The sequence below is a fragment of the Ammodytes marinus genome (assembly GCF_949987685.1).
Source record: "Ammodytes marinus genome assembly, chromosome: 18".
Taxonomy (NCBI): Eukaryota; Metazoa; Chordata; class Actinopteri; order Uranoscopiformes; family Ammodytidae; genus Ammodytes; species Ammodytes marinus.
In genome coordinates, this window is record NC_137222.1 from 8929022 (window position 1) to 9073200 (window position 144179).

Below are 144179 nucleotides of genomic sequence, written 5' to 3' on the forward strand. Positions count from 1 at the left end.
TGAGTGAGTGAGTGAGTGAGTGAGTGTGTGTGTGTGTGTGTGTGTAAGAGAGAGAGCGAGAGAGTGACATGCAATGGTCAACATTTCCCCTTTTTGTCTTCTGTTTGGCGTCACCATCAGATAAATCTAATTAGTAGAATTAACAGCTTCTATTCCTAATGTTAATTTTGGCTGTTAGTGTATTTGATACTGTTGTATAAGAAACAAAACTGATTTAAAACAAGCAATAAGATAACAATTAAAGCCATTGGGAGGTAAGATTATTATTTAATTTGAATTGAAAGTGTATACGAAATACCTAACAGATGACATTCCAGTCAACAGAGAAGTACCAGTATTAGTATGTTTAAACTTCCTTTAACGTGTGGCTTTTTGAATTCACATCAAGATATTGTCATTCTATGAAAGACATTACCTAAATCTAACACATTACGAGAAGCTGCTGGAATGGCCTCTTCATCAGCGGCAGACATATTGTCAGCTGCCCTCTCAGGCTTTTGTTTGTCTGCACCAGACAATCACTCAGAGACAGTCCCTCTAGAATCGTGGCACCAGTCGTATAGACACTAATGAAATATGTATACAGTTTGGTAAAAGGGAGACACATATGGAGAGTTTTACTATACAAAGCATTTTCATCTGTGAGTTCAAGTCTCCAATAAACGTGTCATATCATGCTAAATCATGAATCAGCAAGGAAATATGACAATAAAAAGTATGTCTATGAGGAGGGATTCTTCTTATTCATATCTTATCTTATATTAACAATGGGGTTATGAAGCCACAGTAACTGGAAATACTGTGTGAGGTATGAATAAACACATTTTGTGCACATTTTCTTCCAAGGCTTCACCACAATAGAAGACATTGATTCCTCGCATTAGCACAAAAATTACATTGCAAAAATCAGATGCACTTGCTTTGTGTTATATTGTTGTCACACCCTAAAAGCGACTTTTCCCTGTAGTTTTCCATGGGCTTTTCTTATGTCAGAAATTAACAACTCAACTGCTCTATATTCGGTTGATATGAAGGTACATATACTCTTATCCATTATGTCATCCATCTATCATCTGGAGTTTGGAGTAATGCCTAATGTATTGCAAACCTACATTTAATCAGGCGTTAATGATTTCCTGATCACTGACTGTGCTTCTAGGTAATTTTTTTAGCTGGCTTAAAAGCAGTTTCATTGATTCCTCCAACAGGATCCAGAATTCAAAGGTTCTTTATCTCTCTAGACATGAGTATACGTGAATCATACGAGTAACATATTAAAATAAATGTATTTTATTTTAATGAAACTCTGTGACATTAAGGCAGACATAGAACAATTAAATAAATTGACCATTTTTATGCAGCAACCCTTACATTGATGTTCCAGTGTCCAGTGGGCAATGACTGGGCATACATGGAGATACAGGATATTGATCTAACAGAACATGTGCTTTAGTTAATCTTATTATATAAAACTAATGTAACCTGACATAAGCAATATGAACATGTTAAGTGCAGTTTTCATTGGTATAGTTAGGAAGTGATTGGTTTTAAATGTTGGTTATAGCACTTACATGTTAAAAATAAATTAAAGGTGCTGTAAGCGGAATGTTTCTTTTTGCTAACTTCCTGTCAGTTACTGCAGTTAGCAGTCCCCTCGCTCGTCCCTACGTCACCACATTAATGCACTGCGGTCTTCAAGCAGCGAATTATCTAGTATCATCTCAGATCCACAAGTCTGATAAAACATGATAAAAACCATCAAAACAGACATTGGGAAGGATTTTTACCTTCTACGCCATTGTAGGCGCATAAACATTCACCCATCTGTTGCTCTGGCGTGCACCGGCAGTGAGACCATGAGTGAGACGGGTGTCGGTTTGTAGCGTTCTCTCTTGTGATTGGATAAAAATTTCCGGATCCTCCAATAAGTTTATTTGCTGATTACATGCAGAGCAGCTGACTGAGAGATCCTACGGTGGCCCTGAGAGCTCCCGGCACTGCAACATCAGAAAACACATGCAAGAAGAGAAAATGCAAGCAAATTAAGAAAACATCTTCATCAATTTGACAACACATGCGCAGCATTTAGAAAAACGCTGCAAATAGCCCAAAACACAACGGAAGTAGGCCGAAACACGACGGAAGTGCTTCCGTAAGTGTTTTCAGAGGACACTTAAAATTGATGCACACGTCCAGACAGGCTTGTTGTTTATGCAGACTTTGACCATGATTTTGACTCACAGTGCTATTAAGGTTATCTTTCCGTCTACACTAGCCTTCGCTGTGTAGCAAATGTTGGCAATCTAAAAGTGTGATTAAAGCCGTTTTACTGGACTGTGGAGGAGACTGTGTGCAGGAAGACTGAGACACCATCTGTCCGAAATGTAAGTGGTCATATTTTTTAAATAATTATGGCCCATTGTTAGTTGAATGTCTGTGATGTCCTTTATCGTATCCCTCCTATAATAACCAACAGTGACTGAAATGAGAGAATGTTGCGGGGTTTAGTCGTTAGCGTCCGCTAGCTTAACCGTTAGCTTTAGGCTAACCGTTTGAGCTGTGGAGTCTTTGGCGACAATGACTGTTTGTTGTCGCCTGCGGCTCGTTTTTGTGAACTCACATTAGACCGGCAATGAAGGTCCCTGTGTGAAAAACAAATGGTGAAACTGACTGGTGTGTTGGAAACTGTAAGGAGTATTTTTTTTAATAGCTTCAGGCTGCTACCTGCTAGCTGTCTGACTGTAAGCAGTAGTGGTACAAGCAGCAGTATATATCTCCAGTGTAATGTGTATACAGACAAGAATACTGTACGTTGCCTCTGCTGATGTTTGTTTCCTGTCCAAACAGCACAGTATCACTCAAAACTAGTTGCTTATTGAGCCAGGGCTATACTGAATGTATTAATAGCCTATCTCATTTTATAATGGAAGAAACAACTAATCTCCTCAGTTTGTAGTTTTGCCATAACTACAGATGTATGATGTATACATGTCAGCTACATGATGTTACATTGAATGTGTCATGTTTTACAGATGTGAGTGACCTGACTGAGCCTGTGCTTGATGAAGTGTCTGTTGACCCACCCGGACCTTCACACAGCTATCTGTTCCATCAGAGGAGGACGTGTTCACTGGGTGGGACAGGTGGTCTTCTTCAGAGATACCAGCAACAACAACAGCAGCAACATCTATGACATGAGCTTTATTACCAGCTGACAAAAAAAGTCCTTTACCTACATGATCTGGACAGTTACATAAAAGGCTTTGCTTCTGTTTGAATTATGTACACTTATTATTTCCATTTCACTGGCTATGAATAAACTGCTTTATTTTTAAGGATGGTGTTGGTCTTTTTAAAATGTAATAATTTTTTTTTTAACCTTTATTTATACAGGTAAATCCCATTGAGTCCGAAGACTCTTTTTCAAGGGAGACCTGTTCCCATTCCTACGTTACCATTCACACACACATTCATACACCGATAGTAGGCTAACTATCGACATTCACACGAGGCAAGGTGGGTGAAGTGTCTTGCCCAAGGACACAACAACTATGACACAAGTGGCAGGGCGGGGATCGAACCTCCAACCCTTTGATCATCGGCCGACCCGCTCTACCAACTGAGCCACAGTCGCCCTCAAAAAAAATAATACTGTCTTATCAGAGAAATCTACAGAGAAATAAAGGGTTGAAATGAAAAACGTATAATTCTATGCATGAAGATCGGTCAGAAATCTAGTCCAACATCCTGACTATGAAAATGTGAGTTTCAAGTAATCCTTTACTACAGGTAGCGAATAGCGACAGTAAGCAACACAATCCAATCCATTTGTTTAACAGTAAAACTTTATTATGAATGAGATAACGACACAAATGATACATTATTTACTAGATATTGAAATGGTGTCAGATCATTTGCAGCTCTGACAAGCCTTCTAAAGCATTATTTCAAAAATAAATTTTACAAAAGTAAATGCCTTTAGCGAATCTTGACATGATTGAACAGACACTTCATCAAACACAGGCTCTCTCAGGTCACTCGCATCTGTAAAACATGGCACATTCAATGTAACATCATGTAGCTGACATGTATACATCATGCAACTGTAGTTATGGCAAAGCTACAAACTGAGGAGATTAGTTTTTTCTTCCATTATAAAACAAGATAGGCTACTAATAAATTCAGTATGGCCCTGGCTCAATAAGCAACTAGTTCTGAGTGATACTGTGCTGTTTGGACAGGAAACAAACACCAGCAGAGGCAACTTACAGTATTCTTGTCTGTATACACATTACACAGGAGATACACTCAACAAAAATATAAACGCAACACTTTTGTTTTTGCTCCCATTTTTCATGAGATGGACTTAAAGATCTAAAATTCATTCCAGATACACAATATTACCATTTCTCTCAAACATTGTTCACAAATCTGTCTAAATGTGTGATAGTGAGCACTTCTGCTTTGCTGAGATAATCCATCCCACCTCACAGGTGTGCCACATCAAGATGCTGATCTGACATCATGATTAGTGCACAGGTGTGCCTTAGACTGTCCACAATGAAAGGCCACTCTGAAATGTGCATTTTTTTGCTTTATTGGGGGTCTGGGGACTCAGAACCAGTCAGTATCTGGTGTGACCACCATTTGCCTCATGCAGTGCAACACATCTTCTTCGCATAGAGATCAGATTGTCAATTGTGGCCTGTGGAATGTTGGTCCACTCCTCTTCAATGGCTGTGTGAAGTTGCTGGATATTAGTGGGAAGTGGTGCACGCTGTCGTATACGCCGGTCAAGCACATCCCAAACATGCTCAATGGGTGACATGTCCGGTGAGTATGCTGGCCATGCAAGAACTGGGACATTTTCAGCTTCCAAGAATTGTGTACAGATCCTTGCAACATGGGGCCGTGCATTATCTTGCTGAAACGTGAGGTGATGTTCATGGATGTATGGCACAACAATGGGCCTCAGGATCTCATCACGGTAGCCTATCTCTGTGCATTCAAAATGCCATCAATAAAATGCACCTGTGTTCTTCGTCCATAACAGATGCCTGCCCATACCATAACCCCACCACCACCATGGGCCACTCGATCCACAACATTGACATCAGCAAAGCGCTCACCCACACAACGCCACACACGCTGTCTGCGATCTGCCCTGAACAATGTAAACCGAGATTCTGTGGCATTTTGCTGTGAGACAAAACTGCACATTTCAGGCTGGCCTTTTATTGTGGACAGTCTAAGGCACACCTGTGCACTAATCATGATGTCAGATCAGCATCTTGATGTGGCACACCTGTGAGGTGGGATGGATTATCTCAGCAAAGCAGAAGTGCTCACTATCACACATTTAGACAGATTTGTGAACAATGTTTGAGAGAAATGGTAATATTGTGTATCTGGAATGAATTTTAGATCTTTAAGTCCATCTCATGAAAAATGGGAGCAAAAACAAAAGTGTTGCGTTTATATTTTTGTTGAGTGTATATACTGCTGCTTGTACCACTACTGCTTACAGTCAGACAGCTAGCAGGTAGCAGCCTGAAGCTATTCAAAAAATACTCTTTACAGTTTCCAACACACCAGTCAGTTTCACCATTTGTTTTTCACACAGGGACCTTCATTGCAGGTCTAATGTGAGTTCACAAAAACGAGCCGCAGGCGACAACAAACAGTCATTGTTGCCAAAGACTCCACAGCTCAAACGGTTAGCCTAAAGCTAACGGTTAAGCTAGCGGACGCTAACGCTAACGACTAAACCCCGCAACATTCTCTCATTTCAGTCACTGTTGGTTATTATAGGAGGGATACGATAAAGGACATCACAGACATTCAACTAACAATGGGCCATAATTATTTAAAAAATATGACTACTTACATTTCGGACAGATGGTGTCTCAGTCTTCCTGCACACAGTCTCCTCCACAGTCCAGTAAAATGGCTTTAATCACACTTTTAGATTGCCAACATTTGCTACACAGCGAAGGCTAGTGTAGACGGAAAGATAACCTTAATAGCACTGTGAGTCAAAATCATGGTCAAAGTCTGCATAAACAACAAGCCTGTCTGGACGTGTGCATCAATTTTAAGTGTCCTCTGAAAACACTTACGGAAGCACTTCCGTCGTGTTTCGGCCTACTTCCGTTGTGTTTTGGGCTATTTGCAGCGTTTTTCTAAATGCTGCGCATGTGTTGTCAAATTGATGAAGATGTTTTCTTAATTTGCTTGCGTTTTCTCTTCTTGTATGTGTTTTCTGATGTTGCAGTGCCGTGAGCTCTCAGGGCCACAGTAAGATCCGCTTTATGAAACGCGCACATTATGTAAGTGTTCACTGTATGAATAAAGAGCGATTTAACACTTATATTAACATAAATAAACCGCTTACTTCACCTTTAAATAAACAGCCTTAATGAAAGAAACATTCATTTGTAACTTATTTTATGCAAAGAAAACAATTTTATGTGACTCCCCAGTATTTGCTTACCTGCCATATGTGACGGCTGAACTATTAAAATATTGGTTGGAAAGAGCTAATGATTATAAAAAATGCATTTGTTAAACAATTTGAGGAACTTTGTTTTGTTTAAACTTCCACTTTTTTATTAATAAGGCCTACGTTTAAGTAAACATATTTTTTTAGGCTATAGTTTGAGCATGAAGTGTACATGTGGTCACAAATGGACAAGGGAATTAAAGAAAAGCATGTAAGACTGTGATATTTGGAATTTTATATTTACTTTCCCCTGGGCGCCACAGGATCAGGCTCTTCTCTTATTGACGACAATGTAACAGCCATCCATTCAGAAGTTAGCCAGGCAATGAGCAGTAACTGCTGGACATCAATACAACAAGCTCTGAGTAGTGTAGACCTAATGGACCTGAGAGAGAATGCATTGCTCGGCCTTGTGATAAATGGACTATTGCTGTACACTCACATTAACTGTCTGCAAGGTCAATTCAATTGCACTCAAAAAAAGGAAAGGAAACAGCTCACTACCTAATGCAGTTCCAGGGTAGTAACCTGACTGACAACTTATCACTATCTAACCAAAATAAAGTCTCAACACGTCAGGTAAGGTCAATGCTAAGAAAGGCCTACATCTAGCCTATAAAGAATAAAAACATCAAATTATTGTTGTTTCATATGGTTATAATATGTAGCCCTATGTCAATGCCACCTTAATGGTTTGGATTTATATAACGCTTTATTTCTCTGTGACTCAAAGCGCTTTACAGGGTTCCAGGTTCCATTCATTCACACACAGTCCAGGGTTTTTCCTGCATTCAAAAAATTTTGGCGCCCGCCAAAGGAATTTTAGCGCCCGCCAAAGGAAAATCCTCAGCGCCAAAGTGTTTTTTTTATTTTTTTTTGTTATAGATAAATAAATAAAAATCTACTTAAAACGGCTCCAAATGTGTTTCCATTTCCGCGCCATTCCAGTCATATTACTTGCAATCTCAGTTGTAAAAAAATAAATCAGGTCGGGGATAATCGTTATTAAACTATCATTGTTCCGCTCGCCGGGGCATGCAGGCTTATAAATGCAGCGCACCCTTTCAGCCGTGAGCTCCGCTCGGCCCCTCCCTCACCTGATAGTTAAGCTATCGGCTGGTCCCAGGCCCCCAGGATGCTGCCTTCTCCGAGCAGCCAGCATGGACATGTGGCCAACCCATTGGTATTGCATGATAAGGGGTGGAGCTTATTTTCATGCGGCCCGTAGGCAGATGTCCCTGTCCACACAGTACAAGCAGCGAACAAGATTGTGTCTCTGCACATTTTTTCTGGATATCAATCATAGGCTCATACTTATCTTTAGACCATATACTATTAAAATGTAAGTTTTCTCATTTCAAAACGCCACCTCAAGCGTTTTATTAGCCCAACGGCTTTTAACGGCTTTCAGTTTGTTTTCGCCAGGCTAGATGCTACAGAACGAGACACCCGCCTCCAGTCCGCTACGCTTGCCGCCCTCTTTCTTGATAGGTCCATAATGCCACTACGTCCATGCTACGTAATGCTTTGGGCCGCATGGAATTTCCGGATTATACTTCCTTGTTGCTTCTCTGCGCCTATGAGCAGCTTTCATAGGAATGAATGGGCGCCATGTTTCAATACGGTGTCCATTTCTTTATATGTCCATGGCTGGTCCAGAGAGTAGCAGGGAGATGTCGCGCATTGCCGGGTGTTTTGAAAAACTTCTAGATGACGAGAATAAAGGTAAAACTAATTGTGTTGTCTGAAAACACTTCAGACTCACAACAAACTAAAATTATGTGCAAGATATGTCACGCGCGGACACGCGAGTAACGTGACATACGTGATCGCGAGAGAGAGAGAGAGAGAGAGAGAGAGAGAGAGAGAAATACGACCTGATCTGCACCTCTAAACATCCCGACCAATTTGTTTATTCACTTTAAGTCGAATCACAGACCAAGTAATCACTGAATAAAAAACATCCTGCCACCACAACAGTCAACACTACAATGCAACTGCCTATCCAGCCAGCTCCATGAGACATAAATAAATCATGCCCTTACATTCAATGCTAGCAAAAGACGTGCCCTATCAACACCATTTACAACTGGTTATTTTTATTTTGACATATTTTTATTAAATTATTAAAAATATGTTTCACTTATTTAGCCTATTTCTATTCTCCCTGTTTTCAGTTCAATTAGGCATTTGTTTAAAGTCCAAAGTCATGATGTTTTTAGAAAAAAACCTTGTTAAAAGTAAAATAAATGCATAATGTTCTTAAATCAATGATTAACTGTCTTTAATAATCGTGATAACACAATGTGATTACTCAAAATAATCATGATTATGATTTTTTCATAATCGAGCAGCCCTACCTTCTTCCATGGTTTAGATCAATTAGAAACAATTAAAGTATTAAATAGGTAGGCCTAGTCATTATTAGTATTTTGACTTCATATCTACAGGTTGTTTATTGTGATTTCATAAGCGTCAGTGAGCTCCATGGTAACGCAGTGATTGACAGGCTGACTGAAATGCTCTTGAGCTGGACAGAAACACCCCTCTCCCAACCCCACACCCCTCTTAAAATACACAAACCGTTTGCCTTTACTGTCGCGACCCCAAAAAGTTGGTCGCGTACTGACCCCCCAAAGGCCCATTCTGAGCCAGGAAAAACCCTGCAGTCATACCGGTGGTGGTAAACTATGATAGTAGCCACAGCTGCCCTGGGGCAGACTGACGGCCACTTATGTGGCTTGTAGCCTACGATGTGAAACATAATCTTTACTGTATTTTTGCTGCTGGACGCGCGGTTCGCGAGAAGAATAGGCTCAAGCTGAAACACAGCTGATTTAGCTGTGTATCAGATTGGTTTCAGTTCGGCGCAGCTCAGCTCCAAACTGACACGGGGACAGTATTGACGGTCCCCGTTGGGAAGAAAAGTAAGAACACACACTTCATGCAAAGCGCAGCGTGAACCTGTTGGCACTGTGCGGAGACGCTCCCCTCTCCATCTGATCGCTGAACATATCAGCATGTGTACACGTCATTATCAAATGTAATATTTTCGCTCGGGGCTCCCAGTCAAACCACAACTAATCTTCCTAACAATGGCGACAACAACACTTTCCCATAATGTGAAGCTGATGGCGATTTATTAAAAAAGAAAAGAAAGAAAAGGCGCAGTGCTTCCTGCAATTGGGTTGGATCGAGTCCGGCCAAATTCACACCAACGAACTGCAGCAGAGTGAGTTTGGAAACCTACCTACCTCTTCAGCTGGGTCTCGGAGCTCTTGTTTGGTCCGCCCCCGAGTGCGATTGCTGTATTCACACCTGCCTGAATGATGCGCACCGAAGGCGGAAGTGCACCTGAGTTCGTTTCAACCGAACTAAACACTGCATGTGTGAATACACCCTAAGTTTCCCTGTAAGCTATTATAATAGCCCAACAAACCTCCATGTGATGCACATACTCTTTACTGTGATTGATCACTTTACCATAGGATAAAAAATATATAGATAGAATAGAAACACGTAATAGTGCACTTTATTAATCCTTATGGAACATTGTTAGTAGCTATTAAGGAAAGGAAGGAAGCACTTTCTAATAGTTCATCCTTTATAAATGGTTAATACATTCAAACTAATGGCTGATGATCAATAAAGTATGATGTGTAAGCACTTTATATGTCGTCTTGGAGAAATTCCTGTCTGAGGATCTGAGGCCATGATTTCTCAGCAGGAAACCGATGGATTGCCTAATCCGGGTAGGGAATGAGTTCTTATCCCAAATGAAGGAATTTGAGTGCCTCAGGGTCTTGTTCACGAGTGAGGGGACTAGGGCACGACTGTTATGGATTTTTGAGTGCCGATGCAGATTATTTTCAGAGAAAAATTACAATAACGATTAAATCTGACGATTTTTTTTTTTAAATCCCCAAAATATATATTGAAAAAATTTACTTAAAGAGGACCTATGATGCTTTTTGACTTTTATGACCTATAAACGTTGTTATGATGATTCATAGTCATGCTTAACCATACTAAATTATGAAATAATGACTTACATGCATTTCGACGTATTCCCTGCTGACCGTCTGGGGTGTCTGTGCAGAGCACTAAACACTATTCTAGCCAGTCGAGAAGTCACGTCTTCAAAGCGGTCTACCCTTTCATAATTTGTGACGTCGCATAAAAATTTGTGACGTCATCACGCGGATGTTTCCATGTATGGTAATGCTGTCACTTCCCTGTTCGCGTCTGCCTCGCGCCCTTATAGGTCCATGCTCGCGCTTCCCGCCACTGAAAGTGTTCCGGAAGGAAGCCAATCACAACGGAGTGGGGTTTGGGGGGGAGGGGAGCGAAGATTGCCGAAGCACAGCCGGAGGGAGCGGAGATGCCCGAAGCACACACACTCAAGTGTTGACAGGACGTGCTGGATCGCCAAAATAAGAGAAAGAGCTTCCCGAAAATCTACATAGTTTTTTGTGATGTGATTCGTGTCAGGTTGCTCTATAGCAGTGTAAAACAAGAAATTAAGACCAGAAAAGTAGTATAATAGGTCCTCTTTAAATATATATAAAAACACTAGGGAGGTGTTTCAGACTCGTCCAGCTGAGAGGATGCCTAGGGGAAGACCCAGGACTAGGTGTAGAGATTATATCTCCACAGGAAGCTGAAATGGTCAATTTTTGGGTGCTGTTGGTTTGGATGGTACTACGGTAAAATGTAGTTTTGTTCTGATATTTTATTACCGTATACATAGGTAAGGAAAGTATTAGATGTGCTCCAATGAACCAGAGCAGGATGTTTCCCTGGCTTGGAACCATGCAATTATCACGGAAGCCCTCAAAATGACTCTAGTACAGAAAAACTGTGGCTTCTGGGGTTTTCCATGTTCAGTGTTAAGTGATTTCAGTCCATTAAACTTATGCTCGGATTGAAACGTCAGCCAGTTTGACACAGGATAGTCTGTCAAGGTGCCAGCCATAATAGTATTATTGAAGTCAGACCCAGTGGCAAAATCACCTTAAGCCATCTGATTAATCTCTCAACTGGATGAAAATGAAACGGAGAATTAAAAGAGTTGCACTTAAGAGTGAAAGAAAAAAAGGTAAGAGCACTAAGTATCCCTTCAGCAAAATGAAGTGACAGATCTAAAACCCTATTTCTGTTTGTGTGGCCTTCTGAAGTTGGCAGATCCTAGACTAAACTGTGCCACAGATGAAATTATGCCTCCGAAACGTCTCCAAGGCCTTGTTCTGTTAAGTTGCATGCAAGCGCCTAGAAATACTGCCGCCACAAAGCCACAGGGCAGGAGGGGACTGTCCGCCTCAGATTTGGAGCCCAGCCTCACAGGGTGTGTTTTTGCCTCAAAACGGCGATGGTAAAATTAAAGGCAGGGTTGTCATGTAATTGCAGATGGATGTGCCCACTGCCCATGGCTCTGACCCCAGCTCTTGCACTCTAATGAAGGGTTGAGAGCTTGAACAAGGCAAACCTCTGCAGAGTAACGGCTACACTGATGCCAGCCGAATAGATTTTTTAATGTGCTTATAGCACTAAAGCATGGGGTCTTTATTCTATCCGGCTAGTTTCATTTAACCATTAGTTCTCTGCTTAGAACAAGAGGCTATCATGTTACCGGTCACATACACTGCATTGTAATCAATTATGAATATCCTTAGTATACTTTATGTGTGGCATTTTTGAGTGTGCACTGCTTTTATATTGCATTATGATTAATAATATATATCCTGATAAGTTTATGCCGAGTCAAGAGTTAAATGCTTTACGATCCCCAACTACACTAACATGAGATCCTGTTAAAAGATATTTAAATTTAAAAATTATATATTTGTATGTCAAATATAGGCTATAATCTGCAATCCCTATCGTGTGATTTTTTACTGTCATCAAACAATTTCCAGCCACGGAAAGCTAAAACTCATGTGCTGTACTTCCGTACAATTCTGAAGTACTCAGGTACTTCAATTGAATACTTCCATTTTGTGGGATTTGTTGTACTTTTTACTCTTCTTTTACTTGGCAGCTGTAAATATCCATACACTATTTTATTTTACATACAAAACCTAAGGCTGATCTATAAAATATGATGCATTGTTATCGATTAAAATGATAACTATATAGTGTTAAGTAGTAGTACTAGCTATAGCTGCACCATGACCAGTTGCAACTTTAACTGCCGCATAACTAATACTTTCAGTTTTTTATTCTTAAGTAGTCCACTTTTACTTAAGCATATTTTTTATGTGGTACTTGAACTTGTAATGAAATACTTAAGTGTAGTATGTGTTCTTTTACTTGAATAATGCCACGTAGGGATGGGGCTGATCCGATCCAGTATCGGTATCGGGTCTGATATGGCTGCAATCTACGTACCGGATATCGGGCTGACAACTCCGATATAAATCTTCTTTTATTATTATTATTATTATTATTATTATTATTATTATTATTATTAATTAAAAAAATTAAAATAATTTCAACTTTGAAAGAGCGAGCGAGAAGCGTGAGCAGGCACCGACGTTAGATGGAGGGAGAGAGGACTCTACTTTCTAGTTAGACATACAGTACAGTGTGCAGTGTGTTAGCCACTGAGCTAACCTAAGCTATCCCCAGTCAAGGAAGTGGACAGGCTTCTGCACTGTGCAACAAATTCTATTTTAATACAGCCAGAGAGAGGAGGACGGTGCAGATAAACACACCACCACACATTCTTGTGGGGCAGAAGTGATCATTGAGGGATTATTTTTGTGTGAATCTATAATTTGTATTTTCAATAACGTATTGCCTTTAAAATAAATCTATGCATTTGTAAATATGTCTTGCTCTTTTAAATTAGAATTGCTGTGTTGCTTAAGCCTTCCTAGCCTTACACATAACATCACCACCAACAAAGAAATGTATAATATGATATCGTATCGGACATTATCGGTATCGGCCGATATCCAAAACCCAGATATCGGAATCGTATCGGAACTAAAAATAGTGGATCGGTGCATCCCTAAGTGCCAGTAGTTCGTCTGACCACTGACACTGTCACACAGAAACTGTACACTGTAATGGTCCAGGGAAGGCTGAAGTTGAGGCAGTGGAATCTTTCCCTGAGGAATGGTTTTAGCAGCTGTGAGGCCAGCTACTCTGGGGGCGGGGGGGGGGGTGTTTACATTGTACATTACTTTCAAATGAGGGGGTTGCAGCTTGTAGATTTATACTTAAATGCTATAGCATTATAATGACAGGAAATCACACATATGGTGTATTGATGATTTAGGGGACATACGTACAGCTCCACATGGTGGAAACATGGCGGCACTGAGAACTTTAATTACTGTCCTGCTGACACAGATGACGGGAGAATCCACAGCCATTGCTCAAACCAAATAAGTGGTAGCCTATACAGTTTAGTGAGGGTGGTCCTGCAAAAGTGAAAAGCCCTCCACCCACCCCATTCTACCCTGCAGTAGTCTATGAATACAAATAGACGTAGACTCACTCCAACCACATATTATGGGTTTGTTCTTGCGGATGGTTTCATATTTGGCTCAAAGTTAATGTAAATGCAGATGTGAGCCCCACATCACTGTAGTTTGCTGAAAAACCCAAGGTTTTTCCAACCATGCTCCCAGTCTGTTAATCCAGCTGCCTTGACGTAGACCCACTCTGTGATTGGTCCCAGATTGGCTGCGGGTCCAGAGTAACTATTTGGCTTTTCCCTGAGATTTCCCCCATCGCCGCTGGCACAGTGCGACCTGCAGGAAATGACTGGGAATTGTGACTGTAACAATGCTAATGGACCAATTCCAGACCACAGCTGTTTATTCAACCACACAAAACATTCCTCTGGGTTAATAACCACAGACACTGGAAGGGATCCACTATTTAATGATTTGGTCTGCGACAAAGTACAGTATGTGCTTCGTTTGGGGAAAATTTGCAAGCAGCTAAATGAGTGGCAGCGTTTAAAGTAAAGCAACAAGTTTTTTAACGTTTGAGACGGATCCAGCGCGCTATGTTCATGACTAAATTTTTCTTGGTGCAATTCCTGGTCTCTATTTGAAAATAAAGTTTATTGTTTCGGTCACATTCAGGTCATTTTATGTTTACATTTAGTCGGGGGAAGTCTTCGAGTCTCCGGCAGTGTAGATTCCACTAGGCCACATCTATTCCTAAAAGTCATCATTTGTCTTTCTTCCTCCCAGACTCTCTGAGTCTTTCTGCTTACTGCCAGCCCTGCCTATCCTTCCTGGATATGAGGTCACGACAGTAGGAAGAGAACAAAGGACGGGCTGCAGTCGTCTTCACTTAAACTCTTACAACATATTGAATGCTATTTCTCCTTCTTTCTTTTTTTTGTACATGTCAGGCAGGAACACAGCAAAGGAAATGAGCTACCATAGTAGGCTATACACTATTGGCTTTTGTTGTAATAAGCTATAATTATGAATTGTACGTAAATGTGCAGAGGTTCGCCTTTTGCTTCCTTGTACATAATACTACTGTGCACTCAGTTATAAGAGAGTTAAGTCCTAGTTTTAGCAAATTCTCTATTATAATTTTTGATTTTATTCCAAGCTCGATTATATCATTCAATAGGCTATATCTCTCTATTTAGCTGACTATAGTGTAATTTAAGATAACAATCTTAAATAATTTATCAAGCTATCTTGAGTTAATAACTGCCTGAGATACAGTATTAATATTTTACCTTAATTAAATTGTTCAATAGAAGCTAAGCTAGCTGACTATCTTAAATGAATATAAGATAGGTTCTGTTTTACATCATTAAACGTTCAAGTAAGCTAGCTAGATATCTTAAATCGTGTAGGCCTAGCTAGCTATCTTGAGTAGCCTACTAAAGGCCTGATTAAAAGCTTAGTTTATGCAACCTCAGCTCCCTTTCTTAAATTATGCTAACTGAAGACTGACTGTTTTACATCAATTAAACATTCAAGTAGACCTAAGATCATTTAAGAAAGATATTGATTGATAGCTAGCTATCTGAAATTATTGTTCCTGGATTCAAAAGCTTTTCAAGCTTTTCAAAAGTTTGAGAAATGCTAACTTATTGTTTGTAGTTTCGGCTAAAAGCTACCCAAAAATTACGCAGGCTTTTTGTAAAAAGTAGGGTAAATTGACAGAAATGTCACTTTCCTGCAGGACATTTTGTTAAATCCTGCACAGTATCCTATGACTCCTGACACGTTTTCACATGTTTTTTTTCTTCTTTTTAGGCTACATGTCTGGGAAAATATTATCGCAAACATATCTTTAAAAAACATCATTAGGTTCCACATACCTCCAGGCTTGGACACGCTTGATGGATTTGCTCCCAGCGTCTCTCGGCTCTCCAGCAGCCCGGGCTGAGGGAGGAGGAGGGAAGGAGGAGGGCGAGGGAAAGGGGGTGGCTGTGACTTTCAGCCCACCATCGACAGCCTCAGAGTTTAGAGCTCAGTGAAAGATGACGAGCTGACTGCTGCCGCTGAACGAAAGAGGAAGAAGGAATTAAAAGTTTCATATCTAGGAAGGATACGCGGAGAATCGACAACTCAGCAATGAAATGTATGTCTTTCAGTGTGCGTTTGACTTCCAACTAAACCCTGACTGCAAGCATCCTGCGGTAAGTTTGCTCTCATTTGGGGGGGAAACTGCATAAAGATCCTCATTATGGGTTAAATAACATCGGTGCAATGTTATACACAATGAAGTGAAATCGATTATCCTTAAATCTTACGGTACAAATGAAGTATAACCCAGTTTTCTTAAAATCCGTGGAAAAGATTAATTGTCAATGGTCCAAGATTCCTTTGTAAACAAACAAACTGCATCATGGTTTATTTTGAGGTCTATACAAGCCTAGGTTAGGCTTAGGCCGATATGTTTTCAAGGCTAGGTTTTATTTTTTATTTTATTAGTAATGACCTCTTGTTTCCATAGAAGTTAGGAAAACTAGGCCTACTTTACAGTTAAACTCCAACAGACCAAACTGGAACGACTGAAGGCTATTAGCCTACTGGACAATGACAATATAGAGTATATTGACATAGCCTATGAATTGGTTGCTTTCTCTTATCGCACTCACGTTCCTCACGTTTCCAATTGCAGTTGAACAGGACGGATCTGCTGACACTGGACTCCTTGCCAAGCTCCTAACATCCAGTGTCAGCAGCCAACGCTTTGAAGATGATCAACCCTCAGATATACCTCCACTACAACTACACAGGGAAGCTGGACCATCGGCCCAGTGTTGGCGCTAGTGACGGCTCTGTGGACACCAAGACCATCGTGTTCCTAGTCATATGCAGCCTCATCGTGCTGGAGAACCTCACCGTGCTGGTGGCCATATGGAGGAACCAGCGCTTCCACAACCGCATGTACTTCTTCATCGGCAACCTGGCACTGTGCGACATGCTGGCCGGGGTGGCGTACCTGGTCAACCTGCTCCTGTCCGGAGAGAAGACCCTGGAGCTCTCACCTGCCCTCTGGTTCGTCAGAGAAGGGAGCATGTTCGTGGCACTCGGTGCCTCGATTTTCAGTCTCCTGGCTATTGCTATAGAGAGACACCTGACCATGATCAAAATGAGGCCTTATGATGCAAACAAGAACTACAGAGTGTTCCTGCTCATAGGGGCCTGCTGGCTGATCGCGATATCTCTCGGCGCTTTGCCCATCCTGGGTTGGAACTGCCTGGATGACCTCCCCGATTGCTCCACCGTGCTCCCTCTCTACACCAAGAAATACGTGGCTTTCTGTATCATAGTTTTCATAGTTTTGCTCTTGGCCATGTCCGTCCTTTATGCCCGCATCTACATCCTGGTCAAGTCCAGCAGCCAGAAGGTGAGCAAGAATAAAAACTCGGAGCACGCCATGTCCCTTCTACGGACCGTCATCATCGTGGTGGGAGTGTTCATCGCCTGCTGGACGCCCATCTTCGTGCTGCTCCTGGTGGATGTGGCGTGCGAGCAGCGCTGCGCCATCCTCTACAAGGCCGACTGGTTCATCGGGGTGGCCGTGCTCAACTCGGCCATGAACCCGGTCATTTACACCCTGGCCAGCCGCGAGATGAGGCGGGCCTTCCTGGGTCTGGTGTGTGGCGTTTGCTACAGGGGGAAGAAGGCCTCGGTGACCGGCAGCGGCAACAAGCCGTCACTGGAGCCCAGCCGCAGCAGGAGCAAGTCGTGGAGCAGCCAGAATAACCCCAACCAGAGCCAGAGCCAGCAGAGCTCCAGGCAGGCCGAGCAGGAGACGGACACGGCAGCAGCAGCCCATGGCGAGGTGTCAGTGGTGGCAGGAGGGGCTGACAGAAAAGACTGAAAAATTATATACACAAGGAAGGAGTGATTTCATAGTGTATAAGCTTAATGAGTTGAGTGAGTTTTTAGTAATTTTTTGTGAAATGTAGCTTTTAAGCAGAGGCTGCATATATCTGCTGCATCATCCAAAATTTAAAAGCTTATCAAAAGGTCCACACTTGGCATTAGACTGGTATGAGGCCAGTAGGTTCAATGACACAATGTGTATCTATTTGTTGAGAAAAGATCATATTTCATCAGGGTCCAGGGAGGACCGTGTATTTGCAAATTTGGCCATTTTACAGTTAACAAACGCAAAAACTAGTTAGTTCTTGAGAAGATAAACCATCTGGAAATCCCATTGGATTATTTAAAAAAATACTCACTAGCAAAAAGCTGAATATGGGGTAGTTTTTCTCTGGCGTTTTATGAGATTTGTGGTTCTCATAGGACAATGGCGATTTGCGAATGGACAGTGCTCTTACCGTTGGAAGAAATGTCTGTGGTTACAGATGTGACTTTCAAAAGAAAAATAAGTAGTGAGAAAAAATCACCTGTAATGAATTTAAAGTGCAATTATAGTTATCAAATAATGTAATGAAGAATGATTGTAGACTAGTGTGATGACAAGCAATGGGAATTATTTATTATTCTTTGCAGCCTATTCTATCATTTTGCATTTACTCAGTAATACGCCAGTATATACTGTGCAGTTACTGCCATGAAAACTGCATTATAAATTGTATATGAAATGTAAATAAGATGAAAACAAACTTGCTAGGCTTTTTCTTTTATATCAGTAGCATCCTGTGCAAAATGAACTGTTACCTCTGTATTAAGAGTTAATGTAACTGATGCACTTCTTTCTACATCAGTAGATATAAGTGATACCAGGGCTCCACCTAGTGTATTCTAATGGTAGTTAATGAGCTGAATGCTGACTAGATTCCACTCACTACATGCTGCATGCTACATACATTCTCAATTAAGAACCAGACTGAAATAATCGTTTTTCTTTGTGTGTGTGTGTGTGTGTGTGTGTGTGTGTTTTATCTGATAATTGGTATTATTAAGTGGAAAGATTTTGTATCAACTTTAAAAGCATGAAGCTGGTAAACTGCAGGAAGATACAGTACATGTGAATGCAGCATGCAAAGTAGAAACAGTGTACTATATGCATATATCATATGAATATGATGCAAGACTCTAGCTTTGAACTCTTTTATATATAGTCTATGGCTTTGACACATTTAAGTAAACATATTGTATAAAGAGGATTCGACTGGATCGACTTGTGTTGCCAGTAGGGAGCCTACAATATAGTGTATTAACTTAAAAGTAGAATCACCCACATTACAAATAGATTAATAAAAAAATGTTTTCCGTTATTTTTTGTAGTGGCATCTAGCCATGCAGGAAGTTTTGATGTTGTATGTGTCCAGACATCAACCTCTTAAATATCATTAACATTGCTTAACCATCTCTGTTAGTCTGGATAATCTATAAACTTCACTGTGAATCTTTTTATAGATAATTTTTCCAAAAATTTGCAGCAGTGTGTTAAGTGGTTAATCCAGATTAACAAAGATGCAGTTCATGGATATGGTTTCAATCTCAAAATGTATGCAAAAAGATCTGTGCAACGTATTGCATGGCAAGATATCATTAGAATCAAGTGAGGAAAAATGTATTTTTCAAATAAGTTTGATTAATCAACCTTTTAAAGGAAACTGTGACAACACTGTGGCTAAATGTTATGCCATAAACTGTGACAGTGATTCTACACATTCACGGTTTTATTGCCAACAGTCATACAGAATAATGATAAACCCATACAACCAAAAGATTAAATCTGTAAACATCATTTGGATTTGTTGTTTCCTTCTTTTTATTTCCTTTTTTTCATTGATTTTTTTACTATATTTGTTCCAAAATAGTGAGTTTCTGTGTGATTCCCTCCGACAAAGATTTATATTTAGAATCTTGAAATGATACATTTATAATATATAATAGAGAGGGAGGGAGAGAGGGAGGGAGGGGAGGAGACAGATAGAGAGAGAAAACGGGAGTCTCAAGCAGCAACACGCAGCAGGGCAAAACACAACCTCTAGTGAACAGGCATGCCCCATTGAAGATCAGCTATTGCACTTTGAAGAGAGAAAGAGAAATAAAAATACCATTTGTACAAATAAAAGGCACATTTTCATCAACAGAAATCTGGAAAGAAGCTATGTTATTTTTGTGTCCAAGCGTGTTTGGTTGTATAATTTCTTTACACCACACAGCAAATCGTAATGTTACCAGAGAGATTCAAGTACGGAGTGGTTCCTGCTTTAAATGCTTTCGTCTAAAACTTTACACTTTTTCGCCAAGGTGGTTCCACAAATTTGCTCTTTCGAGAAAAAATTATTTACATTAGCATGGTGCTTTTTTAATTTTGTTTTTATTTATTTAGTGAATTATTCCTTCTCCCTAGATATTAGATTTGATGATTTTTTGTCACAAAGAATTGGACAAGGTAAAGTCAATGGAAGCTAATTGAAAAAAAAATGATTCTTTGTGCCCTTTTCTTCTCACCTTCCCCTATCAAAATATTCCATTATATTATTGGCTTTTCTTTTCAAGGTAAGTCTTATCGGCTTGAAAACCAAAATGGATCAACCCCAGTACTGCTCTATGCTAAAATGCGTGTTGTTGTGAGATGCATGTAGGCTACTGTACACTCCCTCTTGCAGCAAAATACAGGCACGTTATATTACATTGCATCTGTCTTGTCAAACTCATTGAACACACGCTTATTTTGTTTCAATTGAAGTGGTCCAGTGCATATCGAATACAATGCCCCATTGATTTGGTATCCCATCAGAGTACTGACAATAGTAAGGAAGAGAGCATTTGAAAAGTCGGTTGCCAGACCTGCTGTGTACTATTTCCATAAGCCATTTCCAAACGTTTGAGTCACTCATACAGAAACAGTCGGTATAACCTTAATACAGGGAACTGTTCTTAGGAACGATTGTGTACAGTGGACTGCAAAATGTTAAATTAACTGAAAACTTTCTTATACAGTTGGATTTTTCTCCTGTACTGTAGTTACTAGTACGTAAAATATTACACCGTGAGCATTCGAATATGTGATAACACAAGAGAATTGTGAGTGACTGTGAATGACCAGGGTAAACAAGCAACTCTGTGATGACACCTAGTGGCAATCCAGGGAGCCTTGCCACAAGATCTCCACCACACTGAGAAATAAAATCTTTTTTGTTTAACATCAATGTGTGAAGGCGTTCTAATATTAAGCATTCTGCACACTATATGAACATATGGAATATTTGTCTAATTAGGCCTCCTAAGTAAAAAGTGTAAATTACGTCTCAACACATTGGTTGTTTGTTTTGGTGCAATCGACACAGATGATCTCACGATCTTACTTTATGATTGTGCTATTCAGGTGTGGTCATTCCAATGATGACATTAACTTTTCAAAGTTCACAAAAATAAAATAAAAAGCCGAAACTGTTAATTAAGAACGTGAGAATAACCATTGCATGACTCAAACCCCAAAACTAATCATTGACTACACATCTAAAAAGAAGAATCCAGAGAAAACAATAAATATTATTTTTTTCAGTGTCAGCATACACAAGCACCTCTTTCAAATAAAGGGGTATCAGGGTCTACAAACGATGATGATTTTTAGTCATGCGACTGCAGTGACACGAGAAAATACTTCATTTAAAAAAAAGGTTTATCTTTAAAGCCATTGACAGCACTATGAAGGATTTCTGTTTGCACCCCAATACTTTGTGACAACTGCAAAGCAAAACACATTCAGTTCTAATCCCCAATAAAAGCTGATTTTATATAGTTACTAATTGAGTGAGCTGTCACACTATTCGTGATATTAAAGGACATTTTTCCTAAATTAATGAATTATAAACAGCATTTGTTGCTCAAACAGTTTTTTTGTTTTCTCCAACTCTAAGCCAACGCTTCCTGTAGAAATGTGGTTGTGCTTGACAGACAAAACTAAAATGTATTTTTTATTCTAAAATACATGTTAACACCTCTTTGAGGTTTTGCTTTGCACTTTATCTAAACTACAGGAACAATTGTCTCTTTTTTAAATCTTTTAAAACACCAAATCAAGATATTATGTCCAAATGCACCTATGTCTTCTCAAAAATATAGCATTTCAGTCATCACAACAAAAATAATAACAGTTCTATAAATAAGTATTTTTATCTTCAACAAATCTTGTGTCTTCCAGTGCCTCCAGTAAAGTAACCATGGGCCAATTTCCCCCCAAACACTGTCAGCGCATATAGAGCCTTTAAGTATCTTCTCTTCCATTTCTTCTTCAAGTTTCAGAATGGTAGGAACGACTGTCCAGAGCTTCCATTTTCCCATCAGGCATTGCAAGTATCACTGTTTCCTTCCAACAGGCTGTAAGAGACTCAGTTCACTGCCAGCTGACACAATTGGCAGATTGTTGTCACGGTGATGGCCAATAAGGTGGTTAATGCTGTCAAATATGTGGTCTTTCGTCCGTACCTAAAGAAAAGAACAGAGCTGTTAAAACGTCTCCTGTGGCGTAAAAAGACATTGAAATTTGAGCAATTCATTCCCTCATTTATATTTACAGTAGCTCCCTGAAACACACTCTAAATGTACTCTAGCCCATCTTACCGTGCCCTCAGGGTCCACCAGCAATAGGTGTTTGGCGAGTCCGTTGTGCATGCCTGTCAGCACATAGGACCCTGGGTTGGTAGTGCTCTTACGAACCAGGAAGTCCCCATCTACTTTCAGCAGTTTTTCTGCGTCGCGGCGGCTCATTTGTCCATGATACCATGTCTTGCCCTCCAGCTCCTCCTGTGCTCGGAAGGCCAGTGAGCGCACGAGAAGAGGGCTCGAGTTGTCCACAGATGCTGCCTTGTAAAGACCAGAAGTCTGGGACTGGGCTTGTCCCTGGGATAGCGGATGGGACTGTGAGTGAATGGCATCCTCGAAAGGCTCTGGTATAGGTGAGGGCAGTGCCGAAAAAAGTATGAATTAGGAGAGGAGAGCAATTATTAACATGACAACCTTTAGACTATGACTTTAATTTAGCTGCTAAAATTGTTAGCATGAAAACCTTAACATGACTCCTGGAAGTACAAAGTCATCATTGCTTCAGCTAGAGAACTATGTTTTCCTTTTTTCATAATGGTAAAACGATTGTTTTTGGATTACAAGCGTTATAAACCATATTCTTTATCTCTTCTATTAAAAAATACATCAGTTGGGATATCCCATTGACACGGTTGACTGAGATTCACACCGGACAGATGCAACAGCCGCTAATCGAATCAGGCTAAGAACCTTAAAGCATGCCATTATCTGTCTTTCCCCATTAAAAGGGCACTTTGAAGGTATCCTGTCAAGTTTTGGATCACTAGCAGTGCTATGGAGCAATGTTGTTACAAATGGCACAAATTAGTTTCTCCACATACACAGTGGTCAGCATTACACATTCCTGACAATGGTTTGACATAATTCCACTTATCGACAGTTGGAGAAACGCAGCAATGAAAACAGTAGAGAAAAGTAGATTTCTAACAAATAAAAATGGAAGTAAAAATGCATTTTTTTTTTGTTTAGAAAGGATACCAACGATGTGTTTTGGTGGGCAACACTGCAACCCAAAAACTTTGTTTACAAGACAACTCCTCAACGCAACATTAACTTTATAGAAAATTGTTATTTCCAGGAAAACAGGGAATCTGGTGGGTTCATGTTGGATTAACATCAAATAAAACAATTTCTTAAAGAGCATAGCCTTTTCTATTAAATAAATCTGCCTTCCTTAAAAGAAAAAAATATCCCTTACTGTGTTATGTTCCAAACAAATATCTAGTTTCAATAGGTAATCAATCACATTAAGGAAGTGTAGAGTGCATACTGTATTATGGCGCTTTTCCACCGCAAATGTAGCTCGACTAGACTCAACTCGACTCAGTTTAACTTGGTTTGGTAGCAGCACGGGTCGTTTTCCACCGAAAATAGTACCTCCTGAACGTGGGCGGGGTTGTCGTAAGGGGCTGAAAGCCAACTCCGGAGTCAAGTAGCAAAGCAGAAATTACGAGCAGTTGTTGCACTATTAACTGAACCAACCGCCAAAAACACGGATGAGAAATGTTTAAGAAAATACTCCCCTTGTATCTGTTTGCTAAAAGAAGTAGAATAATATTGCTACGGGCCGTTAAAAGGGAGGGTTTGTGTCCTGATGTGTGACTGCCACACAGCTGTAGGGATGCGTCACGTACATCCCTATGCACGTAAACACGGGCATGATAAAGTTGACTGTTAAGTGCTTGTTTCAGGATACGTGTTTTCAAATGCAAGCCGTGTCTCAGCCTGAATATTTTCTTGAGGTAATCAGTGCAGTCCGAGGCTTGTAACGTAATCGCTCGCTATCATGTCTGTCCCAGCTTGCTGCTATAGGCTATTTAGCCTAGCTGCTATGTCTCCTCTCGTATGTTCAAAGTAACTTCCCCAACAGCCAACACAACTGGGTGAGCTTAGCGAATATATGGAGAGAAAAAAATCGGGTCTGTGATGCAAATCAAATGAAAGCGAGCCAAAGAAGGCTGCACGCGGCGAGACAAAATACACATAAAAGTCCCGGAGAGTTGTTGAGAATCAAGGGGAGAATAATCAACAGAATGAAGCCGGCAGACGGTAGTCTCTGGCCAATCAGCGGCCGGCCGTCTGCCGACGTCACCTTTTAGCTCGACTCAGCTCGCTTGGACCCTAGAGCAAGGCGATACTAAAAAAGCAGCCGCTAGCAGGTACCAGGTACCATGAAATTGCGGTGGAAACGCCAAAAATGCGAGTTGAGTCGAGTCGAGTCGAGCTGATACCATGCGGTGGAAAAGCGCCATTAGTGGTGTTCCTGTCAGTGAAACTTGTTAACATATATTTATTAAATGTATTTTTTAGTCTCAATTTAATTCTACTGCATAACAAGCAAAGTTATGCTGACGACAGTGTTATACATATACGTCTGAAGCTTTCCTTCAGTGACCTGCCTTTTATAAGTCAACAACATTTTCACAAATTAATAACCTTTTATATAGAACTGCAATTCATTACTTAATTATTTATTTTCAGAATCAATTAAAGGATTTCCCCATAATGTATTGTGCAAAACTCTAAATGTTATACAAGTGCTAAAGTTTAGAAGTAGAATAATACAAAGTTTAAAATGTTCCTGTTAGTAGTTAAACAAAGACCTACAGTAGGTGGACAATTAACTTGAGGTTCGTCCAGTTTCAACAGTTCACATTTGATTCGTATTACTTAACTTACTCACATATAATTTGTGCCATGGCTTCTTCATATACAGTATAGTTACACACATCTTCATGTAATTAGTATTTCATGTATAATAATAGCAACGCTATGGGTTGAAGTTGGAAAGGAGGAAAGAATAAAGCTGTACACTGACATTAATACTTTCATCCTATTCAGTCTTCATACTGATATGGTGTAATTATAATGTCACACCGAAGTCACAGAGAAACAAAAGCTAGAAAACCTCTATAATTAGGATCTCTGATGGGAAAGCCATCTCACAATTTTATTATGAAAGCAAGGAAAATATCTTGTTCGGATACTTTGTAATGCTTCGACAGGTGAGTGCTTCCAAATCCACTTTGACTTCACAAAACGCCAAACAAGACTTACTCATATCAAAGAGGTCCTTCCGTGGGCTGTCTTTGGCTGCAGCCATCATGCCCTTTGTCACATTTTCAGCCTCGGCCTGGAGTGCTGCGAGCACCTGGGCATCAATCTGCTGTGTGTTCACATACGCTGGCATGTCTCCTGTTTTTGGTGCCTGACCTTTACTCTCTGGCAGACTGCTTATATCAAAGGATCCTATGGTAGACATTTGGAGAAACAATCACGGTGTTGTCGATTTAATTCTGCAAAATAAACATGGCCTATGTATTTAAGTAGGGGAAACCATTTGTTTGTCTTACCCTGTTGTAAGAATATGGGTTTTCTTTCATCTCCCCAGTTTTCTCCACAGTGCCGCCCTTGGTAATATGTCTGATCTACTGATCCTGGACCCATCTGACAAAATACAGATAAAAGGTTAACTTTCAAGTCATATTGCTCAATTAATAATCGTGTGTTTAAATGGCTCAACATTAATTATGTTACTGTGAAAAGGTATTTTGTCCAAGTTCCTGAGATTTTGCCAAATAGGCTACATTGAGTTGTACCTGGCATCCATCCGCTGCTGCATTGTGATTGGTCAGACGGGTGTCGATGAAGCCTCCAGGGGGTGGCATCTTACCAGGGATGTTATTATAGTAAGGATGCTCTGCTGATTCCTCCTCTTCCTCTGTCCACGGTAACTCCTCCATATTTAGTACCCTGAGGAAAAACATGGTTTGATTATGAGTCTCAATTACTATTTCTAGGCACGGTTCTACCCGCATCATCTAACACCTCACCTGTCATGTGTGGAGGGCAGTTTGCTGGAGGGACACTGCAGATACTGCTGGAAGCGAAGGTCAAAGGCCTGGCCGATAGTGCTGATGACATCCTGGGCCAGCCCATCAGAGCACTCCAGGATGTGGCATGCTGATGAGGGGCAAGTGCAAAAAATATTTAATCCCAAGCGTGGCAGACAAGATGTGAGACTCTATAGGGTATTAAATAAATGACAAAAACACCTACCTCTTCTATTTACAGGGTCCTTTGCTACATAGGCAACATAATCTGTTGTGTCCTAAAAATAATTTAAAAAAAGACAAATTACAACTGTTGTTGTAATAATCTCCAACTAAAAAATCCCATATCTTCATAACACAACCCTTATTTTCTTGTCAAGTCACCATTATTATATATTGGTTTTTAATAACAGCAATGTTTTCTGTTTTTTTTTTGTGCAGATATGAGATAACTTTTTGGAATACGGCTTAGGTTAACAATGTTCACAATTGTATTAGTATATATATATATATATTGTTATTAAGTATCTTATGTTAACATTATCACAAGACTAAGATGCCAGTTAGTTTGACACCGGCCATTAAGTTACTTACAGGGTCTCCACCTGATGCAAAGGAGATGGACTGCATGTGATGGTTGGCTATGATCTGTCAAGAGCGAAATTACACAGTGGTTAGCAAATGCCTCTTTAAACACACAGATGGTTAACAAATTAAATGCATTTATTTTACACAAATATAAACTTTTAAGTGTTTATCAGAACATATAATTCAATAACATAAGACTGGCTGGTATCTGCCACAAGTATTCCGACCTTAAATGGATAGTTTAACTTGTTAAGAATTATCCTTATTCACTTTCTTGACGAGAGTGTTAATTTTGTATTATCCATATGATTAAATATGTTGAAACTCTCATTTAGTACTTTGAGCAACATCTGGAGAGGTCTTGTATTCATACTTGTCCTCCTCTTTTATCTGTTCTTGTACTACAAAAACCTCCTTAAACAAACATCCTTAGGTCTATGAAAAACCTCATCACTTTGGCAACAAATGCCCCCTGATCACTTTTTTAGATTAATTCACGCCTCAAGGAAACATATTGAAATGTATGTGTTATACATATTCTAAAAGGCAAGGTCCACTTCATCAGCTTTTCATTGGGCTTTCAAGCTTATCACATGGTCATTTATGTGATCGCTGCAAGGTTTGTGCAGATCCTTTAATACAATGATATTACTGTGTGCTTAAACGTCACTGACCTGTTTGCCGTCGGGGGTCATCAGGTTGAGGCTACTGGTGGATATATTTAGGTTGATAGACATGCCAGCAAACTGGAGGTTGCTCTTCCCCAGGATGTTGGACAGAGCTTTGGACGGTGGCTGACAGGACCCAAGGACAAAAAAAGGCACACATTAAACAAATTATATCGAGACATCTCTTTTTACCAATTATACTGTATATCTTAAAGGTTTAATTGGAGGCAAAGAGGCCAAACTGCCTTTGGCACAAAGCCAAAATAACATTCTTATATTTACTAGCCCTCACTGATTTTGTGTTATACACTCTTCCCTGAGATTTGAACAAGCTCTAGAGAGCAGTGTAATGCTTCCTTTCACACCCACATTTAGACATATTCTCTTCACAGTCTACACGGTGGACTGGGCACACAACGGGGACTACAGGTGGAAAATAGCAATTTGCCAAAACCTAGTACATGACATCTATCCTTGCCTTAAACAAGGTTACATTTTTATTTTTGTTCATTGTCACTGTTCAAATAAAGTTACATTAGCAAGTAGATCTACATGCACACACACACACGGAAGACAGACACTCTCTCTCACACACACACACACACACACAATCTCCCCCTCCTGATCACAGATACTGTGCACTATATGAGTCACTAAGCACTGTGAACGGTGTGCAATGCATCGTGGGCTGAAGCTACGCCCACGCACATACAGTCCCATACCTCTTCATCTCTCTTCTCTCTCCTCAGCCTTCCTCTTCTTTGAGAACAATCTCTCTCTCTCTCTATTATAATTTTCTTCCTCTGTTTCCGCTTTCCCTCTTTTTTTACATGAACGAAGGATGAGAGAAAAGGAACAGAGGCGCTGCTATTTATAGAAAGTGGAAGGGTAAATTAATATCTAATGCTGTTTCCTCTCAATTCTCTCCTCTGTACCCTTCACTAACATTCATTTTCTCAACGCTCTCAGTGTGGGCATCACTTCTCCCGTGATCACTGCATCTCCCCCTCCTTTTTCTCTCTGTCCATCCATGTACCTTTCTCTTGCGCAGAGCTCCTTTGGTCCCCGGAACAGCCTCACACACCATGCTGATGGCTTCCCTAGAGGGAGGGCGAGAGGAGGATGAAGCCAAGATGGTGACCATAGATAGTCACAGAATGACAGTTATGTTGGCATTCAGTTACACTGTATTTACTATAACTATTCATGATAATGTTCATTGCCAAAGATAAAAAAAATTAAAAGTAAAGAAGACTAAGAGTGAGCAGCGCTGTGACACAAAACACGGTTTTCTTGCAAATGTCGTCCAGCTAACATGCTCACAATGATGAAGCAAACACTGTGTGTATGTTTGTTTTTTTGTTTTTTGTTTTTTAAGATATTTTTTGGCATTTTTATGCTTTATTGATAGTGTAGAGACAGAGTTGAAATGGGTCAGAGAGGGGAGTGACATGCAGAGAACGACCGCGGGCTGGAATCGAACCCAAGTCCGCTGCTGGCCGAGGCCCATGGGGGGGACGCCCTACCAACTGAGCTAAGGGCGCCCGTGTGTATGTTTTTTTATCAGGTATAATTTATAAACCTTTGAATAGTTTGATCAGAGTGGTACTGGACTATTCAGGAATCCTTAAGAAATAAACTGTTTGCTAGATGTACAGTTAGTACAATTGTACATGTTTTTTCAGACTTGACATGGCTTATATAGTAAGTTTAGTTCATGTTTTCCATTAGCTAATACTAGCATTGTTTTGAATGCACTGATTTGTTTTTTTGGTGCCTGATATGTTTGAGGATCTGAGGATTTAATATGACATGCATTAATAAATAAGAAAGGACAAAAAATAATAAACAAATACTGTACATTGATAAAAAAAACTAAAAGAAAATATTTACAGCATGCATGAATGCTATAGGTTGTTACACATAAAATTAAATCTCTTTGGCCTCAAGTCACCCGTGTCAAAGCTCAATAGGCAGTGTAGTGTTTGTATGTTGCCATTGGAAATATTACAGATTCACTGCAACTCCTAAAATGCAGCCGTATCTGGTACACAGTGCTAAACATCATAATGAGTGAAATCAGAACTTTCTTTAAAGGTGTGAAGCGAACCATTTTATCTGCAGAGGCCATCACTGTTCTTAGCCTGGTCCTACCAGACCTTCGTACTTCATTGCATTTGTACAGCAGGTCTCGAATCGCTCAATTGACAAAGGTTAACTCACTTGAAGGCGGCCCAGTGCCACTCTGGATCTGCCATAACCAATTGCATAACGTTTGGTCGTGACGTAACTACAACTGAAACTGCTGCACGACCTCAACGTTATTGTTCTCAGCCACTCCCTCTGTTCGCTGATTGGACCGCCAAACATTTAGCAAAGAAAACCCACAAATATACCGCAGACCCAGACTGGTACTGAAGGGAAAGGACAATTGAGCGGAAGTACGTAGGCGGGCAGTGCCAGGCTACACTGATCTAATACTTTTAAAGGAATAGCTTTTTGAGTCTTCGATCCAAAATATATACTTTATAGCATCACTTAATGGTCCTGTGTGCTTGTGGGGACTTGTTCATTTACCACGTTCTGTTATGCTCTATAATTTGACACTTTATGACATTTTAGAACCAAAGACATACATGACCGTCACAGGTACTTCCTGGTTTCCTTCAAGTATGTATTTGACTTTATTAATGACTGACGTGTCAAATTATAGAGCGTAACATAACGTGGTACACAAACAAGTCCCAACAAGCACACAGGTGATGTTATAAAGTGTTTATTTTGACCTGCTCCCCTTGACCAGTGTTTGAGCTAAGCTAACCTAAATATGCAACCTTTGCTCATATCAAAAATGCATACACAGTTACAGTTTCGGTTGCCTTTTTCTTGAGCGACAGAGAGAGGCAAAATGTTAAACATTTTAAATTGTTGAACTATTCCTTTAAGTAAAATACAACAACATGTGGATTAAATAGTGGCTTAAGATAGAGCTGCTTTGATGCAGAAAAGTCAAATTTGTCATTTTGAGGCAAAATGAATATTGTTTTATGACAGAAACAAGAATATTAATTTCTGTATCCTTTCTATTAACACAAGTCATACACAGCAGTATGTTCATTTAAAAAAATTAGAAATCTAATAATAGCAACATCATGAGATATAGCTTTGTGTGATACTTTGTTTATCTCTCTCTTTATAAGAGGGAAACACAAACACACACACTCATACAGACAGTGTTTGTGAGAGAAAGCCTATTGCTGCATGGCCGTGCAAGCTAGTGTTAGTCTGGACTTCAGGAAGTCAAGCATAAAAGTGGACATGACACAAACCGATTCACTGTTGCTCTTTGCCTCACTGCACATTGGTCAATGATTTCAAAGGTACACATTGAGTCACAAAAAAACCCATGCAAACAAACTGTTGTAACAGGCACAATAAATGTACTCTAAAACCATTTTTAATAGTTTTGTTTACTGCAGATAAAACCTTTTTGATAATGAGAAAACTAAGTGTCTTGCTGTACTAATGAGTTAATATCTGCTAAGGGGGAGCAGTCAATTTCTTTGTAAAAATAGTTTTAATGGACAAACTATATGTTTTACATAATTGATTATTTTCTAGGTCCACTATAGGATCAATTTCAAGACTAATTTTAATTATATACAATCTACAAGGATTGTTGTGCCTATGTGTGATAATGCTATGTTCTGTATATACGTTATGCATAGGTTTTGTATAAACGGTTGTCTTTAGGTGTCATTAGTGCATTTTTACTAACTTAAATCCAAAGGTGGCCGACACCTTAAATTACATTTTAATTCATAATGTTCATGGTGGTTCACTAAAAGTTAAAAAACTGCCAAACATAACATAATCAATATCGGAATTAATTTGATTAATTTGTATTATTTTTAGTTGACACTTGATACTGTATTATGAACAAATATATGGGAATTTTGGGTGTGTGTTTATTGTGGGTATAAACGATAGAGCAGAAGATGGAAAAAAATCGTATTTGTGTGGACATATATACCTTGTAATTTGTGATCTTGTGGTAAAATCCAGGGATCTCATCGACCGAAGGACTTCTATACAGCCCAAATACTGGAAAGCAAGACAGAAAGCCTGTGTGAAATACATAATCAATCAAAGATTTCAAAGGATACATTCAGATTTTCATGAAAAGCACGCTAGAAACACACACCACATTTGTTTGCGTCACAAAACCGAAATCACTGTTTGTAAAATAAATAAAAATAAATGAACCAATGTACGTTAAAGATATTAAAAAGGTGTTACAAGGAACTATTAAATATATCTGAAACGGTCTAACTAGAATTAACATATTTGAAAGTTCCTCTGAGCACCTTTAACAACATTTATTTATTATGCAAGATAAATAAATATCTTAAATAGGGCTCTTTGCAGGAATATTAATCAGTTAGATTCAGCCAAAATATAGATGACACAACCACTTTCATGTGCTGGAAACAACATAATTTTGTATACGTTGTACGTAATTTTTAACATATATTGTCAGTAAAATGTTAAATCATTGCCATTTCTTTAATCTTACTAAGATTGTGTTTCAAATGATTTTATCTTTCACAGCCATAGATCTAAAATGAACCGTTATTTAATATCATTATTGTTGTATTTACGAAAGTACTGATTCATTTGTTGGTGATGCAATCGGTTGATATATGACTTATCAACCGATTTACAACAACAAAGAAATAGCAAACAAACAAATAGATTAAACTGAAATAAAATTATATATTGCTTTGAGTCAGAATCCTAATGTATTGTAATGTGTAAGTAATTTGAGTTAGAGTCTGAAAACCAGCTTGGCACCAGGGGTTTATCATAAGTTAGTGAAATGATCAATTTCCTTCATCTGCTCATAGTAGACCTAAACCTGTAATAATAGAAAAAAAGTTGAGGCAAAGTTGAATGGAACAAATCATGTCAATGCTTGTTCTAGGTTATTGGGAAACTACATCAGTGTGTTACTGTGCCACACGAGGCGAGTGTAGTCCTCCTACCCCATTAAAACCATCTTCAGTACAAGCCACCTTGTCACATTATAACACCTCCTCTGATTAATATTTCAAAGACTGGGAACATTTTGTGCTGGCGAGTTCCTGTTGTTATCAGAATCACATTCATAATTTGGCTGTAAACAAAGCTGACATCTTAAACGTTTTATATCTCTACTCCTTTTCATTGAGGGGTAAAGTTATTAGAATCATAACTTTCCCATTATGTGGCTGCCATCTCTTCAGTACACACTGTGTTGTACCAGCAAATACCATTTTGTCAACAGGACGTTTCTAATGGTGGCTATATTTAGAACAGTGAGTTTGAAGTGCATCATTTAGCGTGGCCAAAAATATATCAAACAGGATTCAAACTGGTAGAGAACTATTCTGAGCACGACAGGAATACTTTTTTTCTCGTACACACTACAAAAAACAAGGACATTCTCACTAAGTAAACATGTAAATGAAATGAATCATGAAAATCAATGGAAGACCATAACATGCAACAACTAAACTATACAATTGAACCATTTTGTTTAATTCAAAAATATAAAATATTGTCTTTCATATCACTTAGCGACATGTCAGTTAAATATCACAAAACTTGTTGTTCCATAATGTGAGAAATCACACAAATTTGCAGTTCCCTTCAGCTCCACGGAGTTTTCTATTGTTGTCTTATTAGCTAATTTCAGCTAGTAGTTATAGGACAAAAATCTTCACTGTGCACGCAGCTACAAAAGACCAAAAGTGTGAGTGTAAACAGTGGCACTGTCAGTCAATGTCCCTTTAGAGTAATGGTGCATGATGTGCGGGGAGTGACCACATGACGCTAATTAAAAGTGCTGTGAGCATAACACCGCGTTGAACTCAATCCACACAGGACTCAAACCACAGGAAAAGCAGAGGGTGGGGGAGAACGGACCGGACCCATTTCCCCTCTCACAGTGTGGGATGCTTTCAGCGGCATTGACTGGACAAATAAAGCGCTCTGGTTCTCGATGAAGATAATGGAATGTCACACTGGTCGCAGATACTGTAGGCTTTTTTTCACACAAGTTGTAGCAGGTGTCGTATGATGGCTGTCACACTGTGTAACTTGATTATTTTATTTAGAAATGCTGCTCAGTATGCTCATTCAGCCCACCAAAACTAAATATATCTTTCTTTTGACATGCTGCATAAATAATAGGAAGAGAAAAAGATAATCCGGTCAGGCCCATTTTACTGATACGTTATGGTTTCAGTGAAAATGGTTTGATTCGTTTTTCCCCTCATTCACTCTACACCTTGAAGAGCGGGGTTTAGCATCACCACTCCTCACGCTAGTGACTCATTGCTGGCATGATGACATTCACAGCTCTCGTAGTTGTGCGCCAACTTGTGCTGCTTTAAATGATGTATGATTGCTGAGCAACATCAACGTAAAATACTGACGAGATTAGACAAACATGCTCTGTATGTCTTTATTTTTTTTTCCTATTCCACCCTTTCACTGTCTGTGAGCTATAGCGGCCATAGAGCTAAGAGAGATGTACAATGTACAGAAATAACACATTGCCATGGTTACAAAAGCATAAAGCAGCTGCTCCGCATACACATGATGGAAAGAAATAACGTATACATCGAAATGTTAACGGCGTGCTCACAATGACACTGATATTTGCTGTTTTTGTTTTTACAACGCAGGTTTTTCCTCCACTTTCCCCCCATTGTTGACCTTCTCTATTTCCTGAATTATTCAATGTCTGTTCTTTCTGGTCGCTGCTCCTTCACTCAGCCTTCCGCTGTAGCCAACCTACATAAACCCCCCCCACCCTTCCCCCTTGCAGGTAGCTAAGCTTGAGTCATTGAAAGAAAAGAGAGAATGGGTCAAGAATGGAAAAAGACAGAGAGAGAGAGAGAGAGAGAGAGACCACCAACCTTTACAATGTATGTCACTCCAGGACCGGAGATATTTTCACTCGAATGTAGCCAACCTCTGGAGGGTTTGCTCACCAGTCCACCACCACCACCACCACCTTGATTCCAGTCCTCTCTGCAGGGCTGGTGCTCATCCATCCGGCTCTTCTTGCTCATGCTGGCGGCCGGCTCCAGCTGAGAGCAGGGGGTGGACTGGGAGGCCGAGCTGCACAGAGAGCCACCCACACCAGAGGCTGCTGTAGCCACGCTGGGGCTCTGGCCACCAGAGCAGCCAGAGCCCGATCCCCCACACACCTGCAGCTTAGACACAGCCAGGTCCTTGACGGCCGAGGGCAGGCCCTTGATTCCCAGCAAGCTGCCCGAGTTGCTGAATTTCAGGCCGGACACCTTGTTGATGAGCGTACAGAGGGTGGTGCCTCCATCTTCCAGGTGGTCAGAGACGTGGCTGGTGTGGGTGCTGGGAGCAGTGCTGGTGGTGGTGGAGCACGGCTGGACCTCGGTGGGGGGCGTGTAAGATGTCTCGGCTGTAGACTGGGGGGCGGCCGAGACCTTGGGGTTCATGGACAGGCCGTGGAGAAGCTCATCGACGGATGTTACTGACTCATTCCTGAAGCGGTTGTATTTGGTACGGTGAAGCATACCCTTTCCCTCTCTTGCTCTCTCCCCCTCTCTCTCCACCAACCGACGACACGCACAGCCCGCTGCCTCTTTTACAAGTGTGCTGGCAGACGTGGCTGAGCCGTGCTGATTACCCTCTCCTGTAACATAGCAGCAGCAGCGATGGTGGTACAGGCAGCAAACGCCTTTTAGCAATCACAGGCCACCTGACTATAATTTTCTCTATTGAGGTTACAGTGGTGGTTGTGTTGAGCTGCTGTTGCTGTTGCTGCTGCTGCTGCTGCTGCTGCTGCTGCTGCTGCTGCTGCTGCTGCTGCTGCTGCTGCTGCTGTCGTCAAAGTCCAATCTGCTCTCAATGAAATCCAGAGCTGCAATCCAATCCGTCAGGTAGAAATACACGGGAACAATCCATGGAAACACAGCATTAGGGCAGATCAAGAGGAGGATGGAGAGAAAAGGGTTCTCTAAAAGGTTGCCACTGTTGTGGTGCAGCTTGTTTAGGTTTCCAGCAGTGATGATTTTTTGCCTCAAAAATCCAAAAAGTAAGAGAACCGAGCAAGGTCGATGTTGTCGATGATCACGGATACTGCGAGGGAAGAGCAAATACTCTCTACTGACTGCTGCCTGCCTGCCGGCTCAGAGCTAAAGCATGACTCACTGATCTGAGAAAACCTTCTCAACAAAAGGCTTGCTGAACACTGCAAATCACTTCCTGTCGGAGGGAGAGAAAAAAAAACTCCCACTTAGAGCATACTAGAAGCAATCAATTTTTAAAGTCCCTCGTCTGATATTTCTTCTCTGTAATATGTTCCTTTTCATTCGTTTGACGGAGAAAAATGTAAATTAAGAATGAGGGCAAGCTTGATTGTTTACTTTAATAATCATTCATAAGAATTTGCTTGAAAAGACGCTAACATCTCACAAAATGGATGGATTGATAAAAGTTGCGAAAAACGGATGGCACATACAATAAGCTAATTAATAAATTAAATAAGTTATGAAAACTAGCATCCATTTGATTGACGGGTAAAATCAGATTACCTGTCAGAATTCAGACGTCTCTGATTGGAGGATAACATATCTCTTAAATGTTTCATAAAGATCGTATTTCCCAAAAGGATGTAAAAGAAAATTATAAACCACTAACAGAAACGATACAGTAACAGGTTAGCATGGTTGGAAATACGCAGCATCATTAATATATTGTCCATGTTAATTTATAATAGCAGCAGAACACCACTAGTTTTTCTCAGCTGTGTACTTCAAAAAAATATGTCTAATTATTACGCAAAATATGCGTAATCAGACATTACTGGAATTATGGATAAAGCTATTTTTTCCATTTCTTCCCTATAAGATTTTAGCATTCGTCTAATGTTTAGCACTCATTCTCCATCAGAATCCTGCAACAGAGGAATAAAAAATTCCGTTGACAATTACGAAGCAGGTACAATCTCATAGCTTGTCTACAAATACCCAGCATTAGGTCCAGGTTGAATTACATGAATGACACAACTCAAAACCACACAATATGAATGGCATGTTTCTCAGGAAGACGAGTCAGTGAAACCACCAAAAGGATAACAGAAAAAAAATTCTCCTGAGTCTCCTTAAAACCAGCAGCAATGGAGCATCTTTGTTTCCCCGGTAGCGGAAATCACACAGCCAGACACCATTCATGTAAAATGTCCTCAGGAGCATCTAGCGAAACCGAAAGACTGACACTCATTCATAAGCAGCTTCCGCTCTGACTCTGCTGCAGATTTCGCACTGCAGTCCCTCCCAACATCTCTCTCTTTCCTCACTGGCAAATATAGAAAAAAGAAAAAAAAGGGAAAAAAAAGACAGCACGTCTGCCTTCTCTCCTCAGAAAAAAAAACAGGCAAACACAAAAGCAAGGAAGAAAAAGGCAGGCCCTCGCAATTCAGAAAAACAAGAGGTAAAAAAGACAAAGGAGGATAAGAGCCGAGGACAAAAAAAAGCATGCAATATTTAGTCTTTTATGTGAATGAAATAGCAGGCTGGCATACCAATGTTTCTGTGAATGGAAGCAAGGCCTTTCTGCCTCTGCAAGGCAATCCCTTGGGAAGGCATGGTCTTATCCAATGAGGAGCCAGCTGGATGACTCATTCAGGGGAGGCTTGCAGAATAGTGGAATAGACCATTCCAGATGCAGGTGTACGTATTGTTTTCTCTTCACTGCCCTTAAAAAATAATATCTATAATCATCAGACATGACTTGTTGGAATAATTTATAAAGATACTGTTCTGTTAGAAAAATTTGAAGCAAGAATGACATCCGGGCAAGAAATCTGAAGTAACAGTGCCACCCCCATCATTTTGATGGTCACCCTTATCGGATTTTTTTCTCCTCACATTCATGTGAACAGCTACCACCAATACATGTAATTAGTTATTTACTGTTTAAAGCACAAATGCACCACAACAACAAATACATTTTGGGATGCCAGATATGGTTGAATATATTTGGACCACATTGTTTTGAAAATACATAATTTGCATCTATTTTTATTTTTCAACCAGAATGACTTCCTGTTTGCTAATATGTATTTATTTTGTATTCTTAATCAGATATAATAACCCAAAATGTACCCTTCGTCATTTTATTACACAGCAGTAGGGGAGAACGGGGTAAATTGTCACACGGGTTGGTTGTCACAATCGTTATATCTCGGAACCAGAAGGCGCTGTCTGTGAAAATTTGGTATGTAAATATCCACAGTTGGGGTCAGAGGTCACCTACATAGTCTTCCTTGGAGTTAGACTGCTGAATTTGAGGTGAGAGGACTGTTTGTGTTTTTCATGTCAAATTGAAAATATTTAGCTCCTCAGTATTTTTCTTCTAGGCTTTTACACAATGGGTTTATAACAAAACACTTGTTACCCATAAAAAGTGTGAAGGGTAAACTATAGTTTAGATTGTGGTTAGCAAGCTAATTAGTTGTCAGATGGTTGGTGGCCTTGATGCTAGCAAGAAATTCAAGTTGGGGTTGGTCGTCAAATGTTTTGGGGGGTTGGTTGTCACATGTTATCCAAAGGCTGCAGCCAGAAAAGGAACACAATAACGAAATAAATTGTCAAGCTGTGTCCTCACTGACACCCCAGAGAAGGAGAGAATAGAGCAGGAAAAGGCAGCTATCATACAAAAGAAAAAAGGGCAACACAATCAAAACAACCCAGTGCATCCCAAACTAGACCAGCTGCCAAGGCTACAGTAAGTTATGTAGGCCTATTTGTCAACTTGACAATGCAATTACACGTTCAAATTTAGTTCTGCTTTCTCGTCTTCTTTTTAAGATTATTCCCATTAAGATAACATTGTGACAAACAACCCCATAGTGTGTGACAACCGACCCCTTGATGGGGTTGGTTGTCACAATGTGTAAGGGTGTCTTTGACGATTAATTTCTTCTTTATTACAATAAGATAGAACAAGTGAGGGGTACACATTTCAAGCCAACACCTTAAGCTTCAATTTAATGTAGGAATGACTATTGAAAGATGTTTAGGTGATGAGCAATTCTCACTAGAGTAAAAAGTGTGCCTACTTACCCCGTTCTCCCCTAATCAATAACACTCAATAGTATAGAACAAATATCTATCACAAATTATCATCATTTACTTACTAGTAAAATAATACCAAATGTGTTTGTCATCTACTTGTATTTACATTAGTCTTTTCCTGCAATTACACCGAATGAAACCACACTCCAGTTTAAAATACTTGCTGGTATCCATTTTCATTAGTAATGTGCCAAAAATATTTTCTTACTTGAATTCAGCTGTATATATTTTCTTCATCTGTATACATTTTACTTCAACTTTAAATATGTATCTATTTATTGTATAAAAATGAATGAGCTTTCCTCTTGCCCCTAGCTGAAAAATTAACAGAATGTTGATGTTGATTTTCACGGTGTTGACCATTTACTTTGCCGCCATTTCACAAGTTTGAAATGTATTGGTGGTTCTGCCTCCTGTGCTACATAGGCAAGATGGCGACCATTGAGCGTGAGGGGTTTTCATCGTTCCAACCCTTTGAGTGCCATGCTTTTCAGTGTAAACACACTTGTGCACTCAAATTAGCAAGTCTAACTAAATAAGTACATGCTTTGAGAGACAAGCTTTGTATTAAAGATAGCATAATGTGCAAAATGATTTTATCTCTGTTTTTCTTCACCTCCACTGCTCCGAAAAACCTGTGTTCAAAAACCCCAGTCAGATTGTTCTCCCCTTATGATGTCATAAGGGGAGGGGCCTCACCACCTCATTATCGACCGTGATAAGCATACCCCCAGATACCCCTGAATCTCAATGAAAGTTAGATTCAAACCGGCAGTTAGATTCAGTGCCAATCAGAGCAGACTGGGCTTTTTAGAAGGCAGGGCTTAAATAGAGAGGGGCTGAATCGGAGCATTTCAAACAAGAGGCTGAAAAGAGGAGATTCAGCAATGGTACTTTGAGAAATGTAATGGCTTTTTTGAACACTACACAATAAAAAACAGTTTCCAGTAGAAACCCAAATTACAATTTTGAACCTGAAAATGGGCATTATAGGTGAGCTTTAATTATTTTTCATGTATATAATATCTAAATCTAATCCTATAGTATACTTTTATACTAACAATACAAAACTATTATCAAAATTTGTCAAAAGTATGTTCAAAATCCCAAAGGAAGGGTGCAGATCTATGGCTGAATTGGCCTGTGTAGCCTTTTTCAGAGTCCTGTGTTACCATGGGGACAGAGACGCAAAAAGCTGTACTCACTCACTGTAGTGTTCTGTGTGCGGGTTTCCAGTAAGGCCGAAATCCTGAGGGCACCTTTTCCCTGCCACTGTGGGGAAAAACACAAGGGGGCCGAGTTGAAAAGGACAGGCCAGAATATCATGAATATCCGCGGCTGCTAGAATAAATGATGGCTGGTCAGTCACTGGGGGTGTTTCCTGCTTATTGACCGCTGCCCTAAAGAGGCTGAGGAACCTGTGTTGTGTAGACGTGGGTGGAGCTTCATGTAGTGTATAGTATGATAGGGTCCAGTGTCTAATAAATAAGTAGGCTAGGGTCCAGTGTCTAATAAATAAGTAGGCTAGATACACAGGGGTCAGACCTGTCTCCTTATAAGAAAGATTTGAAGTGACAATTAGGAAAACTATTATTGGTTCCTTTAAACCAATGAGATGTTGTAACACTTGAACAACCCACAGCTATGTAACAGGTAAAGCTTTCAAAATAAGAGTGAGCTCACAACATAAACATAAATATGTCCACTTATTTCCTAAATCAGGTGTATTTCACATACACAAATTAAACAGGCTATAAGTCATCTGGATAATCACCAAAAATATGCATTGAATAGATGTAAGAGTAACTACTAAGAAGTAAGAACATATGTTTAATTGTTTTCTTATCTTATTTTTCCGACATACATTAAGAGTTAATGAGAAAGGCGAGACGGAGGAAAAGAGCATCCATTGGCAAAGGAAAGCAGCAGACACTTCTCCACTTGACTACTGTTGCCAGGTTACCAAAAACATTAAAAAAAGCAAAGAGTTATTTTCAGACTAGTTAGAAGCAAAATAACCAATGTTACAGAAAGGGCAGACACAGGCAACTGGTAAAGTGTGGCCATTTTTTTGTTGTTAGCAAAAACACTGGCAAGGTTATTCATCACCAGCGATGAAAAGCTCCAGACATCTGGATCATTATGTATTCAGCATGTAATGTTTGAGGCCACTTTAAACCTTCAAAATAAAACTATGGCGACAGTATGACCATGAGCGATATATTTATGTTACCGAAAAATTACAAAGTTTCAGTATTTAATGCATTTGTCCTGTAAAATGTGTACCACATATGCTTTTTTCTGAGTAGCCTACATCTGATGATCACTGTCTGGATTGTAATCAAATTGTTGCCATACTCAAGATTTTACTTTTACAACTGCATAAGCCTTTTTCCAGTCCAAAGTCTAAAATCACTAGTGCAAAACTAGACCTGTAAGACTGCTTGGCTTTAACCTTTAGCATGTCATCTTCTCATTGAGTAGCTGCCATGAAAACTACTGTATGTAGCCTACCTGCTTCCACAATGTTTGCTTCCAGGTGCCAAATGTTGAATTTGTTTTAAAGATTAATTGCTGATGATACAACAGTTGGCATCCTTTGTCCAAAAGTGTTCGAATATACATCTGTCTATACGCATTTCCCTAGTCAAAAGTTGAGCACATATATTTGGCCTATATACAGTGTTTGATGAGAATATAAATAAAATGTACTCAACATTTGGTTTCCATTATTTTCAGACTGAATGGAATTGCTAGCGTCATTTATGTGTTCTACATCCATGACCTAATATGAGTCTGTTTGTGACCATATTTAAATAATAATATTGCCTGAGGTCATACAATTGTGTGTCAGGTTTTTTTTTTAAAGGTCAATGAAGCACTGAATCAAATGAATAGCACAGGCAAACAATGTTGATATAGCCTGCTTGAAGAGAGCACAGTGATGTAAGAATCTCCTGTGTGGACAGTAACATCCACAGCCTTGAGAGCTCATTTTCATAATCATGTCTGGGGCATCATTTCAGCTCTCTGTGAATGGTTCATTAAAAAATCGGTGGAAGAAGCGGAAGCAAAAGAGGATTACATTTACACAAGTGTATGTGTGTGTGTGTGTGTGTGTGTGTGTGTGTGTGTGTGTGTGTGTGTGTGTGTGTGTGTGTGTGTGTAGCCCTATAGAAACAGTAACCTTACACTGTATACGCCAACGCCATCCGTGATAGAAAAATATAATGCAGTACAACAAGACCTGTGCAATATGGATAAAGAGTGTTCATGTAGCCTACCATGTCCAGGTATTTAATAGGCATTGACATTTGAATTATACATGATTTAGCTTTCCTAAATTAATCCACATTAGGCCCATTATATTCGGAGTATAAACCTATGTAGCCTATATTATTATTATTGAAATTTTGGTGATTTTGACTTCCTTTTAATATTGTCAAATAAAGCCTAGCCTACTGTGTAATTTTAGCACTTTTAGCGCAAAGAAACGTTTCATCTCAGAGTTTGGATGTTTGTTAAACGCTGTGTCATCCTTATTGTTCTAACAGTACAATTTACTATGTTGGTGTATCTATTCTTCCACTTTCTCCCTGTTAAATTGATTAATATATGGTGCACAGAGGGTGTGTGATATTGGGCTAGGCATAGGCCTATATATCAATTAGGCTACTTGACATGTGCCCTTGGGGGGGAAAAAACTCAAGAAATAGGTGGGCCTGTGTAAATTCTCCATAAACGTGATAAAAAAATAAGTTTTCAAACAAGTGACATGGCATTATTATAACTAGGCCTACTTTGTATATGCCCACTAGCTCGACTATAAAAAAGGTAGGCACACAAGAACCCAGTTTACATAATTACGCACCTGTTATTTGATTAACTAGATTATGGTCACGTGACTTCAGTGCTATTGTGACAGTAAACCAAACGTTGAGTTGATGTCATTTTTGCAACGTAGTTATCTGCTTGTAAACGTTTAAGTTTCCACACTCTCTCTTTTAAATATGTCCCACAACCAAATATTCTATTCGGACAGGTACAACGACGACCAATATGAGTACAGGTGAGCGACATTTATATCACTAATTTCGGCAAACACTTAGGCTATGCTATAGCCAACTGTTAGCCGTTGACCACAGGTGCATAGGCCTATGCCACATATAGCCTAAATTCATCATTTAAAGATGTTCTTGTGTCATACGGATTTTTTTTGTCATATTTTAGAGATAATGCTTTTATCCTACCTTTTGTTTCGCTTGCCGAAGTTTGTTTTGAAGTGTGTTGAGTGGGGCTCGTTGTTGCCCCCCCCCACCCCCCTTCTGATTAACCCATAGATAGTATATAAAAGCATTAACCGTGAAACGCCTACGACTGAATTTCTCCACCTGACCGCAGAAGGGCAGGAATGAGCCCAATACGGTTTAGCACAACACATAAAGGTAGAAGATGTTGCATGCATCCACCCTGATTCCCCATGTATTTACCCTCACCTGAAACTTCATATGTGGAGGTTTTTGAAAAAAAAAATCTCCAGCTTGTTGTAGGTTATTGACTGTTTTGGCTAAACCTAGTGCGTTTTATAGGCTACATGTCTAAGGTTGCGTTCCGAATCGCATACTCTTTCTTTTTTCTATTCTACATACTACATCCGACGATAAAAAGAATCTAGTTAGGATGCAGTAGGCATACTATTGGGACATACTTTACTCTCTTATTTCATCATAACATTGCGCCTTGATCTTGCCTCTTGCTTTTATATCCGTCGCATCCCCGTTTGTTTTCATATGGAGGCTTCATCGATGTGACGTCACTTCACGTGCGCACTGGATTGTGGGTCAGAATCGTCCAAATAGGATGCACTTTTCAACACTAACAATCTTGGCCGCATGAAGTAGGACATCCGGGTACTTCTAACCATCCTAAATCTGGCCACAAGAATCGGGACATCCTAAATCTTTTTTCTACATACTATATAGTAGAAAGTATGCGATTCGGAACGCAACCATAGTCTTTTTGGCTGAAAAACAGGTGGATGAATGATATACCAGTAAATAAAAAAAAACATGTTGTTTTGTTTAATTCCCAGACATGTTGTTCTACCTGTTGAAATAGCTAAATACGTCCCAAGGTCACATCTGATGTCTGAAGACGAGTGGAGAAAACTGGGAGTGCAGCAGTCCCGAGGATGGATCCACTACATGCTGCACGAGCCAGGTAACATTTATGCAATAACTCTTTTAGTGATGCACACAAACATGCTGCTCACTTGCATTCAAAATGTAGAATGCACTGCTTCATTTGTTCTAAATCAACCAAGTAAGAAATGATGTAGGTCCTCCCATGCAAACTTTAGAAGGGAAACAGGTTGGTTTAAATGCTGTGACAATTGCAATCTGTATTCATCATTTGTTTTGTTGTGTTCCTTTTTCAGAGCCCCACATTCTCCTTTTTAGAAGATCTCTTCCAAAGCATTGACATGACCCCACTGTCCTTCATCTGGAAAATTCCTACTGGGATTTCATGGATTCGGAGAGATCTTTCTAGCTCTGCTGGTTATTGTCTGCTGTGCATTAACTATATTTTCTCTGCCATTGAACTCAGTTTGTAGAAAGATGTGGACATTGTCTACTGCTCATTTGCAGAACATGGAATCCAATACGGTTCCTGCAAGACTATGGCCAAATTGTCTGTATTATTGACGTGTTAAAGCAATCGGTGAGATATTTTTGGTTTTAGTGTTTAATTACAGCCATAAAGACATTGGTGTAGGTTCACAACACTGTGGTTTCGCTTAGATATTCTTAGACCATTATCTGACTGTTCCTACTGAGAAAGAAAGGACTAGATGTACATCATAATGTTTGGATAATTTGGCTGCTGTGACACTTGAGTCATGAACATAAACTAACTGTATATAAAAGAGGTCATGACCTGTTTGATAAACAATGTACTCTTTGTTTATTTTGCTTGTGCTCCTTTACTTGGTCACCAGAGGGAGCTGTGGCTTTAGATATGGTAGGTGGCACCATGAACATATTAAAGCTTTAATGTACATTTAAGTGCCTTCCTGAGCTACAGAAACTTGGCCTTTAAACCTAAACACAATTTATATGTTCCTCAGTTGTACTTTGTTATACATTTAATGTTTTGTACTGTAAAAAGATTTAAAAAAAAGCTAACCATTTAGTGTAAAACCAACATCTACAAGGGAAATACATTTTTAATCAAGGCTTTATTTCTGTTACAAAGACAAATAGCTTTAATGCGAACAAAAACTAACTGCGGACATATAGCAGTAGAGTGCAGACTATCACTCTAATATTGCTATTATTCAATCTTTACCCTCTTTGGCATATTGAATCAATGCTGTAGGTTTTTATTTAAATGTCACTTTTGGTGATATAATCTTACTTAATGTCAAACATGACAGATGTACTGTGGGTGAAAATAATTTTACTTCTCACAGTAACCTGCTCCATTCCCCTAATAAATATCCAGTACATAGGCTAAATATTAAAGACGCTGTAAAATCTCAAGTAAAAATGTCAAACTGCGAGGGTCGCACTGTGGCTTTGGAAGGCAGTGAAGGTGCAACACAATCCAAGACATTTTGTAAAATAAACCAAACTTTAAACAGGCTTTAACTTTCACAGATGCAACGTCATTTAAAAATAGTCAGTGCTCCTCCGTATACTGTCAGTTTTATTGTTCCTTATAAGCACTGCTTTGAGGAGGTTCATTTTCATCAGCAGCAATAAAAATAAATGCACGTATGGTAGAAAGGCAGCCTGCACGTCCTCAGACTGAGTTTGATCTCCTCTGCAGTTTTTGGAAGGAATCCCAACACCAAAGGTCACAACAGGGTGAACCCCTACAGAAGGTGTTGTGAACGGGTCCATCATTAAAACCTCTGTCAGAAGCGACACTGGGACATCATGTTCCATCTGTTCATGATAGTTTCAGTGTCAGTAGGTGTGGTCCACCCTGGGCTGAGGACCAACGACCACACAACCAGATTCAACACAAGTGAAGCTCATGACGTCTTCACAGAGCTCAGTGGCCATCACAGCTTTCCTGTGGAGGGACAAACAAGAATTGTACTATACTAGTAGATAGAGTTTGGGGATTGATCATTCAATGGTTCGTCTTAGACCTCTGAATTCCTGTATTATAATCCCTGTTGACCAGAAATTCAAATAGTAATGCAGTTAAATCGTATTTCAGTCCGACTATCTGGCTTAAGGTGCTTCTCACTGTAGAAGCTTGCATGTTTTTTGTTTCTGGTCAAACTTGATGCATGCAAGTACATCTGTATTTAATCTAAAGAAAGACACATTATATATTCATCTTGAAACATTTGTGTATCTTTATCCAAACTTGTAAAGCTGCACAGCACAGAATAGGTGGAAGAAATAGGGCAATGACTAAACTAAAACCCAACAAATGGAGGAATCCCCCTATAAAAGGAATAGACTAAGTGGTAAAAGGAACATAAGCGTTTTGTTATACCCAATACAGTAAGCTGGACATGGTTATTAGATCATGGGGAACAGAAAATGTAGTTAGATATAATGTAGTTTAGTGTAAAGGTTAATAGTTTAAAAAAGCTGCAGGAACAGATGGTCATTTTGTTAAATGAGTGCACTTCACTTAAACCCAGACTTTAAGTTTCCAGATCACTGTTTGTAGAATAAAGATAATTTGCATAGCATTTCAATGAAAACCATATAGTTTCAGCTTTGTGTCCTTCATTACTTGCCATTGCCCTCATAAATCCGGACTTCCTTGCATTCCTCCACCAACTCAAACTGGCAAAGCGAGTTGAAAAACCTGCCCCGAAGCCAAACATGCTGAGCAGGTTAAAAACCAGAACACATGATGTAGGGCGGCCCAAGTCACTGCACGACAACTTGTTATGAGATTTGGACAAAACACATGCAAACAACATGCGATATCGTAGACCTACCAAGGTCCTTTCCCATCTCTTTATCAGTTGCTCGTGCTCTGTGAGTGCACCTCTCCAATGGTTCAAATCCCTGGATGGAATGCTCTCCTCATCTGTCAAATAACAACAGCTTTTATGCATATTATTAACCCATCGAGACTGCCTGTCTCTGCACAAATTAAATTATCACACTCAAACTCTATGACTGCTCTAGGACTACATGCATTACTGTTACGCAATGTATCATTTTGGAAATGTTATACTTATAGCTATAGTGCGTAACCTTTTCATATCGATGACACTGGCACAAGAGCTCAGAAAATTTCCTATAAACACTCAATTAATGTTTCAGTCGTGGATTCTACTGCTTTTAAAAAAAATCTGGAAGTTCAGCAGAAAGTATAACATCCATGCCCGATCATCGAAGGCTTTTACTTCATATAGATACGAAAACAGTGTTGTTGTAATTCCTCAGAATTCCTCATGGGGGCGACATTAATCATGCGCTAAAGCTTTAAGAGACACATTGTCAAATTAAGACATTCTCTCCCATGACGTTTCTGCACACTGGACATTTTTTCACAGCCACACACCAGGTCCAGATACCTCCAATAGTGAGGCGGAGGTCAAGCTCAGATGTGTCACTTCCCGTGCTGGCCTCAGCAACACAGTGATAACGCGCGTCCTTAATCAGCGGGCCTTCTCGGAGCCAGCTGCTCACGAGTACCTCCCTCTGACCCAGAGTCCGGCGGTGCTCCATAATGGGGGTGTCCAGACTGTGGCCGTTTATTAGCCAGTGAATGTGGATGTCACTGGGACCTGGGGGACAGAATTGGGACTTCATGTTGTTGACCACTGATGGTCGAGAGACACTGACACCCCACACTGACAACGACACAAAATGAGAATACTTCCCCTTGGTGGGTCCATTTGTGGCAGTTCAGCAGTTTCTTAGAATTTAGAATTTAAAAAAGGTAGAGTCAGCAATTGTGGAGAACGCTTGTTGTCCAAATAACTTTTTGTGAAAATCTCCTCACGATCCTCTGTCTATACATACTGTGTGGGCTGAAAAAAATTGTAATACACCCCCTAGGCTCTGTAAATGTGTACAAACAAAACGGCCAACCGTAGCTAGCAACACCCCTGTTTACAGAGCCGAGGCTGTGTAACACTTTTTTTTTTTTTTTTTTTTTAGCGCAACCACAGAACAGAACACAGAGATCGCCTCACAATGGCTGTGAGGAGATATTCACTGATTTTGACAAGCATTCTATAGAATCCAACCACCTCCATGTTTATATTTTCAGTACATGCAAAAGGATCCTAACCTTTTAGCCACATTTTTCCTCTCTAAAGAGTCCACATTCTTTCAAAATACAAGTGATTACTTGAGGTCAATAATTTAAGAAAACAAGCCAGTGTTGAAAACATTTGACAAGATTTATTTAGCCTCCCTACCAAGAGCATTAGCCCCCAAAGTGTCCCCTAGATTTATATACGTCTTCAAAAGGTATTTTTGTCCATATATACACAAACATATTTACACTCGCTTACAGGCACAAAAAAAAGATCCAGATAATGTACTGAGATGTACATATTTCAGCTTACTATAATCTGTTCTAAGGAGAGATTTTAAAAACCCTGGATAGAAAAAGATCCGCTTCTACATTTTAACAGATGTTTCACAATAACATACACAAAATTGTACCTTTCGTTAACACAGACAGAATTGACAACTGTGAGACAATCAAAATCGCGGTAACACTTTACAATAAGGTACACAAAATTGTAGTACCTACTACATAGATATGTGTTACCTACTACATAGGTTCTTTTTTGTGTTACCTACTACATAGGGTTTTTTTTGTGCTACCTAACACATAGGGGTTTTTTTTTTGGTGTGTTACCTACTACATAAGTTTATTTTTTTCTGTGCTACCTAACACAGGTTATTTTTTTTGGTGTATTACCTACTACATAGGGTGTTAGGTAGCACACAAAAAAAACCCTATGTAGTAGGTAACACAAAAAAAAACCTATGTGTTAGGTAGCACAAAAAAACCCTATGTAGTAGGTAACACAACAAAAAAAACTTATGTTGTAGGTAACACAAAAAAAACCCTATGTGTTAGGTAGCACAAAAAAAAAACCTTATGTGTTAGGTAGCACACAAAAAAAACCCTATGTAGTAGGTAACACAAAAAAAACTTATGTTGTAGGTAACACACCAAAAAAAAACCCTATGTGTTAGGTAGCACAAAAAAAAACCCTATGTAGTAGGTAACACAAAAAAAACCTATGTAGTAGGTAACACATATCTATGTAGTAGGTACTACAATTTTGTGTACCTTATTGTAAAGTGTTACCAAAATCGCAAGCAAGTCGACAGTTTATCCCCAGATTTGTCTCAGAATACTGGGATCATCTTACGAGACAGTTAATATCGGTTCTGCACGAGTTAGGAAACCTTAAAACAAAAAGGGCAGGCTTGTTTTTAAACAATTCCGCAAACACGCTCACTCTGGAGTAGGTTTATGTTGGGGGGGGGGGGGGGCATGGTGACATCATGCGAGGTGAAGAAAGAAGAGGGAATGAGTGAAACATAATGGCACATGTAAGGGGTTAAAGAGTCAGGCAAATAGATTTGTACCAAACCGTGCAAGGAGGACAAAGGTTTGAGTTCGGGAGGGGGGGGGGGAGGTTGGGTTGTGAGTTCTGAGTCAGTGCCACACCAGGTACCACTCACCCAAGGCCAGGCAGAAGAGCATGAAGGCCTCCTGGGCATGAACCCCCCAGGCCTGGTCCTTCAACAGGGGAGGCAACAGTCTCACCTCTGCCTCCCGGCCCTCCACACTGTGGGGCTCGGTGGAGGAAGAGGAGGAAGAAGAGGTGGAAGAAGTGGAAGAAGAAGAGGAAGTTGAAGTGTGGACAGGAGAGGAGGCTGCGAAGGGAGGGAGTGATGGAAAAAGAGAGAGTGTGTTGAGGGAAAAATAGGAAGGAAAATCTAAAACACAGGGATGACATGCAATAAGCGTACAAAAGGGAGGGAGACTAATGAAAAGAGGGCTGTGAGCTTACAAATCTGCAGCAATAAATAAACTAAAAAAAAACACACAAGAATCTACTTACACAATCGACAAAATGATTTTTAACCACAAATGTGACTCTTTCTTAAATAATAATTCTCTGAAAAGGTTTCAATAAATGAAGAGTGAATAAAAAATAAAGAACTTCAGATCGTTTCCAGGGCTGTTTTAGAAAAAGGAACTAGTGAAGATCAAGTCATACTGAACATAGTCATGTTATTAACAGAGCACATAAGGGAGGAGGGCTAGTAGTAAAAAGGTTAATACACAGGACCGTCATAGTTGTATCCATGTTGGGATGTCGACTTCACAGGGGAGGGAAAAAACAAAATACAGAGAGAAACACCACACCGTCAATCAAGACGTCAGCTCTGCACAAGACAGTGGTTTGATTCATTCCAGCATTTTCTCATTCTATGCAAGTTGTTGCTTGTTTTTGCTCCTTTTTCTCAACTTTATACCTACATTGAAGCCTCACTGGCTGACATTAAAAGTACACATAGCAAGTGCTGCAGATGGCAACACAATTCAGCTATAATGTACCGAGCAAATCTTCCCTGAGAAATTACTGTCGAAGCATTTACCTTAAGTAAAAGAAAAAAGAAAAGAAAAGGAAAAGCTTCAAGAGTTTATTTTTCACCCAGGCTGTACAAAAACATGCCTCCAATTTGGAAACCATCAAAGGTAACTTACCAATTTGGTAAACAATGTTTCCAATTTGGAATTTTAAGAAATAGCTTTTCTTGCTGGACTAAGCTAAGCGGGTGCAGCTTCTGTCAATACAGTTTGTTTTGCTTTATCATCATATCAAGGCCCTATAATCAGACCGCAGGCTAGTGGGATGCCTGACATAAGCCTTGTAATGATTCAAACTTCACGTGATGCTGTTCACTTTACATACTTTCATATAGGAGGATACCACTATACTTGTAAGTCGTGGGAGGAAGCAACAAAAGTGTGACCCACTACCCCCCATTTAAAATAGTCTCTTTGCTAAGCGGAACAATGAGAACATGAGCATCTGGCTAGCAGCAGGGTTCATCTGCATCTGCAAACTGAATGGGCTGAGAGTCACAGTCCACGTCAAAAGGTTTCTCCTCGTTCCCAAAGCTGTGAGATGGGAGCTGACCGTTGCCGCACTCTGGCTCCGTCTCGTAGCCAGTGTCACGGAGCGCCCGTAGGTTTTGAGTGGTTTGGCTGCCATTTTGTGTGGGCTGCTCCGTCATGTTAATTTTCTCAGTCGCGGCGGACGCTTCCATTAGCCCTGCTTCACAGGCCCGGTACTCTGGCTGCTGGGCGCTCTTGTTGCTGCCCAGCAGAGCCGCTCGGAGCCTCAGGCAGGGAGCAGGGAGATACTGCATGTAGCAGTTATACACCAACGCAGCCAGGAAGAGGAGGAAGAAGAGGAGGAAGAGGAGGAGGAGGGCCGTGCTGTTGTTGTGCTGTAAATACTCAGCAGACGGGTCCTTGCTGTCTTGGGGGCGTGGGGCGTTGGAGCTCGGGGGAAGGAGCTGCTTGGGCTGGATCTTATTGGTGCTGCTGCTGGGGGGCGGGGTTAGTGAGGAGTCAGTTTGGGGCGGGGAGGTGAACTGGACTGTGTCTGTGAAGCTGGGAGGGGCAAGGGCCGAAGTTAGTAGGGCTCTGTCTGTCTTACCATTACCTTCAGCCGCACGTGCGCTGAATATGTCCTGGTTGCCGAGGGTGGTGGAGGGTGTGATATGGCCCGCCTGCTGTGGTGGGTGCCCGGGGGGGAGATCCAGCCTCAGGACGTACGCGGCCAGGAGGCGGCTGAAGTTCTTGCCGGCGGCGGGGGCCCATTCCACGGACCAGCACTCGTAGTGGCCCTGGTCCTCTGGAGCCACGCTGTAGATAAGGAGTCCATTTTCTCCCATGAGGTGGAAGCGAGAGGCCTCGGTGAGGGCAGTGCCATTGGATTTCCACATCACCTGTGCCAGGTTGGAGTGTACCAGGCACGGCAGCTCAGCCGAGCTCCCAGGTTTCACAGTCACTCTCTGGTAGTCCCTCACAGACCGAGGTGACACTACAAAGGCAATACAGAGAGAAATATAATGATTTCAGGGCAGTTAAAAGTCTGGCCTAATGAGAGGTTCAGCGCGTCCTGCTCAAAAAAGATCATACAACAGGGCTTTCATCTATTAGCCTGGCGAGACCAGCCTCCCAAGATTAACATTTGTTTCTCTCCAGCATATCAGACTCGAATTTCTCCAATCTTCTTTGGGGGGAGTCCGGTCAAAAAGTGATCAGATTGACAACTACCTGAACCAATCAGTCGCTGCCTTCCAGTAACGGACGGAAATTGGGCAGGTCTCGGTCTGACTGGAGGCGGGACCTGGTCATTTTTATGACTGGACTCCTACCCATGGAGATTGGAGTAAGTCCAGACTGATTTGCGGGAGAGAAACAAATCTGAAGCTTGTGATCAGGCGGATTTCGCCAAGGTATTCATCTAAGACTGGGTTATACTGAGACATATAATGTTTTTATAAAGCTTCTTTAACAACATGTGAACACATTGCAGCCTACCTGAAGGACATTTGTCTGCGTCACCAGTCAAGCTTTGGATTAGCCTCCTGAAAAAAAAAAAAACATTATTTCCAGGAGGACAATTGCTTTACTGTCTGGATTGAGACAGTAAATCAGGTCAGACTGGATGGAGTATTAGTAAACATAGCACTCTGTGTTGGTTTTGCTTTCAAACCAGTGTTACACTGCGGATGAGCAGAGTATCGGTATGTGGGGCATAGATAGAGTGATAGAGAGTAAATGTTGTCAGTCTAGCTTGATGGCTAGTTACCTTAGCTCGGTGGTTGCATCGTGGATATTGACGCAGGCGGCGGTTTGAGGGTCCCAGGCGCAGTACGGGTCCCGGGCCAATACACAGTCATCACAGGACAGATACCTGCTGCAGAAAGCTGTGGGCGACTGGACCACACCAGAGTCTGAGCCAGCGTACAGCGATCGTGTCTGTGGAAGCACAAATGTTAAAAAAAAACAAATCGATTTTTCACATCAAAATATACACAGACACACTGCATATCGAGGCGTTATATATAAGAGTAAAGTATCTGACCTCAGAGGAAAGCAGTAGGTTCTTGATGGATTCAGAATGCTTCAGGAGCTGGATCTCTTCCACAATATGGACCTCCCCTTCAATAACCACAGACTTGTGCAGGACTCCCTTATCTAAAAGATGAGAGTGAGGACTGATCAGTAAACACACCCGATCACGGCAGATTTCTAATGGATGTTATCAGTAGGGAATAGTTCATTGACGCGCACTGACCCGTTCCGGTGAAGATGACATCGTAAATGTTCCCATCGAGAGCGCGGACCCTCTCCACCACGATCTGGGTGTAGTTGACGTCTTTGGTGATGAGGCGCGGCCCGTTGCCGATGGGCAGGACGGGGTCTTCCAGCAGGGGGTGGTCCCTCACAAACTGAAGTGTCTTGTCCGGCAGGTGGAGAGAGCTGCTGATGTTCTGCTGTCTCATCAGGCTGTTCATACACTGGTGTAAGAACAGAGGAAAGGAGAATTTAGATTATTAAAATGTACAACCATATATGTTACTGGCCTGTGTTCCATCTTTTTACATTTTCTCATGTCTAGGTATCTGTCTGATAGTTTTTTTTTCTAGCATTATCACAGGTAATGGGTATTCCATACATGGATGTTGTATGTGAGCTCCTTTTCCCCCTATTTCATCTGTGACTGGTAGGCTTGGGCTAACACTGGACCTCCAGGAATGTCCCCCCGGATACTTGCCATAAAGAATGGACTGAGATTAATTGACTCTGATGTTGCTATCTTGTTTGGTCTCCTTCCCCTCTCGGGAATGATGTAAAAGTAACCCTTAACATATGATTCAATGATACTATCGATATTGAGTTTTATTTGATTAGCCTAGATGACCTGACTGTTCTGTTTCATAGAGTGTATGTGCTTTACCCTTAAACCAACCATTTACACAAATAGGAGCTCAAGTGAACTTTTTAATGACTATGCACTTACCGCTCCAGGACGGGGAGAAGGAGTGATGCCGTTGTAACGGACCCACTTGGTGTGGGACTGCTCCACGGTGGCCTTCTGCATGTACTTGCCCTTGGAGAAGACCTCCTCCACAGCCGTCATGTTGTAAGCGCACACTGCTGACAAACCCACATTACCCCTGCGAGAAGACAACGATGAAAACAGAATTTCAGGATCTGCATTATAATCACAATATCCTAAAATGTTTTTTCCTTTTTCTGACCACTAACTGGAGATCAAATCATTGGACTGACCACTGGGAGGTGAAGACCCCATAGATGACCGTGTCCCTCAAGTCCGCACCCTTGAGGATGAAGACATCGTGGACCACGTTGAAGACAAAGTTGAGCTCGGGCATGGAGCACACCAGCTTGGCTTTCAGGAAGGACGTCCATTTCTTCTGCAGAGTGCGCTGCCCACCGAGGTCGCCCTGTGTGGGAGAGGGGTTAATGGGACACATTAGGAGGTGTGGGTGGAGAGGTAAAACAAATAATTAATAAGAAGGAGAAGAGAAAGACAGTTGTCGTGTGATTTTGTGCAAGGGCGTAATTTCCGCTGGGAATTGGTGGAGGGGGGAGTGATTTTCTTTCACCAAAGGCTTTCTGAACATTGTTCGCTTACTGTCCCTGCCACACAATAGTCCAGATAAGACATCACCATTGTTCCAATTTTTTCTTCTATTATTATTATTATTATTATTATTATTATTATTATTATTATTATTATTATTATTTTACATTTGCTCAAATAAATAAGCTTTATGAACAGCAGTGAGTTATTTAGAGTTTGTTTGTGTTGAGGTGTGGGCTGATTTACCATGCACATACGCACGCACGTTAAATGTACATGTCAACCATCTGTCGTTTCTCTTTGCGTTCCTTCAACAATATAGAGAAAATTTAAATTTTTCAGGGCACATTTCAAATGATAGAATTAATGGTGATTAATCGTGATAAATCCACAGCTACCCTGTGATTAATCTGATTAATGATTAATCGGATCTGATTTTAATCGTCAGCCCAAATATTTACATTTAATACATAATTTCTGGTCTGAAGGATTATAAAACCAAAAATAAAAAGTAAAGTTATGATTAAAGGAAGGGAGTCCATGTTGGCATGACAAAATAACAAACAAGAAAAGAGTGCACACGCAGGCAACAGGAACATAAGGGCTACCAAGGGGATGCTGCTGGTATGTGCAGATGGCACATGACGTGTCCTGCCTACCTTGCAGACACGCGCCACCCTGGGGATGAGCAGCTTGCCAAAGAACTCGTACTCTACTGACACCTCGGTGAAGAAGTAGTAGATTTTATCGTCCTCGCCATCTACTTTGTTGGTCCCTTCCCGGATGACATCGGCGAAAACAAAACTGGGCTCTGCAAGGAAAAGCACACAGGACAGGGAGAGAAATGTGTTGGTTAAAGGGAGTAGGAAAACTAAGACTAAGAGAATTAATACGCTATTGTGAATACCTTATTGTATTGCAAAAAACTAAAATATTTAAATGAATTCACAACTCTTGGCACATGTCGTCCCAATTTACCATTGAGCCATGATGTGGAGTACTCTGTTCTCAACAGGGACTGGGAGGGAGAGTATCTGGAAATAATGGGTTCACTGCCTAAGAAGTTATAAGCTGTCCCAGAGTACAGCTCTCCATCTGATAGAAAAAACAGGGAGAAGAAAAAAAAACAATTATTGTCAGTCTGGCCCAAGTGAAAAGTTATTTATATAGCCCAGAATCACACATAGCAATGTCTTTTTCAATCTCTACAGCGTCCATTTTGCCTCCCTAAAAAAACCCAGAGATTATTTGGGGATTATTATGCACTTTACTGCAGGGCTGAAAACCAAAAGAACTATTTGTGAAATGACAGGAAAAAAATAAATAAAAAATGGCCTTAACTCACCAACCATGATGGTAGTAAAGCTATGTGAGGGGTCGAAGGAGCACTTCCCCCGGCCGTCTTCGGGTCGACCGTCCAATGAGAAGTCGGCGAGGTTCTGAAAAGGAGGAAGTTCAGGATTGAATTTCAGTTCAAACGTGCCAGCACATGTTTATTGCGCAGGGCTATGTTCCCAGCTAAAGCAGGGATTGAATCATTAACCTACCAAATAGTCACACTGAGGTTGAAAGGCGTGCGTGCCGCAGACATACAGCCGCTCGTCGTCTACCACTTGCAGCACTCGAATGTAGTTTAGACAATCCCTCTGGAAAACAACATTCGATTTAAAAATGAAAAGTTTCATTGTAGGCTGTTATTTAATCACACTAGAAAGAGTGATTATGATATTGGGTTAAAACGATAGTTACGTATGTAACTACGGTTCTATGAGTTCCGGATGACTACTGGCGGTCAGTAGGAACGAAATAGAACAACACATTTTTTAACCAACCTCTTTAGATTTTCCTTTGAGCGTGCACATCGTCATGGGGTTTTCTGCAACCGTCCACTGAACCTTAACATTGTTTAAAAAACAGAAACACCAATTAAACCTTCAAAATATTTTTTTTCTTCTCCCGTGGTCACAAATGGTTTGCGATACCTCGTGTTTTGATACCTTGTTGCTTCTGACGGTCACATTCTTCTTGCTGAGCTCAAAGATGGCTTCCCTGGCCCCCACATACAGTGCGTCTTTTTTCTCACTCAGCAACAACGTGGAATAGTTGAAGATGCCGGGCTCCGAAAACTCCATCAGATCTAAATCTGAGCACAAAACCCATTGGATCACATTCATTTATGCAACATGTATGTATATTCCAAAAAGAAAGAGAGAATTCGATTTAAAGCTGCCTGCTACGGTCAATTTTGTTTACATGAACAATGGACTCAATTGTTAAACTCCACTCTATAAAGTGCTAAAGAGTTTCTCAGCTGATTGTTTTGGTTTTACAGTGGCCACAACTGTTCCTCTGTTGGTTCACTCTCACAGCTCTCATCAGTCTTGTTTATAGTTGCAGTAGCCGGCTATGTACACCATGACTGTACAATACCAACAACACTCACCAAAACATTACTTTGATTAATATAACCCTCAAACATTGTTGTTTTGAGACATGCTTTTGCCCGAGACACATTAGCTGTTAGTGTTGAGTGTAACTCTCGTTCTACTGTGTTGTTGTAATTGATGGGAAACATGGTGGAGAGAGTTTGTGTCTGGGCTGGCGTTTGGCTGTGCCAGGTGCAAGTGAGTTCGGGTTGCAGGTGGCCCGGACATAAACACCACAACGATGAAAGCAAACACCCTCACTGACTGACTGAAACGGTGACGGTGCCAAAGTGAGTGTGGTGTAATTTGACTTTGTAAGAATGAGTGAGCTGCGCTGGTTCTCACGGAGCGACCGAGTTACCGGAGCTATTTATGTAGACGGGCAGCATGCAAACATGACTTCTGTCTGACAGGAAGTGCTCTAACTTGAGAGACTGTGATGAGAATGAGGTCAGTCCCCGAAGACACATTGAGGACAGCAGTTGCCACTGAACTATCTATTGCGAACACTGACGTTGAAAGGGGTTTTTGATAAATGATAAAGGTCTCTTTGCACAGTTTTAGGCTCTGTGCATTGCAGGTGGACTAAGTGAACTTGACATAAGTGTCTCTCGTTTCTGAGATTGTGTAAGATCATAAATACCAACTGAGACTAACAAATTCAACTTCCCAAAAATGACTTTCTACTATGCATGTCTAGTTTCAATTCAAATCAGCAGAGGTGTTTCAAAAGAGCATTTTCCAGAAATGCTTCAGATTTGAGGATATAATTTACTATTATATAATTTACTAATTTAAAAAGGACACACTAGTATAGGTTTGCTGCCAATAAGAACTTTAATAATTTTATATATTTTTTTATTTATAATTATAATCTATAAATCGATTGATTAGAGAAGTAGAAAAAATATATAAAAAGAGTGTTAGAGTCCAAATGAATTTAATTCTATTTGTAATATTTGTTATTATTAGTTGTTGCATTTGCTTACAACTATTATGTCCAACATATATAAAATACAACTATACTTACTATTAACAGCAAATGTTTGTTATACTCTGTTATCAGTAGTTTAATCACTGATAAATATTACATTCTTGCACAGTCTTAACACATTAATCTTTACCTTTGTGTCTCCATGTGGTCCGGGGTACAGCGTGGGGTCCGTGGGTGGAGACCTCCAGGAGCAGCCCCAGAAACACTCCCAGCACACCAAATCCCATGTTAGACTCTGATAACTTCGGAATGGTGAAGTTTCCTCTGCGAGACAAAAAAAAGAGGCAAAAAGCAACACACTTAAAACCTGATGTATGTAGATATGAACAAGTTCTTTGTAGGCTGATCTTATCATGCAGCACACGTGCTAAAAAAGGGGACCAGCTTCAAAAACCACTTCCCTCATACTGAAACTGGCAGCACTGAGTCATTCTCTTTTGTATCGCCCAGGAGGTCTGTGTAGTGAGTGTGTGCGTCAGATGCATTTAAAACAAAATCATTGAAAGATAAGATTTTGCAAAGCAACTACACAACTAAAAAAAAATCCATTTCAAGTAAAGATGACCAAAATTAGATTTTCTTTTGCATATATGATAGACAATATATTTGGCTTTTTGACTTTTGGTCAGACAAGACATTAAAAGACACACACACACACACACACACACACACACACACACACACACACACACACACACACACACACACACACACACACACACACACACACACACACACACACACACACACACACACACACACACACACACACACACACACACACACACACACACACACACACACACACACACACACACACACACACACACACACACACACACACACACACACACACACACACAGAGACACACAAATTAAAAGCTTGTCTTTTAACTTGTGCACGACACTAGCTTTGTTGGTCCATGCTTTATGCAACAATTTAACACCTCAGGCTTAAAGAAAATCCCCCCTTTCATTGAAAACATATTATTCTACACCACACTATTGTTGAGACATAGTAAAAGGCGTGGCTGTGTTGGCCTCGGATAGTGATGACGGCAACTACGATGATGACGACAGCATTCCTGCTAGCCATCAGCTCTTATCAGATGCGGGTGTTGTTTTTCCTTCTGCCAATTTGTGGAGCGTCGAGATCTCTCTGCCGTTAACAGCTCTCTACTTTCACTTCAGGATGTGTGCCCCGATAATGGGTTTCATTAGGCTGCTCTGGGACAGGTTTTTTAACTTATTCCTATTCAATAAAACCTCCAATTGTCATCAAGTTGTCCTTGTGTTCCTCTTTTGCTCACAGCTTTTAAAGGTGCAAGTTATTGCAGATTCTGCACCAGTGAATTTTACTCTAGTGAGAACTTTTGGTCATTAATGGCCCCAAGCAATGTCACAGTTCACACAGTACAAACTTTGGAGGAGCATATGGTTTTATCTGTAAATGTTTATTTTACTTTAGAAAAGAAATCTCAATTTGTTACTAGAGCTATATTTGTGTGCTTTTAGTCATTTTGTCAGGTCTAATTTTTATCTAAAATGGTAATATCTTTTGGTTGAACAAAGCGTATTTTTCAGGTCAGTAGAAAGAGCTGTGTACGTGTCTGGAGGGGGCGCCGGCGGCTCATGCTTTTAAGCTTAAGTAAAACATTAAAATAAATCTCTAAATCTGTTCTGAATCCCGCTGGTAATTCATGCAATGTTTGCCAAATTTACTTCAACACAGGACACATGCAGAGTAATCTTTGGGGTCAATTTTCCTGACCACTAACCAAATTCATCCCGACATGGACTGTAGAGATTGATGACCTTCTTTCACTCAAAATAATATTAACCCTGTAAATATTATTAACACTGAAATGCCATTAACTCGGAAAGTGATTAACTGACTTAATTCAATTGTAAAGCTCGGGTCCCTTCCTCTTTGTTGATCCAAGGGAGCAGCAGCGTTGTCCGTGTCAGCTTTGTGCCCTGGCTTTTCTCTCGTTCGACACAAATGAAGTTGGCTCTAACAATATTGGAGATGACTGTCGGCTGCTGATGGAGTGCATGTGTGTTCCCTGGAGGCCCATGTTGTTGTAAATAGGGTCTGGCTGGTCAGGTGGTTGCGTGCGGTTCCCTTTTTTTTTTAAGTATAGTGATTTCCCAAAACAGGTTTTTCTGGTTTTCTACAAAGCGTTTGGAGGAAGCCGAGGTACCCGTAGCACACCTCTGAAAAATGGGTGGGCCGGTAATGCCAAGAAGAGGATAAAAGGTTATCGGATGTCTTGTAAAACGAGGATTGAGATTAACAATCAGTCATTGCATTCAAATTGTTGAAAAGGATTATGTTCACTGAATGCTACAATCAAGTAGCTGAAGTCAGACCCACAGTGAACGAACATGAATTACATAAAAGATGCAATCCATCTTACAGGGAAAATGTGTTTTTACGACTATAGTAGGTCATTTGTCCTCATTTTAGATTTAACAACAAAAATTACAACACAGAAAAAGGACAAATAAATCATTGTCAACTACTTTTCAATGACCTAGCGGCATCATTGTGACTCAGTCCACGCAAATATAGATTAGTAATCAGTTACCCAGCCGAAGGGGGAGATATATCATGTGGCACAGCACGTACAAACAATCAATGAGGACGACCGCAACTAGAGAATGACAATTGATTATTGATGTGGTGTTCAATAAGAACAAATGGCCCCAGAGATAGAAACCCCTGCTAATACTTGGATTGTTTGTTTTTTCTCTGTGAGGGTTTTCCAGCGACTAAATCTGGAAAAGATAGAATTCCATCCCGGGCTCAGACCGAGCCATGGCCTCCACTCTGCTAGAGAGGGGGTCAAATACACAAGGACCTATTGTTTACCCAAGATGAGGGTAGCCTCCACTCCACTCCACTCCCCCCTCCACCCCCAATACATCCACATCATCAGTGCACAGTATTCAACAATGAACACAGAGAGAGAGAGCGCGAGAGAGAGAGAGGGAAAAAAGGCATCACTTCTCGCTCTCATCCACTTCTTTTACAGTCTTGCCAATCTTAAATGCCAGGACAGCTTAGCCCAGGGCCAAGCCTGTGTTTTCAAAGGTCACATAAGCCCAGGAGACCTGGAAGTTTCCCGTAAAGATGCTCCATAAACTGTCTGTAAACTGATAAAGACAGCAGAAACTGTAGCGCAAAGAAAGAGAGTAAAGGAGTCACCAAGGCTTTGTGGATTCAGCATTGTTATCTCATCCTTTACAGACAGACTAAATTCCCCTGTTTTTGTGAAATCCTTTAGCGGCGTGCTCCATAAATAAAAGCCTCAAACACGACTCATCCTGCTATCTGTGCACTCCTGGTGCCCTGTGTCAATATTACCACTCTCAGCCCCATTTAGGGCGAAGCATTAAAAAAAAGGCTTCAAATCCCCTTCGAGTCAGTGTTACAGTCGCAGAAAGAGCAAACTGGCAGCTAACCTATGCTGCTGCCTGAGAGAGATTTAGAGGAGTGGCCATACTGGCCCTGGGATATTTAAGACCGTAACCATGCTGGCATGTCTCTTTGAGCCCTTTGTGTTCCCCTCACAGCTCCTTTGGCTGGGCAGCGAGGTTGACACCTGCTTGGGGCCTTGGGGTTCCCAGCACTGTGCAGTTAACTGAGCAAGAGACATTGGCAGGCCGCCCACTGAGGACAGGGGGACAGAGAGAGGGGGAAAGTGGAGCGATGCCTATCGGTGCACGAGAACTTTGAACTTTGAAGCATGAAAAGACAGAAAATAAATAAACTTTATAATGTAAAAGGATTTTATGTCATCAGGATTTTTATTTTTTTTTATAATCAGGGGTGTGCCAAACGTTTCATTTTGATTGAAGCCGGTCATCATAGTAAATCACTGTATAACCAGATTTAACTGGGTGGGGGGTTCACAGCTGTATACTTTGGGCATTGTTTTCCTCCTCCCGGTTCACACCGTTAGCTAATTAAGCATGACCACAATGACTTCTGAATTACCGAGGCAGCCCGCCACACTTAAACTCTTCCCCAATAAGTCATTTCAGTAAAACAAAGCCAGCGTTAATGCCAAGGAAGAAAGTTTGTTTGCACTAATTACTTAAAAAAGCAGAGCAATGTTCTTAGAGGATAAAAAATAAAATACGAGTGGCATCTTCATATAAATAAAACATTATTTATAAGCCCAACAGGTCGTAGAACGGATCGTAAAATGTATATTATGGGAAACCCCCTCCAAAAAATACTTCCCTTTTGTGAGTGCAGATAAAATGCTAAGTCACATTTACATGACTCCACAAACAGACCCCAGTGCTGGAGGTGGACTTCTGCTAGAACTGTGGTCAAGACACATCCGGTCCATTATGCAAGAAAAGCAAAGACTCTTGATTCCAAACTGAAAGATCAGTTATCCTGAGTTGTATGAAGCCATACCCCTGCATGTGCATTACTGGAAATGGGCAGGACACTGGTGGAAAATACCTGAATGCGAATTTGACTGTTACGGTAAAGCAGTGTTAGATGCTCTCCTCTCCTCTGTTTGTTTGATGAGTTTTTCCTAATTCATTCCGACATGATTGGATTGGGCAATTTTCCTTAACCTTCCCCTACCCAATAGAAAAATCTAAAGCTCTCCTGAGCTGAGTCAGCCAGATCCTTACGCACCTCATTTCCTGATAGATCAAGTGGCTAACTCATCAAGGACTTCTTATCCTGGACAGTCATGACAGGAAAATAGGAAAATGTGTCAACAATGTATCTACTCATCGGGGCTACCGCGTTTAGGGCTCTTTTCTATACAGTCTATGATTTAGGGATATAACGTGTTGACAGCAAGAACTGATCGTTTGGCATGGGATGCTTGTGTGGCTTCATTCAAATGAATGGAGGGATAAAGGCCTATCTAGTCATTTAAATTTCGTTTACAGGGATTGTCTATCCAGCTATTAGGAAATACATTGTTTATAAAGGATATAGTTTAAGTGGAGTGAATCTGTTTTAAGTTAACCATCTGTATCTGACTCAAAGAGAATCCAGTTCCCAGTTGAAGTAGTGGAATGACTTGTCACAGAAGACGACATGGTGGCATCACGGCTTGCCACTTCAATGCCAATGCAGAGTAGTGCAGAAAAGAAGCTCCACATCCTGTGAGCGGAGAGTATGAGGATACATAGTGGGATGTGAGTGAGTTGGACATTCAGTGCCTGCCAAAAAAACTCCAAACCCCTCACTTCTTTCCCCTCGCTGGCCGTCTTTTCCATGTACTCACTCATCATCAGCATCAATGCACAGAGATGGCGCTTCTTCCTTCTTGCTGCAGCGTGCCAAGACGCCGCTTCTCATTTTGTCTCTTGCTATAACACCAATGGGGCCTGACCACACACACAAGCAAGTTGTGTAATGGGAAATGCGTGTTATTTTTTTTGTTGTTTGTGGAAAGAATGTTTCTTCTGGCAGTTCAAAAAGATATTTCCATGCTAGTCTGACTCTGCACACTAGTTTGGCCCCAAGTTGTTGCTCTTCTTTTTGAAAACAACTCTTGCTGTCGTCAACTTGCCCGCTTCAGACCTCCATGTAAATTGTATTGTGTGTTTTTAAGTCTTTGACAGTAGACCATCCCGTCACCATCACAGTTCATGTCTTTCCTCCGTCCGTCTCTTGCACATAGTTGTTGTTGATTATTTTGCAAATGAATTAGGAACCCTGAGCTAAAACTAATACAACGATCATGCAATTTATCTTCCCTTCATGATTGCATAATGGTTTAACTTTGTTGAAACTGTTTTAGGAGATGTTGATTCAACTTCATGATCATTTTGGAGGGTGTAGTGACACTGTATTCCATTATACTAACAGGTGTTTCTATTATTTTGTCCAACCCATTCATTCAATGTTAACCCTTATGAAGGTATAGGACTAGGATAGGCAGGATTTGACTGCATTGGATTTAGCTAAGTGTAACGAATAACTTGACTAACGTTAACAACTCAGTTATACAACCTTTTCTTAGTTGTACGACTGCTGACCTAATCCACTGGACCGTCTGTACAGTATAATTTCCACCCAGTTGTGGGAATGGTGATAAGACAGCACTGACCGCTTGGGCTAATCAGGGTGCTTTGCTGTGTTTTTTCTTAACAATCATAAAGTTTGATATCATAACTGGTAGTGATGTAAAGATGGCTGCATCACTAAAAACAAGAACTGTAAAAGTTTTGAAGTTTAAAAAAAAATTCACTCAAGGAAATGTGTTTTCAATAGTTTATTAGAGTGATTTCTAATGTGCTAGTATAATTTGTTTCAATAATTCACCCTTGCATACAAAGTAAGCCATAGAAAGACTTTGTAGTAACATTAACTTGTCCCTTAAGTTTGTAATAAGTTTGAGTTGAGACAATTAGTCAAAATTCAGCATCCACGAGATTTAGTTCAATGAGTGGATTGTATGGGTTTGTCACAATAATATACACAAAGCCTTCAATGTCAAAATAAAGAGCTTAAAATAGACCTGAAATACTGTTGAAGTTACTTTCTCAGGGACTACGAGTGCTTGCTCTTTTATTCTCCAGGGGCATTGTGGGTTATTTGGAGGCAGGCCTGCATGGGAAAGTGAGTAAGCGAGAAAGAGCCTTCACTTGAAACAAAATACTGTGACCACAGAGGCTGACACACTGATGGGGACAGATGTCTGCTCCAATGTCATTTGCAGCTTAATGGAGGCTGGCTATAGATGTGGCAGGCGGGCGCACTCACATGTGTACACGATAATGTCAACTGTGGGCATCAAATCCCTCCTATAAGAGCAGACAGGGACCAAGAGATCGGTCTTTAAATACTGCCAGCTGCATCAGAGTTTTGGGTTGCGCTTCCCCACAGGCCGACAAACCGTTTTTTTTTTTTTACATTTCAGGTGCAGACAACCATAGGCGAAGCAGTATGGGCTATAACTGCAGCGGAATATTCTATTACACTTCCATCAAAGATCAACTGTCTTTCTCCAGTCTTTGTTGCACTCCTGGGAAACATCTATTTATCATAGTACTGCTCTAACATTGTTGGACTCCTGATGGACATTTAAAATAAATAGATCAAAATCGATGCAAGAGAAACAAATTCAGTGAGTTTTTTTATTCAATAGATTATTCTACTCGAGCACCGACAGTTCAGTCATTAATTGTTATAGTAGCAGCACCTAGTTGCCTTGAGCAGCCAGCCTCATCATTTGAGATGTTGTACCACTGGCTTACAATGAAGAAGTATATCAATCTACACATAAAATAAATACTACATAAATGCTAATAAAAAAGGTGTAAATGATTTTTTTATTTTATTACAAATAATCAACAATTGTATTCTTGCCAAACCCCTGCAGTTCCTTCTAAAAACCACAACTGGCTTTACACAACCATATTTTTTGAATATATGGTTCTACAACACCCCAGCACGTTCATGTGTAACATTGGCGGAGTTCCCCTAACTTAAAAGCAAAGAGTTATTAGCTCGATTCTCAAATGGTCTTGATAAAAGATAGACATCAGCCTTCATTTGGCAAGTGCAAAGCCACCGTGTCAAAGCCACATTATGTTAACACAAAGTCATTCTAAAGCCGCTGAACAGCTGCACGGCATCCATAGCACAGCTGACTATCGGTCATATGGAGAATATCATCTAAAAACTGCAACAGATGACGCAGCAGCTATGGTACATTATCCACAGGGAGCTCACCGGTTGACAGATGGGAGGAAGCGTTCAACTTTTAAAAACAGTCAGACCAGGGATTACCGGCATCATCTTGTACATCCACAGTATTAACACACACATCTAAAACCATTTGAGGCTGAATGATGACAAGGAACACATAATGCTCATTCCTGATACGCAACAGGCTGGAAACTGGAAGAGAAAATTAAGTAGGTAGATGTAAATGTAAACCCTCAATGGACAACCCCAACGTCTAAATTGAGGAAAACAGCTTGTGTGAAGGCAACACTATCCAGGGGATGTTAAATGGAAACGCTACTATATAATTACTAATTGTAGGGCCCCTGCTGAGCTAGCATGTCGACCTAAAGTGGCCACAGCAAAGGCAAATGAGGGGTCAGGTCCAGTAAAGGGTATATTTAGTCTGCCGATGGCAAGCTTTTTAAAAACAACACGCCCTTTTCCCCGGGTCACGTGGCTCTGGAAAAGATCTGAAAAAAACGTCCCTCCTATAAAACATACAGGCAAGTGAAGTGAGCTAACTAGAGGAACAAGGATTGCTGTGTGGTGTTCCCCGTCCCAAGTACTGAATGAGCCTCTGTAGTCTAAGATGAAAACATAATCTCTGTGCGCTTTCCCTTTTAATTAGAAAGGAGGAGTGGAGGAGTTTTACAATTGACATCTGCAAAAGCAAAAAAAAACAATAAAACAGAACTCAGGTTTTGAGGATCCCTACAAAAGGAGGTGACTTACGCGTTTACACATCTTAAGAATGGCTTTTATGTCGTCACAGTGTACTTGCAGTTTGATTGACTTCAAACTGCAAGAAGTTTGAAGTCAATCAAGGCATTATTATTTACAAAAGAAAAACATTCCTTTTGTCAATATAAAAAAATAGGATCTGAATTGCAAAATGCCAATAAAAGCGGACAAAAATATATAATATATTTATTGCTGGAAGACCACTCAAACTTCCAAAACTAAACTGAGCTGCTGTGAGGAGAGCGGCCTTAAACATTTCTGTCGTCACACCATATAGAGCCTGGGGTCATATGGAAATCACCACTCACAGTGAAGCTATAAACCTTTCACTGGATGCAGTTTCCTCGAGGCTACTGTGATGGCGAGCCAGGCCAGCCTTGGGGCGTATAATGTGGGACTATTTTGGGAAGCTGCGAAAGCCCAGCTGAAGGCCTTGTGGTCCCCAGCTGAAGGCCTTGCGGTCACAAGTTGGTGAATGGTATTCACATTGGTGGTAGCTGTTTAAACAGCGGTAGCCAAGGGCAGGTGACTTCAGCTCCCAAGAGAGGAATAAATCTCTAGGTCTGGGCTTTTTGAATCAATTGAAGTGGAATTAAAACTTCTCAAATTTGATTGCCCGTAACATTGAAAAAATGTTACTTATTTTCTGGTGCCCTGCGGACATAATTGAAAAGTTAAATACAGACACAAAAAAGTATTTCAATTTACAGTTACTATGCTTTCCCACCAGTCTGGGGACATTTGAAGAGGCTTTTAAAAATCACCTAACAGTAAAACCCTGCTATATTTTCTCCCCTGCTTTACGGCTTTAAAAAGGACTCCTTTCTCTTCCGCTTTTCTCTCTTCACAGCCTTTAGTAGGCACCGATTTCATGGTTGGTAATTTTGGCCAGCAGAGACAAAAACCTCCTTTGGAGTGCTGTGTGAAAACTCACCCCACTGCCACAACACTAACAGTGAGTCCTCCTGAACTTGGCATACCAGGAGATAAAACACTAATTTCCCCGTTCTTTTCAAGACCCAGAGAGGGGGTAAACCATAGACATAATATTATGTCTATGGGGTAAACAACACAAAGCCAAGCCCGAAACTTAAAAAAAAATACAAAAAAAACAAAACAGGTATTACATGGCTAGCTAGCAGAGATAGAGTACATGACCGTCATCAATGGGATAAATATGATTTCAAAAGAAAATGTTGTCACTTAAAGTTCAGGCAGTTGAATAAGGAAATAACTAGAAAAATGTAAAACCGTAAAATACCAGTAATTGAACAAAAAAAGCATGGGTAGCACTTCTGAAAGCATTAATCCCTAAGGAGCACATTTGGCATCAGTTGACCCTAAGCCCCTCCTCCCTTGGTTACCATTGCCAGGCATGTCAAACACTCTTCTCTTGCAGCACATGTGCATTATCGAAATTCAAAATTATTTTGAACCAATAGGTCATATACAGTATTTCACTCAGGTAAACTTAAGCAGGCTTACCAATTCAAGCCGATGACCAACTAATTTGCGGCTGACTGTTGCTAGCATATTTTATTAGCTGTAGCTAGCTACCTTACAGTCATTAACTCTGAATTGGTTGAAAACTGTCACCAGGTGACTTTTTCAAACAAGAATAATTTGGTTAATGGTCTTCAATATATCAATTGTCTAAATGCGCTTTTCCACCGCACACGTAGCTCTACTCGACTCAACTCAACTTGGTTTGGTAACAGCACGGGTCGTTTTCCACTGCAAATAGTACCTCCTGAACGTGGGCGGGGTCGTCAAACAAAGGGGCAGAAAGCCTACTCCGGAGCCAAGTAGCAAAGCAGAAATTACGAGCAGTTGTACAATTAACTGAACCAACCGCCAAAAATACGGATGGATTTCAGTAGCATTAGCTGGAAATTCTAGCACTGTAGACAACACAACCATCCATTACTTACACTTCAGCTCTAGTGTTTTTGGTTTTGAAATAGGACCACCACTACTACATTTAAAAGGCCCACTCACTCACACTGCTTTATAATTTGGAGAAATTCAAAGCTTGACAGGCCAGTTGTATCTTGTTCCAGTTGCTAAGCCGATTGGACGATCACTGTTGGAAGGAGGGGTTTACAAACAGTCAACTGCAGAGCACAGAGCAAAGCTAGTTGCCCAAAAGGCCAGTGGAAGCAAGCAGCTGAGCATATGTACCCAATGGATGTCATTATAAACATAATTGGATATAGATAAGACAATGCAGAAGATCAGCTTGCTTTCAAGTAGATACAGTGTTAAAACAAGGGAATCCCAACTTAAAGCGGAAAATAAATCACATTGTGAATGCAAAGGACAAAAAGTGATTGGCTAAAAAGCAAGTATAATTTCAAAATACTCAAAGTTTCCACCACAAAAAGCAACAAAACCAAGCGGAATCAAATCAAAGTGGGATTGTGCAGGTGTGGTCATGCAGGGGGAAATAAAAACAGGAGCAGAGCCCTGAGGTGGTCACAGGGGGGATTGGAGAAGCATGCAGCATTCGTGTTGAAGCGTGCGGGCCAGAGAGCAGCGAGGAGTCGGCCTGCTCAGCACAAAGGGAGAGGGAGGGAGAGAGAGGAGTAGAGTTTCTGACCTGTGGCTCCTTACAAGATGCGACGCTCTTCCTCCGGAGAGAATTATAAAATTCTCAAGCTATGGAAGGGGTGGGGGGAGAAGACAGAAAGATCAGACAAGACAGTTATGAAGTGTGTGTGTGCACGTATGTGTGTGTGCGCCTGAAGAGGAAGGCATGTGTGTATGTGTGGTTAGTTGTCTAGACCATGGTTACACAGATATGATAAATCATGAAAACACATGGTGTGCAATTAAACTGCCATTAAGAAACATTTTCAAAAACATATCCATTAAAAATGCACACGGACACACACACAGTAAAGAAGATAATAATTCTGGGAAGGACAAAACAATTACAGAGTGACTTATATATCCACTGAGCACTAAGCCGTTGATATCATATGATGTCTGTCAGGATACCGTGCTAACTTTTTAGAACCAAGGACAAATGGATGGTGAGCGGCCAAATGATAAACATTTTCCTGTGTGAATACCATCGGAGGAACCTGAGGTCTGTTCATATCCTCTTTCGCTTTTCTGTCTACAGCAAAGGCCTCAACCAATTTCCTAGTGTGTCTTTGATATAGGAGCGCCAATGTAAGGCTGTGGGACAGCCATTTCTGTGGATCAACTAGATGTGAATAAAGCAAAAGCACACAACCCTTCAATACTGTTGAATTATAAAGTAGTTGCTTTAAGTGGGGTAATCCCGTGAGAGGTAAGCCACGGCCAAGCCTGAAATCTGCATAATTTGTATTCTAACAAATTGGACATTTTAGTAGGATTAAAATAAACTTGACAATTGAATGCAAATAAATGTTGCAATATAAATAGACTAAAATGCAGTTTTAAACATTGTTTATGGTTTTAAAAACACTGTATTTTTGTCCCATTGCTGGTGTGTCAAACCATCTGTCATGAAGACCACTTTACCTTTTAAACCCTCCTGAAAACTTGCTTAAACATATTCAGTATTCCTCTTAGGTCTGCATCAAACAATGCATTCATGCATAAATAGATCTGATTATTTACTTGAGTAATCAATTCATTGTTGTGTACAAAATGTCAGAACAGTCCAAAACTTGATACATATTCAAGTTCACTATCATGTGTGTGTGTGTGGCAAAGAAAAGTCTCAAATCCTAACCTTTGTATGTCACTATAGACTCATTGACTTATGTGTACTTCCCTTGCAGCTCTAAACAATCTTGACTTGTTAAAGACACAGGACATCATTGAAGTTGTTTGAATTGAACCTGAGGGGAACTTGGATGTGTGAACCACAAAAACTGACATGAAAATGTGTTTCCAGCAGATCGAGAAAATAGGTTTCTAGGGCCTTACCATTGTGCAGCGTCAGCACTTGAGCTGTGCATCACTAATGAAGCGAAACGAGAACAAAGACTTAAGGGAATGGTCTGCATCAGAAGCCTTCTTATTTTCTTTTCTGTGCATGAAAACAAGATTTCATAAGTCAAAAGGAAAGCAAGGCAGAAATCCTACTTATTGCCATTTGTGACAGATGGTCGGGCCTCCATTCACACAACACTTTCCAGTCTGTTCCCCTTAGACTGCTTCCCTGAGCAAAATGAAAACCTTTATAACAAGGCTGAATACATTCTCCCTGCACAAGTACACAAACTTTATTCCCACAGTCCACTACAATCCAACTCTGTTTGAGTGGAAAACATGGGCTTACATATTTACTTCGCCTAAATTCAGTTTGGGACTAATGGTCAATCTCTACTAGTGCTATAGCAGAGAACCAAAGCCTAATTGTTCCTAGTTTCTAAATAAACTTTAATTCACTCAATAATTTACTTTAAATACATGCCCCAAACAGAATAAAAGTCAGTTACAACATAACAGCCTAAACTGTCGGAACTGTCAGAAGGGATGTTGAATGGATGTCCCAGAACAAGGAGATAAATCTTCCAGACAACTGAATTCAGGTCACCCAAATCAACTCAAATATGCAGGATCATTAGCATATGCTTGGTGCGGTAAGCAACTGTAATACAGTGCCCCCTGATCTACTGTATAAAAGAATAATCAGATTATGTTAAACTGAGATGATACACACACCAGACTACAAACGTGGGAAGTTTACTTACAACAGATTGTATTGAGACAAAGAAAAGAGCTTTGTGCATGAACATTAACTGTATGTTACCGTCCTCTCTCGGTTTTACATTAACTAGACTGACCACGGTACTCTGTGATGAGATTGATCGTTATAAAGTCCTTTACTGCATTTTCTATAGATTTTAGCTGACTGTAAATAAGAGCATATTACTTCGGTTTCAGGGTTACTATCAGTTCAAAGCCATAGAGGATGGTCATTTGTGTAGATCAAGGTCAAGAGCCATGCATAAAAGCTGCAATGTGTAACCACTCAAATGCACAATGTATCCCCCGCTGTTTTTCCCATCTTCTTCCAGACCTTCGCATGGTACCGTCACGTCTTCACTCAGACACCACACAAACAAAGAAAAAAAAACATGGATGCAAGCAAATGCGACTAGAAGACACAACGAGTCCCTGCCTCCTGCCTTCCTCTGACAGCATCAATGGACCTCTGGGAGAAGATGACAGTTGTGCAAGATTGATGAGCTGTAGGCCAAAGGGTGCATCCCCTTCGACATCCTTCGGAAGCACTTTCACATGTCTTCCCTTGGCTCCCACAAAACCCCATGACAGCTGATACAGACTTTTTTTTACTAACCCACGAATCCTAATGACACCAATGTCACCAAGCCTTCACATGTCTCAATTCAGGACGTCCAGAGTGGGTGTCGAGCCAAGCGGTGACCCAAACCACGCCCTTGGTGACACCGCGGTCTGGAGAGGAAGTGGAGATGTCACTGGCTGGATTTTTTTTAAATTGATGAGTGGACTTGAATGAGAACGGGATAAGCTGGCCTTTTCAAGTCTCTTCAAGCCGGAACAAACGTATTAATAAGTCCTACTTGAGAAACCAAGCCTATGGTAAACATACTGACGGGACAGGCTATTGAGCTGACTCCACTGTGACACATGATTTTCCCTCTGAACTGATAAAAAAAAGGTCCCAGCTCAAGCTTTCTTCAGCATCTTATGACCACCAAAACTCCCATTTCCCTCACCCTCCCATCCCCAAACTTAGGGTGACAGAAAAAGCACAATAAAAAAAAGTTTATAACAAACCAGCTGGAACATTCTTAGAAAGTCATAGAAATTGTCTCAAATGTCTTTTTTTTTTGGACAGGTTCTGAAGAAGCCCATAGAATTCCATTACTTTAAGAACCATACAACACAACTAAACGTCCACAGCCATACTCTGCTTGCCTTTTTTAAGTTTCCCTATAAAAAAGTACCTGGTCCATGGTATTTAATCTTTCATTCTCTACGAGAAAATCCAGCAACAGCGTGACTGGGCCACACAAAATGAGAGTTCACCAGCAACTCTGCGACAAAACAGCAGTGCACATAATTATGTTGGGTTATAAAAGGATAGGCAGCCTGCTATGACATGGCACATTTATGAGATTGGTAAAGGACCTAACATTACTTATTCCAACAAAATTTGCAAAAAAATCGCCCTGATGAAGACTGGGTAACAAACCCATAGATGCTAACGTTTGCCGCTAACGTCACTAGGACGACCAGCTACAGAGAAGTGGTACTATCACCAGTACTATCTTGTATTGGTTAAATGAACTCCAGAAAAGTACCCAGTACCAAAGGCGAATAGAGTTGGAAAAGCGCCATCAGTCTAGCATATTAGCATGCTAACATTTTAGTATTAGATGACAATATGATTTAAAAAAAAAAACAGATTGGTGGCTGTCTTGAAATGTCTTTACTTTCAAGGGTTGAAATTCTGAGCAAACATTTGGTTTAACATGTGTATAACCAGGCTACGTGTTACAATTGTGTGTAAGCGACAGTTAAAAAGCTCTTAGGCAGATTCCGTTGGTGATTTTGGATCCCTGCTCCCCTGAGACTGACATACAGACACATGTGCGACTGATACAGATACATGAAGCGAACAGCAGATAGACAGCCTCTCATCTCTTTGACAGTGTGGTCATTCCAATGTCCCACCCACACACATCAGTGCAGCCACCCTTACTGTCCATCTATAAACATCCCCAAGTCTCTGACAGGGCCGTATGCATGCACCATCACAGGTGGGGGAGGGACAGAAGGGAGAGAAAACAGGGTTTGCTATGACAGAGGACATTCGAGCGTGCACATTCATACAGTGGTTGAACAGAGTGAAGAGAGAGGACAAAGAGAAGAACGAGGAGGAATGGGTAGGAGGAGGATTCTCCTTGTGGAAAACAGGAATGGGACCTTTGCATAAAGAAAACATGAGAGTATGTTTGGAGGGCTTAGGGAGCACATTTTTCAATCTCTCTTGTTTGTATGTCTTTCCACACAGAACTAAGATGGAGGTAGAAATCAAATCACAGCTTGGAGTTCAACACTTAGAAATGGGTCTTTAGGGCAAAACAACGACTACAATGACTGCATTCTCCCTGTGCTTTTGGGGTATTTTCTTTCTGCCCTACTTACACATATGATGCAATACGGTAAACCCTGGTGCAAATCATTTTGCAAGAACAAAAAAAAAGAAAAGGAAAAAAAACTAGGTGAAATTCCTGTTAATTCAAATCCGGGGTGGAGGGTGCATGGACTCTGTACCTTGGCATACAAAAACAAACATGCACACACACACACACACACACAGCAGTGTGTGTGTGTGAAGAGGATTATGCCGGCCTCAAATTTCTACAGAAAGAATCCCTGGTCTACAGGCACCACGGAGCAAATCTGGCTTTAGAAAACTTTCCTCATCCCAAAGCATCATGGTGCAATGGGAGAATGAACCTCAAATCCTGCAGCTGAAAATGTTTTCATTTTGGAGGATGGTGAGGGAAGATTTGCAGATGAATAATCAGCTCTTCAATTGCAACAACATCTGCATGGAAAACACAGGAGGCAGAGCTCTTTGACTGAACAAATGTGAAGATTGTTCACTCAAGGGTCACACACTGTTCTTGAAAAACATTAGAAAAGTGTGCATGCAAAGTATTCAACTTGTTCTAGATGCATCTACAGGCTTGTGTGTGTCTGGGAATACCAATTGGAACGCACATACCAGGAATGTCCACTGGTATCCCGCTATGTGTAAATGTTTGCTCATGAGCAAGCTAGAGAAAATAAGGAGGGAATGTGTGTGTGTGTGTGTGTGTGTGTGTGTGTGTGTGTGTGTGTGAGAGAAATTGAAGTAGCCGTCTTCATCTGCCTTTGTATGAATCTTAAGCAGGCCCATGTAGAGGGAGGCTTTGTTCGCCGTCACCATCGGAGGGGACGTCCTCCAACTTTTCCCCTCACTTCCTTTTGGCGTAACATTTATCATTCTCCCCCGATGAACAATCATCCTACAACATGGACAAGTGCCCCCCCCCCCACACACACACACACACCCAACCCTATTTCACCCCTTTTTCTGGTTGCTCGGATACCTTTCATCCAGCGGGACAGCTCGTCAACAACATCATCACTTACTTAGAAAAAAACTCCCCGACCTTTGCTTCACTTTGGTCCAAGAGCCTCATTAGGAAAAAAATACACTGCATCTTGTTTTTCAAAATAAAGTTTCCAATAACATATTTTTCCTGGTTTTTACCCTTTCATGCTGCACCCAAAACACTTAAAACCTTCGAGCATAAAACGTCTGGCTCTGCACAAATTGCAATGCGTCCTTTAAGGGAAATGTTTCAACCTTCTAATTTGCAAGAAGAACTCCCCTCTGGGCAAATATAGCATTATCTTTCTCTACTAACTCACTAGAAGCACAATATTTTATAGTGACATTATAGCGTGCTGGTGTAAGCCAAGGGAGCTACCCCGAGGCCTGTTTCATAGAAACACTGAGTGACTCATCCGACAGTCTTCTCTCACTCTCTCTCTCTCTCTCTCTCTCTCATAAAAGGGCCAACAGGTGCATTAGTAAGTGCAAAGATGCTCGAGGTTGCCTAAACATAAACAAAAACTGAATCAGATCAACCTCATTGCATCGAACAACACTAAAACTTTATTTTATGCGGATAAAACTCCTCTGTGTCCTGCACAAATATTCTGAAAACCAACGTGTTTCTTCCGTTTTGTTCCTTCCTTTCTTTTTTAAACGGCCCCTTTAATTTTGTGTAACCCAAGCTCATAATAGGCCTGGCCTTGTTCGGCCTTCGCCGTGTTTTTCGCCTATCCCTTTCAGCTGACCAGCCCTGCACCACTTATTCCGCTTATTATGAGCGCTGGCAACAGATTACTTTGCTTACTGCACCCAAATTCTCCAGCCACCATAGGAGGAATCCTACAAACACTGGGCCCGAGAGACAAAGCGCAAAAAGTGACAAAAGAGACAAAAAGTGATAGGGAGCATAGAGAACGGGGGGAGGGAGGGGGGGGGGGGGTGTGAAGGTGAAGAAGGAACCACAAAAAAAAGAATCAAATAAAGGGGGGGAGAATAATTCAGAGAAGGAGCAAAGGAAGAGTCCGCACAGCAAAGGCTGAAAACCCATTAAATGACGGTGTTTTGTCAGGGAAATACAGGCCAACTAGCAGCGATGTATCGGCACAGTGAACGAGAATGCAAATCAGTCCTGATGCAAATGTCATACGTCTTCAGGCGGCAAAACAGACTGTCTTTATACCAACCCCCCCTCCACCTCCAGCACAACACCCATCTCTCTGTGCCGCCGGAGCCCCCCACAACTCTCCTTCCAGGCCCAGTACTGAAACACACTCACACAAACACTTCCAGGAGACAATCTGGTGCCGAGCGAGAGGAGCGCAATCGCTACAGACAACATCATCTTCTTACTTCACACTAAACAATAGGCCGGAGTACAGTGAGCCCTTTACAGCAGATCCACACAAACACACTTTTGAATAGAGAAAGACAGAGAGAGAAAAAAAGAGAAGGTAATTCACTTACTTGTCCGTCATGGCGTCGGCTAGCGAATACTGATTCATTAAAACCTCTTTTTCACTTTTTCTTCACACAGTCGAAAAACAGTCGAGGGAGAAGCCTGGGGCAAATGTCGCAACACCAGTCTACAAAGAGAGGGGGGAGAAAAGCAGTGTTAGTTTAGAGTAAATCATTCATTGACACATACAGTAAGGTTGACAAAGTAATAATACCTCTTGGAAAATTCCTTACTTTATAGTATCATAATTTAAGGCGAGACACTGCAGGTGAATAGGGTCAAGATTTTGACTTCATCATGAGACGTCGGTAAAAATGGATCACTAGTGTGTGCAAGAAAATATGCCCAATATTAAGTATTGGTGTTTGTTATGAGGATTTTTATGTTGCGTTGTTCTTCATGTATGTAGGTCAAGAAGCTTCAGGATTGAACATTCTCTAATGAGAAACAGATACTTTATGGAAAAAAAAGGGTCTGAGCAAATCACTTCCATTGTACAACAGCATGTCTGTGTAAAAAAAAAGAATCAGTCATGACAAAGAGAATCCCTTCTAAACAGGCCCTGGTCCAGGCTGGGACTGCAGCTAACTTTTTAAAGACATGCTTCACTTGCTCACAATTAGCCAAGCAAGGCCCGGGCCTCTTCAACTTTCTGGGGGATACTGTTGCCATAGTTACCAGGGCAACCAACCAACCAGCCAACCAGCCAGCCAGCCTAGCCTAGCATAAATAGAGTGCAATGAGAAATCCTCCAGGGCGGCGAGCAGACGGTAGGAATCCAAATCGCAGAGGAGGAATGCATTGTGTGACTGAGGAGCAAGGATGACAGTTTTGGATCAGTGCACCTGGTTGTCTACCCAAATAAAAATAAAAAAATTGATTAAAAAAACATTACAAGGGGATGTAACAAATGCCATCATCAATCGGTTACACACCTCTGCTAATGAGACATTGGGAATGCACAAACAAATCAGTAGCACGGGGATCTTTACATTTTTAATGGGATTTATGAAACAAGGCACATCCTGTGCCCTGCTGCCTGATGAGTAATCTCCAAAACCTTCAGCTGATCTGCCTTTTAAGGATCACGATGGCCGCCCATTAGACTCATAGATTATTGTCATAACGCATGCTGGGATGAGCCAGTTTGGGACTTTGCTGCCATAAACAGATAAAAAGGTTAGATACCAAATAACAGTCTAGTACTGCATAATACGAGAGTAGCGGGAAGGGAAAGCTGTTTTACCTCAGAAACATGCCCATAACACTAAAGCAAACAGGACACAATGTTTTTTTTTATCAGATAGAGCTGAAGGCAGAGACAGAGTAGTGAAGGTAGGCTCTCAACCACACCCAATCCTATCAGCTCCAAAACCCAGACACACACCAGCCATGGAGCCAGGGGCAGCGACAGACGTCTATGGGGACTCAGGCTCAGCACAGACTGATGTGCCTCCTTTTCCCCCCATTTCCCTTTAAATAAATTATGAATTCTGAACTTTGTGTCTGCATGACCACTCTCTCTTTTCCGATGCCCTAGTCTATTGCATTAGTCTATACCTGCAGTCCGTCCCTTTAATTTTTCTGTCTAACAGGAGGTCAATAAAACGTTTGTCCATGTGTCTTGTCTCTGATGCAGAAACAGGCATTAGCTGTATACACCCAGGATATCTTCACTAATCAGTTTTGTATCTATTTCCTCTGGCCTCTCAGCCAGTGTGTTTAACAGAAATATTTTCAAAAGAAGAAGAACTTCCACATCATTTTGTATTTATGGGAGGGTTTTAAAACTTTTTCTTGAGTATGAAAAAAGAGGCTTCTGTTCACCATGATGTGATAGATGAAATGTCACAACCTCTCTCTTGGGAAGAACAAAAAGTCCATTCCCAAATGACATTTCCATGCATTGCTTAATTGTTGAAATACGTGGGAGTACATGCTTCTGTAAAAAATGTGGCAACCCACTCAAGTATGAGACCCTTATATGAAAAATGTCTCATGCTCGCCAGACGTTGTGATGATTCATGTAGTGATTTGCTGCAAAGCAAAGAGTTCCTCACCCAGAAAACTCCAAATTAAACTCTCCATCTCATGGACACAATCACACAGTGCCTGGATGCTGGCGTTAGGACACAACGCTCAATGCAGTGAACAAAAAGAGCAGTCAACGCTGGGTTGCAAAAAGTGTTAAAGAAAAGAAACATCTGATGACAACAGATGGAGTTGTTTTTCGACCAGTGCAAAGCGGAGATAGAAACCTACTCAGAACCAGGAGAACCACACTCTTTGAAGTGGCGGAATTGCACCTGCAAAAACTTCCGCTATCGTCTGCCTGAGCCAAATTCTCAAAAACATGTTTTTCTGAGAAGTCTTTCAATGGTCTGTTTAGGAGAGCAACGTGTGGCGTGGTAAAGGGAAATCTATAAATGTCCAAGATGGGAGGGTGACGCCACTCCTTCCCCCATCTCAAGGGAGATTTATCAGCTCCTGACAACAGCCTCCCAGAGGAAAACAAACTCTGTCCACATCTTAAGCTCGGCAGACAGACACTGTGCAATTTTATTGGTGATGTACATGATGTTATTCCGATTGACAACTTCCAATTGGCTGCATCCTCAACGTTGACATAGAAGATGGGAAGGTTGCAATACTCTGTGTACTAAATATTTTTCAAATGGAAAGTGACGAAAACAGAACAATGCTCTAGAAGATTTGCGGGACAGTTTCAGTCTTTTATCCCAGTGTCAAGCAGACTACAGTTTTAGCCACAACATTTTAAATACTTATACAGTAATATGAAAACAAGACCACTGCAGTTTGGATCAGATATTTTGACAGCAGCTGTGATGGAACTCCAAACCGCAGAACTGCTCAAAGCGAAAGATATGACGAGAAATGTTAAAGATTCTTTAGAAGAAGTCCAACCGACGGTCAGCAAGCCAGACTGTTGATTTTGAACGATATTAATCAGGCCCTGTGACAAACCCCAAACTGCACGTCAAACATCAACTGATCCGTAAGGAATTCTTCCCGATTCCAAAAGTAGTTGGACGGAAAGAATTCCAGACTAAATCTGAAATAATCCAAACTGTATCTGCCAGACTTTGCTGCAAAAAAAAATCAGCAGACAACAATGGAAAAAAATGCAAATCCAGCCTTTTCTTCTATTAAAACATTTGAAATCTTAGCTCAAATAGCCAAACTGAAGAAAAAACAGCTAATATAAGTGAACCGTGTTGATAGACACAGCAGAGTCCCACTCGCTGCGTCGTGAAAATACTGAATTATTTACCTCCTGGATGAAATTTGGGGTAAAAATAGCATGCAACCATGATGAAGACTCTCTGCACTGCACAAGGTAAACAGAAAAAATACTTATTTAATATCCATGGCAGACTGAGGGGAAAAAAAAGGTGTTGACATTGCGCGATGCCAAGCAGTCAACACACTCGACCATCCACACAAGCTTTTTTTTTGCGACCGGGAATCTTACCATAGTCTGATCCTGCAGGATGAGAGAGAAAAGCACTGAGAGACAAGAACACCCCTCACTAACACCGTTATCACTGGGAAAACCAGCAAAGGTTTGCATGACAAATGAAGAAAAACAGAATATGATCATCCGGCACGTCCAGTCCGTCACCTCGTCCCTCCCTACAGCCTGGTCATGCTCCTTCTCTCTGTCATACTCCCTGCTTCAGTCATGCTCCTTCTCTCTCTATCTTGCACGATGAACACGGGGAAAAAAATCACAAGGTGCTGCACAGGGAGGAGAGATAGTGCTAACATTAAAAAAAAGGTCTGTTTCACTATAACACACGTCGGTGGCAGACTCCATCTGTGTATAGAACAACAAAACCAAATCCAAGAGTGCTCTTCCCCCCCTGTCATAAGAAAGGCTGCTCGGCAGTGGATCGCGCCTCTGGAAAGCGTCAACGCACACAATTGCAGAGGAGGGGGGAGGGGGTATTTCGGGGTGAGGGGAGTGAAGAAGGGAGGGTTAGGGGGGCTGAGGTTAGGGTAGATGTATGTGGGTCTGTGGGAGTGTGTCTTTTGTTGTGGGGTCCTTTTTCTCCTCTCGTCTCCTTTCAGGAGTGAATGGGGGGCTGCGGGTCCAGCTGCTGCCCTCTCTTAGCAATGTATTTAGCACTGGTATGGGGATGTGGTACACCTAGCCAACACTGTTATTGCAGTCTAATGTGGTAGACCTGCAATAAATCTTCCACTATTGAAGTTTGCAGTGTTTAGATTTTTGCTGAAACTCTCTACCTAATAAACAGCCAATGCACACTTTAACTGTAAAGACAGTTTGTGTCCTCAGGCAACGGATCGCTCTCTGTATGCAAACAGCAAACATGCTGATAAATAGAGAACTGATAAAAATCTGCTGGACTGCAAATTACTTTTTCCATGCAACGTCTCCCCTATGCAAAACCTTCCACATACAAACAAATGCCACAGAGAAACCGCTTCATTCGAGAGGGAAGTTGTTGCACAAAGCCATCAGGTAGCACCTTCATTAGGCAGTATCACAGGACGATATCCTCCACAGTCAGTCACAGAATGTACTGTATGTAGGCTAGCTCCACACTCCATTCTCTTCCAGCTCCCTGCAACACAACGCCAGGGGAACCTTTTCAAAACATCAGGTCGGCTGGAGTAGCGACGTGGCACCGCATCAATAAGCTACCTGCACTCTCAGCAAAATCTGGCATAGTTTAGGGTGCAGCATCTTAAGATCCCTCATGGATTTACTGTAGTTTTCATGAATGCAACTATTACCAAAAAAATGTTGTGCTGTGGAAGCAAATGCTGGAACCACTTTTTTATTTTGGCCATTGAATGTGGAGACAGTGTTTACCGATTGGAAAGCACCATTCGATCAGGAGAGAATTTATGCTGAGACATCTCTGGAATGCGGCAATGCATTATGCATGGCCAGTAACACACCAGCACACACACACACAAAGTAGCCGTGCATGCCACTGTCTGAAGCTGATGTGAAGCCAGATGCTTTCCCCCTGGCCAATAGGAAATTATAACAGCCTGGAGGGTGTTGGGGTGCTTGGGTGTGGCAGGGGGAGGTTTGTGTGTGTGTTTCAACAAGGAGGTGGGGGTTGCCCCAGATGTCTGTTTCGTATAGATCCAGCGCCGCACACGTCAACATTAGAGCTCCACAGACTGGCCTCTGACCTCTGCCCTTTAACTCCTGCAGGACCAAAGACAATGAGGTCGCCGCAAGTCGTACATCAGACCTGCCTACCTGGTTTCCTAAAACATTGACGTCCGATAGGTTCCTATGAAAGGTCACTGCAGTGTCTCATCTTCCGACATCCGGATTTTGAATCAAAGTAAGAGGGGGTCCTACTTGCTGAGTGGAATGCCAGGAGATTCATGGTGATTAGATTGCTAATGAGCAGCGAGGAACAATGGAGGGGTCGTTTCTGTCCGCCTCAAAGACGGGGCACCTTTTACAGTGACCTCCACAGCAGGAGGTACAGGGCTAAACACCTCCTACACCCCCAACCACTTGCAGGTAGCCTTTTCCAGGAAAGAGGCTGGGCTAACGACCAAAACCCAGCAGAGGAGGAGCATGAGAAGAAAGCTCTCTGAAGGCTTGTGAATGGGTCACCCTCAAGTCCAATAAGGGTTTATTCAATTACCTGACAGTGGCTCACTGTAGGCATGCATGGGAAATGGGACGTCTCTTAAAAACTATGTGTGTGTGTGTGTGTGTGTGTGTGTGTGTGTGTGTGTGTGTGTGGGGGGGGGGGGGGTCCTTTGAGGTGGCTGAATAATTGCATTTTAATTTAAAGAGTGACACACAAAAGCCGCATGTGTTCCTAATGCAAGCTCCTATGCAAAACTGGACGTACTTTCTTTCACAATAGGTATTGAACAAATAGCAAGGGCTTGTTCAGAAAGCCCCAAACAAGGTATCCAAGTAAATAACCCCTGACATGAAAAACAAGTGTCATTTCTGCACCAAGTTCAAGTTTACACAAAGCTCTCTTTTAGCCAATTCACTTCCCATTTCCGCAACCATTTTAAAATGGTTATTGATTAAAATAAAGAAAGAAAAGGGGATTCTGAGGACAAGCTTGCGTGCTTATGTGTGGTTAGCATTACCAAGCAAGAGCTGCCTGTGTAATTTCGTTTAGCACATGTGACACTGGGCTTCCAACGAACGTGGGAAGAACAAGACTAACAGCTCCTCAAAGATTCAGTTCGGTTTCTCCACTAATAGAATTTAAATCAAATCAAACACATGTGTTAAAAATCAGCTTATTAGCTTTTCCTAAAATGGAAAGTCCCATGCAAACTACATGTGTGCAAATATCTCCTCCAATAGACAGCAGGTATGGGGAAGTAAAGTGCCCAAACAGAAAAAAATGGATTCATGCCAAGTACAAGAAAAACAAATTAAGACTTAGAATAGATGGATATATTCGTACTTCGGCACAGCTGCTTTCACACGGAATAATAATTCTGCCTTCCTTCTGATGGCAAGTGCAAAAAACATGCAAGAAACAACGACAACTTTACAGCGCAAACATAACCTCTGACCCAAGGGAAAGTCGGTGTGACAGTCAGAAATGCCTGTATGGCTCAGCAGCACGCAGCCACTGGTTTAATGATTCGTCTGCTGCTGGTGAATGATCGCACAGCAATATCCTGTTCTGGCTGGTTCTCCAGGGCTGCCCCCCCCCCCCTCCCCTGAGGGTCTGGCTGACATGATTCTGGCTCGCTCCGGGTGCTAGCCCATCATATTGACAACATCCGGGTGGCGGCCCTTGTGCCTGATTTGACCCAGCCAAGGACCTGTGGAATCAAACTCGATGAGGCAGAAGAATGCCTTACTGAGGCCCGCAAGGGAAGGGACCGTCACTGCCCGAGCATTTTGGTCACGAGCTGAGCGCCAGGGAAAGGAGAGTCAGGGCGGTTAAGGTCACTAACGAAGCCTCAGAAAACAAATTCAGAAGAACACAACAGCTGTATTTAGGGACAGACTAAATGGTTGGCAACTTGGCATGTTCCATAAGTGAAGGGAAGAGTGTTCATTCATTCATGCATCTTCTTTGATGAGATGTCAGCGTTTAGAAAAACGCTGCAATTTTACCAAATCAGGAACGGGGCTTCAAACAATGCTTATTTATTTCCATTATTAGTTCAGTTTTAGATTATTTTCTCGATAAATGTATGTATGTATGAACTGGCTTTTCCTGGGACCCAAGCTTTTTTGAGGCTGACTCACCGTCCAATTAACCCCTAAACTGTTTTCTATTTGGGCAAAATTCTAGTTTTTGAGAAGCTGAAACCATTGATTAAGACCAAGTAATCTTTTAATAACCAAACAAGACCAAACAAAACATCTGAAGTTGTCAGTTTGGACTGTGGGAAACTTTGATGGAGAAATGGAGGGAATAATCAGATCAAATTGATGACACATATAATCATAAGCCATACATCATCAAACTTTTGACTTTAACAATTGATCAATGCACAGATAAGTACAAGTCTGAATATGAAGGCGTCGCCTCTGGCCCAAAAAAAAATGTGATGGGCATTTTTACTCTCTTTCCTCACATTTCTGTACACGTAAGATTGACTGACAAAGTAATCAGCAAATTGAAGAGCAGCAGGGCTTCACTTCTGAGAAGCAATGCAGACAGCCCTAAAGTAGACCTATACCGACCTCCCACCATTGCAGTGACTTTGTTGAACTCAGATCAAATAAAGATGGTTCCTACCAATGTGAGCATCCACTGATGATGCCCTCCTTTCCCTCGCACAACATGCGCTCCAGGCTCAAGAACTACCGAAAAAAGACCAACACATCTTGAGGAGACATTCCAGTGCACGCTACAGGTCTTAATTTCGTATGGTGGGCTATAGCCTAGGCTACTGCTGGATGCTCCAACCAGTGACCATTTCAAACTGTGGTTACGGCGCTTCGGGGCTGTCAATACAAGTCTTTTGTTGGTGCAGTGAAAGAGCACACTTGATTTATGCATTGCAGAAGAGCAGAAACCCCAGAATGACCTCCAAGCGAAGGAATGACATTATGAAAGTGCAATGGGGAATGTTTAAGCTTTAAAACGATTCGGATAGCGGACGTTTTAAAGGTTCGGCTATATCCACCAGTTATGTAGGCAGTGCTCTTGACAGCATAAGATAACTTTTTCCCCGCAGTTTAGCTTTAGTAACGAAAAAACAAGGAAGAGCGAGAGCTTTTTGGGGGGTGGAGGGAGGGATTGAGAAGTGTATCGCTGTATTTTCCCCCTTTCTTTTTTCTGTGGGGTTTAGAGTGCAACAAGTGCAGCTGAGCTTGAAGTCAGCAGCGACGGCACGCATGAGTACGAGCAGCGGGGGCACGCTACGGGTTGACTGACACACAACTAGCGCAATTTGAAGCAGAAAAGTCCCGACGGTAGCGACAAAATACAGCTCTATTTAAAGTCTGAACCAGAGTGAACACGTAGCCTACGCTGTTACTCACCGTAGTGGAGTGGTAGGTTCCTCTTCGTCCCGGTGTACGCGCACTATATGCAGAGATGAGCGTCGGTAACGGCAGCGTGACAACGTTTGGTTAGTCTCTCTCTCGCTCTCTCTCTCTCTCTCTCTCAGCTCAGCATGGCGGCTGGGACCAGAGACTGGATTCAAACCTCTCCGGGCTGCGATATCAACAGACAGGGGGAGGGTGCATGGGGGAGGTGGTGGTGATGAGTGACCCAACTAGTGGAAGCAGTTCTCATACAGCAATGTAAAACTCTAGTCCTGCGTTTCAAAATATTGTACAAAAAGGCTATTAGAATACAATTGTAGCCTAGTAGGCTATAGTCAACACAAATGCAGAATGAGCCATTTCTAAAGGTTGCAGATCTGGTAAAAGTGGAGATAATTCATGAATAATTTATCTGCTGAGTATAGGCTACCTTGGGAATGTTCCTTCTTGGATCAATGTTTTATCCTCTCAATCAATAATAATAATACAACATGATTTATGAGTTAATTATATTTAGTTACACACAGTTTTAAATAGTTAGCATAAGTAAGAATATAATGAAACACATCATCTGAATCTGGGAAATAAACTAAAGTGTGTAGTGTTTATAGCCTAATGCAGTTAAAAGTACAATATATCCATATGAATTATAGTGGAAAGGGAATATAAATGTAGCAGAAAATAACAACAATACTCTTAGTAAAGTAGGCTATAAGTAGGCTTCCTCTGAATTGTAGTAAGTGCTTGAGTAAATGCATACTTGGTCACAAGCAACTTGAACCTTAGACTTACGTTTTCTTTTGTTTATTTTTTCTTATTACACCCAGTGGTGGAAAGTTATCAAGCACAACATGAGGTACTAACCAGCACTATATAAAACAACTGAAGTGATAATCACATACATTAAAAATAAGTTTAAATACAATCATAAAAATACATCTGAAATGGGGCACTAGCAAAATGTTTCGACTACTACAATATATTTCTAACTGTGGTATTGCTATTTTTGCTCACATAAAATATATGAGTAGGCTAGTTATGCATGAGTTAAAAAAAAACACATGAAATAGTATTTTTTTAAAGGCAATTAACGTTATGTAATTGAAAAATGTATACATGGAATAAAAGTTCACATTTCCTGCAGGTCCACTGTGACACACTTAAGGACAGTAACTAAATAAATGTACTCAACTACATAAGTATATCGTTGAAGTATATACTATTAGCAGTAAAATAGTGGCAAATCATTAAACCCCCACATTTCCAGCAATATGACAGAGGACATGACCTCAGTAGTGTCCTCTGTAGTAGCTATAGCTACAGCCCTGGTGGAGAATCGGTTCACCTTAAACCTTTGCTGAGGGGACTCTGTAGGTGGGGCCAGTGGGTTTAAAAGGTCACTGCTGGAGGTCAAAGTTGACACAACATTTTCCTAAAGGAGAAGTGAATCAAAAACACAGTGGAGGAAAGACAGGCTGACCCTTGTCTCATTGTGCAGGGCAGAGGAGGAGGGAGTGGGACTTTCCGTGGCACTGTGGGCCAAATACAATACCATCTTTGAGTCAAAGACCGATTGCTGCTGCTAGTGGAAGACAGAAACAGTGTCGCAGTCTACCTCTGTGGCTTCTTTGTGGGTTTTCGGAATGACTAATGTTGGTAAACCTACCTGCATGGTTGAGCTGCGGTGATCTTTTACCCCAACGAGAAGGAATTAAACCATTTTCTTAAATTTGCCAGCCATCATCAGCTTCACTATTACAAATGGTTTGTTTTCATTGCAGACCCTGGTGATTTTAGAGCTTAGAGTCTATGGCTGGCCAGCGTGTCAAAAGGGGCATGGTAAGTGCTGCCTGAAATGAATATGAAAAGCAGCTGGGTTTATCTTCACTCACTCTGTGACATGTGCTGCTAAGAGAAAACAGGTGACCGAGGAATGTGTGCTGCAACCCCAAACGTTATACTCGAGCTCAAATGATTTGTAGCCACTTAAGCAGATCTTCACTTTTAAAGATTTATATTATATAGTTATCTAATGTGTCTTTATGATTCATTTGTCTGTCCTGGTGGTGGGACTTTTTTGTCCCTTTTCTCATGGTGTCACTCTTTCACATGGAAACATTCTTCAAAACAATGACATTTTAATTCACACAATTGTAGATGTTAAGAAGAGGAACAGATCTTCGATCTTCTTTGAATCATGCTTTGGAAAAAAAAGGCCAAAATGTACAGGAACAGAGAGTCCCTGAAACATACACTCACACATACACACACACACACACACACACACACACACACACACACACACACACACACACACACACACACATACACACACACACACACACACACACACATACACACACACACACACACACACACACACGCCTGCCCACACACAATAGATGAGAAAGTAATAAGAGTAAGGTGTAGCTTTCTAGTGTAAGTATATGATCTTCATGCCTGAGCTCTTCAAACACACCAGTTGGATATATTTAGCATCCCTAGCTGGTGTATCCATGCTACAGGGCAGATCACAATTATTCACCATACTGGTAGGGCCAGCGCTGCTCTGAGATCAGTCAGGAGGAGATTGTGTGGGTGTGTATCAACTGGTATGAGACAGAAGAGTCGAAGGTCAGGGCCACTTATACCACAAGTATTTTGCCTAGTAAACTACATTTTTAATTAGAAATGAACCCCCTAAAAGACTGTTATTATTATTATTATAATTATAATTATTATTATTATTATTATTATTATTATTATTATTATTATTATTATTATTATTATTATTATTATTATTATTATTATTATTATTATTATTATATTTTCAAATAATTGTATTGTATTATTATATTTAATCTTGAAACTGATTGAATAGAAATAGTTGGGGTTACCCTGTTAGCTCTTTAAAGTTTGCTCTCCCTTAAATGCAATGATTTGCATGACATCTATTCTTCATACTTATTTACGAGCGTCATATTTCCTAAACCACAAATAATGTAGGCTAAAGTATAACAAACTAACATTATTTTTGTAATGAAGTGTTACAGGTTGACTTACACTAGTGTGGCAAAGCAGCACCATCTAGCGGTAAAATATCGAAAACGTCAACTTTAAATGAACCATTGCCCTCCGCGCGAACACGGCTGTATCTTGCACATGCACAGACCTACATCCTATTGGCAGCTTTTCTGCTTGAAAGGTGTCTGTGACCAAATGTGCTTAAATTGTCCAACAAAAGATCATAGAGGTGTTATGTTTCGAGATTGTGCCGGAGGGGACGTCGGGTTGTTATCACCGGAAACCCCCCCGCGCGTCATCAAAAAATGAATAAACAGCGCCCCCCGGCGGGTACTTTCTTTGTAGCCTCTTTTACTTAGCCTGCAGTCATTGGCAATTTGTTCCATGTTTGCCACTGTCTGTGTGGTGTTATTCACCTCGTGTGCAGGTTGTTTTTTTTAAATTAGTTTTTAAATTTTAAATAATGGACACACAACCGTTTTAAATTGTTGAGTAAAAAATCACAACATGAACACAGTTCCAAACTTACCCAAAAAAATCCCCAAAAGTGTAACTTTGTCAAACTAGGTATGTTTTAATACTGACACCTTTGATCACATGCAGTTCAAGATCATTGCATTACGGTGTTCAAAGGTAGAGTTATACATTAAGGTCAAGAGAATGAGTGAATTAGTTATTGTGTTTTACAAAATGGCATAATAAGAAAACACTAAGTGCTGTACACATTAAAAATGTCCTCTGATGTCAGGATGTAATTTTTCATGGACACAAGACCCTCTCATCATCAATCATAACTCAAACTTCAAAAAGCAACGGCTAAGGCTTGTTTTCATTCGATGTAATTAAGCTTATCAACGATATACTGTATCACATATATTCACTATGGACAGAGAAATACTTACATTTTATTGTATTTTTTAAAAGAGATGCCATTTTGCATATAAATAAATGACTACTTAGGTCTACTTAGTGTTTCTGTCAACCAATGTTGGACAAAGCAGGCTATTTAGAGTGTAGTTATTTGCTGCAGCACAGAAGATTCAAGGTCCTGTATTGGACATGTGCAATGCAAATTACAGGAGCACATATTGGCTATTACATTCTTTAGTCTTATTTCCCCTCAACAATGCAACATACAAATAATGTATAAACACACAAGTGATGAGAGCACGTGAGACCTAAATACACACAAATAGCATAGTGCAACCACGAAACAAATAAATACAATGAAATAAATCAAGCTAAGATCATCTCCTCATTATAAAAATAAAGTATCAAGAAGCACCTAGACTGTAAAATTACAGGCTTCTGTGTGTTTCATGTTTAGGCCTACAGTAGGCCCACAGGCATTGTTATCTTGTCAATTTCCTTTGAAGCTTTCTACTTATTTATGCATTTCTGCTTCCAATAGGATGTGAATCTGTAAATGTTTAAATTCTGAAATATCTAACCAGCACTAGCTACCACTACTGCTTTCATTCGAATGGCTTTGTATTTTATTAGCAAGTACTCATATTTTTTCAGGGGCGGGCTAACAGCTCGTGCTCCTACCACTGACCCCGGTGCAGTCACGTGTCTTCAGGTGGCCAATTGCAAACCGCAGATTAACAGTTTGCCGCACCCCAGTGGGGATGAGGGGAGGTGGGCGGAGCGACGCAGGGACGACAAGCGCAAAGAGATAAACCCGCTCCCGAAATCACCAGGGTCGGGGATAAAAATAGTGAGCTCCGCCGTCCCGCTTTTACCGAACGCAGTTTTATTTTTCATCACTTCAACAAAGAGAGGGTAAGCGCTTAAATAATCGACATGTTTTGCAACACATCGGCGGTGTTTGCCCCGTTCAACACCAGCAATGTGTGTGTGTGTGTGTGTGTGTGTGTGTGTTTTTAAATGATTGTTCCGTAGTGTTTCGATGGGGCGAGCTCTATCACTGTTTTGCTGATGTGTTGGTGGCTGTGGCGGTGCATATTTTCATACTTTAAAATAAGTAGGCCTAATTTCTGCCTTTTTAGTGTGCTAAAACCCATAGGTGCTCTCCAGTGGTGAAGAACAACACCCCAGGGCCACACACACATTTAGTCCCCGGCGTGTTTTGTCCCATGTATCGTTAGCTTGCATGCTCCGAGCACAGGCCCGTGCTCGCACTATTTTCTATTTTACACGCGCATGGTTAGTGTAGCTCTTTAATACGGAGGTCGATAGCCTGTCCTCGTGCAATGTTTCTGCACTGGTTCGGGTCTGTTTTCCAGTCTGGGCGTGTTGTTTAACTGTGTTCAGTTGTGTGTTGATGGAGCAGTTTCCTGTTGGCCTGATGATAGCCCTAAATGTCCTGCATGGAAAAAAACTACACATTCTTTATCGTATTAAGCACATCTCTTGTGAATGCGTCTTTTCACAACACCGCCGATAGAGCACTTGTGAAATTGTTTTTATTACAGTTGAAAAGTAAAATCCCTTATATATGAAATGGATTGAACAAAACACAATATGGAAACCAAATTCAATTACTAGAGATGGATGTCAAACTTGAAACACATTCTCAACAAATACACAGTAAGCTACACATCAATTGTGCATGGTAATACAGTTCAAAAAGATGTGATTTTGCTGCTTTTCTCTGTTTGGGTTAATTATAAATTGAATATGTTCTAGATTTGGGCTCTTGGTCGCAGAAAACAAGCAATGGGACGATGTCACCTGGGCTATTGGCACTTGGGGATGGCGTATTTTCACTATTTTTCTAACCTTTGCCAAGACTTAGATAAGTAGTTGAACAAATAATTGACTGATTGATTGAAAACATTGTGAAAATATTTTTCCGTTGCAGACCTAACTGTCCAGCTCTAATACGAGTGTATCGGTATGGGGGATTGAGAGGCATATTTGGCCATCAAGTTGTTGCTTTGCCAGACTCCTTTCCTTAGTGTGACGTCCCCTTCCCCCTTGCACTGTATGAGGATTAGCAAAGCCAAACTGCCAAGATAAATTGTCTGCGAGTGGGTTAACTCCCTTTATTTGGTAATACTGTTAGAATGAGTGAAATGCCCAAAGGAGAGGCTGCTTAGCTCTGTCAGTCTGGCTTCATTTTGCCACCCCTCCACACACACACACACACGCACAGCTACACACACGCACAGCTACACACGCACTCTAGATAGAGTTCTGTATTTGTTTTACTCCCACTCCCCAACGCCCACACCCTTGACTGCAGTGCAGCTGAAAATGTGTTCCTCATTTTAAATACGTTCTCTCGATTTCACTCTTTCCTTCCTTCCTCATGTGTGATCACTTAGCATTTTTTTCTTTCTTTTTTTAGTAAGAGATGTGAAAAACAGTCATTCTTGAACTTTCATTCACACCGCTAAGGTCACTGAAGATCGTGTGTCTATACGTGTAGCTATGTTTGGGTCAAATATTTAACCAGCAGCAATGCTATACAGATACAGATGAGGGAAACTGTGCAGGGAGGGGGTGTGTTGTTTCAGAGAGCAATCTTCAGCCACTCTGTCGCGTATGACATGTGCCGGCCAGATAAACCCAGAGTCACTGTATTCGGAATGCTAACACAACACAGCATCCGGCTTGGCCGGGCCTTGCTCCTCAGCAACAGATACTACCTTTCCCATGCTGATAGTACCACTGTAAAATGGTGAAGCGTACATTACAGTACGCATTACACTATAAAGTCTAAAATAATGTTGTCTTTGTCTGACGAGCTATTTGTGCTTCTCTCAAATGATACTCGGATGTTTCTCTTGGCTCTGATCAATCTGATGATCATTCCGGTTATTTTAGGCTGAGGACATAACTTGCCAAAGCTGTGATGGTTTGAAGATTCAATAGAATGATTATTTTTTAAACCTGTAAAAGCCGATTTTTATTACCTTTTTTATTTTTTCTGGCACAACAACATTGACGGACTATCGCCTCTACAGTTGATATAGTGAATTGTTAGCAACGGATGCTTTACACATCCAGCAGTTATTGAGATCATTCAGTTGTTGAGTGTTCGCATCAGCGGCCTGAGCACAAATTCGAAGTTGACGTGTGTGATACAATTACATGGTGGAAAATAGAGAAAGACATACAGTAGGCCTATGTAATTTAATGTACCAACTGAGTGGATTATAATGTTTTACAATAAGTTGACCAGGTCTTTATACATTATATACAGTACTGTGCAAAAAAATTAAGGCAGGTGTGAAAAAATGCTGTTAACAATGTTTTCAAAAATACAAATAATTGTTTATTTTTTATTAATTTAAAAAATAAACAAGATAGTTATACTGGATAAGCAAGGTCTCGCCCGGAGAAAGATTTCAAAGCAGACTGGGGTTTCAAGATGTGTTGCTCTTTTCATGAAGCACAGAGAAACCTGTAACGTTCAGGATCGTAGACGCAGTGTTCGGCCAAGGAAACTTAGTACAGCAGATGAAAAACACATCAAGCTTATTTCCCTTCGAAATCGGAAGATATCCAGCAGTGCCATCAGTTCAGAACTGGCAGAAACCAGTGGGCCCAAGGTGTCTGCAGGCAACAGTAAAGCATGGTGGAGGTTCTTTGCAAGTTTGGGGCTGCATTTCTTCATATTTGGGCGGGATTAATGTTGTCCTCAATGATGTTCTCTTAGCTGTAAACAACACTACGACTAATCTGTATCTCAATAACTGTCTGGTTTCACAAGTCCATAGATAGGGCAGAGCTAATTTGACACCTGATGCATTCCTACCAATCCTAGATGTTAGGGTGGGTCACACACATGCACACGCACACACACACACACACACACACACACACACACACACACACACACACACTAAAGAGCAGTTGCCAGTAGATTCTTCTTCCCCAGTAATGACTGGCATCCAACTCCGAGATATAAAGAGCCTTGTCAGAGTGCTTCTGAAAACTACTTCAAACACCAACTGTATACACACACACTAAGGCCCTGTTCTCACGGCAACACGAAACGGTGCAAACGCGGAAAAATTCCCGCGGTTGCACTATATCATGTACATGAAAACAGCAAACGCAGGCATGAAACTGCAAGTTTTTGAGATCACGTCCCAGGGAGGATTTTTTGGAAAACGCAACGGTTTTGGTTTCGTGTGAACACGAAACCATTTCCCCTGGTAACGCTGACGTCACGGCTCCACTTCACGTATGCATAGTCTATAACATTTGCTGTCATATACCCACACGCGAGTTATAAAGTTAGAAGACAACATAACGTGCAGGGCTTAAATAGGCCTATAACACTCGCCAATTTAGTCTGTAGTCTATTAGTAAGTTATTGATACCATGCACCCGCCACTTTGTCTGGGGAAAGATTTGTGCTCTGCCGCTTTTTCTAGCAAAATAAACTTGTGTACACGGCTCTCTACATTAAAAAACACTATCCATAGTTCAGCGTGCAGCGGTTAAGTTACTGTTCAACAAAAGGAGCATTAAGGCTACGGCTTCACAGTAAAAGCATTTCACTGGCTAAACAACAGCATTTCACCGGACAAACGTGAGTTGACTTTTATTTTGAAGTACGCCTAACAGGAAAAGTAGCCGCTCACAAAGCCCCTTCACTATCAGCATGTCTTCTGTTTTCACGAGTTCAATGCGGTGAAATAAGAGGACAGAAAGCTTGTCATTTACAATACTTGTAACCCCAAGCTTACACCAACCGCTTTATGAACGTTAGTGGCATTAATTTTCGGTTTCAGTAAGGTTTTATGCATCAAATTGTACCGGAAAAGCTATCTACTACTACCTTGTACCGCCAACTGCTGGCCTGGCATGCTTACTACATCGATTTCGTCCCGTTTCCTCTGAAAACATGTGCACGGGTGAAGATGTCAGATAAATTGTGTCTGAACTGTTTTTTTTTCAAACCAAAAACGGGAAAACTGTCACGTTTTCACCGTGAGAACAGGGCCTAAAACTGTTAAAGAATGCCAGCATGACTTTGTGGCCTTCTTTTCCTTTTTTTCTGACACCAGAATGATCTTTTTCACTGGCGATTGCTTGATTGCCATATTCTTGGAACAAACTAAATGCATCCCTTTTTCTTTTGCACATTGCCTTCTTTTTTTCAGAGAGCTTACTCGTGCTGAAAAGATTATTTGAGTGCAAGCTTCCGTCTCTCAAAAAGAGAATTATGAAATATTGTAATATGTGCGAAAGCTCGCCCACAGGTTAAGAGTTTACAAAAAGCCAGCCACCATGGGAGAGCAGTTAGCCTGGTGTCTCAACTTCATATGTCATCTCTACCTTCCCCATCAATGGCTCATCGCCCCTTCATGGTGTCGTAGCAAGTTCAAAACATCAGTTTTGTCAACCACCCAGAGGAAATTCGATCCCTTGTTTAATACAGCAGCATCCTGTTCATTTTCTCCTGGAGGATACACACAAGCTTTAGTTATAAGATCAAGAGCTTCCTGCAAAGAATACTTTGTTTTGTTCCTACGTTTTCAATGTTGTGATACAGACCTTTTGCCATTCTAGGTACCTCTTAATATCGGTGTGCATTATGCCATTATGAATGCAACCTTTGGTCTACTTCATAAAGAGATGTAACTACTTAGCTGTCTGAGGTCAGCCAGTGTACGTCAGGAAGCACAATGAGCACATATATTAAAGCTAAGATAGATTTGTAGTAACCTATGAGAGGGTTTGCAGCTAGCCTGTGCCGGCCCAGTGTTTCCATCCTTAGGCTGCTGTTTCCGTTGAATCACTTTTGCGTTAGTGTTAGAATCACAAATCATCGCAAATCAAAATAGTCTTCTATTCAATTTCTTACACAAATGCAGGTGGTTTTTACTATACTGTATGAATGTGGAGCCTGAATCATCATCGCAACATTTTCCTGTTGCCTGGATACAGAAACCAATGGATGCATACAAGCCATAGGTTTTCAACATGCAATGAACATGGGGGCGGAAATGGCAGCTTTTGGTCAAATTGTGTTCTGCGCATCAGTGGCCCACGGCACATAAGAGAGAGTGCAACACTTCCCATCAACTTGAGCTGACCTATAGCAGCTTCTATGTGTGGCCTGTGTGCAATAGACGAAACAGATTATTCAATGTTTAGAAAGCGAATTTCCCCAGAGTGTTGAAGAACCACAGCATAAAAAAACTAAGCTTCTGAATAAACTGAATTCGACCTCGAACACTAACCTGATGAACTAATAGTAGAAATATTCAAATTGTCCCTAGCCAGGACCATATATTGAAAGTGGAGGCTGCTATAAATTCCCCAACATTTGCAGGGTGGTGCATGAGTTGCAGCTTTAGGCACACCCATGGTTCCACTCTAATGAGGACATTCCAGTTTGTATTATTGCATGGGTGCGGTTATGAAGGTCAGGGCAAATCTGCCTTTAGGGAGCGAGGCCATCACAAGATGTTTTATTTGTACAATATTTTTTATGGATAAGTGGATTCTGTCTGTCTGTGACTATAAGAAGGTTCAGGTGGAAGAGATGAGCCGTTGTTCTAGTCATGACTTATGGCAGTGATTCCACTCTAAACTGATGCACAATGACAGGTCCTTCTGATGCACATAGACTTTTGCGAACAGAGTTAAACTCCAAATATGATGACCACCATTTCAATTATTTCATCTCTAAAACACTTTCTGTAAAAAAAAAAGTATGTTTTTAATTTAATTTATTAATTTAATTCTCCATTTTAAGAATTTAGTAATTGCCCCCCAACTTGAAGGTGCTCCGAGGAACTTTAAGTTTTTCTTCATTCTTGCACCCCCTTCGGACAGAAGTGGTTGTTTTTACTACCCCAGCTGTTGTTCCTGGGTGACCCGTGACAAAGGCATTAAGAAAGGATTTTTTTTTTTACTGTTTTAGAAATATTTAAAAGTTCCTCATAGCATCTTTAACTACAACTTAATATAAAACAAATGTGCTCTTTTTTTAATTCTGTTGAGTGAGTCCCTGAAGGGTTTTAAATCTAATGTAATCGAGTAATGCATCACTTTGAAGGTGTGCACCCTGTTACACCGACCGGCTTGCAATGTGATGTTGGCCCTACAGCTGTTCTTACATAACGGTAATCTTGTAAAGGCTGTCCCATGTTTCCATGGTTATGTGGTTGGTTTCCATAGTGACTGACTGCACACTCAACAGGAGTGGAGGCTAGCCGAGCCCCTCGCCTACATATCTATGGAGAGAAGTAAAGGAGGTTGGCTCTGTAGATGTGACATGAAAGTACTTTTGAGTTGATGAAGTCACTTCTTGGACGTACGGCCATTGTTATTGCTACATTAACCACAAAAATAAACAACTTTTGGAATTCAGATATTTGTTGTAACAAAAGTTAACTCCACATAATCGGGTGCCCCTGAGATGTTCATGCTGGAATGGAGTCTTGTATTGCACAGCTGGAGTGATTCAGTTAACATTTGTGTCAAGGCACTAAGCACAGCACAGCATTGACTGGATTTACCCATATGTGTTAATCCACATTTATACCATAATGCATTCTGGTTCGTCTTTCGGCTTTACTCAGACATCGAGTTGTTTATAGGGCAGAATATTTGAAAGCTATAGCGATGATTTGGGCTTATTTTCTGATATCCTCCTCCTTGCTTTTGCTGTTCATGTTCTAGCGTTCTCCTTTGTGCAGTTGTGGAGACACTTCAACAATTACCCGTGGTTCTTTCACCCAGTATTTGCAAGTGTTAGCAGATTTTTTTAGTGGTGTGTGTGCTGCAGTGTTTGACTCAATCGGAAGGATCAGATTACACATTTCCTGCAGTGTGTTAGTGCATAGAGAAGCGTCATTGTAAGCAAGATTAACATTAATATTACATTTTGGTTTTAAGTGCTTAAATCAGTTCCTGTGTGTTTCATGAAAGAGCGTATACCTCAGCAACTTTTGTATGGCCTTTGGCAACAATAGCAACCAATGGGCATCTCCAACCACTTGAGATGTTCATGTAGCTGCCTGATGATTTTTAAATAAGTGTCAATGGTTTAGAAAATAATACAGTATGATAACAAAATGGTCAAATTATTTGGTTTATTTTTTGAATAATAATAGCTAAAAATTAGATACAAGCATTTATTAGGTCATGGCAAGATTCCTGTTGTAGCTACTGAGCTTAAGTTGACCATTTTACTGTTTTTGTTAATGACAAGAGGTAGGTGAGCCTTTAAGGTGTTTTAAGTAACAAAATGGGATACTTCAGTGAAAATGCTGACCTATTTGTTTCGCCTCTCAGATGGATTTCTGAACACGTAAAAAAAGGGTCAGTCTGAAGAACAACATGAATGTTTAATGCCTTAGGGCTTTGTCCCTTTGTCAGCAGACATGTTTGCTTCCTCTCCTTGTAGATAGCAACAAACACAAACAACGAACAGTAAACAACACCGCTCAAACAAGTCAAACCAAAGGGAATGAGGTCAGAGTAGCAAAAGTCTGAAAGCATTAAGACCATCTTCCTGTAAACCAGGCTGACATGGGCCAGTCTTGGAGGAGACCATTCTTAGACATACCCCGTCTGTATCTATCAGTATCACCTATGTGTATAGTGTGACTTTTGATTATGTTTTGAGGTGTTTATGAGGCAGATTTTTGATGTGTGTCACACACTGTTGTTGCTTATTTGCCAGCATAATCAACCAATATCAACTGATACTTTGATAGGAAACACAAAGTGCAGTAACTATATATTAAAAAACAACCAAGCAAGTCCTGCTAAACCGTAACTAGCCTAGATTGGCAAAGTAACAACAACAAACTACCAACTCTTCATTGTAGTGGAATTCACAGACAGCTGTGGTTGCCTTTCTGTTAAAACACATTGTGTCAATGTATAATATATATCATAGAAGGATTTATTTTTTTGTAATTATAAGGGAAGAAGAAAGAACACTCTATTTTCGTTTTCATTCCATATTTCCGTTTTTCCGAGGGTGTGTGCAACGTTTGTATGTTTTCTCTTTGTTCCGTGTGTGTAGTTGTAAAATCAGTCTCAAAACACATGAAATGATTTCATTGTGAGGTGAAAACGTGTTTGGACCCTGATTAGCTAAAGAGCCGTGAATACACAAGAACAAACTTGATTTGAACAGGTGACCTGAGCTTTGTGAAAATGTTGGGTTTGATGTTGTGGAAAATCTCCAAACACCAATAAAAGCGGACAGAAACAGAGAGAGGCCCTGCCAGTGCTCAGTGTGATACTGGATGCTTTGTGTTCAGCCTGCTAGTTGTCATGGTGGTTTGGCCTGACCATTTGTATCGATGCGGACTAATGGTCGGCATCACTTTCTGCCAGAGCGGAAGCACCCACCCCACCCATTTGCCCATGCATGCTTTCACTCACTCACTCACTCACTCACTCACTCACTCACTCACTCACTCACTCACTCACTCACTCACTCACTCACTCACTCACTCACTCACTCACTCACTCACTCACTCACACTCACTCACTCACTCACTCACTCACTCACTCACTCACTCACTCACTCACTCACTCACTCACTCACTCACTCACTCACTCACTCACTCACTCACTCACTCACTCACTCACTCACTCACTCACTCACTCACTCACTCACTCACTCACTCACTCACTCACTCACTCACTCACACACTCACACACAGAGCTCATAAGTCAGTGTGTGTCCTTCAGAGTCAGGGCCGAAGAAGTCTGTGATGCTGTGAGGGACATGTGGAGACTCTTTATCCTCAAATAAAGCCAGCCAGCCGGATGGACACGGATCTATAGGAAATCTGTCTGTCTAGTCTCTTTCTGTCTTCAAATAACACCCCAAAGGGACACATAATAATGTGGCTTAATTTAGTTTATTGACTTCCAAGCATACTGCATATAACTAGTTAGGTCCACAACATTAACAATTCCTGGTTGATAATTAACACTTTGCTATTTTGGTTAAAACATGCGGCTATTTTTCGACTTCGAGCTTTTGTTTTATTTTCCTCTGCCCGGCCTTCACAGCTGTGTGTTGTGATTCCAGGAAACATATTGTGGAAATCAATGAGAACCCCCATCTGAGCTTGGATGACTGGTCACATGATCTTGACAGGAAGTAGGGGAGAGAGAGTTTGTGCGATTTGCCTTTCAGGTCTAATGAACCCATTTCCTCTCACGCACACATTCATACACCGATAGCAGGCTAACTATCGACATTCACACGAGGCAATGTGGGTGAAGTGTCTTGCCCAAGGACACAACAACCAAGACACAGGTGGCAGGGCGGGGATCGAACCTCCAAACCTTTGATCACCAGCCGACCCGCTCTACCAACTGAGCCACAGTCCCGCCTCTCTGTTTAAATGCTCCAGCACCCCCCCTCTGTAGAGAGGAAATTTGGGGAACGAGAGGAGTGGGGGGGGGGGGGAAAGACATGCAACAAAGGTCGCCGGCTGGAATTGAATTCGCAACGTTGCGTCTAATATGTTATGTGCGATATAGCCGCAAATTTAGTTTTTTGAGCATAGAGCTGTATGTTTATAATAAAAATGTCCTTGTTTGGTTTTAACTGATAGAAAAAAGTTCAAATGTTATCTCTCTGTGCCTCCCCTCTACAGGAGGCCTAGCCCAGGATGAACGGCGAGTCAGGTGCCGGGGTGGTGACGGCGCCCCCTCCCACCACCGTCCCCCACAAGGAGCGCTACTTTGATCGGGTGGATGAGAGCAGCCCCGAGTACCAGAGGGAGAGGAACATGGCGCCAGACCTACGGCAGGACTTCAACATGATGGAGCAGAAGAAGAGGGTCTCCATGATACTACAGAGCCCGGTCAGTGGAACAGACGCAGTACATAGTCACATTGGCACATTCAATAACACACTTTTAATGAATGGCAAAATACTGTGGTCACACAGCTGACAAACGCACAGTCCCATAACCAGCATTTTTAAAAATGTGAATAGGCTCTTTTACTGTAATGGCAGCAGTCTTCGCAAAGTCACATGATGGATCTAGATTATGCAGCATCAACAGTGTGTCAGCTGAATACCCAGCACAGAGAACCGCACTGTTTAAAGGCCTATTGTATGTATGAAAAGCACTGATGTTTTGAAGTTAAACTCAGGTCAGTGCTGAGAGAAATGTCAAGCTGTCACTTTAAAAAAGAAACCTTGCTGTGTCTCTCTCAACCTTATGAATATACATCCAGTTGCCAGTTGTTTCCCAGTTTTACCCTACAACCAGCTTCCTTACTCAATAGCACCGTCACATACTGGTGGTAATGACAGCAGACGTACTTACCTTTTCTGTATGTGTGGTTTTTTCTTCAGGCATTCTGCGACGAGCTGGAGACGATGATCCAGGATCAGCTGAAGAAGGGGAAGACGCCCACCAGCCTGCTGGCTCTGCAGCAGATTGCAGACTTCATGACCACCAGCATGCCTTCCATGTATCCTGCTGCACCACAGGGAGGCATGGCGGCGCTCAACATGAGTAAGCAGAGATGTGTGTGTGTGTGTGTGTGTGTGTGTGTCTTTCTGACCTCAGCCCTGCTATGTGTCTGTGCTGCTAACAATGAGTCACGCAGCGCAGGCCACAGTTAATTTCTCGACAGAGTCCAGTTGGATTATAGACAGTCTGCCTGTCTAATATAATTGTTTTTCATGTAAGCCCAACCCTGTCTTCCAGTTCTGACCCCATCTCTTCCTCACAGGTTTGGGCATGGTGACTCCAGTGAATGACTTGCGCGGCTCGGACTCCATTTCCTATGATAAGGGCGAGAAGCTGCTTCGCTGCAAGCTTGCGGCCTTTTATCGGCTCGCTGACTTGTTCGGGTGGTCTGAGCTCATCTACAACCACCTCACAGTAAGACGGCTTTCAATTTTTACAGTTAAACTGACCCTAATATATTCCAGAAATGTAGTAAAGATGGCTTTAAAGTTTTCTTCATATCATTAATGCAAAATGCTTTTGGCCTTTCAAGCATCTTTTTTAATGAATTGATTTGACTCCATTGGAGCCAATTGCCATGTCAAACCATAATCAAATGTAACTGTGTTCTTGTTTCTTAGGTCAGGGTGAACTCTGACGAGGAGCGCTTCCTAATTGTCCCTTATGGGCTCCTGTACAGTGAAGTCACTGCCTCCAGTCTGGTGAGAATCTGTGCTGATCTCTCTAATGGAACTGCATGTCTTTCCTTTATGATTTCCTTCAAAATTTCCATTAACGATTTAGTCCATTTAGTTTAGTTCACTTCTAAGCACTTTACAATAATTAAACCCGCATTCACAGCTAAAGTCATTCAACACAACCCTATTACATTGTGTAACCCCCTCTCTGTCTGCCCTGCTATCCAGGTGAAGATAAACCTTCAGGGGGAGATAGTGGACCGGGGAAGCACCAACCTCGGGGTCAACCAGGCCGGCTTCACTCTCCACACGGCCATCTACGCTGCACGGCCCGATGTCAAGTGTATCGTACACATACACACGCATGCGGGTGCTGCGGTAAGGGACAGCGTGTTCAAAGTAATTATATAAACAAGGACATGGACACATCATAGTCTTTTTGTCTTATGTTGTGTGGTATGTTGCAGGTGTCCGCCATGAAATGTGGCCTGCTGCCCATCTCACCTGAGGCACTGTCGCTGGGTGAGGTGGCCTATCATGACTACCAAGGCATAGTGTTGAATCAGGAAGAAGGCCCTATCATACAGAGGAGCCTTGGGCCTAACAGCAAGGTAACGGCAAAGAGATAGAGATATTTGTGGGTGTGTGTGTGTGCGTGCGAATAAGGAAAAACTATAATAAATGTAATAGTTTCATTATAAAACTTGCTTATTATTTATGTCCTAATAAAAAAGTAATGTGTCCTTTTATTGTCGTAAAGTCATTCTTGGCTAAGTCTTAATTTTTCTTGGGTTCAAGGTGCTCATCCTAAGGAACCATGGCTTGGTGACTATGGGCGAAACGGTGGAGGAAGCTTTCTATTACATCAACAATCTGGTCACCGCCTGCGAGATCCAGGTTAGGACACACACTGAGCTCTGTACGAGACGTTCCCTCTCAAATGTCACTCGGCAATGACATCAATTCATGTCAAATCATCTTAAGGGGATATCCATTTGTGGTTTGGTGTACATAACCATGTATTTGTATCATCTAGGTAGTTGTATCTGGTATTATATGTTTGTCTGCATTTTTCACAACAACTGTCTTTGTCCTTTTGTCTCTCCACATTTTTGTATATGTTCATCTTTCTTCGTGTGTGTGTGTTATGTTGGGTGTTTCTGTGTCCGTGTGTCCACATTTTATTTTCCTTCTGGCACCTGTCTGTGCTCTGTCTGTCCTATACCCCTCCTCTTTTCCCCACCACCAATTTCCTTCAGGTGCGAACACTGGCCAGCGCTGGAGGGCCAGATAACTTGGTGATGCTGGACCCTGCGAAATACAAGGCACGGCCACGGGTCCCTGAGCCAGCAAGCGACGGGTCCTCCACATACCCAAAGTGGCAAGTCGGGGAGCAGGAGTTTGAGGCTTACATGAGAATGCTTGACAACTTGGTAAATATAAGCAGTTTTTATACCTTTTGGACTGCTTGACCCAAAGTGCGGGTGGTGTTTCCTACCAATAAGATACTATAAGCTACTGGTGACACCAGACTTTTGCGGAAAAAAACACTGATTGTATTGAGTTGAACAAGGGTGTGTTTTTATTGCCTCTAAATTAAAGTTTTTGCTTGTGAGTATAACTTGTGATTTTATTTCTTTCAAAACATAGTCACCACAATGTAACTTTGACTACGTCTTGACCATGTAACATAGTCTCACTTGTCAGTAACTGTATTATTACATTCTTTAACCCCTGTTGTTCTTGTCTTGTCTTCCCCCAGGGCTACAGGACGGGCTACCCTTACCGCTGCCCGGCACTGAGAGACAAAGGTAAAAAGTACAGTGACGTGGAGGTCCCTGCGTCTTCCCATGGTGGTTACTCCTGCGGGGAGGACAGTGACTCAGGCGCCCGCTCCCCGCTCAAACACAGCTTCCAGCGCGGCCAGCAGCACGACAAGACCCGCTGGCTCAATGCTGCCGGCCGGCCCGACGAGGAGGGGCCCGACGGCGGCAGCCCCAAGTCCAAGCCTAAGGTGTGGACGAACATAACACACGATCACGTCAAACCCTTGCTGCAGTCTCTCTCGTCTGGTGTCTGCGTGCCAAGCTGTATAACCAACTGCTTGGTCTGTGCCTACCTTATTGTTCCATAGTATAGATATCTTTTTTTCCACTACCTTGTTGGTGGAAAAACGGGTAGGTGGTCGGCATCCTGAAGCCCCCCCCCCCCCCCCCCCCCTTCCGGGTACAATGAGGATTGAAAAATACAGCACAAAGCATCAACCTTTTTTAATAACTGACGGCAAAAATGGGAGTCTGTGTCTTCTTGCTTTTCACTACTTTTAGCCTGTTTTAAGACTCGCTTCCTGTAATTTCATATGACCTATTAACCCACCTTTTTTTAATGGAGTTAACTTTGCTCTCTTAATTACTCTGTAGCTCTGAATATATGTTGACCCCCTTTGCTCTTTTTCACCCTCTGGTCTCCTTATGCTTCACGATGCCGGGCCAGCTGCCCACAGCATGCCCCGCCCACTGCATGTGTAGTAGTGAAATGCATTGTTGGTATTGATGTTTTTTTCCCAGAGGAGCGAGCAGCAGGGGTGTGTAGCATGGAAGTCCAGAAGTGGGCAACTGAATGTGGCAAGGCACATTCCTGTAAACTAAACCCCTCTTTAGTTTTTCTCTTTGCTGTTGACTTTGTTGCTCAAACATGATGCAGTCAAAAAGGGATAAAGAAATGTACAGTGAGAGTTGATCCTTTATATCAACCAAAACCTTGTCAGTGTTTGCAATGCCTGCATAAATGAGGGAGTTGGCATGTCTCAAACTAAGAATCTTAAATTACCAGAATGATGCAACATTTGATGAGGATAAAAAGGATTTATTATTACACCACAGAGGAAAATCCCCTTGCCAAAAGAGTTATGCAGCCTTCTCTTCTAAATTTTACACCTTGAACTGCTCCAAGTTGTATGTTTCTGGTTCCTGTATTATTATTTTTTGTTATTCTACTTTAAGTTCATTCTGAAAATTGAAGATCTGCATGAGTGGATTTGTTTTAAGAGAGAAAAAAAAAAGTAAAAAAAAAAAAAAAGCCATGGAATTTGACCTGACCTTTTTGAATCAATTATCTCCTGTTGGGAAAGTAGGAAATGTTGTGTTGTGAGACTCTTTCTCAGTGAGTATATCGTGTTTACATATTCATCTCATAATCGAAACCAACCCAACCCAGCTACTTCCATCCAAGAAAACCCTTTCCCTCATCGAGCCACCTGGTTTTGGCAGCTAATCAGCCAAGCTTAAAGTAAATGCAGGAATGAAGTCATGAGCTTATGCTTTTCCACTGCGGATTACATGCCTAATTTAAAAAAGAAAAAAAATATTTAAAAGTTTTTGCATGAAAAAGTTGAAGATTTGTTTTGTATGATGACCCGCTGCTCATTCAGTTTGGTGCAACAACTTAAAACCTCAGACTTTTTTTCTTTTCTTTTTTTCTTTTCTTTTTTTTTCAATCAAGCTGAGCATTACCAGGTTTTTGTTTAAACTTTATTTCACCAGTATACATCCCATTTGAAATTAAGAATCTCTTTTTCACGGGAGACCAACACAGCAACTGTTATACATTTCCAGACAACACAAAGGACAAAATACACTAAAGTTATCACACATACTAAAATATGCAGTCTAAAGTCAAAACAGGTTCACACAAACATTGTTTGTGTAGAGCTAAGGTATTTATTTTACCTTAAGGGGAAAAATGTAATTTAAGGTTTTATCCTCTGAGGGAAAGTTGCACTGTCACTCTTAGTTTGTAGCGTTGTGACAATGGCTGGGCGTGTGTCCCTCCTCGGGTGTGTTTTTCTCTTATCTCTGTCGTCCTTGTTGTGTGTCAGCCTGGGAAATGACTTTGGTGATGCCAGCTCACCCCTCACTGCCACTCTCGCTTCGTAAGCCAAACTCATCATCCCTGTCAGTCAACCACCCAGCAAACCCCTCACCTCCTGCCACCACCCACCCTCTCACTTCTCACCACCCAAATAACTGTTCACTTTGGTTCTCATTCTGTGATGTTTTCAGTTGATCTTCTTCAGTGTGGCCTTTTTCAGTTTGTTTTTGGTTGGAATAGTACATCAATGATGATGACAAATGTTTTTTTTCCAGCACAAAAACACATCTTACGCCTTAAACTGTCGTCATGCACAAGGTCTTTTCATCAGTTTCTGTCTGACAATCACCAACAGTCATCAACGCCAATATATCAAGTCAAAAAGGGCGTGTGTGTATCCACTTAAAGTAATGAAGTCTTAAACATTTGTTTCCGTTACTAACCTTCACAAGATCAACAGCGATTTCACTATCCAGCAGCCTTTTCTGGGAGTTTTAGTATTTAGCAATGACTCTTTTTAGATTAATGTACATTTTATTTATTTTATACAAATATACCAGCATTAGCTATATTGTGTTAACTTATAAAGAATAATACTTATTATATATTTACTAATTTATTTTACTTGGCCCTCATTGAGCACAATTTTTTCTTGATAAATTCTTTATGACATTAAATTGTTTATGACATTTCAGCTGTGTGCAACAGTTTTTCAATAAATATCACGTAAAAAATGGGACCCATCATGCATCCAAGCCACAGTCAGTGTTTTCGAACCCCACTGCACAAAAGCTAGATGATTAAAAATAAATACTATCTAATACACCCAGGTTGATAAGTAAGCATCAGGGAGCTAATGTAGGCAATGATGTGGAACATTCCCCTCGTACATTTATATATATATAAGCAGCATTTATAAATCTTGCACCTCTTTTCTTAAATGTGCCTCATCATCATTGGTTCACTTTTTACATTCAAACCTGTTTTACAGCCATCCAACTTTGTCCATTTCAGTTCAGCATGGTTCTTGTATTTGTGAAGCCTGCCTAGTATTTTGTCTAAATCTATTTTTGTGCTTGGGTTCTACATGTCATTCAGCAGAATCTGCTATTAGCGGTTTGTTTGTTTTTAACACTGTTATGTGGTGTTTACAGTGGAACAAGGAAGACGGACTCCGCCAGGCTGCCGTAGCCAATCAGTTCATCCCCATGAACACCAACCCAAAAGAAGTCTTGGAGATGAGGAATAAGGTATCAAGTTTTTCTCCCTTTTTTAATTTTTATTTATTTATTTATAAATGCCTTTTACTATTGTGAACCCATCTAAAGCTCATGGTGCACTGTATATTTATTATTCCTTAATGACTTGAAATGTTTTTTTTTTTTTTACAGATCCGGGAGCAGAACCTTCAGGACATAACGACCGCAGGGCCCCAGTCGCAGGTTCTGTGTGCCGGCTCAGTGGTGGAACGCCCCTTTAACCAGGTTGGTGAACATGGCTGCTACAGCTATCCTGACCTGGAGATGAATACTGAGGAAATATTCAACAAATCTCTTATTCACTTTAAATACATAAATCATGATAATTAACATGTATTCTCTCCAGGTCTGGAGTCACCCTTTAAACCAAAATGCTGCAAAGTGTGCACTTTGTGCGTGAAGTTGTCTTCGACACTTCAGTTTTACTAAAAGAAAATTGGTTGAGATCAAAAAGCATTAACTGTAATCTGATCTGACATCAGTTTCTGGAAGAGTAGCTTCACCACCAATGAAAGAGAGCGGAAAAACATGTCCTCCATGTTGTGTCCCAGAGCATGGCGTGACTTTGTAACTGTAACACATTATTCTTTGACTGCAGAGATTGTCAATCTGGCAGGTGAGTAGTGTTTGGGAGTGGTCACCTCAATCTGCTTTCCAAACCTGCCAGCTCAGGTTGTGTCCATATGCATACGTTGTTTTTCTTTCATAATTTCTTGGTCGTTTTTATTTATTTTGCATTCTCTTGGTCGGTAATTCACGAGTTACAGCTGATGATTTTGGTCTCCTGCAATGTTTGACAAAATCCCCCGCTCCAGTGGGTCCAGTTTGCATGGCCTGCCCTCCCTTTGCTTCAGCTCCATTTTTTCATTTGTGAAACTCCTGGGACATTTAACCCAAACACCACGGGGAGCAGGACATCAGCAAATTAACAGAGCTTCTAGTTTAATAAGTTTTAGGCGTATAGCTAAAACTAAAGCCAGCAGCAAGCCAAGCAGTCCGAAGGAGGCCTTGATGTGCTGTTCATGTGTTAAGCCTCAGATTGTATGATGTTTGTATGACCGTTTGTATGACCGTTTGTTCTTTACAATGCATGCTCTCGGCTATTTGTTCCATCACTGCCATGCTTTTCACTGCCAACCATCTGTCTTGGCATGCCTTTCCAATGTTTATATATAACATGTAAAGTCTGTGTGGTACTTGTGTTTGCAGAGGTGGAAAGTAAATTATCAAAGACAAATGGAACATATTATTAAATCCTGCTTTTAACAAGATTTCAAATGGCTATTAAAAATTAGTTTTTGTTTTAAAACTTACTTTGGTTTACACTGTGCTTCAGAACTTCTCTAAAGGGCAATCTCTTGACATTTTCATATATTTTTCCCAAAGTAGCCATTTTATTTTACTATCAACTAGAGAAATGTTCAAAACAAGTAGCCTCATGTCAGCTTGAGCATCACTTGGAATATAGTGTTTGTACTCCAGTGAGATATCAGAGTACTCTTTCCACCTTTGTGTGTTTGTGTGAATGGTGGCACGTTCCCCAAACGTCTTCACACATTCCCCGCCTGCCTGACAGACTGCTGATTTGAATGTTGCTGGTGTTTTAAGAGCTGGGTTGTGCCCCCTCCTCTTCCTCTTTACTGGGTTTGCTATTGCAGGACGCCCCTCTGTCTGACTGTACAGACACTATTGATGGCCTCGATGTGTCCGAGGGGTCCTATAGTCCTGCTAGATCAATTAGAAAGGTACTTACTGCTCAAGTCACTCATACTATTCACCTGTACTTCACACACCATCCTCCAGTCATTCCTCTGAGCCTGCAGATAAGCACTATACTATAACTACAGTTTACATCCGGGCCTGTGTTGATAACGGTAAATTTGGCACCAGAATGAGTCCGATTTCTCTTTTGTTATGTCTGTATGGTCGTGTCATGTTGTCTGATATATACAGTATGTGTATGAAGAGCAGGAAAACTTTGTTTCTAATTGAATTAATGAATTTTTTGTGCCAGCTAGGATGCTTGAGGTGATTTCATGAGTTTCCCCAGGAGAGATTTTCCACCATTGATTTGAAAATGTATTGTTGAGAGTGGAAGTGGGCAGATATAAGATCCAGTGATGGTGGTGCTGCATGTAATGTACAGGGTTTAATAGGGTTGGTTAAGTGTTGATTATGGAAAAAACTATATCTGACTCTTTTCATGTTGGTTTATTGCAGTCAGTTTTTTTCTTTATTTTTTCTTCACCATGGCTACTTCCTGTGCGCCTGGTGATATAGTAGTGACTTGAACTCTTTCAAATCTGTCACTGCTTTTTTGTAATTGTGTGCTCATTCTTAATATAATAAGAAGTTACAACAGATGCTTCCTGAATTTTTAAACGGCCTGTTTGCTCAAACGTATGCTCTGAAAGTAAACATTTATTCATCTATAGCTGATACTTCTGCCCAGGAATAAAAGTTATTTGTGTTAACATGCTCTAATCTTGTCCTGTTCAAGTCTATAAATATATTAGATGTTCTGCAAGTTGTTTTTTTAAACTAGTTAAGCTAGTTTTAAAACATATTAAATCTTTACATGTGCAACCTGCAGTGACTGCTTGTCTGCCCTCCCCCCTTTAGTCTCATCTCTTTCTGCCTTCCTTCTATGTGTCCTGAAGGGGGAGCTAGTGACCGCGTCCAAGGCCATCATTGAGAAGGAGTACCAGCCCAATGTCATCGTCAGCAAGCAGGGCCCCAACCCCTTCACCAAGCTCACCGACCAGGACATGGAGGAATACCGCAAGGAGGTGGAGCAGAAACAGAAAGGGCCCGAAGGTAAAGCTTACCAGTGGAGGGGAGAGGTTGTGAATTTGTGCGATACTAGCGATATATTTGTCACCCCTCAACCTCTTTTTGTAATGGCATTTCTCTTAATGTTTTGGTTTTCTGTTATGAATGAAATTAGATTCACAAATGGTAAAGAAAAATGTTGTCCGCTTACACCGAATTTGCTGACATTTTCTCTTTTAGGTATAGAAATTGACAACACTACATTGTTTGTGAAAAATCTTTTTGCTTTTGTTTCTTGGCCATGGGATGTGGTTGAATCCCATTCTGACTTGATAATGAAAGATGCCCATAATAACTATTGTAGCGAGCATCTATACCGACACAGAGGAGAGTTTACTTGCATTTAATTGTTAGCATTTTTATGGTAGATTTGCATTCCGTTGAAAACAGGAAACTGTTGTGTAATTCACAGCTCCCTCCTTTTGTTAGCACTTTTCCTTGACCCCTGTCGTAGTATAAACAATGGCACTTATATGCGTCATATGTAAAAGGAAATAATTGAGTAGAGCTCACCTCAGCGGTTGAGCTATTGATGTTTTCAGCTCCAGTTATGTGCTGCTGTTTTAAACATACTTATCATAAAAGTAGAACGATTATTAGAAGATACCTCTTGCAGAATCATGCAAAAACCTTGTGAAATACAAATTGGCCAAACTGTGATGTTATCTCTCCACACACACACACACACACACACACACACATACACACACACACACACACACACACACACACACACACACACACACACACACACACACACACACACACACACACACACACACACACTCGCACACACACACACTCGCACACACACACCTGAATTCACAGAGCAGGGACGACACCATAGTAGGGAGGGCTCGGCCTCCAGCAGCGTACCCTGTTCTGAGCCAGAAACCCTACAGAGGAGCCCGGCTGTCTCTGTGTCCACGCCGCTACCGTCTTCCAATGACTCTCCCAGCATGGAGAAAGCCCCTCCTCCGCCTGCCACACCCGCTACGCCCGCCACACCCGCCTCAGAGCAGGACTCCATTGGGGCAGAGCCGGCTCATGGGGGCTCTACGGAGGCCTTTCTAGATGACGTTTTTGCGATCACGGACGAGACTCTCTCCGCTCCAAATTCCCCCCAAAAGGAGTTCCACTGCGCCGTGCTGCGAGCCCTCAGCAAAGAGCCGTCAGTGGTAGAGGCAGATCAGGCTCCAGGTATACATCACATGAAGCGGAGTGGTGCCTTTTTTTTTTAAATCTGGCCTTCCGCTTCCCTTCTCTCCCCCCTGCTCAACATTGGCCCATCTCACTACATACTGCTGCAATGGGATTGTGGGATATCCCTGTCTGCTGTGTCCTCTCCTTTTTTTATTTTTTATCTGGGGGTTCGGAGTCTGCTACTGCTGCCATTTTGTTTTTACCAAGGCCAAGCAACCTCCCTACCCCACAGTTCAATCTTCGAAAAGCCTTTGCTTGATTATTTTTCCCCCTCATCCCCCTCTCTCTCTCTGTCTCTGATGTCTTGTGCAAAAAGGCATCAGAGCTCTGGCAGATCAGATACCTTTTCTGTGGTTTGATTGGACGAGGAGCTGAGTAAAGGGGATATAAGGGTTCCAAGTGAGCTCATTTTGAGATAGGAAACCCGCCGCTTTGAGGGTGCTCTTCAAGTGTTAAAAAATGCTTTTGCAAATGGAGTGTCGTGAAACCTTTTGAGGAAGCGGTGTCGACGCTCAGTTTTCCAATCAGAGCTTCCCTCGTGTGTGTGTGTGTGTATACATAAATAATGGTGTCCTCCTTCTCTTCCTCTTCCATGCTAACCTGTCCTGATTATTTGTTGGTGTCCACTCTCACTCCTGTGCCACTGATTTTTTTTTTTCTTTTTTGATTTTTCCAATAAAACCCAATGTTAGTGAATAATAATTTGAAAGTTGATTTCACTGGGATTCATTTGAAGGCTTTTGCACTGTTCTCCTGGATAAAGACTTCCTTCCTGATTTTGGTTCTTTGTGTTCTCCTTCCATTTTCCTTGTGTTGCGATGTTGTTGGTGTTGACATCCTAAGATTCTTTTAAGACAAAAATGTTTGGTTCAATCAAAATTGAAACATTTCACCTAATAAATGATTCCAAGGCTCATTTATTTGGCTTTTCTGGATTTACATTCCTTTTCATCATTATTATTCGTAGACGACTCATTGTGGTAAACACTCTTTCAGACCCGGAGCAACCAGAAGAGCCTGAGGAGTCTGAGGAGCCCAAAGGCCAGGAAGCCACCGCCACGCCACCCAGCACCCCAGTCCGAGCAGGAGAAGGTAGGTTGGCCCTGACATAACTCGTCTACCCGGACCGCCTGATTTCAGCATGGGTTCCTCCAGTCGTCTGGCTTGGTTTTGGGGGTTTTCTTTCTCTAGGGTCTACTACACTACAGAAGGAATGCAGAGGCTCTTTGCCCATCCACTTGCCTGTGTCTGTCTTGGGGTCTCTCTTCATGTTGTGGTTCTTTTAGTAATAATAATACTACTACAGGTGCTGTGCTGTGTTTTCTGTAATAACAGGCCAAGAGGTTTTTTTTTAATTATGTTTGTGCTATGGGAGGTGGGTAATAACAAATGCATGCTTTAACACAGTCTCCACACATAAGATAGGATAATATAAGGTAGAACTTTATTTCATCCCAAAGGAAATTATTTTGCCAGGTGGCTCCAAAATTTCAGAAACGAAAACAAAGAATACAAAATAAGTGAAATATGAAATGTATCCAAAGTATGTCATTATTTCAACAGCATGTAAGGAAATATTTTGGAAAGAAGATGAGTGACCTATTGAATAGAAACAATAAGATGTATCAAAGTCTAGACGTTTCAGACTATTTCTGCAGTTTAATATTTATTTTTCCCTCTTGGTCTTTATTACTATTGGATTACACCTATGCATAGTATTATCTAGGATGATACCAGAACTAAAGAAAATAAAACGATAAAAAAGCTATAATCTTAGTTAACTTTAATAATAACTGGCATTATTCCAGTCATACACTTTTATTATAGTCAGCAGTGTTTCCCCTACCATTATACAGGCCTGGCGGCCCCGCCAGGCCAACGGGACCCCCCGCCAGGCCAACAGCTGCCCGAAAAAAAAAAAAAAAATGTAAAAAAAAAAAAAAAAAAAAAAAAATTATTATTATTTTTTTTATTTTTATTTTTTTGTCTGCACGGCGCGATGCGCGTGTGCATTTGGAGCGCACATGTCAAACAGGGAAACTGACGAGAAAGAACCTTCCTTTATAGGTCCATGGCATACATTGGAGATATTTAGGACTCATTAACAGGGAGTTGAACAGGAAAAAGTTCTGAGCAAAACTTAGAAAGTTAAAGTCTCTACGTCGCCGTGGCAACCAATCTGTATCAACAGCGGAGACAGCGCAGCAAGTTATCTTGAAAACAGCAGGCTATTGTAGCCCTACAAGCTTTATTTTTTGGTATTTTCAATGCTACTTTATTTTTATGTTTTAAATTGAGAACTAGGCTACATGAAATATAATGGTCGGAATATGAAATTTGGCTAAATTTGCACACATTTTGATTGATAGGCTAATCATGATGTGTAGCCTAGGTTAATTTATTTATTTTAAATGAATATTTAAATAAATTAAAGAAAATGTTTCATGATCCAGATTATTCCAGAAATTAATACTAGACAGGACATACCTGTCTATATTAGGTCTTCGTGTTTATTGTATTTTATTTTCATATCTGTGTTTTTCTTCAATAGTTTATATGGCTTGTGTCTCCAAATTATTCCAGAAAATTGTTTTAGGCAGGACATATGACAGCTGTTTACAGAGCAAAAAAAATAAAATCAGATTTAGCTTCTCAAGTGCACCAGATGCATTTAAGTTTAAAATGGTAAAGGTTTTCTTCCGCAGGGGCATGCCCCAAGACCCCACTAGAAGGTCCATTCTCCCCCAGCAGTCTCAAAAAATCCTGAGGGAAACACAAAATGTACAAACGTACCGAATGTGAAGGCATAACCCTATGCCCTAATTTGTAGCGGGCTGTCAAAAGAGGCTCATCCATATTACGGTTAGTTTTGGTCAATTTCTACAATAAATTTGGTACGCACGCCGCGCGCAGACTCTTTATCAGCTTTAACCACCGGGCCTAAAAAAAAATCTAGGGGAAACACTGGTCAGGTAGGGTGGGGTAGAATAGCTTTGATCGCAGGTGTAATCTAATGCCTGTAATGTTGTTATATAACATATGTCTTTATATGTACGGTATCTCCTTGACCCCTTCACTTCCATTCTCCATCTTTGTTTGGGGTGTACTAAGAATGGTTCCCAAACCATTCTTTAAAAAAAAAAAAAAAACTTCTGGTGTTTTATTTTTTCCCCTCTATTTTACATTTTAATTTATTTTTTTTTAATTTAACTCAGTGCCTGTGGTTTGATCTGCATAGACATTTGTTTCTACTTGTGCTTTTTTTTCTTCTTTGTGGCTGCGATTACAATCAGGAGATGGAAAAACAAAAGAGTACCTGTTGCCATAGTAAGTACGTACTGTTCCAACTGCTCACCACCCTCCTTATTACCCATCACCCTCCATGCCCGTGTTTGATCTTTTACCCTTTTTATTTGTCTTTGCATGGCTACTCTAGTAGAGCTGTTGTGTGGTTTTCAACTAACCCGTTTTCTCTGGGTTTGAGACTGTTCGTCGGTTCTAACTCTTCTAAATCTCTTTCTCTGGGTTGACGGGGATTATTTTAGAGCTCCTCCTTCTTTTGTCCTTAGCCACGATTCACTGTTTCCACTTTATTAATAAAAACACATGTAAAAAAATGTCTCCAAGAAGTTATTATGATGGAATATTTTCATCTATTTCTTAATTTCAGGTATGATCTTTATATCTGTAATACCTGTGATAATCCTGTCCCATTTACCAGAATGACAGTGACCTGGTCTAAAACTAAAAGTGGAGGATGGTCCTGAAGTAGTCCCTTACAAAACTCACCAAACCTTTTCTGTTAGATAACCTCTCTTTTTCTTCCTGACGATGGTTCACTAACCAACCTCTCTTGCACATATGCACATCCTATAAATGTTATATGACCCTATATATGTTTGTTTCATGGGGAAAAACCTCAGGTAATGTCTTTTTTAAAATGTTTTGAATGCTGTTTGTCTTTCAGACGAGTTCTTTACCAGGTACATCAGTGCTTTACTTGAGTGTGTGGCTTTCCAACCCAACTTGCTGCTGTTGGCTTTGCTAAGATGTCTCTTTTGGTTGAGCTTATAACATGGTTGAGGGCCGGTGCTTGGCTGCGTGGTGTTGTTTAGTCTCCATGTTTATCTGTGTGTTGGGCCTCAGTCTCTGTTCTGCCAGACATGAGAGTTGTGAAATGAAGGCTGATCTGTATTGTTGTCTCAGGTTATGACAAAGGGTTTTGTCATTCTTGTCTGTGTAGCATGTGAGCAATATTAAAAATGGAACAAAGCTATAGTCGCACCTGACTGCACCGTGTGAGCTTATACCTGAGCTTTTAGAAGGTGTTCAGCTGCTGTTTGGGCCAATGACACATGACCTGCTGGATCCAGCACCAGTACTTTGCTTCCTAACTCTTTTTAGCTGGGGGTATTTTTTCAAATGTAATACTGCACTCACAGGTTATGACTTTCTGCCTCTCGATGAGCATTCAAGGCCTTATATTAATTTACTCATCCCTCTGAGCTGCGCCAGTTTAAATAAATTTAACATGACCGCCTCCGCTGACTTTTTGTGTAACCTCAATTGTGCGATTATGTTTTCACAATCTTTATAAACATTGCTGTTTTTAAATTGTTAAACGTTTTAGACCCCATACATTTGTGTCTGTTTGTACACAGGGTGCAAATGAACAGCGGAACTGTACTCGTTAAGATTTCCCTGCTTAAATGAAGGTAAAAACAAAAATGCCGTGTACGAGCGTTGGGATGTCAAAATATAGGTGAAATAAAAAGGATTTGGAGAGAAAGATGAAATCCCGATTTTGAGAATTTTTTTTATTGTTAATGGTAGGGAGTATTGATGTCGAGTCGTGGAGAGACACTTTTGTTGTATGTAAAGCGAGGCAGTGCATGTTGTTTGGGCTTTTGGTTAGATTTGAGGTGTATTGAAGTTGGAGCCAGCGACTGAAGAATGCTTGTTCTGAAGAATGCTTGTTGTCAAAAAAAATCTAGTGTTAATATACAGCCTAGGCTCTGCAAACTGCTATGTAACCAATGGGGCCCACTATAGCTAGTAAATATGACCATTTACAGAGCCTAGGCTGTGTATTACAGCTGAATTTTTTTAAAGCGCACATACAGTATGGACAGGTAGCACTTATCGTAAGGAAATATTCACTGATTTTGACAACAAGAATGATCTGCAACCGCTGACTCCACATTTTTAAGAGTGTTTTATAAAATGTCCTTGTCAGCTTTTAGTGGGAATGGTGTTAAGACTTTTGTGCTTTTAAGTCTCTGCTAAACTAAGGTGCACATGCTTTCTTCATGTTGCTCAAAGTTAACAGTACATATCTTGAACTTGTTGAAATACCTCAAAAGGATTAAATTCATAGAAAATCACCTGGGTTTTAACAGCTTATCCAGGGGTCGCCTTGCTTGTAGTCGCCGCCTCAGTGGTGTGGGCGCAGATCCATCAGCTTGTTTTCTGTGATCAATAACATCCCCTCTCTTTCTCCCTCCCTCCCACCATAGAGTCCCTGCCTGATCAGACCTATAAGGATGAGAGCGACGCCGCCACCATGAGACAGACCCTTCCAGACCTGACACCCGACGACCCCTCCGACGCCCCCGCCCTCCCCACAGAGGACTCAGCCCCGGTTGTCGCGGACACAGACGCAGCCGAGGTGGAAGAGCCAGCTGATGCCGGGGACCAGGAGGGAGAAGAAGAGTCTCCCAGCAAATCACCCTCCAAAAAGAAAAAGAAGTTCCGCACTCCCTCCTTCCTAAAGAAAAACAAGAAAAAGACTGAGTCCTAGATCAGTGGGGGGGAATGTTGGAATCGGTCTTCACGGCTGGCCCTCACTTTTTTAATTTTCGCTTTTTGTCTGCACCCTTTCGAGCAAGCCACATTTAGACACAGTTATGCTTTTTTGTTTTGTTTTTGATATTATTTTGTCGCTGGCTTATTAACCTATTTTTCCTCGTTAGTGTGTGCCAATTTTGTATACAGTGTAAAAAAACAAATCAAAAGATTGATTGCATAAAGGTTTTTAATTATTAGAGTCTTTTAGTTGGGAGTGAGTGATGCATACTGTCTTGTCCACTCCATCTGGCCTTTTCTGCATGTCTCTTACTACAGGCCCTGCCTACTCAATGTGAGGTTTTAGGGTTCCATCTCCCTACTTTTTTTTTTAAGAAGAGTATTACTAAACTTGTAACCACTAGAATGTATTGGGATTGTATCGAGAAAAAATAATGTCTCAAGTGTCTTTTTTTTAAACAGTGAATGCAGAAAGAGAAGTTGGTTCCCTCTCATTTAAACTGGTGGTAAATTCTGACAGTGAAATCTACAAATGGCATTGTGCTAATTTTACATCTGAAGCAGTGCACTGATGTGATTACAATGTTAACAGACCAGAAGAACTATAGATGGAAAATACAATCATACAAAGTCCATAATAATGTCTCCATACTCTAATATTATGATTAAATCATCCACATACAAGCTAAATCACACCTGTTTGACTTTTTTCTATCCATGAGCATTTGACAACCTTAACTTATAGGTATCTTATTAGTGCTTAACTCATCATATTATGTGAAAGATTTGTTTTGGTATTTCTCAAACGAGATTCATCTGCAGTCCTGCAAACCTGCTAGCGATATTGATTGAGTGTAGTGTAGTGATGTCAAGCGCAGCCCACAACGAATTGCAAGTCATCCTGGGAATTGTTAGCAAGTATTGTGCTTATTAATTATTCCAATAGTCAATCATTTTACACTCCTGCCTGTACTCTTCAGTATTGAAGAATGTGAAACAAGAAATTCTCAGTTTGTTTTTCATTTATTTTTAATGATTTGAGCCTGACTTTGTTCATTGATGACTGTCTCTTTTAAAAAAGTCAGAAATGCTTCATATTGTGCGAGTTTACATATTTAATTTTGTTCTCTTGCTATGTACATTTTTTATTTTTTTTAACCTGTGGTTATTCTCTCAAAGTAGATTGAGCCATGATTGCTTGCTGTGAGAGAGCACTGTGAACCTCTTCTTTTATAAACCACTGTCTGTGAGCTCATAGCACACGTCTTGCTTTTTAGATGGAGCACTCACAAAGATACATCTGTTACAGAACATGTAAATTACAAATGGCACTGTTGAAGAAGCTGCATGATCAATCATATTTCAGAACCACTGCACCTGAACTTCCCAGTGTAAAAGGCCCACTCTGAGAAAATACACTCTATAAATGAATACCTTTCTGTTTCCAGTTGCAGTGAAGACACGATGTACACTGGAGAAACAATTCAGTTTTGTTGTTTTTATATGTCACTGCTGTGTAATCAATGGTGTGATGGCAAGAGAGCTGTGTTTTAAAAAGGTTGTGGGGCATTAATACAAATGCCACCTCTAATACACATTGCTTCCTAACTCGTGCTTATTCATCCTGTTTGAGTGAATGGTTATTCCTCAGTCTAACTCATGGTGACCATAAAGACAACATTAACTAACATTGGTACATACAGGTGCATAATGTCTAACCCATGAAGGACTGCATGTGTAGAGTGCTTATTATAGAGCGTGTACTGTCCCTTTTTAAATGACTGTAACTATACCCTTATTATTTGAATTATATTTTACATTTTAGCTTAAGCCTGTCAATAACATTACTAGAGCCCTCGTAGTGTTTTTTAGTTTTTATTTAAATCACCTATAGATTTTCTTTGTTTGAAATCTCACAGCTATGCCGATGTGTATCCTCTGTCTGAACTTCTTCCGATTTCAAATGTCTCATCATTATACCATCTACAGTACATACAACTTCCGCCTCTCTTTTCTCATGGTCAGCCTCTTTTACAACCATGAATAAAAAAAAACACTACCATGAAAGTCAGTATTGTGTGATTGTAGTCATTGGTGTAGAATTCCTGGAAGTTAATGTAGATTAGACCTAATTGGCAAGTGATTGAACAAATTAATCAAAACACAAACATATCAGCCGTGGTATATGTTGGATTTTGTGCATACTAATTGAAGTTCATGATGCATCCTTCTGGGTAATGGTGTTTAATTATCAGGAATTAATGGACGTTTATTTGCGCTATGCATTAGCGGCAATGTTAGGCCCTATACATATAGAGATACTTTATTAGTTTTTAAATTTTGAGCACAATGGTTAAATGTAGCCTATATTTCAGAAGAACTATATTAAAAATTATGGAACATTTTAAATAATGGAGAAAAATTTACTATACAAAACAAATGCGTTTATTCCAATGGTATTTATTTAACCTGTTTTTGAAGTAAAGCCGTGACGTCATATTGTACATTATGATTCCGTACTGATTTTGATCGAGCGTTACGTTTTACAGACACAACAATTGACTTAATGTTACTTTCTCTGGTTGACTTCACCATATTGTGCACAACTGCTGTTGTCGAAGGAAAAATAACTGGAAAAAGTTCACAGTTGAAGAGAAATACAAATATTGTTATAGCTATTGTTATAGCTAACCGAGCTGTCACTGAGAAGGTAAGTAGGCCTACTCACATAGCTAACTTTTTTTTTTCAAGCTAGGTTTGAATGTGGTGCTTTTGAACCACTCATTCTGTTCAGTTAAATGCACATGACTGTCTAAACACACTGCTAACATTAGCAAAATGTGTTTTCGTGGCTTGTACGATACACTTGGAGAAGTGTAGAAGAAAAGTTAGGAAACTCAGCTTATTTGGTATGTTCTGGGATGGTTAATTGCAGTAACGCTCGTGGCACGCTGGTGCAGCAATACTCCGCAGCAATGACTTACCCAGCATTACTACGATGTTATAAAACAACATAATAAATATGCATACATGCATATTACAATATGCCTACAATTAAAATGACTTATCATGCATTTTATCACGTGTTTTATTATTGAATTAGCCTTTTAGGCTACTACTGTTTATTTAACATGTTAGCTGTATGCTGCATGCTGTCAGTTAAAAAAAACAATTTACTTAATATGTTTTGTATAGTTTAATCAATATCTATGCCCCTAGGATTTGATGAATTTGTGTGTGAAGCTTTACAATAAAAATTATCTTAAAAGTAAACAATATCTGTCAAATAAATGCAGTAAAGTGAAATGTGCAGTGTTTTGGTAAAAAGTAAATATTTCACATTATATATTTCTTAATTGAACGTCACTTTAGTAGGTTTTACACTAGGAAATTCCCCCCTAGTAACACTTCGATGTAATTATGTTTCTCTCAGTAATACACTGGTTGTCTGTGTGTCTGGTTACTTTGACTTGTATTTCTTATCTAGTTTAAGTTACTGTTATTTTTATTCTTACCTGAGCCTATTTATTGTCCAGCAATGTTTTAGTTTTTACCTCAGTACTTCCCCATGTCAGCATTTAAAAGGTGCTTATATACCTGATTGTAAGTCCTTATTATATAGAAGTGTCTAAAAACCAGCTTGCTATCTATGTGTCACAGGAGCCAATAAATCTTCAGAAAGGATAAGAAAATATTCTGGACGAGATCAGTGACAGCAAACTGTGAGGGAGACAGCGTTTCAAAAAACATCAAAAAGATGGCTCACAGTCGAAGTTTTGACCGTTCAGTGAGGGATATGGAGTGGGGAGACGTGCTGTATACTCTCCAGTCGGTGATTGGCCAAATGTTGAGAGAGACACCCCGTGCTGCACCTTCCTCTGAGCCTCTGCCTCCTGGGGTGGACAGCTACCCACAGCCAGTGGAAGGTCTGAATGAAGGATATACTGCGTGCTATCCACAGGGAGCAGCTCCTCCACATAGTTTTGTGCGGCCTAGTCCGTGGATGGCTGACCATGGCCCGTCAGCTTCTCCCCTCAGATACCAAGAACTACTGTGTGATCCAGACATCATGCAGTCAGATCACATGAACCATCAGGCAGGCTGTTATAGATGGGAACAGGTAAGATGATAATCATAGGTTAGGGATAGGTATCATACTTTTTTTTTTGCAATACCCGTATTCAAAAAAAGTATGATTACAAAAAACAGCACAGCAATACAGGTAGTTGATTGTGAGGAGATATTCATTGATTTTGACAAAAAGTTATTTTAAAAACAAGCGTTCTCCAGAATCGCTGACTCCACTTTTAATGATAAGGTTGACCACCTGCAGTAGTAACTTTAGAAAGGGTGCAACACTATTGTAGTTTTTTTTTAAACAGGAAAATGTATGCTCGTGGCAAGCTGGCGCAGCAATACTCTTCAGAGCAATGACTGAATTACAAGCAGCATTACTATGATGTAATAATACAACAGAAAAAATATGCATATGACGACTTGTGCATTTTATCACATGTTTTATTATTGAATTAGCCTATTAGGCTACTACTGATTTTTTAACATGTTAGCTGTATGCTGCATGCTGTTGGGTAAAAAAAACAATTGGCATATGCTGCGTGCTATCCACAGGGAGCAGCTCCTCCACATAGTTTTGTGCGGCCTAGTCCGTGGATGGCTGACCAGGGCCCGTCTGCTCCCCTCAGATACCAAGAACTACTGTGTGATCCAGACATCATGCAGTCAGATCACATGAACCATCAGGCAGGCTGTTATAGATGGGAACAGGTAAGATGATATTCATAGGTTAGGGATAGGTATCATACTTTTTTTGCAAAACCCGTATTAAAAAAAAACTCACAGCAATACAGTTGATTGTGAGGAGATATTCATTGACTTTGACAACAAGTTATTTTAAAAACAAGCATTCTCCAGAATGACTCACTGACCCCACCTTTAATTATCAGGTTGACCACCTGCAGAAGTAACTTAAGAAAGGGTTCAACACTATTGTAGATTTTTTTAAACAGGAAAATGTATGGACAGCAAACTAAATCAGAAATCTAGTTCTGTGTTTCTTTTGTGTTCACTTTTACAGTAGAGATTATGTGTGTGTGTGTTCAAAACATTTAACATGAGTGTTATACTCCCCTCTGTCCACACAGTACTGGCCCGAGGACCACGTCCCGAAGGCAGCGGCCCCCAGTTCAGGGCTGTACGCTTATTTTTTTAGGTGGTAGCACTGGTGCTAGCAAGCAAAAAAATTCAGTAGCACAAAAATAAATTTGGTAGCACAAAAAGTATGATCGAAAACTTGCATAACCTTAACCCTTGCATTTCGCTCTAATTACCTTTGAGCATGTCATCTTGGTCTCATTTGAGATTCTCAATTAATATTATATCCTAATGTGTGTAGTAATAATTATGGAAAAATGAATAGGGGTGCACTGATTGCAATTTAGAAAAAAGAATCTAACCTGCCAATTGCAATTTTTTGCTGATTCAGAATTATTATTATAATGTCCTTCTGTTAATTAAAACCAAACTTTAAAACATTAAACATAGCCTATTAAATAAATAAGTATACATATTGGTACAATTTAGGATAAATTAAATAGGTTGTTGTGAATGTGTTGGGAGTAGCTTTTCAGTGGCTTATTTAAAACTTTGTAAATAGACTAGGCTACTGTTGACGGCTCGCTGCAGCCGAATGAGTTGCCTTTCAAGCTAGAAAAAAGCGCTAACTTCCTGTTCTTACCGGCTTCAAAATAAAAGTCAACTCACGTTTGGCTAGTAACAGGCTTTTAATGTGAAGGCGCACAGGAAATGTTCTGTTTGTACACGCGCTAACTTCGGTAATGTGCCGCCTCCTTCCGGTAATTGCCGTTGGTGAAGTTTTTATACCTAGAATCGCTGCACGAGCACAGATCCCGAGGACACATATCTTTCACCAGCCAAAGTGGAGGGTGGACTCAATAACTTACTTTCCTAAGACTCATTTACCCGCAGTGTTAATGTAGAGCCCTCTAAGCAGTGTTGTGCAGCGCTCCTCTGTGTTTCAAAGACAGCCTCTCCTCATTAGCAACCTGTCGCACGAGTGCGAATGGATTTGTATTCATCATCGCACGTGATCAATTTCAGTAGCAAATGCGATCAAAACTGTCGCACTGTACAGCCCTGGCCCCAGTTACAGTTATCCTGCCTCTCCTCCTCAGGCAGTATTTAGTTTTGATGTGAGTTGGGATTTGTGCGTCATTAGTAAGGCTCTTACCTGGCTATCATGACTCATTCAAGCCATTAATATAACTAAAGGACTCTTATTAGACACATGACATCATTGCTGCTTATCCAATCACCTACTGTGTGTGTGTGTGTGTGTTTTTTTGTCTCCAGCATAAAGATACTTCGGTGGTGAGGCTCCCCGAAGCCACAACCCAGAACCTTCCTCCTGCTGGAGCACTGTAAGTGACTTGCACATAATTACAAACAAACACAATGGTGTACCCAGCTATTGAGCTTGTGTTTGCATCTTCACTGTCTCTTGTTCATAGCTATAGGAACCGAGATTTGGCTTACAGAGTTGAAGCAGACGTCTCCGCTCCTTCTGTCTCTGCTTGTCCTCCACCCAAGCTATTAAGGAAGTAAGTTAGACTCATGATCGAATCACAATCTTGTTATATTTCAGTCCATGCAATGTAATGTAATGTAACTTTATTTAAACAGGGACAATATACAAAAGAAACATTAACCATGTTTAGAGCAAGGAGAGATGCATTGTACCAGGTTTTAGCAAACTGCTATTTTCCACCTGTAGTCCCTGGGCAGGTAAGAACAATAAATACTACAAAACTAAACAAGACACAATAATATCTAAACATGGGATTAAACAAGATACAAAGATATAAATACATAGGTTAAAAAATGCAGCTGTCGTTTGATTGCCAGTTATTTGTGGATCAAAATGCCAGCATGAATATTATTGAAATCAGTGACTTTAAATAGTTTTTTAGGTGTATTATACATGTACACGTATTTTTATGTTTGCTCCACTTTTGCTCGCCATTTATTTTTATTTTTTTACACGTGTGCCCTTATTATTGCAGAAAATTGACCAATAAAAAACAGCAAGTCAAAGATCGTCCTTACGTAAAGAAGCCGCCGAACGCTTTCATGCTGTTCATGAGGGAGCGTAGACCAAGTGTCATGGCGGAACTGAACATCACCGAGAGCGCGGTGATAAACACAACCCTGGGAAAGAGAGTGAGTGTGTTGGCTAGTTTCTTTATTGATCATCGTCCAAGAAAACACCCCTCCCCCCCCCAACCCAAAATCTTCACATGGTCTGTCCACAGTGGAAGTTGCTGTCAGAGGAGGAGCAGGCTAAATATTACGAAGAGGCAGACACACTGAAACAGATCCACTCAGAGCAACATCCGGACTGGACATCCAGGGAGAATTATGTACGTACAATTCAACAAATAAGGGCCTATATATCACTATTCTGGAGTTGATTAAACATATTCACTGGAAAAAAAAGTTTTGTGTGGTTGCCAGCAGAGTTCAGGTGGAAAAACTGTTCTGTTTTTGTTTTTTTGTGTAGGGCAAGAGGAAGAAGAGGGAGAGGAGCAGCAAGAGGGGCTCGTACAATAAAGGTGGGACGGTTTTTCTATGGATCACACAGTGTGTTCTCGTGTGAAATGAGACTTGACGACACATGGGAGTTATATTTGACTGGGTTGGGTTGTCAAATACAGAGATTTCAGAAACATGTCGATACTACTTAAACTACTCAAACTAACTGGAATGCTACAACAGACCGTGGAGAGATAATTAGGTCAGACTCAGACTTTAATATGAATGTTAGGGTCGATCACATTTAATATCAATTATACAAAACGGCATGAAGCATAACACTGTTGTCCTTAGTCTTCAACTGAGGACTGTAATGTGTTCTCTCATAATAAAGATCCGGAAACAATCTTTCAAAATGAAAAGTGATTTAACGCATTAAAATTATAAAACATATACGTACATGATGATATAGAACTTCTGCCCCCTTTACTTCCTGAAATTTCAGGTGAAACCGAGGGAGAACTGGATAAATAAATCAGAGGAAGTCACTCCACAACCGCGAGAAAAAGAAAAGTTGTAGTTGTAGCTTCATAGCATTGTATTGTTTGTTGTATTGTACTGTTTTGTTTGCACCGTGATGGACAATGATTATGTCATCAAACTCCATCTTTTGTTTTTGTATTGATTGTGAGCCCCCCAAGCTACTGCATATTACATACTGTGCATTTTAGGAAGAAATATCTTGTATTTCTTTGTTAGCATTGCAACCTGAAGCTGAAACTCGCCAGGCCAAGAGGATGCGTGTGACTCCGGCGCAGACACAGTCGAAGCCTTTTACCAAACAGACCGTCCTGACGAGGCCGCCTCACGAAAGGAAAACAGTGACTCTGCCTGTGTGTGAAATCTGTCACCTGCCACAGGTGTATAGGCCCAACTGGCAAAACTCTCCAACAGCAGCGTCCCCAGCACAGCAACTCTCCCCCGCTGCACCGACAGAAACACACACAGCTGAGTACTACCAACCAATGATGGAGCAGCTCCAACCATTTAGCTATCAGCTGCCCTCCTCTCCGGACACAGACACCTGTAGTATAGATTCTGACTATGTAAATTGCTAAAAAAAAAAAAAAACTTCTTGGAGGTCGTGAACAAAATAATGTTAATACCTCAGGGAAAGAGGACTTCATCTGGCCAGAATATTAAAAACAGCCATTTGATATGTGAGTTTTTCAGACAAAGAACAGAGTAAAGACAAAATCATCTGCATGAGCTGCAACTACATTTTAAATACATCTATCAAAATGGTTGTTACATTGAAATAGAGGAAAGTTTTTGGCAAACATCTTCTAAGTTCCTCCTAGCTATTTTGTACGCCTTTGTATGACCTCATAACAACTTGGGAATCTTTTTCAAGTATTTAAAAATATATATATATAACAAATCTTGAAAGCCAACACTTCAGCTGCCTTATTTAACATGGTTCAAACACAACGAATACCTTTATTATATGTCTATCAAGTGCAGCAGTTGGATTTGTAGCATATTTAGGTTCATTTGTCCACCACTTTTGTTCAAAACTTTGGAGCTAAATTACTTTACCTAAGCCTCTTTTAAAAAACAAGTTCAAGAGCAGAACCATTTCTGAAGTTAAAGCGTTAAGCTAACCTAATGCATGAGCAGTGTAGTGACGCTTGGTCATGATTAAGAAGAAAATACCTTAACTTTTAAATAAGAGAATGTTTTTTTGATTTTAAATCATGAGATTGTTTACACACAATCATACCCATTTTTATAGATCAGTGGGTCCAGGCTTTTTTTTTTAAATAAATATGCGACTCATTGTCACAGTGCATCTACAAATTGGAAGTACATAGGTCAGAGAGTGATTTTCACTAGTCTATACTTTCTATTGGAGTTATCTTTAGAGGCCTCAAGTGGTGAAAATATGTATTGTTTAACAAAAACTGTGAAAGAATGTTTGACATTTTTTTTTATAGTATATTCCTTGTTTGCTCCTGTTACCCCCTTCAAGAAAAACTTTAATGAGTTAACCATAAGTGTTTACCCCTATTTGTTTTTCAAACAACTTGTTAAAAATTTTAAATGTTGAAAAGTGTTTGTTGTGCTTTTTTATTACAAAAATGAAAATGTCATTATTATTATATAATTTGGGGTTAGCAGCTTGAAATTATTTTGTAATGCCATTCTTTTGTGATGATTTACTTATCTTGATCTAAAGAAAATAAAGCTTTATTTTATTGTATTACTTATTTTATTAAATTCCTTTATAGCTATTGCATCTTAATTATCACAAGTAAACAAGTGTTATCTCGAGATAAAACAAAGCTTGTTGTCTCGTGATTATAAAACAAAGGGTAGTTTTAAAGGCAGTTTGTAATCCGTTCCCTTGTTTTGAATTTAGGTTTTGAATGATGAACACTAGGGGCGCTGTAGGGAAACTTACACCGGAAGTAGCTCTTCGCTCCTTTGTTTTGAACCCTGACCCCAGACTTGGTGCACGCTGAAATTGGAAAAAACGTGGATAGATGAATATTATAAAGTATTAATTAATTTAGCCTTGGCATATCGTAAGTGTCGCATGGGTTTTCTCGCCTGGATGTAATATCTCGACCCCTAAACGAGGCTAAAAGGTAAACACGGCCCCTCTTTCATAGTTTGTTTACAAAATGTTGAATGCTGTGAAGCTATAGTTAGCTGTAATGTTGCTGCAATTTTCCGTTGTGTCATTTAATGTATTATTTCATTTGCTTTTGCTATCCCAAGTAGGCTACATTAGATACACATGTAAGTCTCTGTTGAGCTAAACATGCCCTCAAACTAACATCTTAATGTGGTGTGATAAACAGGAGTTTCAAAATAAGTGTCAATACAAGTGAACTGAGTTTGTGAGTTCGTTCAGCGATGTCATTCACACTCTGTTACAGATGGGGAAGGTTATTAAGAAGAGGAGCGTCGCCGACAAGGTCCGCAAAACTAAGACCTCGTCTGAGATCAAAAACAACCCGTTTGAGGTGAAAATCAACAGGAAGAAGTTTGAGGTTCTGGGGAGGAAAACCAAGCACGATGTGGGTCTGCCCGGTGTGTCTCGATCCAAAGCCATTAATAAGGTAAAGGAAACATCATGCTGTCACTCCCCACCTTCAACATAGCTTCACCCTCTGCAGCTTATTACACAGATAATAACATTTTCCCAATCCTTAAATGGACAAACACCCTTAATCTTTGTTTATGGCCTTTCATTCTAATGAGGGGGCCCAAAAGTACCTGAATAAATTATTTTTTTTTAAATGGTGTGTGCGTGTTGTGTCTGATTATTCTGATATCCTGTCCACAGAGAAAAGAAACCCTCCTGAAGGAATACAAACAGAAGAACAAGTCCAGCAAATTAATAGACAGACGCTTTGGGGAGTATGACACCAAGATGGCACCCGAGGACAAAATCCTACAGAGGTTCGCGCTGGAGAGACAGGTCAGTGATGGGAACATTTTGTACTACCTTTTTATTATGATATGAAAACCGATTTAATATTATCACTTATAGCTTTGCCCTTCTGATATCTAACATGAACCATGTGTTACATTAAAAACTCTTAAATTGAATCAGTGTTGTTATTGAATGTATGAGTTTATCTTCCATGCTGCAGCACCTGTCATCTATACATATATGTGCAAAATGATAATGTGTTTGAAGACAAAAATGAAAACATGAATCATCTTGTATAGCTCTATACGTAATGATTCCCACAACGTATACCAAACAGCCAAACTTTGCTTTCCGTGTCAGCGTGTCCACGATAAGAAAGACCTGTACAACCTGAACGAGGAGGAGGAGCTGACTCATTACGGACAGTCGCTGGCTGAGATTGAGAAATTCAACGAGAATCTGAATAGCGATGACGAAACGGAAGAGAAAGGTCTTTTGTCAGGTGAGTCCTTGTCCAAACACCAAATGAATATTTTTACCGCCCTCCTCCTTTATTAATACCTGAGCTTCAGATGTTTGTAGGTTATCATTTTAGATATTCATTTGTGTGTGTGTGTGTGTGTGTGTGTGTCCTAGTAATTCAATGATTACTAGAGAACAAAAAAAAAGAGAAAAAATTATAATCCACAAATTTACCAAATGTATGATATCAAAGCTAAAAGCCGATGAAAATTGTGGATTTTTATTTGGGGATTTCACACCTACCAACTGGATTTGATGATCCATGTTGTAAATATTACAGCTGCTACATAATAGTTTACACTAATCTCTCTCTCTCTCTCTTTCTCATCCAGCTGAGCTGACCGCCTCTCACTTCGGAGGAGGAGGCGGCCTCCTCAAGAAGAAAGTACCCGGGCAGAAGGACGAAGAAGGAGGCCATAGGGCCAAGTCCAGACAGGAGCTCATTGAAGAGCTCATCCACAAGTCAAAGCTGGAGAAGGTGAGCCAGTAACACAGTATTTTGCCATTATACACACTAGATCTACAATGTAGTCCACAACAATTAAAGTAATTTCCACATACACCGTTCTGCTGTAAATACTCACTAGTGCACCAAATCCGCAGATGAAAATAGACCCAGAAAAAAGCAATACTCACTAGTGTTTCAGTAACTTTTGCCCTTGCAAGATTAACATCCTGAGCAGGAAGCAACTGGTTTATTGCAGAGTTCTGCAGACAGGCTGGCGAAGTACTGGCACATTGTTGGTTTTAATCTTTTCATGGGAATGTTGACGATAACAAAAATAAATAGGGCTGATCCTTTTTATTGACTGATCATTTTAGTGATCATCTGGGGGAGATGTGGCTTGTGGCCCAGATGATTTAACCTCTTTGAGTCTTCATATTTCTTTTGCCTTTTTCAGCGTGAACGTCAGGTGAAGAAAGAGGAGGCTCAGGAGCTGACGGACCAGCTGGATAAAGAGTGGAAGACCATCCAGGCTCTGATGGTGAAAAAGACGCCCAGAGCAGAGAGTGAAGACAAACCGGAGGAGAAGCCCAAGGTAAACAGGTCGCAGCGGCCAATCAGAAAATAAGACATTCAGTTCCTGTGTCATTGGCTAGAGCCTGATATCTCTTTATTCTCTGTCTTTGCATCCTCTGTGTTCAGCTGGAAGAGTACGACATGATGGTCAGAGAGCTGGGCTTTGAGATGAAGGCTCAGCCCTCAGAGAGGATGAAAACCCCAGAGGAGCTCGCACGGGAGACCAGGGAGAAGCTGCAGAAACTGGAGGTATGTTCTCAGTGCAAGGGGGAGATAGAAATGATTTAATGATTTAATCCCACATCAAGTTTTAGATGGAACACATTTTATTGCTTTCTCCAGGCCGACCGTCTGAGGAGGATGATGGGAGAAGAAGTGGAGGACGGTGCAAAGAGCCAGAACCACATGTCTGCTGATGATCTCAATGATGGCTTCATCCTGGATAAGGACGACCAGAAGACCCTTAGCTATCAGGTAAGAGAGCTATCCGTAGGGTTTGTGTGTTAAAGTTGCAGTGTGTAGGAAAGGTGTATTTTGGGGGCAGCTAGTGGTGACAAATCTAGATTGCAACCCTCCCGTTTGGAGAATTTACAGAAGCTACGGTGGCCTTCAAGGACAGGAAGCTGGTTACTAAGGATGGCATCATCCACCGCAACCTCAAGTTTTTCCACAATATTAAGTGATGAAGTGAAAATGTATTTAGTTATTTACTTTATAGTAATTCTTCTTCATCTTCCAACAGCTGCATTCTGGCGGACACCCTATATATAGAAACGCATTATGTCGTTAAGTTTGTCCGTACTGTGCTACTGTAGAAACCTATGTAGATATGAAACGCTTATTCTAAGGGGTTATAAAAGAAACAACAACTTTTAATTTCAAGTGATAATAAATACACTAATTCAAACATACTTATGAATATTACAATACATTTCTACCAAGTTTGTTCTGAAATATTACAAATCCTTTGATACACTTAACCTTTAATAATAATCTAATATTCTTCACTTTTTTGTTGCATTATATTTTGACACCAAATATTTGATTCTGTTTCCCTGTTGTGTGTCTAGGATGGAAAGTGGAACATCGGAGAGGAGGAAGACAAGGAGGAAGAGGGAGAGGAGGGAGAGAGTGGTGAGGAAGAGGGAAATGAAGGAGAAGAGGAAGAATCAGAGGCAGAGGAGGGAGATGAAGATGATGTTGGTGAGGAGGAGGAGGAGGAAGAGGAGGGGGGCAGTGAGGAAGACGAGGACGCTCACTCTGACCTGGAGTCAGAACAAGAGAGCGAGGATGAGGAGAGGGAACCGGAGGACCAAGAGACCGCCGCAGAACCCATTAAGATCCTGAGCAAAGAGGAGCTGAAGGCCCAGCAGGACGCGGCTAAAGCAGAGCTACCATACACGTTTACTGGTAAATGCACACACAGAAATGTAACAAACTGTACTCAGTCAGGACCCATGTCACGGCAATCAGACCTTCAATTTGAGAAAAGGACGATTTAGCTTTTGACCTGTCTTTCTCGTTCCCATAGCTCCGGAAAGCTACGACGACCTGAAAGATTTGCTCCGTGGCCACACCCCTGACAACCAGCGCATCATTGTGGCCAGGACTCAGAAATGCAACCATCCTAGTTTGGCTGTAGGCAATAAGCTCAAACTGCAGGTAATAAACCCCTGTAGAGTAGACTGTATTTCTGTATACGAGTTTTGATACTTATGTCTCTGTAGCCGGCTCAAGGTTGCGTTTAAGGGCTGTGTGAACTTAAGATGTCGTCTCTGTTTGTCTCAGAAACTCTTTGGCTTCTTGTTGGAGTACATTGGGGAAGTGTCCACCAGGAGTCCACCTGAACTCACCACCGTAGATAAGCTCATACCGTGAGTTCAACAAGTGTCTGATTTAAGTAAACCAACTGAATTTGTTGTTCAATAATGTAATTGTAATTGTTTTTAATCTCTCTCTCTCTCTGTCTGTCTGTCTGTCTGTCTGTCTGTCTGTCTGTCTGTCTGTCTGTGCAGGGAATTGTACGCTTTGTGTCAGATTTTCCCGGATGCAGCCTGTAAGGCCATGCAGAGTGTGCTGGCAGACGCCGGTCACAGCATGGAGGAGGTGCTGGAGGACAAAGGGCACGTTGCTTTCCCACCACTAGACATGGTATGGATTAATCACTGTGCATACCGTATACGCGCTGAATGTTCACCTGGCTGGATAGAGGTTTTTTGGGGGCTTTAAATCAGTGTTCAGTGTTGGTCTATAGGTCAATTCACAGTCAGTCCTGTATCCGTTCTAGCCTTTAAATGTTTCTTCCATTATAATTTGCCTTGGGTCAAGAGTGGTTGTTTGGTTTCAGAAGTGGGGGTTTACAATAATTAAAATAATTTAGAAAAAGATAAATAATGTATAAACGACTTAAATACAGATATTGACTTATCTTAGATTAATGTTCTAATTTAAGTGTTTCTTTAGGAATAAATTCACTAGTCAATTCAAGTATAGATTAAATTACCTTTTTCTTCTTACCCCAAACAACACGTCGTGAAGGTAAAAGTGCTTTTTTTCCAGCTGTGAGTAGCGCCTGTAGCCTTCTTTCCAGGCATAACGGCCCAACAACTTCAACTAGCAAGAAAAGGGAAACCTGTATGTAGACTTGGAGGTGAAACCCAGGGCCAAAATAGTAACGCCCAGTGGAAAATAATCCCTTGCTCTTGGTATCTGTTAAATGAGAATATTTGTTACTTGTTCTTTGTGCTGTAAATGACAAAATACAGTTAAAGGATGTTTTTAATTGTGTTTCCAGCTCGTCTACCTGAAGGTGACGACCCTGCTGTTTCCTACCTCGGACTTTCGGCATCAAGTCAGCACCCCAGCTCTGCTTTACATTAGCCAGGCTCTCACCAAGGTAACGCTCAGTCCCCACTGTCTTTGTTATTGTGTGTGTTGTCGGAGCTCAGTCATTAAAAATGTTTCCAGATCACGCCAGCTGTAATACGTTACACTGTTAGTTCACTTTGCACAGCTGCAGCTGAAACATTGTGTAGATGCCCGTTATGTTTGAAGTGAATCTCCTCTTACCTACCGCAAAAATTCCTGACACTAAACAATTTTTTTGTTCATGATTTCTACATCCTTAGTGTCCAGTGAGGTCACTACAGGATGTGACATCAGGTTTAGTGCTGTGCTGTCTGGCGGTTGAGTACATCTCTTTTTCAAAGCGCTTCCTCCCGGAGCTCATCAACTTCCTGGCGGGAACGCTGAATTTGGCAGTGCATGACAAGACCTCCCTAGGTAAGCTGCACAGTCACATTTCACACACACACATATCCACAAGTCTATCATGTTAATTGGTGTTATAGTTTTGACCTTGATATGATTGTGTATCAGGCTACACTGTGGTGCCGCCCTTCAGGCCTTCTGGGAGGTGCAGTGATCTGCTGGTGCTGTCAGACGCCGAATCCTGCAAGAGCTGGAGCAAGAAAAGCATTCCTCTGTCTGCCAGCCAACACCTGGAACTCAAAAATGACCTTGACAGAGATCACCATAGGTAATGCTTTTTACTTAATGGATAACCTTTTTGGGAAATTTGATTTCTTGCTGAGAGTTGCCAGTGTGAAGATCAATAACAATCTCATGTCTGTACATCAAATATGAATCTAAAGACAGTAGTCATTTAGCTTAGCTTAGCATAGCATGTGTGGAAACGGGAACCCACCTATCAGCACCTCTAAATCACAATCATTAACATGTTTTATCTATTTTTATTTGACTTTTTTTGTTAAAGCAGAGAAATTGTACATCAAAAAACATCCCGTAGAACTATAACATGGTATTTCTATGTTGTTAATTTATGGAAAAAAACTAGAATAGCTGTAACATTGATATTTTTTTCTTCCCATAAATTCAAGGCACATCATACCAGTGTCTAGATTACTATGGACCATGCACGCCACCATATAAATCTAAATGTATATTTCAATTTTGTGTGATATCTTAGTTAAAGTACTGTCCCTGGTTTGACTTTTCCAAAGTGATATTAGATTTTGACCCGCAGCCCTTCATAGTCATCCCCAGACATTTTGTGTCGAGCCATCTGACCCCCGGATACATGGCGTTCAGAAACAACAGAGCTCACAATGCCTTGTTTCGACATTCAGAATGAGTGTTAAATTAGAGGTCTGTGACAATAGCACTTTATTATAGGAGTAAACACTTGTCTGTAGAAAATAATCGGTCTAGTAGGAAAGGGATGGAGGGAGGGAGATAATGGGTGAGAGAAACCTTTGTCCTCACACAGCTGTTCGTGATCAGTTTGGACCAGAATGAGACCCAAGCAGTGAGGCTGATTACTGACCTTTTTAATAGATTTGCAGTAATGGCCATCAACGCTGTGCAGACCTCAGATCAGCCGTCATACTGTGTTTACCATGGCTCAGAGCTGATGCATCCACTCGTGTGATCGTGACGAGTCGCCAGCGTGGTTTCACACAGCAGCTGGTGTGTGGGCACACAGCAATGCTTGCAAACAGGCGTCAGCTGACCAGGGGGAGAATTAAAAAATGTTGATTGTCCATAAATCACTGACTCAAATGTGGTTACGTGACAGAGAAATTAATTTAAATGTATTTTCTATATTAATAGAAATCATATGAGTCACAAATAAATAAACATATAAAATCTCTGATTTAATAATCTATTCCTGTGTTCCAAATTGTATAGTCTTTCTTTTTACTGCACTGGAAAATATGGCTGACCATTAAAAGTATGTAAATTGCATGCAGTAACCATATTTATACAGTAATTGGGACATACTTTGACATATTCATTACTAAAATAGCAGGAAAATATGGGAATCGGAATGGTACAGCTTATGTATCACTAATAAAAATGGCAAGATTCAAATTCATTTGACTTGCTGCAAACCTAAATTCCAACTCGATAAATCGTCTTTAAAACAGGTTACCTAGAGGGATCCAATGCTTCTGAACCCATATGAGCACAGTGACTCCTGCTCCTCTCACCTCGATGACTAGTCATCCTCGCAAATAATGACACATGCACACCAACGACTGTGTGTGGCTTGTCGAGTAGCCGTGCTAATTACTGCTAGCGTGACGCAGCCGTTGGTTAGTGAAAGGGCCGGAGCGAGTGTACAATGCACAAGAGAGAAGCTCTGTTTGAATGTGTAAAGATGATGTCATGTGTGAATGGTGAGGTAATGTTCTTGTAGGTAACTTAAATGCAGTAGAAGGAGGTTCCACTTTGTAAGTCTTAAAACTATTTCCACAAATTGCATACGGTTTTGTAATTTAGCTTTTTGACACACATAAATTAACATTCCCATCAGGCTACTTACTGTTTATGCTAATAAGATGATGCTAGCTAATAACCATGAGACAATTACCAAAGTATAGTAATTAAGTAAGTAAAGACACTCATCCATGATTGCGTATCTTTTGACAGGTTAACGTGTCTGTCCACTTGCCTGGACCTAGTGAAGCGTTGCTGCCTGCTCTACAAAGACCTCCTGTCCTTCAATCACATCATTCAACCAATCACAACGCTGCTTTCCAAACATCTTTCAGCGCAAACATCACCACAGCTTTTACAGGTTGGTGCCATTGTCCAACCAAGGTCCCTTTGTCTTTCTCCTTTTTAATCTTACTCATATTCACTTTCATCCCTCATTATAAGAATGTTGTTTTGTTGCAGGAGCTTCACACTGAGATCCTGGAGACCATTGGTAGCGTCTCTGTGACTCACAGTCGGCTGGTGTTGGAGAAGAAGAAGCCTATTCCTCTGAAGCTGCTCACGCCCAAGATCGTCGAAGTGTAAGCGGTGTTTTAATGGATAGTCTCTTTTTAAACATGTTGAAGTTAATTGCACCCGTCCAAAAGCTGAAATAAAACACAGTACAGCCATTTTTTAAATATCTTGTTTCCTTCTGTAATTTTTTTATTTTTTCGTCAAGGTTGGACTACGGGAAAAAGCGCGGCAGCACCAAAGTGGAGAGGGAGAAGGAGCGACTGAATCACAAGTACAAGAAAGAGTTCAAGGGCGCTCTGAGGGAGATCAGAAAGGACTCACGCTTCCTGGCCAGAGAGAAACTCAACGAGGTCATGGACAGGTGTGGATAATAAATAAATAAAAAAAATTCTGTTGAAATGCTAGTTAGGTTTTTTGTTAGGTAAAAACCTCTAACGTTTTTCTTTTCTATGTTTTCAGAGACACGGAGAGAAAGAGGAAAGTGAGGGAACTCTTTGGCAGTTTGGCCACTCAGGAGGGAGAGTGGAAGGCCCTGAAGAGGAGGAAGAATAAGAGGTAGAATACAGAATCTCAGCATTTGTTTATTCTTCTCTCCGTCGTCTGTTGCCTGTGAAATGGACATCTCCCCATCCAGCTGTGGATAACAACGTAGACGAGGTTATGATAAATGGATAATCCTGGGAACTGTCGACACACACGTTTTATAATGTTTAAGAAATAGTTGTCCCAAGTGAACAAACAGTCGTAAACAACAAAGCAGTGATTTTTTTGATTTTTTTTTGCATACTCACTTTTCTCCACAAGAATCCATCACAATAATATGTTCTAATAAAGAAAAAATACCAAAACTATGTATTTTGTGGTGTCTTATTTTCCTTCAACAATCAATAAAAGCTATTGAAAAAAGGTTAAATGCAATGCTATAGGGGAAATTTCCAATGCAAACTTCACTTAGACTAGACTAAAATAACAGTCCTTTAAGCTATTCAGTAGTCATTTTACATATGTATGCCTATTGTGTCGTAACCATTGATAGCATAACATACATCGTAACATACAACTTATGGATTGTTTAGTTGGCATATTTAGATGAAGTATTTTTTATTTTAAATCGAGAAAAATTTAATTCAGAAAAACACTAGTGTGCTAAATAAAGTCTTAAAATATGTGTTGCAGCTGTAGATGGCTGTGCAATGAGCAACATGCCACAGTGCAGGTGCTGGGTGAGTGAAACAATGTTGTTAGGCAAAAAAATGCATGTTAGTTGCAAATGCATTTATTGGTCTTGGTATTAATGAAGCAGAGCTGTCTCTTAAAGGAATTATGCTGAAGGGGATGGTTGCAAAAATAAAACTTTGTTAGTTCATATCTATATCCTCTTTCTTTCTTAACAGATTGTGCTGCTGCATAACACGGTTTAGCACACAGTCAAGGCTTTATTGCTTTCTTAAAGCCAAATGCCAAAATACTTTTTCTTTTTCTGATGGGAATGTAAAAAAAAAAATAACTCGGCTAATACAGTAATTTGACTGGAACATACTGCTAATCTATAGTATTTTGCTGAGTATGTTACTTTCCTGTTTCACTGTGTTACTGTTTAAGAAGGCAACAAGCACAAACACTGAGGTTTTGCTCAATTTGTTGCCGTTCCAAAATGTAAAACATACAATATAGTAATTACATTGTTTATAATAATTGATGTTTATAAAGTATTTTCGTAGAATTTCTCTTTTAGCATGTATTGTTCTTTTAAAATGTGTTTGGTCTTCAGGGGCCACCATACTTAAAACGATAAATTATTTTCTCCCATAGATTCACACAGATTTTTAACATTTTGATTTAAGGGTGTAAATCTTATTATTGACACCACTTTTCACCATGCAGATAAATGAACAAAACTTCAAAACACTTTTTACATATTTTTATTCAACACTTAACTCCAAATAAATTCATATCACAGCGATTAAGCTGAGTATTTTTTTTTTGATCATCTTGTTTTTTTCAAAAGTCCATTGAAAATGAGAAATATATTTTTTATCATAGCAGTGATAACTTAAAAAATACAATATCAATGCACAAATAGCTCAGCACTTTTATAGTCCAAAAAACTGACAGTATACAGACAAAAATAGAGAATATCATTACGCGCCCATTTCAAACAGATCAATTGTTCATTTATATAGAGACACTTAGGTGGTAGATTGTGGTATATTTCCATGTTTGAGTTTCAGATCTAGCCACATACCTATACATACATACAGATACATATACGTAAGCAAACGCACACACACACACAGTTACCAGGTGTTACTGTAAATTACACCTGGTCACAAATGACACACACCTGGGGTCCCTTCCAGAACTGAGGTGTAAAAGGCACACACACACTCGCACATCTCTCTCTCTCTCTCTACAACATTAACAATATACTGCTGTACAGACACACATAACTTCAAACAGGAACACACACACAGACGCTGGGCACAGACTCCATAAAAAAGACCAAAACGAGGCACAACGGGACTTGGCAGAGCGACATGGAATGTTTTTTTCGGTCATCCATCTTTGATCGTGAAGCTCTCCATCGGCTTAGTCGTCGGTGTCCTCCTGAGAGAGAACAGGGACCAGAGTTGAGTGTAAATGACCCTGAATGAATCATCATATAGCATGTGGATATTACATCTAAGGGACTCACTGTATAAACTAGACCAGGTAATGTGACACTTGTATGGTTTATTTATTACTCTGCTGCTATATGTTGTGTTCAAAGACAGTCTTTGTCACTTAATAAGCTTTAAGTATGAAAGCCTCCATCAAATGCCATAAGATATGAACCTTCAAATTAAAAGAGTAAAAAATAAAGAGTGCAAAGAGTGCTATATTCATATAGTTTTTCTTAATGCCTTTGTCATGGGTACGCTCACCCAGGAACTACAGCTGGCGTAGTAAAAACACTACCGCTTTTGTGCAAAGGGGGTACAAGAATTAACACAAACTGAAAGTTTCTCGGAGCATCTTTCAGAATGAATTAATGATCCAGCTAATCAGTCAAATATTTTTTGGGGGGGCTGATGACATAACAAAAATACCCAATAATCCAACCAGGAATATTTGGAGTTTTTAAAGGTTGTGATTTGTTAATGAAGGCCCATAGTCTTCAAGCAGTACTTCAATATAGCAGTGGTGTGATCTGTTCACTCTCACTGAGGTTTTGAATTGAAGGCTCTTCCATTGATCCAGCTCTGGCTGAAACAGTCCATCCATCCACCAACTGTTACCTCTTTTACTTTGAAATGCAGCATCATATTACTATTCACTGTTGGTGTTTCTATTAACCAGTCGCAGTCTCACCTCTGTAGCCTCGGCAGGGTCAGTGTCCACCGGTGACTCTGCCATGATCTGTTCTGCTGAGGCTTCATCCCCCTAGAAGAGACAGGAAAAGGAAAAGTGGGAATGAACTGTATGTTAAATGAGATGATGTTGTTATTATAGAGCCATAATGTCCTCAGAGGGAGAAGCGGGTCAGGGTTTGGTAAGGCACTCAAGAAAATGATCCTATTGACACGAAAGGCAGTACTTACAAACGATGCCTTTTGTCTTTTTAACAAGGTATGATGAAGCGCTTATGAAGAACGTGCCATTGAACTGACCTTCTTGAACAAGGGAGCGGTCACAATGCGCTGACGTGTGTGTGTGTGTGTGTGTGTGAGTGAGTTTATGTGACGTGCAAACTAGTGGCTGATATAACCTTAAACCAGTTATTGCACCTTCTCCTGCTGTTTAACGCCACCCAACAAGCCTCCATCTGTTCCCCCCCAGAGGAGCCGGGTAGAGACGTGTGCTCATGTACACACACACACACACACACACACACACACACACACACACACACACACACACACACACACACACACACACACACACACACACACACACACACACACACACACACACACACACACACACACACACACACACACACACACACACACACACACACACACACACACACACACACACACACAAACACACACACACACACACACACACACACACACACACACACACACACACACACACAACCACTCCTAACAACCACTCTGCCTCCCACTCTTCTCGTCTCATTGTAATTTCTCCTTCTACCTTTTCTGGCTTCTGTGTCCTGACATGAGTCACCAGCAGCTGATGAATTGGTGAAACTAGCAGATGAGGAGATAAATCAGACTCAGCTACTCACCACCCTCGCTTTATGTGTGTGTGTGTGTGTGTGTGTGCGTGCGCGTGCGTAAAAGGCATGGGGGGGGGGGAAGAACCTTTAATGGGCTATCTCAACCTGCCATCAATTTTTTAAATGAAATCAATATTAATGACGTTTAATGGCTGTGCCGTTTGGGAATGATGGTTAAACAATCTGCTGCTGTCTGCATGTCAATCTTTTTTCTTTTTTTTATCTTTGTGTTATCTCCTCTGTCAGTTAGTCCACCATCTCTCCATCAGTCAGTCCACTCTGTGTCCATCTGTTTTGTCTGCGCTGCCTGCCAGTTTGGCAACTCAAAATGAGGCTCATCGCATTCCAGGTGGAGCCCCATAACTGCTTTATCCCTCTGGGAGAAGAGCTATCTAGCTGCCTAAATAACACAACTGCGAACAAGGATTTTGTGGGTAAATACCACAAGCATCTTTTGATGATAAAATAAAATGCAATGGATTTTTTTGCCAACAATAATGGATGATAGCAGTAGGGGGGATAAAAAAACGTTTGGATTGCCTCACTAAAAGATGTGCTGAAAAACATGCCGTTTAGGTGTCAGTTTTTGCCATTGGCAGGAAAATGACTTGATTTGTTATTCAATCATTTCTTTGGTACATTCACTTTTTACATGGTACTTTTTTTAATCACGGCCAATAAAAGCACAGCTGAAACAAAATGTGTTTGCATGTGTGTGTGTTCTGTCACCTCTCGGCGTCTAAATCGCTGTTATGGATTCCCCTGTGTTTCATCGCTAATTAAGGAACAAGAGATTGAGCAACACAACAAACACTCAACCAAGTGTGTGTGTTGCCCAGGGCAATATTTGATTGGCTAAGTGTTTCCTGCTACTCACAGCAATGTTATGAGAAAGAAGGGTAATTAAAGGCAAACACAGTCATCCCGTCAGATTTATAACCAAATTTTAACACCTCGGTTTATGAAGATATGAACCACAGGGAAGTGGAAGTGCTATGGTTTAGCAACGAAAGACAAAGAGTGATAACATTGATTTTCTGTGTAAAACAGCAGAGCATGAACACAAAGGGCCATCTGTTCCTCTAAAGTTTGTCTGGTTGAGTAATAGAGAAAACGTAGATATTTAAGTTTGGGAATCTTCTGCATACTGTGATTAAAGAAGACATATGAGTCTCAAAGGCTGTTTTTTTGATGATATTTTTAGTAAATAAATCAAATTTTCTTTGAGAAATACTCAATGCTTCATAGTGGTCAAATTTATTCATACACATGAAATTCATGGATTCATGTACAAACCCACATACATGTCATGAATCATAGGCGTATCACATATATATTAGTTATATTATATTTTCGCTGTCCAAGACTTCTCTATCCAGAAAGATTAAATATCAAAAAAATAAAGCTGGTGCCTACATTATGTGAACATGCTGACAAAACTATTTTTAATATTGTTTTTTGATTGATGAAACGGCGTTTGAGGCTTTATACAATATTAAGTCTGAAGAATATACTGTTATCATCCTAATGTAACATGTAAAATGTTCAATGTTTACTTACTGAAGCCCCACATTTCAAGAAAAACTACCTAAGACAAGACATGTCCTAAATGGCACCTCACTATCTGCATGAACAGCTTTCAAAAACTTGCTATAGATACAAACGAAAGATACAGACAGCAACAAACAGAATAAAAAATCCAAGGGTAGAGGAAAATCATTTTTCATATTTGATGTATGTCGAAGAAGTAAATGGTTTGCTAGAGTGAGCTACCTCCTCCTCCTCCTTTGGACAAACAATGGCTAGACTGACTGATGAACATCGCAGGGAAAGCTAACAAAATAACAGCTCTCAGAGAAGAAAGACACACAGTGGATATGAGAAGTGATGATAAATGACTCAAGGTCAGGGGGCCATTTTGACACATCGAAGAGTTATGGCTTGCAGCCACTGTCATGAAATGGAGGGATGTGCTGTGCTGCAAACGACCATGTCTACAGGTGCTTTCAACAGTGTATCAGTGTGTGTATGATGAAGTATGGGAAATTTGACAAGCTCGGTCTTTGAAGCATTCAAGATGAACTAAAAATGTTGTATTATTTTAGCATTTTTTGGGGAAAATGTTGCAGCTTCAAACCTCCAATGGCAGCGGTTGACTGAAATGTGTGGCGGCTGTGTGGCTGTGGTTCGGAATCACAACTTGACAGAGCAAATGTTTGGATACTGAGACAATGTAGGCCTAAAGTAGGCTATCACCATTTTACCATTCATTTGAGCAACAAATCGGATTTGCCTGCAGTCTGAACAAGGCCATACTCCCATGAATGTGGATACAAAACATTAACACACCAATGTACAATTAGCAAATTAAGATTTCTGTCCCTTTACAACATCCAAGATTCTGGAGGAACCATCGTTCCATTTGAATTTCTATTCAACTTGGAAAGTGGTGGCTAGCAAGAAAAACTAACTAGCTTCCACTCGGAAAATGGAAGCTAGTTAGTAGGTATTATTAGCAATGATAACCACTTGACTTTACTTTTTGCTGATGTCATTTTTAACACCTGCTAAGTCTTTGGTAGCTTCTGCGCAGTCAATAGTGTGTTTGCCTACATTATACAAATAACCATTACATTTAAAACACAAAGTCAGAGGTGGGAGTACCCCTGTAACCTCAGCACTCTGTAGTCCATGTTACACGATATGATGTCTATAATAGTTTAGGTGTATTTTAGTGTCTCTTTTACTTGTTTAGCTGGATCCTTCTTGCCCAATCCGGTGGCAGCAACGATATTGCCTGCACCCTCCACAGTTTTGGCGGCCACAGCGGTAACCCCGGTGACCATGGCTCCACCTACCTGAGACACCCCAGACACAGTTTTACCTGCAACTGTGGGCACAAAAGAAGGAGAGAGAGGGAGGGTGTGTAGAGTCTCAATGCCTGTGACAATTAAAGTGTAGTAGAACAATACATGGTCATGACACAGATCTCATAATAGCCTACTAGATTTCAAAGAAAAGGTAACGTAATTTGAGTGGTGCTGTGTGTTCTTTATTGAATTCACTTGTCACTGAAAAATGTTGACAGGAAACAGACATTACTGCTACCTCTTGCCCGTTGGCTAAACTCCCTGTTTTTGAAAGAATTTGACTATTTCGTAGCTTATTTTTTACCTGATATGAAATGTTTAAGCAATTATCAAAAGGCCACTAAAATCCAACTGTTAGGTTTCAACATATGGTGGTATAAAAAAGACACATGAAGGTGATTCTCATGTTAATATTATAAAGATGGCTGCTTAGTTTATTTGCAATAGTACTTTCTAATGTGGTGGTGTAAGCCACTCCCTGCAGTATTTTACCTGAAGTCCATTGGAGTAAAACAGGTATTTAATACTGCCTCTGCTTGGAACGCCCAACAGGACTTAAAACCGGATTATCATTTTAGGTGTCATTTGATCTACTTGAAAAACCTCCAGGGCAGCCTGCAGGTATTCTTCACTCTTGTATAGCCACTGCCGAGTTTCGCCCCGCCTTTTACTGTTTGATCAACGCATCGCCATGTCACTTGACTTGACAGCATCGTCGACAAATGTGTTTCTTGTGATTTGTATGTCACATTTTTGTGTAACTGTTTTGGAGAGTCCTGTTGTAAATACAAGTTTTAATTTCAGTGAGTACACCTGCTTAAAGTAAGGCTAAAAAAAAGTCTATAACTAATCCACCTGCAGGGCTATTTACCAAAAAGTCAAAGTTTCACCATAAGGGCATCAGAGTCCCATCAACAATCTAAATTTGAGGGGATGCATGCAAGATTATTCACAGAATATGAGAGCAGAAAAGAAGAACACTCTAAATCAGGGGTGTCCAAACTTTTTTCACTGAGGGCCACATACAGAAAAATCTACGGAGGGCCGGGCCACTTTGCAAAATTAACACATTTATCAGGACATGTAGCTGCTCTGATATTTAGTTTCATAGTGTTTTCGTAAATTGTAATCCTTCTTCACGGCAACACTTTACTTGCACATTAAACAGATACATTCCCCCTCTTGTTAAATGCCATTGATACACCCAGTGTTTTCTGCTTTTGCGTCCAATGTCCAGCTGGGTGAAAATAGTAGCCAGCCGAGATCCCGCCCCTCCAAGGGGGGTCCGGGGGTATGCCCCCCCGGGAGATTTTTTTAAGTTTTTAAAGTGAAATGCATGAATCTGGTGCACATTGAGAGGGAAATTAAGAGGCTAAAGATGAAGAATTTTGTATGAAATAAAATGGGGACACTGTGTCAGATGAATTAGAAGCTATTGGAGAAGGACACATGGATTTTCCATAATAATATTAATTTAAAATAAAATGTTATGCAGGGTCCTCTGGGATGGGCTTGGTGCTCTTTTTCTTTTTTGGGACATATTTCTCTGTAATATAATGAGTGCATTTAAATTATTTAAAAATTAAAAGGGCCATATTACATTATATTTTTAAAACGTGCCACGGGCCAATCAATCAGTTTTGACAACCCTGCACTGGTGGGTTAACTAAGAAATGCAAAAAAAAAAAAAAAAAAATTATTTTTTATTTTTTTTCAAAGGGCCATATTACATTATATCTTTAAAATCGGCCGCGGGCCAATGGGCCGTAGTTTGGACACCCCTGCTCTAAATAATTATATCTGTCCTTTGTTGAACTGGTCACAACTGGTACCTTCTCAACTATTGACATGGGCTCAACAGGTATAGGAATTTGAAAGGGCAACAAGCCAAAAAGGTTAGGAGCCAATCAAATGCTTTGCACCATATGGTGATGGGCTTACAGGAGAGACATAATATTTGATGACAACTAAACTGCACTTTGCTAAAGGGCATCCTCTCTGCCTATGTGGACCTCCTGAAAGCAGATTATCAGATCAAAGGTCTAATGTAGGCCGCTTGGTCCCACTGAGAAAAAGATATTCCCCATCCTCCCTCATTTATTGTCTTTAATAGCTGAAGACATTTCCTGTCATCATATATTTATAATACTGCTAGCTTCCAAAACAAGACGATAACATTACTTGCAGCTATAGGATACAGGAATAGGCTACAGCTATTTCCCCAGATGCCTATAACAGCCAGTCTGCTTGTTATTATGAGAAATGGCAAGGCCGGGCCCCTGTGGGGAGTCAGCCAGGCCGTGAAATATGACACTTACTCACCTACAGAGTAACAGTATATACCTCATTTACCACATATGTTTACCACCTAAAGATCCCTTGCAATTTTGCTTTTAATGTCAATTATCTACTCGTTTAAAAAATGTGCTCCGATGTCATTCATAGGGCTGTTAATGTAGGCTACTACACACAATATAGTTTTTTTTCTACAACACAGACCAACAAGAGAATGGAATAGATGCAATTAAGCCTGAATTAATAGTGTGGTGTTACCTGTTGTGACTCCATCCACTGTTTTGTTACCTGAAAGGAAATGTAGGTGAAGCTGAATTAGTCAAACAAATATGATCAAAATTGACTACAGTTAGCCCAGAAATGATTTTTTTTTGTAAATCCCCATTCAATAATAATAGGTAGCCTAATGAATGAGACCACAACGTGTTAAAGCTCTCTGTCTCTGTTTTTTTTCTTCCAACAACGTGGTCATCAATCAAATGAACCTATGGCACCCACCGACAAACATAACCCCGTCTTTCGTCATCTCGGCCGCTCCAGTCACTCCCTGCTTGGTTTTCTCCGCCGCCAGCACGACCCCATCTTTGGCTTTAGAGAGACCTTTCATAAACGCGTCCATGGTCGCCTGTGAGGATGTCAAAACAGGCGAAAATGAGAAGGCACTCCCGTAATGAAGGTGTAAAAGCGCGTGGCAAGAAGAACAAAAAAAAGGTTGCCACCGCCCTACTTTTCCTCCCCTTGCAGGTTTATTGTCAAATAAAAATATCAGCGTGTGAATTGTGGACTTCCAGCTCTGAGGCTGCTGCTGAAAAGCCCACCTGTAGGAATTGTTGGTTAGGCTACAGAGACCATCTGAGAAACAATGAATGGATTTCACTATATCCTTCATTTCAATACAAAAAATAAGAAAAGAGGAAACAGATCTAAGCATGCAATAATGAAAAGAACCAGACATAGGTAGTCAAAATGTTATTCTACAATAGAGGATTTTAATACAAAAAGGGAAGAAAACAAGAAATAGAAAGCCGTGTGGTAGGCTATACACTCACCTGTTCGCTTCAACTTC

General features: G+C 40.7%; 7 protein-coding genes across 19 annotated transcripts in view; 4 read left to right on the forward strand and 3 right to left on the reverse strand.

Annotated features, from left to right (window-relative positions):
* Positions 1–15970: 15970 nt before the first annotated feature.
* Positions 15971–19757, forward strand: s1pr3b (sphingosine-1-phosphate receptor 3b). The gene is made up of 2 exons (XM_080046787.1): positions 15971–16130; positions 16616–19757. Exon 2 carries the CDS (start codon positions 16694–16696, stop codon positions 17822–17824), a length of 1131 nt encoding a protein of 376 aa, XP_079902913.1. The 5' UTR covers positions 15971–16130; positions 16616–16693; the 3' UTR covers positions 17825–19757.
* A 2432-nt stretch (positions 19758–22189) lies between these two features.
* Positions 22190–35169, reverse strand: shc3 (SHC (Src homology 2 domain containing) transforming protein 3; the record flags this gene model as incomplete). Its single annotated transcript, XM_080046673.1, has 12 exons — positions 22190–22359; positions 22495–22820; positions 25534–25725; positions 25830–25923; positions 26076–26229; positions 26310–26439; positions 26536–26587; positions 26904–26957; positions 27572–27691; positions 28602–28665; positions 31599–31669; positions 34531–35169. The coding sequence occupies 12 exons, from the start codon at positions 35167–35169 to the stop codon at positions 22231–22233; spliced, it is 2025 nt and encodes a 674-aa protein (XP_079902799.1). The 3' UTR covers positions 22190–22230.
* A 7574-nt stretch (positions 35170–42743) lies between these two features.
* On the forward strand, positions 42744–44214 carry LOC307264912 (cyclin-dependent kinases regulatory subunit 1; the record flags this gene model as incomplete). Its single annotated transcript, XM_080046458.1, has 3 exons — positions 42744–42802; positions 43826–43953; positions 44171–44214. 3 exons carry the CDS (start codon positions 42744–42746, stop codon positions 44212–44214), a joined length of 231 nt encoding a protein of 76 aa, XP_079902584.1.
* Positions 44215–45692: 1478 nt separating this feature from the next.
* Positions 45693–75878, reverse strand: sema4d (sema domain, immunoglobulin domain (Ig), transmembrane domain (TM) and short cytoplasmic domain, (semaphorin) 4D; the record flags this gene model as incomplete). The annotated part of the gene is made up of 19 exons (XM_080046212.1): positions 45693–45813; positions 46706–46797; positions 47291–47503; positions 49431–49625; positions 51431–51811; positions 52315–52361; positions 52586–52755; positions 52862–52974; positions 53075–53297; positions 53801–53957; positions 54073–54248; positions 55048–55199; positions 55367–55483; positions 55734–55827; positions 55936–56034; positions 56221–56283; positions 56386–56531; positions 57939–58072; positions 75841–75878. The coding sequence occupies 19 exons, from the start codon at positions 75876–75878 to the stop codon at positions 45793–45795; spliced, it is 2631 nt and encodes an 876-aa protein (XP_079902338.1). The 3' UTR covers positions 45693–45792.
* Positions 75879–89008: 13130 nt separating this feature from the next.
* add1 (adducin 1 (alpha)) lies at positions 89009–117477 on the forward strand. 13 transcript variants are annotated; one of them, XR_013845333.1, is made up of 19 exons: positions 89009–89147; positions 98930–99139; positions 99640–99802; positions 100023–100174; positions 100381–100461; positions 100666–100815; positions 100905–101048; positions 101236–101334; positions 101697–101870; positions 102200–102451; positions 105462–105557; positions 105699–105791; positions 108227–108383; positions 109227–109598; positions 110598–110693; positions 112895–112932; positions 113569–113584; positions 114263–114316; positions 115118–115164. XR_013845333.1 is itself a non-coding variant. In XM_080046749.1 (18 exons), the coding sequence occupies exons 2-17, from the start codon at positions 98945–98947 to the stop codon at positions 114312–114314; spliced, it is 2292 nt and encodes a 763-aa protein (XP_079902875.1). In that variant the 5' UTR covers positions 89009–89147; positions 98930–98944; the 3' UTR covers positions 114315–114316; positions 115118–115256. The 13 variants fall into 13 exon arrangements, 8 of the variants coding, with proteins under 8 accessions (XP_079902875.1, XP_079902878.1, XP_079902874.1 ...); XR_013845334.1 differs by having other exon boundaries at positions 112895–112928; positions 115118–115142; XR_013845330.1 differs by lacking the exon at positions 113569–113584 and having other exon boundaries at positions 112895–112928; positions 115118–115190.
* Positions 117478–125479: 8002 nt separating this feature from the next.
* Positions 125480–134551, forward strand: nop14 (NOP14 nucleolar protein homolog (yeast)). Its single transcript, XM_080046277.1, has 19 exons — positions 125480–125626; positions 125921–126103; positions 126331–126465; positions 126781–126922; positions 127275–127420; positions 127845–127982; positions 128090–128212; positions 128306–128437; positions 129034–129373; positions 129495–129625; positions 129752–129837; positions 129979–130114; positions 130758–130859; positions 131092–131245; positions 131342–131501; positions 133418–133565; positions 133667–133785; positions 133926–134081; positions 134180–134551. The coding sequence occupies exons 2-19, from the start codon at positions 125921–125923 to the stop codon at positions 134277–134279; spliced, it is 2631 nt and encodes an 876-aa protein (XP_079902403.1). The 5' UTR covers positions 125480–125626; the 3' UTR covers positions 134280–134551.
* Positions 134552–135626: 1075 nt separating this feature from the next.
* Positions 135627–144179, reverse strand: part of LOC307264752 (uncharacterized protein) — an 8689-nt gene continuing 136 nt past the window's right edge. The window contains exons 1-6 of the mRNA XM_080046243.1: positions 144163–144179; positions 143612–143738; positions 143372–143401; positions 140696–140838; positions 137072–137143; positions 135627–136327 (exon numbers count right to left, since the gene is read on the reverse strand). The exon at positions 144163–144179 is cut by the window's right edge and continues 136 nt beyond it. Coding sequence (XP_079902369.1) covers positions 136310–136327; positions 137072–137143; positions 140696–140838; positions 143372–143401; positions 143612–143732 — 384 coding nt within the window. The 5' untranslated portion in view covers positions 143733–143738; positions 144163–144179 and the 3' untranslated portion in view covers positions 135627–136309. The remainder of the gene's footprint in view (positions 136328–137071; positions 137144–140695; positions 140839–143371; positions 143402–143611; positions 143739–144162) is intronic.

What these genes read in the sequence shown, in the direction of transcription:
- s1pr3b (XM_080046787.1), top strand. Translation starts at nt 16,694, where the DNA reads ATGATCAACCCTCAGATATACCTCCACTACAACTACACAGGGAAGCTG.
- add1 (XM_080046745.1), top strand. Translation starts at nt 98,945, where the DNA reads ATGAACGGCGAGTCAGGTGCCGGGGTGGTGACGGCGCCCCCTCCCACC. An exon ending in ACACGCATGCGGGTGCTGCG is followed by an intron (nt 100,816 to 100,904) that starts GTAAGGGACAGC and finishes GGTATGTTGCAG; the next exon opens with GTGTCCGCCATGAAATGTGG. An exon ending in TCTTGGAGATGAGGAATAAG is followed by an intron (nt 105,558 to 105,698) that starts GTATCAAGTTTT and finishes TTTTTTTTACAG; the next exon opens with ATCCGGGAGCAGAACCTTCA.
- nop14 (XM_080046277.1), top strand. Translation starts at nt 125,921, where the DNA reads ATGGGGAAGGTTATTAAGAAGAGGAGCGTCGCCGACAAGGTCCGCAAA. An exon ending in AGAAGACCCTTAGCTATCAG is followed by an intron (nt 128,438 to 129,033) that starts GTAAGAGAGCTA and finishes TTGTGTGTCTAG; the next exon opens with GATGGAAAGTGGAACATCGG. An exon ending in ACGCCCAAGATCGTCGAAGT is followed by an intron (nt 133,786 to 133,925) that starts GTAAGCGGTGTT and finishes TTTTTCGTCAAG; the next exon opens with GTTGGACTACGGGAAAAAGC.